The 115,030-nt window shown below is 44.9% G+C and overlaps 1 pseudogene across 1 annotated transcript; it reads left to right on the top strand.

The window, feature by feature from the left end:
• The first annotated feature begins 33,898 nt into the window (after nucleotides 1-33,898).
• LOC143764911 (uncharacterized) lies at nucleotides 33,899-100,267 on the top strand (annotated as a pseudogene). The gene is made up of 6 exons (XR_013213296.1): nucleotides 33,899-34,067; nucleotides 34,184-34,363; nucleotides 39,233-39,341; nucleotides 76,913-77,010; nucleotides 77,219-77,327; nucleotides 99,207-100,267. The product of XR_013213296.1 is annotated as an uncharacterized LOC143764911 (transcript).
• Nucleotides 100,268-115,030: the final 14,763 nt, after the last annotated feature.

Raw genomic sequence — 115,030 nt, 5'->3', positions numbered from 1 at the left:
TGTTTTTATCGAAAAAAACCAGAAAACACACTGAAAAGCCACCCACCACCATCAAGGTGATAAAGGGATCCAAACCCTAACTCTACCCCTAACCTCACCCCTAACCGTTTAATGAACATTTTCTGACAGTCATAGTGCCACGTATTTTAGTGCCACGTATTTTAGTGCCACGTATTTCAGTGCCACGTATTTCAGTGCCACGTATTTCAGTGCCACGTATTTCAGTGCCACGTATTTCAGTGCCACGTATTTCAGTGCCACGTATTTCAGTGCCACGTATTTCAGTGCCACGTATTTCAGTGCCACGTATTTCACGGTTAGGGTTAGGGTTAGGGTTTGGATTACATTTACGGTTTGGATTAGGGTTGGGATTAGAATTATGGGTGTGTCAGGGCTAGGGGTGTGGTTAGGGTTACCGTTGGGATTAGGGTTAGGGGTGTGTTTGGGTTAGGGTTTCAGGTAGAATTGGGGAGTTTCCACTGTCCAGGCACATCAGGGGCTCTCCAAGCGCGACATGGCGTCCAATCTCAATTCCAGCCAATTCTGCGTTGAAAAAGTAAAACAGTGCTCCTTCCCTACCGAGCTCTCCCGTGCGCCCAAAAAGGGGTTTACCCCAACATATGTGTTATCAGCGTACTCGGGACAAATTGAACAACAACTTCTCGGGTCCAAGTTCTCTTGTTATCCTTAGGAAAATAAAAATTTGGGGGGCTAAAAATCATTTTTGTGGGAAAAAAAAGATGTTTTATTTTCACGGCTCTGCGTTATATAAACTGTAGTGAAACACTTGGGGGTTCAAAGTTCTCACAACACATCTAGATAAGTTCCTTGGGAGGTCTAGTTTCCAATATGGGGTCACTTGTGGGGGGTTTGTACTGTTTGGTACATCAGGGGCTCTGCAAATGCAACGTGACGCCTGCAGACCAATCCATTTAAGGCTGCATTCCAAATGGCGCTCCTTCCCTTCCGAGCTCTGTCATGCACCCAAACAGTGGTTCCCCCCCACATATGGGGTATCAGCGTACTCAGGACAAATTGGACAACAACTTTTGGGGTCTAATTTATCCTGTTACCCTTGTGAAAATACAAAACTGGGGGCTAAAAAATCATTTTTGTGAAAAAAAAAAAAAAGGAATTTTTATTTTCACGGCTTTGCGCTATAAACTTTAGTGAAACACTTGGGGGTTCAAAGTTCTCAAAACACATCTAGATAAGTTCCTTGGGAGGTCTAGTTTCCAATATGGGGTCACTTGTGGGGGGTTTGTACTGTTTGGGTACATCAGGGGCTCTGCAAATGCAACGTGACGGCTGCTGACCAATCCATTTAAGTCTGCATTCCAAATGGCGCTCCTTCCCTTCCGAGCTCTGTCATGCGCCCAAACAGTGGTTCCCCCCCACATATGGGGTATCAGCGTACTCAGGACAAATTGGAAAACAAATTTTGGGGTCCAATTTATTCTGTTACCCTTGTAAAAATACAAAGCTGGGGGCTAAAAAATCATTTTTGAGAAAAAAAAAAAAATTATTTTCACGGCTCTGCATTATAAACTTCTGTGAAGCACTTGGTGGGTCAAAGTGTTCAGCACACATCTAGATAAGTTCCTTAGGGGGTCTAGTTTCCAAAATGGTGTCACTTGTAGGGAGTTTCAATGTTTAGGCACATCAGGGGCTCTCCAAACGCAACATGGCGTCCCATCTCAATTCCAGTCAATTTTGCATTGAAAAGTCAAATGGCGCTCCTTCCCTTCCAAGCTCTGCCATGCACCCAAACAATGGTTTACACCCACATATGGGGTATCATCGTACTCAGGACAAATTGCACAACATTTTTTGGGGTCCAATTTCTTCTCTTACCCTTGGGAAAATAAAAAATTGGGGGCAAAAAGATAATTTTTGTGAAAAAATATGATTTTTTATTTTTACGGCTCTGCATTATAAACTTCTGTGAAGCACTTGGTGGGTCAAAGTGCTCACCACACATCAAGATAAGTTCTTTAGGGGGTCTACTTTCCAAAATGGTGTTGCTTGTAGGGGGTTTCAGTGTTTAGGCACATCAGGGGCTCTCCAAACACAACATGGCGTCCCATCTCAATTCCAGTCAATTTTGCATTGAAAAGTCAAATGGCGCTCCTTTCCTTCCGAGCTCTGCCATACGCCCAAACAGTGGTTTACCCCCACATATGGGGTATCAGCGTACTCAGGACAAATTGTACAACAACTTTGGGGGTCCATTTTCTCCTGTTACCCTTGGTAAAATAAAACAAATTGGAGCTGAAATAAATTTTGTGTGAAAAAAAGTTAAATGTTTCATTTTTATTTAAACATTCCAAAAATTCCTGTGAAACACCTGAAGGGTTAATAAACTTCTTGAATGTGGTTTTGAGCACCTTGAGGGGTGCAGTTTTTAGAATGGTGTCACACTTGGGTATTTTCTATCATATAGACCCCTCAAAATGACTTCAAATGAGATGTGGTCCCTAAAAAAAACTGGTGTTGTAAAAATGAGAAATTGCTGGTCAACTTTTAACCCTTATAACTCCGTCACAAAAAAAAATTTTGGTTCCAAAATTGTACTGATGTAAAGTAGACATGTGGGAAATGTTACTTATTAAGTATTTTGCGTGACATATGTCTGTGATTTAAGGGCATAAAAATTCAAAGTTGGAAAATTGCAAAATTTTCAAAATTTTCGCCAAATTTCCATTTTTTTCACAAATAAACGCAAGTTATATCGAATAAATTTTACCACTAACATGAAGTACAATATGTCACGAGAAAACAATGTCAGAATCGCCAAGATCCGTCAAAGCGTTCCAGAGTTATAGCCTCATAAAGGGACAGTGGTCAGAATTGTAAAAATTGGCCCGGTCATTAACGTGCAAACCACCCTCGGGGCTTAAGGGGTTAACTACCTCATGAATATTAACAAAATGTAAAACTTATTTTTATTTTTTTTTTATCGCAAGAAACCCTGTGTCTTGCCAATCTTCCAACTCAAATATGATCTGTGAATAAGCTTAAAGGGAACCTGTCAGCAGGATTGTGCTGAGTAACCTATACACACTGTCAGGTCGGCACTGTTATACTGATTACAACGATACCTGGTGATAGAATCCATCTTGTGGTTGTTGTTTATTCTTTATTTTAAGTTTTGAATTATTGATTTGCTCGTGCTCCGGGGCAGCCAGTGGGGGGGTGGGGGGGTCTTCATGTGGTGCTCTGTTAAGGTATTCATAATGAAGACTACTGACAGGTTACTGATCCCTCACTGACCTGCCCCCTAGTGTACATAATGAATATCATATGTACATATTTGGTAAAAAAACAGCCATGGCACATGTACTGTATATAATTAATGTTTCAGGTTATCCTGATCATCCAAAAACAAAAAAAATCCATATAAAAATGGCACGCACCGTACCTGAAAGTATTGGCTATCAGTGATCATCTATTTTGGCGGTCGCTGATAGCTGCTACTGAGCATGCGGTTCCATCTTGCTAGAGAAAAAAAATACCGCCTCCAATGATATGCTCGTTCCCTGGGATGGGCTGTGGGGGGTATGCATGTGGTGATCTGATTGTGTTCATCAGTATGGCTTCTGACTAGCTGCTACTGCGCAGGTGTGGCTAGCGCCATTTTGAGACTTTTTTTAAAATTTATGTTTATCATCAAAAAAATAATTTAAATACACATTATAAATGTGATAATGCTCCAGTGCCTGCCTGCAGAAGGTGATTTTTTTTTTTTTTTTTAAGGATATATAATATTCATTATGTAAACTAGGGGGCAGATCAGTGAGGGATCAGTGACCTGTCGGAAGCCATACTGATGAATATCAGTGAATATAACGCATGATGACCCCCCCCCCCCTTCCCTTCCCCTTCACTGGCCTCCCCGGAGCACGAGCATATCATAAACTGAAAAAGATTACACAACCACCACATGACAGATTTAATCAACCAAATAATCCTTTAATCAGTATAACGGCGCCAACTTGACAGTGTTTGTAGGTTACTGTGCACAATGCTGCTGCCAGGTTCCCTTTAACGCCAAAACCATGGGTGTGTACAGAGACTATGGTCTGGTAACTGCCAGATATATCCTACAATATAATGGAGTGATAACCCCCTGAAAACAGACAACCCAAAAACCTCAGCCATTGGGAAGATAAAAATATCAATTTTATTCCATTACCAAAAAGATATGTATATGACAATGGACAAACAATATATACAGTTATAAAATTAGTAAGTCCGTGGTGAGGACAAGAGAAAAGACATCACCAAGGACAAAGACGTACATATACCTATTGACTAAGGGTAGCTGAAAATATATCAATATAAATGGTCATTATAAAAATGTAAAATAAATCAAATCCCCAAAACAGTAATGGGTAGTAATGTAGTATGACCACAAGATGCCACTAAAGTAGACCAGAGTTCACATAATACTCCGATCACCAATTTGAATCTATAAACAGTTTGTGTGCTAACCATTATAATGGAAAATGACCACATAAAGTATTGCAGTACATGGCTTACCCATATAGTCCTGGTGCACGACAGTAGCCCTGTTGTGCGTTTTGCGTGGGCTTCCTCGGGGAAGCTGTGTGGGCCTGTCTGCAGCGTAAGACCTTTTATACACCTCCTAACAGGACTTCTAGCCATGGTAAATTTGCAAGTCTGTAGCCACGTTGCATCACTTCCAGCAATTCCGATGCCAGCGTATGGATGCCTTAACCCCTTCATGACCCAGCCTATTTTGGCCTTAATGACCTTGCCGTTTTTTGCAATTCTGACCAGTGTCCCTTTATGAGGTAATAACTCGGGAACGCTTCAACGGATCCAAGCGATTCTGAGATTGTTTTTTCGTGACATATTGGGCTTCATGTTAGTGGTAAATTTAGGTCGATAATTTCTGGGTTTATTTGTGAAAAAAAGGAAATTTGGCAAAAATTTTGAAAATTTCACAATTTTCACATTTTGAATTTTTATTCTGTTAAACCAGAGAGTTATGTGACACAAAATAGTTAATAAATAACATTTCCCACATGTCTACTTTACATCAGCACAATTTTGGAAACAATTTTTTTTTTTTTTGCTAGGAAGTTATAGGGGTTAAAATTTGACCAGTGATTTCTCATTTTTACAACAAAATTTACAAAACCATTTTTTTTAGGGACCACCTCACATTTGAAGTCAGTTTCAGGGTTCTATATGGCTGAAAATACCCAAAAGTGACACCATTCTAAAAACTGCACCCCTCAAGGTGCTCAAAACCACATTCAAGAAGTTTATTAACCCTTCAGGTGTTTCACAGCAGCAGAAGCAACATGGAAGTAAAAAATGAACATTTAACTTTTTAGTCACAAAAATGACCTAAAATTTGTTGGGCAATTTCTCCTGAGTACGCCAATACCTCATATGTGGGGGTAAACCACTGTTTGGGTGCACGGCAAGGCTCGGAAGGGGAGGCGTGCCATTTTACTTTTTGAATGGAAAATTAGCTCCAATCGTTAGCGGACACCATGTCGCGTTTGGAGAGCCCCTGTGTGCCTAAACATTGGAGCTCCTGCACAAGTGACCCCATTTTGGAAACTAGACCTCCCAAGGAACTAATCTAGATGTGTGGTGAGCACTTTGAACCCCCAAGTGCTTCACAGAAGTTTATAACGCAGAGCCGTGAAAATAATAAGTGTTTCCTTTCCTCAAAAATATTTTTTTAGCCCAGAATTTTTTATTTTTGCAAGGGTAACAGGAGAAATTTGACCCCAAAAGTTGTTGTCCAGTTTCTCCTGAGTACGCTGATACCCCATATGTGGGGGTAAACCACTGTTTGGGCACACGTCAGGGCTCGGAAGGGAAGTAGTGACATTTGAAATGCAGACTTTGATGGAATGGTCTGCGGGCGTCACATTGCATTTGCAGAGCCCCTGATGTGCCTAAACAGTAGAAACACCCCACAAGTGACCCCATTTTGGAAACTAGACCCCCCAAGGAACTTATCTAGATGTGTGATGAGCACGTTCAACCCCCAAGTGCTGCACAGAAGTTTACAACGCAGAGCCGTGAAAATAAAAAATCATTTTTCTTTCCTCAAAAAAGATGTTTTAGCAAGCAATTTTTTATTTTCACAAGGGTAACAGGAGAAATTGGGCCCCAATAGTTGTTGCCCAGTTTGTTGTGAGTGTGCTGGTACCCCATATGTGGAGGTAAACCACTGTTTGGGCGCACGTCAGGGCTCGGAAGGGAAGTAGTGACATTTGAAATGCAGACTTTGATGGAATGGTCTGCGGGCATCACGTTGCATTTGCAGAGCCCCTGATGTGCCTAAACAGTAGAAACACCCCACAAGTGACCCCATTTTGGAAACTAGACCCCCGAAGGAACTTATCTAGATGTGTGGTGAGCACGTTCAACCCCCAAGTGCTTCACAGAAGTTTATAACGCAGAGCCGTGAAAATAAAAAATAATTGTTCTTTCTTCAAAAATTATGTTTTAGCAAGTAATTTTTTATTTTTGCAAGGGTAACAGGAGAAATTGGACCCCAACAGTTGTTGCCCAGTTTGTCCTGAGTATGCTGGTACCCCAAATGTGGGGGTAAACCACTGTTTGGGCGCACGTCGGGGCTTGGAAGGGAGGGAGCACCATTTGACTTTTTGAATGCAAGATTGGCTGGAATCAATGGTGGCGCCATGTTGCGTTTGGAGACCCCTGATGTGCCTAAACAGTGGAAACCCCTCAATTCTAACTTCAACACTAACCCCAACACACCCCTAATCCTAATCCCAACTGTAGCCATAACCCTAATCACAACCCTAACCCCAACACACCCGTAACCCTAATTCCAACCCTAACCCTAATCCCAACCCTAACCCTAATCCCAACCCTAACCACAACTGTAACCCCAACACACCCCTATCTGTAACCCTAACCACAAGCCTAATCTTAACCCTATTTCCAACCCTAGCCCTAATTGCAACCCTAACTCTAAGGCTATGTGCCCACGTTGCAGATTCGTGTGAGATTTTTCCGCACGATTTTTGAAAAATCTGCAGGTAAAAGGCACTGCGTTTTACCTGCGGATTTACAGCGGATTTCCAGTGTGTTTTTGTGCGGATTTCACCTGCGGATTCCTATTGAGGAACAGGTGTAAAACGCTTTGGAATCCGCACAAAGAATTGACATGCTGCGGAAAATACAACGCAGCGTTTCTGCACGGAATTTTCCGCACCATGGGCACAGCGGATTTGGTTTTCCATAGGTGTACATGGTACTGTAAACCTGATGGAAAACTGCTACGAATTCGCAGCGGCCAATCCGCTGCGGATCCGCGGCCAATCCGCTGCGGATCCGCAGCCAAATCCGCACTGTGCACATGCCATAACCCTAACCCTACCCCTAGTTCTAACCCTAGTTCTAACCCTAACCCTAGTGGAAAAAGAAAAAAAATATTTTCTTTATTTTATTATTGTCCCTACCTATGGGGGTGATAAAGGGGAGGTTTATTTATTTTTTTTATTTTGATCGCTGTGATAGAACCTACCACAGCGATCAAAATGTACTTGTAACGAATCTGCCGGCCGGCAGATTCAGCGAGCGCACTGAGCATGCGCCCGCCATTTTGGAAGATGGCGCCCATGGAGAAGACGGACCGACACCGGGAGCCTCGGTAAGTATAAGGGGGGGGGGAGATCGGGGCACGGGGGGGGGGCGTCGGAGCACGGGGGGGTGGCATAGGAGCAGGGGGGGAGGACGGGGGAACGGAGCACAGGACGGAGGGGACTACGGCACAAATCGGTGGCTTGGGGGGGCGATCGGTGGGGTGGGGGGGGCCTCACATCAGTGTTTCCAGCCATGGCCGATGATATTGCAGCATCGGCCATGGCTGGATTGTAATATTTCACCAGTTTTTTAGGTGAAATATTACAAATCGCTCTGATTGGCTGTTTCACTTTCAACAGCCAATCAGAGCGATCGTAGCCACGGGGGGGTGAAGCCACCCCCCCCTGGGCTGAAGTACCACTCCCCCTGTCCCTGCAGATCGGGTGAAATTGGAGTTAACCCTTTCACCCGATCTGCAGGGACGCGATCATTCCATGACGCCACATAGGCGTCATGGGTCGGATTGGCACGGGTTTTCATGACGCCTACGTGGCGTCATGGGTCGGGAAGGGGTTAAGAGACGCGGGCCGATCAGATCTCCGACGTGCTCGTAACAGAGGTGGACATATTTTAACAGGAGTTAAGTGTGGTCAACATTGGTAAGTAGAAGTGTAAAGCAAAAACAAGAAAAGAAAAGGAAATGTGGGAAAGTGAACAATGTAAATGGTCTGTGCACAAATAAGTTGTGTATATAAAAAGAAAATGGACGCTATGTCAGTACAATTGGTGACAATAAGGAATGAAGGGTAAAACAGAATAATACAAACACAAAAAAACTATTGAATAATAAGAAAAAGAATAAGCAAAATATGTAAAAATATAAATGTGTAATCTACTGTATATGCAAAATTCTACCAAATAATTGGTCAGTCTTCAAAACGGAAACAAACGAGTAAAATATTACCTTACTGTTCTCTATTAATCGCTAGGAGAGGTAAAAACTTAAAGAATATCCTAGTTAGAAGCCACTATGTAACGAATGCCCTGAATCGATTTAATGCTGGTAGATAGAGGTCGATCTGCTATCGTTGTGGTTCATGTGTGGCATATAACACTGTACATGCAACTACATTCACGTCAGCAAATGGTAAGAGGGATTGTCGCAGTACCAGTTATGTGGTATGTTGTGCCATATGTACCCGCAAATTGATTTATGTGGGACTTGTCACATGAATTCTGGGTCCGTGCCAGGGACCATGTTAAGGATATCAGGGTGGCATGGGACATTGAAGACATTACAACCCTTAAAACCATCCCTCGACATTTCAAACTGTGCCACAATTTGCGACACCTTGATGACCTACAAATACGAGATTTTGATAAGGGTACACTGTGGCATCAGGGGAGGAAGACTATAAATGCGTTTTTGCACAGCTTTAGTATCTCTGGATTGTCTGTCTGGGTGCAATGGCTCCCTCTGGCTTAAATGAGAAGCTTGCGTTTTTAATTATTTTTTTTTTGTTCTTTCTCATTTTAATTGTCGTTTTATCAGATTTTCCTTAATGTAATAATGATTCGCTGATGATCCACGACTGAGACATTACCTCTTCCTTCCCATTTAGCTGTTGGATGCCTGACCATATTTCCATGTAGTGGGCACGTCTTCAATTTAGCCTGTGGATTACAAAGCACTTGGTTACGAAGTGTAATTCTAGCGTGATTGTAACCTATTTTTAATGTTCCTTTTGCTGTATCCATGTTCATAGAACCTTTTCCTGAACCTGCCCCTCTAAGATCTCATTTGTTGAAAATGTTTCATATACCGACATCCCACGCACCGTAACCGACAACCCTTCCTCTCCCCTTTGTGTACAAAGGTGCGTACGTTGCGCCCATTGCAGTGCCGTGATTCTGAAGAATAAAAATCTATCGGAGGAAAAAAAATTAGTTAAAGGGAACCTGTCACCACGTTTTTGGAAGATGGGATAAAAATAGCGTTAAATACGGGCAGAGGTGGGCGTTACATTAGCGTGTGTGTTATGCGTTTATTACCCACCTAAGTTGCCGAAATAACTTTGCAAAGTCTCCGTTTTCGCCTGTCAATCAGGCTGGTCAGGTCACATGGGCGTGGTGTCTTCACCCAGATTTGGCGTAGTTTTCCGTTGGTGGCGTAGTGGTGTGCGCATGCCCAAAGTCCGGAATCCTCTTCCAGGGGATTTAAAATAGCGCGGTGTTCGTTATTGCATTGGTGATCGGTGGGCGCGGCCATCTTCCTTTGGCCGCGCGTGCGCAGAAGCGGCGCTCTGCTGGCCGCGGCTTCAGGAAAATGGCCGCGGGATGCCGCGCGTGCGCAGATGGATATCGCGGCGGCCATTTTCCTGAAGCCGCGGCCAGCAGAGCGCCGCTTCTGCGCACGCGCGGCCAAAGGAAGATGGCCGCGCCCACCGATCACCAATGCAATAACGAACACCGCGCTATTTTAAATCCCCTGGAAGAGGATTCCGGACTTTGGGCATGCGCACACCACTACGCCACCAACGGAAAACTACGCCAAATCTGGGGGAAGACAACGCCCATGCGACCTGACCAGCCTGATTGACAGGCGAAAACGGAGACTTTGCAAAGTTATTTCGGCAACTTAGGTGGGTAATAAACGCATAACACACACACTAATGTAACGCCCACCTCTGCCCCTATTTAACGCTATTTTTATCCCATCTTCCAAAAACGTGGTGACAGGTTCCCTTTAAGATAAACTGTAAAAGTTGCAAAATCAAAAATACCCATTGAACCGTCTAAATTACTCATGCTATAAAGAACTCGACAGCTTCTACTCCGTCGCTGTGTTTAATGCTGGTATAAAAAGACTGTCTGCAGTAGCCAACAGCATAATCTGATCCAAGCACAGACCATCAATTCTCCTTAGCATGCCTGTAGTGTCCCTGACATACAGTAGGAGGGCAAAATTTCAAGCGAGGGTTTCAAATAGTGTTTGATAAATTTGCCAATGGGATCCCAAAGTCCTCCCATGCCAGAGACAGTCAGACGTCCTGGTGGTTCCAAATAGTTGTTGTAGACCTTTGGCAGTAAATAGAAAGTAGGGTTCATCAGACTTTTGATGCATAAACCTTCAAAGACATTTTTTTTCTGTGATAATGCCCTGAGAAAATGCCCATTCAAGGATTTCAAAGAGTTTGCTAGAGAAGACAGTAAGCGGGTTGTGTGGGAGAGAGAGGGGTATGCCTAACGATCTCTAATCTGTATGAACTCCTCTTTTTCGTAGTTCACAACTGGCCAGGTCACCATATTCTATGTTCATGAGATCTTTGAGGGTCAGGCTCGGGACCTCAGGAATTGGTTCCATGAACGTGGATACAGCAATAGGAACATTTAAAAAAAGGTTACAATTGTGCTACAATTATACCTCGCAACTACTTTGTAATCCATAGGCTAAATTGACAATTTCCACTTTTAATAACCAGTGGTCTTCTATATGCCAAATTCTACAAAAGCATTAGTCAATTCTTAGCTTAACCCCTTTCTGACCTCGGACGGGATAGTACATCCGAGGTCAGAAGCCCCACTTTGATGCGGGCTCCGGCGGTGAGCCCGCATCAAAGCCGGGACATGTCAGCTGTTTTGAACAGCTGACATGTGCCCGTAATAGGCACGGGCAGAATCGCGATCTGCCCACGCCTATTAACTAGTTAAGTGCCGCTGTCAAACGCAGACAGCGGCATTTAACTACCGCTTCCGGCCAGGCGGCCGGAAATGATCGCATCACCGACCCCCGTCACACGATTGGAAGTCGGCGATGCTTCAGAATAGTAACCATAGAGGTCCTTGAGACCTCTATGGTTACTGATCCCCGGCAGCTGTGAGCACCACCCTGTGGTCGGCGCTCACAGCACACCTGCAATTCTGCTACATAGCAGCGAACATCAGATCGCTGCTAGCAGAGGCGATCGTGTTGTGCCAGCTTCTAGCCTCCTATGGAAGCTATAGAAGCCTGGCAAAAGTTAAAAAAAAAAAAAAAAAAAGTGAAAAGAAAAAAATAATAAATAATAAAAAAAAATAATATATATAAAAGTTTAAAACACCCCCCTTTCGCCCCAATCAAAATAAATTAATGAAAAAAAATCAAATTTACACATATTTGGTATCGCCGTGTTCAGAATCGCCCGATCTATCAATAAAAAAAAGCATTAACCTGATCGCTAAACGGCGTAGCGAGAAAAAAATTCGAAACGCCAGAATTACGGTTTTTTTTTGGTCGCCGCAACATTGCATTAAAATGCAATAACGGGCGATCAAAAGAACATATCTTCACCGAAATGGTATCATTAACAACGCCAGCTCAGAACGCAAAAAATAAGCCCTCAACCGTCCCCAGATCATGAAAAATGGAGACACTACGAGTATCGGAAAATGGCGCAATTTTTTTTTTTTTTTTTAGCAAAGTTTGGAATTTTTTTTCACCACCTAGATAAAAAATAACTTAGTCATGTTAGGTGTCTATGAACTCGTAGTGACCTGGAGAATCATAATGGCAGGTCAGTTTTAGCATTTAGTGAACCTAGCAAAAAGGCCAAACAAAAAACAAGTGTGGGACTGCACTTTTTTTGAAATTTCATCGCACTTGGAATTTTTTTCCCGTTTTCTAGTACACGACATGGTAAAACCAATGATGTCGTTCAAAAGTACAACTCGTCCCGCAAAAAATAAGCCCTCACATGGCCAAATTGATGGAAAAATTAAAAAGTTATGGCTCTGGGAAGGAGGGGAGAGAAAAACGAACACGGAAAAACGGAAAATCCCAAGGTCATGAAGGGGATAAAGGGAATCTGTCACCTCGTTTTTCGTATATTAACTGCGGCCACCGCCATCAGGGGGCTTATCTACAGCATTCTGATCGCTAAACGGCGTAGCGAGAAAAAAATTCGAAACGCCAGAATTACGTTTTTTTGGTCGCCGCGACATTGCATTAAAATGCAATAATGGGCGATCAAAAGAACTTATCTGCACTGAAATGGTATCATTAAAAACGCCAGCTCGGAATGCAAAAAATAAGCCCTCAACCGACCCCAGATCATGAAAAATGGAGACACTACGAGTATCTGAAAATGGCGCAAATTTTTTTTTTTTTTTTTTTTTTTTTTAAAGCAAAGTTTGGAATTTTTTTTCACCACTTAGATAAAAAATAACCTAGTCATGTTAGATGTCTATGTACACCATCCTGTGGCGTTTTACCCACTATAGACCTTTTTCTTGCTCACAGACAACCAACATTTGTACCAAATTTAATAAAAGCTCTGTACCTTTTAGGAAATTTTCAGCATTTTACCCCATCAGGCTTTTGGTTCTTAACTGGCATATAAAGTACTAGTCTTGATATTTTTTTCTCTGGTACCTTTTTAACCCCTTCACCCCCAAGGGTGGTTTGCACGTTAATGACCGGGCCAATTTTTACAATTCTGACCACTGTCCCTTTATGAGGTTATAACTCTGGAACGCTTCAACGGATCTTGGCGATTCTGACATTGTTTTCTCGTGACATATTGTACTTCATGATAGTGGTAAAATTTCTTCGATATAACTTGCGTTTATTTGTGAAAAAAACGAATATTTGGCGAAAATTTTGAAAATTTCTTAATTTTCCAACTTTGAATTTTTATGCCCTTAAATCACAGACATATGTCACGCAAAATACTTAATAAGTAACATTTCCCACATGTCTACTTTACATCAGCACAATTTTGGAACCAAAATTTTTTTTTGTGACGGAGTTATAAGGGTTAAAAGTTGACCAGCAATTTTTCATTTTTACAACACCATTTTTTTTTTAGGGACCACATCTCATTTGAAGTCATTTTGAGGGGTCTATATGATAGAAAATACCCAAGTGTGACACCATTCTAAAAACTGCACCCCTCAAGGTACTCAAAACCACTGTCAAGAAGTTTATTAACCCTTCAGGTGTTTCACAGGAATTTTTGGAATGTTTAAATAAAAATAAACATTTAACTTTTTTTCACACACAATTTATTTCAGCTCCAATTTGTTTTATTTTACCAAGGGTAACAGGAGAAAATAGACCCCAAAATTTGTTGTACAATTTGTCCTGAGTACGCTGATGCCCCATATGTGGGGGTAAACCACTGTTTGGGCGCATGGCAGAGCTCGGAAGGAAAGGAGCGCCATTTGACTTTTCAATGCAAAATTGACTGGAATTGAGATGGGACGCCATGTTGCATTTGGAGAGCCCCTGATGTGCCTAAACATTGAAACCCCCCACAAGTGACACCATTTTGGAAAGTAGACCCCCTAAGGATCTTATCTAGATGTGTGGTGAGCACTTTGACCCAACAAGTGCTTCACAGAAGTTTATAATGCAGAGCCGTAAAAATAAAAAATCATATTTTTTCACAAAAACGATCTTTTCGCCCCCAATTTTTTATTTTCCCAAGGGTAAGAGAAGAAATTGGACCGCAAAAATTGTTGTGCAATTTGTCCTGAGTACGCTGATACCCCATATGTGGGTGTAAACCATTGTTTGGGCGCAGGGCAGAGCTCGGAAGGGAAGGAGCGCCATTTGACTTTTCAATGCAAAATTGACTGGAATTAAGATGGGATGCCATGTTGCGTTTGGAGAGCCCCTGATGTGCCTAAACATTAAAAACCCCCACAAGTGACACCATTTTGGAAAGTAGACCCCCCTAAGGAACTTATCTAGATGTGTTTTGATAGCTTTGAACCCCCAAGTGTTTCACTACAGTTTATAACGCAGAGCCGTGAAAATAAAAATTCTTTTTTTTTTCACAAAAATGATTTTTAGCCCCCGGTTTTGTATTTTCACAAGGGTATCAGGATAAATTGGACCCCAAACGTTGTTGTCCAATTTGTCCTGAGTACGCTGATACCCCATATGTGGGGGGGAACCACTGTTTGGGTGCATGACAGAGCTCGGAAGGGAAGGAGCGCCATTTGGAATGCAGACTTAAATGGATTGGTCTGCAGGCGTCGCGTTGCATTGGCAGAGCCCCTGATGTACCCAAACAGTACAAACCCCCCACAAGTGACTCCATATCGGAAACTAGACCCCCCAAGGAACTTATCTAGATGTGTTGTGAGAACTTTGAACCCCCAAGTGTTTCACTACAGTTTACAACGCAGAGCCGTGAAAATAAAAAATCTTTTTTTTCCCACAAAACTTATTTTTTGGCCCCCAGTTTTGTATTTTCCCAAGGGTAGCAGGATAAATTGGACCCCAAAAGATGATGTCCAATTTGTCCTGAGTACGCTGATACCCCATATGTTGGGGTAAACCCCTGTTTGGGCACACGGGAGAGCTCTGAAGGGAAGGAGCACTGTTTTCCTTTTTCAACGCAGAATTGGCTGGAATTCAGATCGGATGCCATGTCCCGTTTGGAGAGCCCCTGATGTGCCTAAACAGTGGAAACCCCCCAATTATAACTGAAACCCTAATCCAAACACACCCCTTACCCTAATCCCAACAGTAACCCTAACCACTCCTCTAACCCAGACACACCCAACCCTATTCCCAACCGTAAATGTAATCCAAACCCTAACCCTATCTTTAGCCCCAACCAGGGCCGGACTGGCCATAGGGCACTTCTGGCAAATGCCAGAAGGGCCGGTGCCAGTGGTGGGCCGCTCAATCCGCCGCCCCCGCCGTCGCATTCAACTATACCGGCGTATAGACGCCGGTACAGTTGAATGCAATGATGGAGGAGAGAGCGTCTACAGACGCTCCTCTCCCATCATTCCCCGCTCTGCCTCTGACACTGCGGGTGCGCGATGATGTCATATCATCGCGCACCTGCTGTGTCCCGGGCAGACTGCAGCTGCTGAGACAGGAGCAGGAACCAGGAAGCAACGCTGGGCACGAGGAGAGGTGAGGAGAGTTTTTTTTTTTTTCTGGACTGTGGGGCCATTCTCGGAGGAGGGGAGGGGAGGAAGAGAAGAGATGTGGGCTATATATAGTTCTCTGTGGGCTGTGCTCTGTGCTGTATACTACTGTGGGCTGTATATAGTTCTCTGTGGGCTGTGCTCTGTGCTGTATACTACTGTGGGCTGTATATAGTTCTCTGTGGGCTGTGCTCTGTGCTGTATACTGCTGTGGGCTGTATATAGTTCTCTGTGGGCTGTGCTCTGTGCTGTATACTGCTGTGGGCTGTATATAGTTCTCTGTGGGCTGTGCTCTGTGCTGTATACTGCTGTGGGCTGTATATAGTTCTCTGTGGGCTGTGCTCTGTGCTGTATACTGCTGTGGGCTGTATATAGTTCTCTGTGGGCTGTGCTCTGTGCTGTATACTACTGTGGGCTGTATATAGTTCTCTGTGGGCTGTGCTCTGTGCTGTATACTACTGTGGGCTGTATATAGTTCTCTGTGGGCTGTGCTCTGTGCTGTATACTGCTGTGTGCTGTATACTGCTGTGGGCTGTATATAGTTCTCTGTGGGCTGTGCTCTGTGCTGTATACTACTGTGTGCTCTGTGCTATATATAGTTCTCTGTGGGCTGTGCTCTGTGCTGTATACTGCTGTGGGCTGTATATAGTTCTCTGTGGGCTGTGCTCTGTGCTGTATACTGCTGTGGGCTGTATATAGTTCTCTGTGGGCTGTGCTCTGTGCTGTATACTGCTGTGGGCTGTATATAGTTCTCTGTGGGCTGTGCTCTGTGCTGTATACTACTGTGGGCTGTATATAGTTCTCTGTGGGCTGTGCTCTGTGCTGTATACTGCTGTGGGCTGTATATAGCTCTCTGTGGGCTGTGCTCTGTGCTGTATACTACTGTGTGCTCTGCTATATATAGTTCTCTGTGGGCTGTGCTCTGTGCTGTATACTGCTGTGGGCTGTATATAGTTCTCTGTGGGCTGTGCTCTGTGCTGTATACTGCTGTGGGCTGTATATAGTTCTCTGTGGGCTGTGCTCTGTGCTGTATACTGCTGTGGGCTGTATATAGCTCTCTGTGGGCTGTGCTCTGTGCTGTATACCACTGTGGGCTGTATATAGTTCTCTGTGGGCTGTGCTCTGTGCTGTATACTACTGTGGGCTGTATATAGTTCTCTGTGGGCTGTGCTCTGTGCTGTATACTGCTGTGGGCTGTATATAGTTCTCTGTGGGCTGTGCTCTGTGCTGTATACTGCTGTGGGCTGTATATAGTTCTCTGTGGGCTGTGCTCTGTGCTGTATACTACTGTGGGCTGTATATAGTTCTCTGTGGGCTGTGCTCTGTGCTGTATACTGCTGTGGGCTGTATATAGCTCTCTGTGGGCTGTGCTCTGTGCTGTATACTACTGTGTGCTCTGTGCTATATATAGTTCTCTGTGGGCTGTGCTCTGTGCTGTATACTACTGTGGGCTGTATATAGTTCTCTGTGGGCTGTGCTCTATGCTGTATACTACTGTGTGCTGTATATAGTTCTCTGTGGGCTGTGCTGTATATAGTACTCTGTGGGCTGTGCTGTATATAGTACTCTGTGGGCTGTGCTGTATATAGTACTCTGGGCTGTGCTGTATATAGTACTCTGTGGGCTGTGCTGTGTATAGTACTCTGTGGGCTGTGCTGTATATAGTACTCTGTGGGCTGTGCTGTATATAGTACTCTCTGGGCTGTGCTGTATACAGTATAGTACTCTCTGGGCTGTGCTGTATATAGTACTCTCTGGGCTGTGCTGTATATAGTACTCTCTGGGCTGTGCTTTATATAGTACTCTGGGCTGTGCTTTATATAGTTCTCTGTGGGCTGTGCTGTATATAGTTCTCTGTGGGCTGTGCTGTATATAGTACTCTCTGGGCTGTGCTGTATATAGTACTCTCTGGGCTGTGCTTTATATAGTACTCTGGGCTGTGCTGTATATAGTACTCTGGGCTGTGCTTTATATAGCTCTCTGTGGGCTGTGCTGTATATAGTTCTCTGTGGGCTGTGCTGTATATAGTTCTCTGTGGGCTGTGCTGTATATAGTTCTCTGTGGGCTGTGCTGTATATATTACTTTGTGGGCTGTGCTGTATATATTACTTTGTGGGCTGTGCTGTATATATTACTCTGTGGGCTGTGCTGTATACTACTGTGTGGACTGTGCTGTATACTTCTACGTGGGCTGTGCTGTATACTACTGCGTGGTCTGTGCTGTATACTACTGTGTGGTCTGTGCTGAATACTGCTGTGTGGGCTGTGTTATCTACTACGCGAGCTGTGCTATAGTATGCAGGCTGTGCTGTATACTATGCGGTTTGTGCTATATAATATGCGGGCTTTGCTATATACTATGGGGAGTATATTATATTCTATGGGGGAGGCCATGTTATGTATTATGTGGCTGTGTTATATACTATTGTGGGGGTATATTATATTCTATGGGGGAGGCTGCGTTATATACTATGGGGGGCTGCATTATATTCTATGGGGGGCTACATTATATATTATGGGGAGGTGGGCTGTATTATATTCTATGGGGGTTACATACTCTGGGGTGGCTGCATTATACTCTGTGGGGTGGCTGCATTATACTCTGGGGTGGCTGCATTATACTCTGGGGTGGCTGCATTATACTATATGTGGGCTGCATTATACTGTATCGAGGACTATGGGGAATACGTTATACTATATGAAGAACTATGGGGTGCATTATACTATGGGAAGTGAATTGTACTACATGGATGACTGTGGCGGTGCATTATACTATATGGAGCACTATGAGGATTGTATTATGCTATATGGAGGACTATGAGGATTGTATTATGCTATATGGAGGACTATGAGGAGTGTATTATACTATGTGGAGGACTGAGCAGTGTATTTTAATATATGGAGGACTATAGGGAGTGTATTATACTATATGGAGGACTATGGAGCACATTATAATATATGGAGGACTATGGGGTGTATTTTACTAAACAAGTAAAATGCTGCATATTCGGATTGTTTTTGCTGGAACAAAAAGCCTTGTTGTCAGCAGCACATTGCCAGTGTAAACTGTAGATGTGCTGCTGAAAACATGATACTGTATGGTGATCTATTAGTGATCGTTCTGTCTCATCATTATTCCTCAGCTGGTGGAAAGAGGCCGGGAAACAAGCGTTGAACAACTTCAGTATTGTCGATCAAACTCGTTTAGCGGCCTGAACTCAGCGCACGTAAATACAACAGAAAGGCTTCTGTGTGATGTGCAATATGTTAGCATTTGGGGACCCATTTTAAACTTTGCCTAGGGCCCCACTTTGCCTAAAACCGGCCCTGCCTACAAGTGTACAAAGATATTATACAGTCACCATGTGACAAGTGGGCCTGTGTAACTTCAAATGCCAGGGCTGAATTTTAGTCCCAGTCCGGCCCTGGCCCCAACCCTAACTGTAGCCCTAACCCTAACCCTAGCCCTAACCCTAGCCCCAACCCTAGCCCTAACCCTAGCCCTAACCCTAGCCCTAACCCTAGCCCTAACCCTAGCCCTAACCCTAGCCCTAACCCTAGCCCTATCACTAACCCTAACCCTAGCCCTAACCCTAGCCCCAACCCTAGCCCCAACCCTAGCCCCAACCCTAGCCCCAACCCTAGCCCCAACCCTAGCCCCAACCCTAGCCCCAACCCTAGCCCCAACCCTAGCCCCAACCCTAATGGGAAAATGGAAATAAATACATTTTTTAATTTTTTTATTTTTCCCTAACTAAGGGAGTGATGAAGGGGGGTTTGATTTACTTTTATAGCGGGTTATGTAGCGGATTTTTATGATTGGCAGCTGTCACACACTGAAAGACGCTTTTCATTGCAAAAAATATTTTTTGCGTTACCACATTTTGAGAGCTGTAATTTTTCCATATTTGAGTCCACAGAGTCATGTGAGATCTTGTTTTTTGCGGGACGAGTTGACGTTTTTATTGGTAACATTTTCGGACACGTGACATTTTTTGATCGCTTTTTATTCCGATTTTTGTGAGGCAGAGTGATCAAAAACCAGCTATTCATGAATTTCTTTTGGGGGAGGCGTTTATACCGTTCCGCGTTTGGTAAAATTGATAAAGCAGTTTTATTCGTCGGGTCAGTACGATTACAGCGATATCTCATTTATATAATTTTTTTTATGTTTTGGCGCTTTTATACGATAAAAACTATTTTATAGAAAAAATAATTATTTTGGTATCGCTTTATTCTCAGGACTATAACTTTTTTATTTTTTTGCTGATGATGCTGTATGGCGGCTCGTTTTTTGCGGGACAAGATGACGTTTTCAGCGGTACCATGGTTATTTATATCAGTCTTTTTGATCGCGTGTTATTCCACTTTTTGTTTGGCGGTATGATAATAAAGCGTTGGTTTTTTTTTTTTCTTTCTTACGGTGTTTACTGAAGGGGTTAACTAGTGGGGCAGTTTTATAGGTTGGGTCGTTACGGACGCGGCGATACTAAATATGTGTACTTGTTTTTTTTATTTTATTTAGCTAAAGAAATGTATTTATGGGAATAATATATATATTTTTTTTTATTTAGGATATTTTTTTTATTTATTTTTTTACACACATGTGGGGAATTTTTTTTTTACTTTTTTACTTTGTCCCGGGGGGGACATCACAGATCATTGATCTGGCAGTGTGCACAGCACTCTGCCAGATCTGCGATCTGCTGTGCAGGGCTGCAGGCTTACCAAGTGTCTACTCTGAACAGGCACTCGGTAAGCCACCTCCCTCCCTGCAGGACCCGGATGCCGCGGCCATCTTGGATCCGGGACCTGCGGCGAGGAGGGAGGTAGGAGACCCTCGGAGCAAACGCGATCACATCGCGTTGCTCCGGGGGTCTCAGGGAAGCCCGCAGGGAGCCCCCTCCCTGCGCGATGCTTCCCTATACCGCCGGTACACCGCGATCATGTTTGATCGCGGTGTGCCGGGGGCGGTCCGTGACCGCTCCTGGCACATAGTGCCGGATGTCAGCTGCGATATGCAGCTGACACCCGGCCGCGATCGGCCGCGCTCCCCCCGTGAGCGCGGCCGATCGCGTATGACGTACTATCCCGTCGGTGGTCATACGGGCCCACCCCACCTCGACGGGATAGTACGTCAAATGTCAGAAAGGGGTTAAAATCTTTTTCTTCTTTTTTTTTTTTTTTTTTTGTGTGTGAAATCCTGTCAATAACTATAGATTTTTGTGTAGTGAAACTAGATAGCAGAATTTAAATATATTTTGACTACATAATGAGTGCCTATAGAATCAGTCAATTATTGTCTATAGTAGTAAGATACCCATAGACGCTTCCCCTATTTGATAATACCGCCGTATTGTCTTGGTACCACTCTAGCAGCCAATGAATGTAGTTATAGTGCACTCACTAAAACGAATTCTGGCCTGATTCACACTATTTGTAACTCCAAATCAGGAGAAGGACATTGGTAACATTTTTTTTTCTTTATTGCTTCAGACTCTGATCCGATTGCTAATTTTGCTGTATAAATACTTGAGACCGTATTTTGGATTTGACCTTCCATTTTTAAAGGGGTTGTCCAACCCCAAAATCCAATATTTTTTTTTAAGCTAATCTCTGCTGTATTGGAATATACAATGACCCTCTACATTTTATTTTTCTGGTTTCTGCCAGGGGTCAGCGTGTGCTCTGGTCCGCTAGTTGAAACCACATGGACCAGGAATAATCCCACCGAACACCTGCTCTCCTTTTAATGTGGGCACAACGCTACTCGGACAACACAGGGTGAGGGTAAAACAGTGTGGCGATACTTTATTGAACCACAAAACATACAGAACACATAGAACAATCCCAGCAGAATACCCAAGATGATGCACATTAAAGTCTCACTCTTCCGCTGACTTGCCAGGATAAGACCAGCTGTGACTTCAGATCTTCCAGGGCCAACTACGCCACCTGTGGCACGCACAGAGAGAAGGTGGTAGTGATGGTCCATTGAGGTATAAAGCCAGTTGACCAGAGAGTCACAACCTGGCTTCTCCGAACATCTCGATGGAGCCAGGCGACCGGTAAGTTCCATTACTGGCCCCCCACAAATGTATCCATAGGGCTTAGGCAATCAATCAGTCGGTCCAAATCCTGACTACCCCAAACGTATCCATGGATTTGCAATGGTCAATGGAGCAGATCTGTATTCTTCCAGCCAGGTCCGAGGTCCCCTAACCTGGCATCCTGTAAAATGTCAAATCTGTCCCTTGAGATTGAGCCATGATGTCTTGGCTGCTGTCCTTTGGGGGAGGGAGTCTTTGGATGTCTTGGCTGAATAACTGTCTCATGTTACAGAGGAATATAACCTATATATAGTTAATTCTTCCTCTTTATCTGTAAATACTGGATGAAGGACAGTTGTGATAAGACCAACTCACAGTGTTTGATTATGTAATCTATTTGCATAGTTTTTCCTCTGTTTTGCAAGTCTACAAACTAGCCGGACTGGACAATGTGTAATAAGCATATTGGCAAACCTCACTAGTCATCAAGGATAACCGCACAATACAATATGTTAGATCAAATGTTAACTTACAAGTTGATATTACAGGCTTACATGAACAAAAGTCTGTTTTCTTGACCAGCCAGAAAGAAACACACATTCAAAAGTCATCATATAGATAAGTCTATTTCTCCTGGCTTGCTCAAAATAGATGTCTGGTTAATTAAGATACAATGCTGTGTCCTCACACATGCTAGCTCCCTGTTCTTTATTATCTAAGCTCAGAGTGGGCACTGCATGGCCTCAGTATCCAGCCCTGCTCTCTGCACACTCATTGGCTGGCAGCAATCCGCCCCTGCACTGATCTCAGTATTGGAAATAACAGATTAGTGTCCTGTGTCGGTGGAAATCACTGCGCTCCACATCACATCCACAGTGGTGATAGAGCTTCACATGTCTCCACATCACATCTACAGTGGTGATAGAGCTTCACATGTCTCCACATCACATCTACAGTGGTGATAGAGCTTCACATGTCTCCACATCACATCCATAGTGGTGATAGAGCTTCACATGTATCCACATCACATCCACAGTGATGATAGAGCTTCACGTGTCTCCACATTACATCCACAGTGGTGACAGAGCTTCACGTGTCCCCACATCACATCCACAGTGGCGATAGAGCTTCACATGTCCCACACCACATCCACAGTGGTGATAGAGCTTCACATGTCTCCACATTGCATCCACAGTGGTGACAGAGTGTCCCATGTCCCCACATCACATCCGCAGTGGTGACAGAGCTTCACATGTTCCCACATTACACCCACAGTGGTGAGAAAGCTTCACGTCTCCACACATCATATCCACAGTGGTGATAGAGCTTCACATGTCTCACTGGGAGACTTTTTCTCACTGTGTGAGCGGTGATCTCACTAAGGTCATGGCAGTTCATTGGCCCAGCTTGGAACGCAGCCTTAGTGACCAGCGGTAACCTCGCCATCACCGCTTGTCACTGAGGCTGTACTTGCAGCAGCTCATTCCTCAGTGGTTCTCTGCCTGGATGGTCGCATCTTGGCACCGTCCAGGATGAAAACTGTGGATCCTAAGACAGATTATGGCGTGAGACAGAACGACAGAAAAGTGAGGGATATGGTTGTTTTTTATTTTTGTTTTATTAAAGGAGACAAGAGCTTCAGTGGAATAGTTGTCAGGTGAGTATAACTGGGTGTGTTATTTTTAAATAAAAAAAAAATGGCTGTGTCTTTATTTACCATGTAACTATAGGATTAGTAATGAATAGGTGTCTTATAGACGCCTCTCCATTACTAATCCGTGTGCTTGATGTCACCTGACAATACAAATATGATATCAACCCTACAAATATTACCCCACTTGCCACCACTACAGGGCAAGTGGGAAGAGCCGGGCAAAGTGCCAGAATTGGTGCCTCTAATAGATGTTCCTTTATTGTTTGACTGCTGGCTACTATTTTTAGGATGGGGAATTAATATCCATGGCCCTTTACCAACCTGAAGAGACCAGCCCCCAGCTGTCTGCTTTAACAGGGCTGGTTGTCAAAAATGGGGGGGCCCCACACCGTATTTAAATTATTTAAATTAAAAAACAGCGTGGAGAACCCTCTATTCTTGATAACCAGGCTTGCTAACGCTGACATCTGAAGGTTGCAGCCCCCAGCTGCGAGTTTTCCTTGGCTGATTACCAAAAATATAGGGGAACCGACGCCGTTAAATTATTTAGAGCACAGGCCGATGAATACTCCCATCAGCTGCCGCATTCTCTTGCTGTTATTAGTGGCAGCAGGCGTAGGCTGATGGTAGCAATAGTCCCATCAGCCGACACCAGTGATCGGAGGTAAACTTTATACCTCCGATCACAGTTGAGCGCTCTCGCTGTTATTTGACAGCGTGGAAACCGCGGCTGTCTGACTGGAGGTGATGATTTTATCGCCGATCAGAAGCCGTGTTTTCCATGCTGTCATGTATAGAGGGCCGAACCCGAACAGTTAGGCTATGTGCACACGTTCAGGAATTTTTGCGTTTTTTTTCACTATAAAACCGTGAAAAAAAACGCTTACATTAAGCATCCTATTATTAGAATGCATTCTGCATTTTTTTTGTGCACGTTGTGTTTTTTTCCGCTGCGGAATCGCATTCCGGAAAAAAATGCAGCATGTTCATCCTTTGTGCGGAATCGTGGCGATTCCACATGCATAGCAATGCATTGATCCGCTTACTGTTTTCGCATGGGGCTATGCCCACCATGCGGGAAGCGGATCATGTGCGGTTGGTACCCAGGGTGGAGGAGAGGACACTCTCCTCCAGGCCCTGGGAACCATATAATTGTTAAAAAAAAAAAAAAAAAAAAAAAAGAATTAAAATAAAAAATTGTGATATTCTCACCTTCCGGCGATGCTTCCGTTCCCAGGGATGCTTTGCGGTAATGACGTGATGACGTTTGGTCTCGCGAGACAGCTACGTCATCTGGGGTCATTGCCGCTAGGCATTATTGGTAACGGGAGCATCGCGAGGAGCGGGGACGCCGGAAGGTGAGAATAACCTTTTTTTATTATTATTTTTAACATTCTATCTTTTTACTATTGATGGCAGCATCAATAGTAAAAAGTTGGTCACACTTGTCAAACACTATGTTTGACAAGTGTGACCAACCTGTCAATCAGTTTTCCAAGTGATGCTACAGATCGCTTGGAAAACGCTAGCATTCTGGCAGCTACTGTCATTACGCTTGCAAAACGCTAGTGTTTAGCGGGAAAACGCATGCCAATTCCCAGGCGCGGGCTGGGCCGGGTGGCAAAGGGGCGTGTGCCCCCCGGGCCGGTCACTTAGCAGCGATTCGGGCTGCTGGTGGCCGGCGCTGTTCTCTATGTCCGGCCAGCTGCATCATCACACTCCCAGTGGAGCTGACACGCCCCCTCCTGCTCCCTGTGTGCGGCCTCCTGAAGAGGGAACATGGCTGCATTTACCTGCAGGAGAGGATCTGGTGGATGACTCAGACTGACATCAGGGGGAGCTTCAGCTCTGTGTGCGGTGAGGAGATGGACGCTGCTGCTCACCTCCCGATAAGTCCAGGGCCGGTCCCTCTATAGTATTAGCGGGCGCTCTGCTGATGCTCACAGATTTATTGCAGGAGTCTGAACTTTCAGGGTCACCCTGTCAGTGCCAGGTCATCGGCTCCAGGAAAGTTCAGTCTCCTGCAATAAATCTCCCTATACTGATAGTGAGCAGAGACTGTCTGCAGAATCCAGCACTGGAGTGATCACGCCTGAACCTGGTGACTGGACATCACATGCTATATACATGGCCCTGTATATATACAGTGCATGTATGTCCAGGGCCAGGTGCAGGATTGATCCATCCAGTGTATATAATGTTGTGTATCTGTGCCCATAGTATACAACTATCAAGGGCCTGGGGCCTGGAGCACTCTGAGCTACAAAATGGGTCGCCCGCCCCTCAAATCCTCTGCACAGGCCTTTGTGCGCACTCTCTCGGTGCCCACGCTGACCAAGGCCATGGCAGCCCTCATTCGTGCTTGCGTATGTAGCTGCGGCCTTTGTCAGTGAGGGAAAACAGGAAAGCGCACGCACCTGGACCTGTGCAGAAGATTGAAAAGGCCGCCACTGCATGCACAGACGCCCGAGCCTCACTGTGTCTGACCCTGGCCAGAACCAGTGTAAGAGAACAGCGCTCTCCTCACCAATCCCCGGCCGGCATCTGATCCATTATATAGGTGATACTGCAGCTGATGTGTATATACGTTATATAAGTGATACTGCTGTATATATATACTGGAACTATACACTGCAATCATAGTATCACCTATATATTGTATATGCAGCATTTGCAGTTTGACCTGTCTAATGTATATTGACTGTTGTATATACAGTATAAGTGATACTGCCATTATATACCGCAGTAGCAGTATCACCTATATAATGTATGTACAGCAGTCTATATACATTACATAGGTGAAACTGCGACTACGGTATGTACGTTATATAGGTTATACCACTGTAATATACTGCGACCGCTGTGTATAGCCCATATAGGCCAGCCGCAGTGTGTGTGTATGCATATATACACACAGACACACACACTCTCTGTAGCTGCCCTATATGGGCTATACACAGCGGACGCAGTATATTACAGTGGTATAACCTATATAATGTACATACCATAGTCGCAGTTTCACCTATGTAATGTGTGTGTGAGTGTATGAGTGTGTGTCTATGTATGTGTGTGTGTATATTATACCCATACATACACAGACACACACCACTCTGATTAATCGTGAAAAAAGTGCGGACTCTTTATTGGCCCATATGGCAATGTTTCGGATCAATAACAGAGCATTTCTCTGATATGGAACTGAAATGTTGCCACATGGGCCAATAAAGCGTACACTGCTTTAAGGGATTGTCTCCCACTAGGACAACCTCTTCTTAAACTAAAGCCTATACTCACCTCCTTTGCCAGCGCCGTTCCCACAGTGGCTGTGATGTGTTGTGACACGTGATGCCCGGCGCCAATCAGCGCTGGTGTCACTGTCTCTGCCTTCAGACAAACTGAACATGAAGAGGAAGTCCTGGATGAGCTGCTTGATCCTGGACGCTGGCACGGGAGGCAAGTGTAGGCTTTATAATTTTATCAGGGCCAAACATTTAGGGGTTGTCCTAGTAGCGGACAACCCCTTAAAGATTTGGTGCTGCTCAGTTATGATATATATATATTGCCTGCGTGGTGTAAATCTGTAAATCTAAGTATCTGTATATATACACTGTATATATACACTCCTGTCCTGTGTATATATACACTGCACAGTACCACTCCTCCTGTCCTGTGTATATATACACTGCACAGTACCACTCCTCCTGTCCTGTGTATATATACACTGCACAGTACCACTCCTCCTGTCCTGTGTATATATACACTGCACAGTACCACTCCTCCTGTCCTGTGTATGTGTGTGTGTGTGTGTGTATATATATATATATATATATATATATATATATATATATATATATATATATATATATATATATATATAGAAATAAATCCAAAAAAGATAACCTAATGTCTTTAAGTAAAAATGCTTTATTAAAGTGCAATATATATATATATATATATATATATATATATATATATATATATATATATATATATATATATATATATATATATATATATATATATATATAATTAGTCTGTGGCCCGATTCTAATGCATCGGGTATTCTAGAATAGAATATGCATATCCCCGTAGTATATGGACAATGATGATTCCAGAATTAGCGGCAGACTGTGTCCGTCGCTGATTGGTCGAGGCAACCTTTATAACATCATCGTCGCCATGGCAACCATTATGACATCATCGTCGATACTGTGCCCGTCGCTGATTGGTGGAGGCCTCGACCAATCAGAGACACGGGATTTCCATTATGACATCATCGTCGCCATGCTGTACCCGTCGCTGATTGGTCGAGGCCTGGCGGCCTCGACCAATCAGACGCGGGATTTCCAGGACAGACAGACAGAAAGACAGACAGACGGAAAAACCCTTAGACAATTACCGTATATACTCGAGTATAAGCCGACCCGAGTATAAGCCGACCCCCCTAATTTTGCCACGAAAAACTGGGAAAACTTATTGACTCGAGTATAAGCCTAGGGTGGAAAATGCAGCAGGTACCGGTGAATTTCAAAATTAGAAATAGATACTCCATACCATTCATTATGGCCCCATAGATGCTCCACATAAAGCTGTGCCATATATAATGCTCTGCACCATTGCCCCATAGCTGTGCCATATAGTACTCTGCACCGTTGCCCCATAGCTCTGCCATATAGTGCTCTGCACCATTGCCCCATAGATGCTCCACATAAATCTGTGCTGCTGCTGCTGCTGCAATAAAAAAAACCAAACACATACTCACCTGTCTTGCTTGCAGCTCCTCGGCGCCATCTTCCTGGCGTCTCTCCGCACTGACTGATCAGGCAGAGGGCGGCGCGCACACTATATGCGTCATCGCGCCCTCTGACCTGCACAGTCAGTGCAGAGAGATGCCGGAAAGATGGCGCGACGCCCGGCGTGTGGAACGCGGATAGGTGAATATGTAATACTTACCTGCTTCCGGCGTCCCGCTCCTTCCCCCTGCCTGTCTTCGGTGCCGCAGCCTCTTCCTCTATCAGCGGTCACCGGCACCGCTTCATTAGAGAAATGAATAGGCGGCTCCACCCGTATGGGAGGTGGAGCAGCCTATTCATTTCTCTAATGAGCGGTCCCACGTGACCGCTCAGGGGAAGAGGCTGCGGCACCCGGAGACCATGGGACGGGCAGGGAGAGCGCCAGGAGCCCCGGAAGCAGGTAAGTATATGACAGTGCTCACCCGCCGACCCCACCACCGATCATGACTCGAGTATAAGCCGAGAGGGCACTTTCAGCCCAAAAATTTGGGCTGAAAATCTCGGCTTATACTCGAGTGTATATACGGTGTGTGTATGTATATATATATATATATATATATATATATCACAGTACCACTTCTCCTGTCCTGTATATATACACTGCAAAGTACCACTGCTCCTGTCCTGTATATATACACTGTACAGTACCACTCCTCCTGTCCTGTAAATATACACTGTACAGTACCACTTCTCCTGTCCTGTATATATACACTGTACAGTACCACTCCTCCTGTCCTGTATATATACACTGTACAGTACCACTCCTCCTGTCCTGTGTATATACTGTACAGTACCACTCCTCCTGTCCTGTATATATACACTGTACAGTACCACTCCTCCTGTCCTGTATATATACACTGTACAGTACCACTCCTCCTGTCCTGTATATATACACTGTACAGTACCACTCCTCCTGTCCTGTAAATATACACTGTACAGTACCACTTCTCCTGTCCTGTATATATACACTGTACAGTACCACTGCTCCTGTCCTGTGTATATACTGTACAGTACCACTGCTCCTGTCCTGTATATATACACTGTACAGTACCACTTCTCCTGTCCTGTATATATACACTGTACAGTACCACTCCTCCTGTCCTGTATATATACACTGTACAGTACCACTTCTCCTGTCCTGTGTATATACACTGTACAGTACCACTGCTCCTGTCCTGTATATATACACTGTACAGTACCACTCCTCCTGTCCTGTGTATATACTGTACAGTACCACTGCTCCTGTCCTGTATATATACACTGTACAGTACCACTTCTCCTGTCCTGTATATATACACTGTACAGTACCACTCCTCCTGTCCTGTGTATATACACTGTACAGTACCACTGCTCCTGTCCTGTATATATACACTGTACAGTACCACTTCTCCTGTCCTGTGTATATACACTGTACAGTACCACTCCTCCTGTCCTGTATATATACACTGCACAGTACCACTCCTCCTGTCCTGTATATATACACTGTACAGTACCACTTCTCCTGTCCTGTGTATATACACTGCACAGTACCACTCCTGCTTTCCTGTATATATACACTGCACAGTACCACTGCTCCTGTCCTGTATATATACACTGCACAGTACCACTGCTCCTGTCCTGTATATATACACTGCACAGTACCACTGCTCCTGTCCTGTATATATACACTGCACAGTACCACTCCTCCTGTCCTGTATATATACACTGTACAGTACCACTTCTCCTGTCCTGTGTATATACACTGCACAGTACCACTGCTCCTGTCCTGTATATATACACTGCACAGTACCACTGCTCCTGTCCTGTATATATACACTGCACAGTACCACTGCTCCTGTCCTGTATATATACACTGCACAGTACCACTGCTCCTGTCCTGTATATATACACTGTACAGTACCACTTCTCCTGTCCTGTATATATACACTGTACAGTACCACTCCTCCTGTCCTGTATATATACACTGTACAGTACCACTTCTCCTGTCCTGTGTATATACACTGTACAGTACCACTGCTCCTGTCCTGTTCTTGGAGAGGCGACATTGGTCTTTGGGAGGGTTAATATTGGTTTATATTGGAAAACCCATTTAAATGGATTATGCCAAGTAATCCCCATTCCCGAGAGCTTTGTAGTCGCTGGAGTCTGACCGCTGGGACCCCCATGATCTCGAGAACAGGCGCTCTATAGAGGTGGTCGATCATGCGCACTGCTGCGGCATTTACACGTGGCTCTTCAACTAACGCCTTTAAGAGGACTGTTGAAGGGCACAACACAATAAAGCAAAATCCACTGATCGGGTGTGGGGGGAGTTTTATAGTTTGTGGGGTTTGTGTTTCAGGGCTGCTTTTTAGTCCCAGTCCGGCCCTGGACAGCTCTGCAGGGAGGCTGCCATACTTTGTACTGGTTTTACTCCCTGCATATTGTGGGGCAGCTGAAGGGTTCAGGTAGCAGTATCATCACCCTGTGTTGTTCTGTAGCCCACATCCCCACACTGACTATATACAGTGGGCAACTAAGGTGTAGACAGCAGTTCCTTATGAATAGTAGGGTCAGTGGGTAAATGTGTCTACCTGTTTTACAATGTTATGGCCCAAATGTGAGCTGAGGTAAAACATTGCCAGAAGCTAAGAGGGATCAAGCTTTCTTCTCTCTAACCTCTGACATGTCCATACACGGGCACTACACATCCATGTGTGTGGCAGTAGTTCTTTTAATAGGCTTATCACACCTGTCTGCCATACTTCCTTGAGGCGGGACGGGAATCCTAGTTGACGTGTTCTAGTATTGAACTCCCATTTGCCAGCTCTGGAAATGCACAATTTATGGTTGGAGAATTGGCAATATTACTTGTCAGGATGTGACTTTCCCCACCAGGGTTTAGAGGGGCACACTTCCATTTATAAGGGGTCATCCCTGTTAGGCTGGGTTTACAGGAGCGTATTACCATAGACACATGAGGGTGTGAGTTCGGATTGGGATACCCTCCACAAGGCTGGAGGTTGTGGTCTGCATATAGACCGTGTACTTCACTCTTGTGAATCCAGCCTACAACTAATTCCATAATGGTGCAGGTATTACTAACGCAGATGTCGTTTGCGTGTGTCACCATTTCTAATTCACCTATATATTTTGGCATGGGGGGGACCCCATTTGAAGTTTGCATCGGGGCCCATAACTTTGTAGTTATGCCACTGCTCTGTAGTAAAGGTACCTTCACATTAAGCAACGCTGCAGCGATAGCGACAACGATGCCGATCGCTGCAGCGTCGCTGTTTGGTCGCTGGAGAGCTGTCACACAGACTGCTCTCCAGCGACCAACGATGCCGAGGTCCCCGGGTAACCAGGGTAAACATCGGGTTGCTAAGCGCAGGGCTGCGCTTAGTAACTTGATGTTTACCCTGGTTACCAGTGTAAAATGTAAAAAAAACAAACAGTACATACTCACCTTCGCGTCCCCCGGCGTCTGCTTCCCTGCACTGTGTGAGTGCCGGCCCTAACAGCAGAGCTGTGACGTCACCGCTGTGCTGTACTTTCACTTTACGGCCGGCGCTCACTCAGTCAGTGGCAGTGCAGGAAGCGGACGCCGGGGGACGCGAAGGTGAGTATGTAGTGTTTGGTTTTTTTACATTTTACACTGGTAACCAGGGTAAACATCAGGTTACTAAGTGCGGCCCTGCGCTTAGCAACCCGATGTTTACCCTGGTTACCAGTGTAAAACATCGCTGGCATCGTTGCTTTTGGTGTCAAACCCGACGATACACGCCGGTCTGACGACCAAATAAAGTTCTGAACTTTCAGCAACGACCAGCGATATCACAGCAGGATCCTGATCGCTGCTGCCTGTCAAACTCAACGATATCGCTAGCCAGGACGCTGCAACATCACGGATCGCTATCGTTATCGTTTAGTGTGAAGGTACCTTAAGCTCGGTTCTGCACCCATATCTCTGTAGGAAGCTCGGTTCTGCTCCAATATCTCCAGAGTAAACTCTGTTCTGTTCCCGTATCTACATACCAGCCTGTTTTTAAAGCCTGTTATCTCTACTTCTTCAATGCAATGGCCAGATGTAAGCAGGGAAAAGGAGGGACACCGCGACTCGAGGGCCACTACCTTGTGATTGCCCCCCAGGCTGAAAAGTGCCAGCCAGCCCCTGCCAATTCCGCATGTGATATACCCGCCGCAGGAGTTGCAGAATTGCGGCAGAACTTTCCACGGCAATCCCGGATGTGTGCACTTAGCCTAACAGACTTCATGGTGAAGTCCGTGCCTGAACAGCAGGTGTTCGGTAGTCGGCACCGGCCATGAATCTGATCCGGTTGTGAGTGAATGCTGCTGTTCATGTTTGGTATAAATGGCTTTTTGCTGTCCTCTCCAGACTGAGGGAGAATACATACATGCTGAAATGAGTTCATGTAATGTAAAATGACTAGAGGCAGTTTCCTTCCATGTTCCTCTTCACTGTTGTCTCCTCCAATAAATGGTAAGACTACAACAATATGGCTACTGCGGTGTGTGTCCGACTGCACCACAGTGACGGCTGCCGGGCTGGGAGACTGAACCTAGGCTACAACACCCAGTCGGCGGCCACACTGTGCAGACTGCGGGACAGGACCGGGCATCAGAGGTGGGAAAAGCCAATTACACGCGGAGCAACAGTCACGTGGTGCTACAGGGGCGGAAGTTGCCGGCAGCATTCTGATGACAAACAATAACATCCGGGTTAAGTGGATGGAGGGCTACAGCGGGGATAGCGGGGGCCAGTCAGCAGAGGCAGCACTTATACTGGGCGCGTCCGGTGTGTTCTCCTGTCAGCGGATACATGGTAATGATTATTATAGACGGCGGCTTATGTGGTGTGTACAGGGCGAGCTGCATTGTTATGGGTCAGTGACAGCGTGACGTGGGGCTGCCATTCTGTTATGTTGGCGCGGTTACACGGGCACCTAGGGCTTTCCCTGTGTTATGGGGACCCCTGAGCTAGCATTCTGTCATGGGGACGCTTGTGGAAGGCAGACAGTTACTGGGAGCTTTGAGACGGCCATGTTACGGGGACACCTGGCTCTGGTGCGCTTACATGGACCGAACGCTGGCAGATCTGGGCGCAGTCAGGTGGCCGTATACATCAGGCCGCAATGCACGGACCGGCTGTGGCTCTCCGGGCCTGAGCGCGGCACCTGCATAGAGATACATGACGCCAGTCCATGCACTACGGTCTGCCATATACTGCCCTCTGACTGCGCCCTAACAGGGACATCTGGGCTGGGAGACTGTTAGTGTCCGTGTGCCGGCTGCATGTAACCCTGATGGCACACGGACAGCACGCACACCACTGCCAGACAGCGTGGTGATTCCCATGAATGTTATTGCACACACTGATGGATTATCATCTGTCGTGTTTTCATGGATCCTTTACAATTATAAAAAAAAATAGGAAACTATTTGTCCTTTATGTAAAAAGTGTGCGCCATATGGATGGACAAATCCAGACACACTGATGGCATACGGGTCACAATCTGGGTGAAAAATCGCCTTTTCTCTGAGTGCGATGTAAAACAGATGATGCATACTCTTATGTGAACCCGGCCTTACCAGAACCCCATGGATGGGCGGAATGGTGCCGGCCTTGGGTCTGACACTAACTGTCCTGGGTACACTGGTCGGTCACTGTTATGGAGGAGCTCCATTCCGAGCCTGATCAGTGGCTCATTGTTATTACACAGTACTTAGATTAGAACAGAAATTACATTGCATAAATCAATTTGTGGCCTCCCCACTATCATAAAGGCAATTGACTAATATCTTATGTGTATGGCCAGGTTGACAGATCTGTGCATCTGCCGAATTCAGGAGTCTCTGACCGAGTAATGGACCTATTTATTTCTTGTAGTAAGGGATCCTCCCAGTTGAAGTGTCCTCACAAGACGGATCAGCATTTTCCCCACTGACCCACCAAGGATGGGCATGAACAGAAAAGAAATGGCTGAGAGGATATTAGACCTCACCCTGGAAATTATCTGCCTGCTGACTGGAGAGGTGAGGGGTTTTGGAATTTAATTGTCAGATGGCATCACACTTTCATAGGGATATGGCAAGGAAGGTCTGGGAAATGAGATGTATGTAGTAAACTCAAAGTCTCTCGCCTCACACAGGATTACACCGCAGTGAAGAAGTCATTTGGTGAATGTTTCCATCCACGTATGTCTGGAGGATGGAGCAGGACCCAAAGCCCCATCATGGAGCCACCACTTCACTCACTGATCAATGTTAAGGACAATGAGCAGAAGATCCTGGACCTCACCAACAAGATCATTGAGCTCTTGACTGGAGAGGTGAGCGCTGCTGGGAATACTGGGACCTTATACAGTAACAAAGTATATATCAATAGGGTAGCGGCGCTCGTGAGATGGATAAGGATGGCCGCGGGTACTGCTCCTTACCACACCAAGGAGAAAAAAGGGGGGGGGGACTAGAAAAAAATGATATTATTTTTAAAAACAAATGTTTCCAAAGATATATCTGTACCTGCGCTAACCTTGTAGTACACTAGTCAATAATCCCAATAGAATTTACCTTTATGATGTGCAGTTTGTTTAGAAAATATTTTGCTTGTGAATGTAAATAACAGGTCGTGAATTGATCATGAAGAGGGACTAGGAAGGGAAACAATAAAAATTAATTAAAATAAAGTCACAAATAATTGATTATTGGTGTATCGCTTAATAGCTATAGAAATTAGAGTGGTACCAAAATTAATATCAGTGTTATGGAGGACTTTTACTGATCCATGATACTGGATCGCTCCTGTGAAGGTTAAAAAGCTGACACCCTGTAAGTGCGTTGCTTATAATGAAAAGGGTGCGTGCTTCCCTACTTGCAAAACTAAGCTGCAGAATTCAGTACCTGTGTTGCAGGCGCTGGTCAGAAAGAAGGAGAAACAATCTCCATTAATCCTTAACGGTAGAATAAAAAACAGTTCTACTTAGCTGGATCGATGCTTTTCTTTCTGTTTATCAGGCGGCTTCTGCAGGCGCCGTCCCGGCCGGTGACGAGCGCTTGCGCGGCCTGGATTCTGTGAATATCGTGTGTTGCTTCGCAGGACCTGCAGTTACGTTCGGGTCACGTGGTCACTGATCACGTGGTGCCCTTGATGATAGTACGGAGCGCTGTGGGAGCCAAAAAACCAACGCGTTTCGGAAATGCTGCGGTTTCCTTCCTCAGGGTAGGCTCCCCCTGCGCTTTCTGGCTTTTTATATATGCTCAGCGCTCTTCTCCTCTATAGGTTCAATTGAATGCAAATAATTCAATTGAATGCAAATAATTCTACCTCATTATTTAGACCCCTTGGTTTTAAGGTGTCCAGTTCAAAGACCTGTTATTTACATTCACAAGCAAAATATCTTATACAGTAACAGTTATACAGTGTATGGAGAGACAGCTAATGTAGTATTTAGTAATGCACTTGGCAAAAAGGGGTACGAGGAGATGTAACCTGTATGTGCGCTGAGGAGAAGAATTGCAACAGTCTTATCACAGCTAAAGGCAAGCTTTAAAAAAATATATATAAATAATGCGCGCCCTCCTCATCCTTTTTTAAGTTATACCTTTATAATAATAATAATAATAATTTTATTTATATAGCGCCAACATATTCCGCAGCGATTTACAACTTATAGAGGGGACTTGTACAGACAATAGACATTACAGCATAACAGAAATCACAGTTCAAAACAGATACCAGGAGGAATGAGGGCCCTGCTCGCAAGCTTACAAACTATGAGGAAAAGGGGAGACACGAGAGGTGGATGGTAACAATTGCTTTAGTTATTTGGACCAGCCATAGTGTAAGGCTCGGGTGTTCATGTAAAGCTGCATGAACCAGTTAACTGCATAAGTATGTAGCAGCACAGACACAGAGGCTATTGACTGCATAAAGTGTATGAGAACATGATGCGAGGAACCTGATTGTTTTTTTAAATTTATTTATTTTTTTATTAGGCCACACAGGGATAGTTAGGTTAATGCGTTGAGGCGGTAGGCCAGTCTGAACAAATGCGTTTTTAGGGCATTCTTAAAACTGTGGGGATTGGGGATTAACCTAGGTAGTGCATTCCAAAGAATCGGCGCAGCACGTGTAAAGTCTTGGAGACGGGAATGGGAGGTTCTGATTATTGAGGATGCTAACCTGAGGTCATTAGCGGAGGGCACGGGTAGGGTGGTAGACTGAGACCAGAGAGGAGATGTAGGGTGGTGCTGAGCCATGGAGTGCTTTGTGGATGAGGGTAGTAGTTTTGTACTGGATTCTGGAGTGGATGGGTAGCCAGTGTAATGACTGGCACAAGGTAGAGGCATCGGTGTAACGGTTGGTGAGGAATATGATCCTGGCAGCAGCATTCAGGACAGATTGGAGCGGGGAGAGTTTGGTAAGAGGGAGGCCGATTAGTAGAGAGTTACAATAGTCCAGACGAGAATGAATAAGTGAGACAGTAAGAGTTTTTGCAGAGTCGAAAGTAAGAAAAGGGCGAATTCTAGAAATATTTTTGAGATGCAGATAAGAAGAGCGAGCCAGTGATCGGATGTGGGGGGTGAATGAAAGCTCGGAATCAAGGATGACCCCAAGGCAGCGGGCATGTTGCTTTGGAGTAATGGTGGAACCGCACACGGAGATGGCAATGTCAGGCAAAGGTAGGTTAGTAGAGGGAGAGAACACGAGGAGTTCAGTTTTTGACAGGTTCAGTTTCAGGTAGAGGGAGGACATGATGTTAGAGACAGCGGTAAGACAATCACTGGTGTTTTCTAAAAAGGTCGGAGTGAAAGCAGGAGAAGAGGTGTATAATTGGGTGTCGTCAGCATAGAGATGGTACTGGAAACCAAATCTACTGATTGTTTGTCCAATAGGGGCAGTATACAAAGAGAAGAGGAGGGGGCCTAGGACTGATCCTTGAGGAACCCCAACAGTAAGGGGAAGGGGAGAGGAGGAGGAACCAGCAAAACATACAGTGAAGGATCGGTCAGAGAGATAGGAGGAGAACCAAGAGAGAACGGTGTCCTTGAGGCCGATGGAGCGGAGCATAGTGAGGAGGAGCTGATGATCCACAGTGTCGAATGCTGCGGAGAGATCCAAGAGAATTAGCATGGAGTAGTGACCATTAGATTTAGCTGTTAGTAGGTCATTAGAGACTTTAGTGAGGGCAGTTTCAGTAGAGTGTAAAGAGCGGAAGCCAGATTGAAGAGGGTCGAGAAGAGAGTTATCTGAGAGATAGCGGGTACCTTTATGATAATACATATGTATTATATATAATATAATATATATGTATTATCTGTAATTTGTACATTTTGAGATTTACATTGGTGGCCATTGGAATCTGCATATTCTTACTTGCTGCAAGCTGCTGTCTACATTTTAGCAGGACAGTGGAGTCGGTAAGCCAAACCTCCGACTCCTCAATTTCCATGACTCCGACTCCACCAAAATGGGCTCCCACTCCACGACTCCACAGCCTTGCATTTTAGAGCCATCTCCCCTTTCTCTTGAGGGGTTGGTACTTTGATTCTTTGAGCTGAGATACTTTTATGAAAGATAGAACTATACTAATAGCCACTTATTTATTTTACTCACTTTATGTAGTGCTGGCATATTCCACAGCACTTTGTGGACATCGTTATCACTGTCCCCATTGGGACTCACAATTTACATCCCCTATCAGGATTTCCTTGTATTGCACAGGTGATAATTTAATCACCTGCACAGAATGATTCCAGCACCTTGTGGAATGCTAAGGAAATCCTGAAAACATGACCTGTTGGCGGCCCTCGAGGAATGTAGTTTGACACCTCTGCTATAGAGCTAACCACTGAGCCACCATGCTGCCCTACTTGAGCACACGGTGTCAGGGTGTACAGACGTCTATATTGAATGGTGTAACACTATTGCTAGATTTTGAAGGTTCATGGGGATTTAAACGCATTGAGTTGCTCTTCCTTTCTTCTGAGTATGCACTTTACATGTGGCCAGCTATGGTAGACCAGGGAATAGGTGAGCAAGTGTTCTTTGTCTGCCAATCTTTGGTACAGAGTTGGGTATAGGTTTTCCATGTGACCACCTGAGTTGGATACATTCATAAAGAGAGGAGCCCTGTTGCAATCTTGTTTGTGTTCAGCTTATCACTTTCCTCATTGTCATGCAAAGCTTCTGAAGACCTCAAACTTATTTCTTCACTTTCTTTGTCTTGATGGTTACAGATTTCAAATCTCTTTTATGACTTTTAGGGTATGTGCACACGTCCGGATTTCTTGCAGAAATTTCCTGAAGAAAACCGGAAATTTTCTGCAAGAAATCCGCATTTTTTTTTGCGTTTTTTTTAGCATTCTGCAAGCGTAATTAGCTTGCAGAATGCTAAAGTTTTCCAAGTGATCTATAGCATTGCTTGGAAAACTGACTGACAGGTTGGTCACACTTGTCAAACATGGTGTTTGACAAGTGTGACCAACTTTTTACTATAGATGCTGCAAAAGCAGCATCTATAGTAAAAGATAGAATGTTTAAAAATAATTAAAAAAATAAAAAAAATGCTTATACTCACCCGCAGACAGCTGATCTCCTCACCGGCGTCCGTTCCGTATAGATGGTGTGTGCGCGCAGGACCTTCCATGACGTCGCGGTCACGTGAGCGGTCACATGACCGGTCTCGACCAATCACAAGACGGCGACGTCATCGGCAGGTCCTTCACCGCACACCAGCTACAGGAACCGAAGCGACAGCGTGCAGTGGAGAGGCGGGAAGACATCGAAGGTGAGTATAGGACTATTTTTTATTTTAATTCTTTTTTTTTTGACCAATTATATGGTGCCCAGTCCGTGGAGGAGAGTCTCCTCTCCTCCACCCTGGGTACCAACCGCACATAATCTGCTTACTTCCCGCATGGTGTGCACAGCCCCGTGCGGGATGTAAGCAGATCAATGGACTCTTAGGTGTGCGGAATCCCCTGCAATTCCGCATTTTAATGAACATGTTGCTTTTTTTTCCGGAAAAAAAGGCTACATTTGCACAAAAAATGCGGAATACACTGAAAATAATGGGAGGCATATGTAAGCGTTTTTATAGCGAAAAAACGCAAAAAAACCGCGAAAAATACTGAACGTGTGCACATGGCCTTAGTACGTCTGTGTTCTGAATTGTACATCATTTGTCCATAAATAGGATGAAGATCTGATTGACATTAAAATTGAGGCTATATCGGAAGAAGAGACTTATCTGGGATGTGATCGGTCGTATATAGAGAAGGAAATTCCTATAGATATAAGCCCAGGTAATTACTACTAGGTACTGAAGTCACATTTTCCATGTCTGTATCTTCGGTCCAAGTGCTGTCCCATAAGAAAAAAAATTCCACAACACTCTGAACAATCCACTGCAGATGAGCGATTTTTTTTTTTTTTTTTTCTATTTTATTTTTTTCATTTATTTATCTTTTAAACTGACAAAATGTGCATGTGAAATAAAATAGCAGTATGTACTTGTTTCTTCTGTGGGCAGGATTAAACTCTGATTCCTTAAAACGATGTATCTATCTCCAAGATTCTATCCCAATATGTAGTAGGTGTAGTAATAATATTAGCAAATGCCTCCAATTAGAAATATAGTTTTTCTGATTCGCTATGTTGCTTTCCTGATGTGCAGGCATTGCAGGACCTTAGGTATCCACTAGCAGGTAGATGTCACTTTCAGTGGTCGTAACCATGGATACCTAAAGTCCTGCAGTGACATAGCGAATCAGGAAAGCTATACTACATTTCTAATTGGAGGTATTTGCTAGTATTATTTATTATTATTATTATTATTATTATTATTATTATTATTATTATTATTATTACACCTACTACATATTGGGATAGGATCTTGGAGATGGGAATACCCCATTGTGTTGCATCTTTTTATCGACACATTGCTATTCTTTGACAATGGAAATTGTATTTATGTATTTAGCCTTGTCATTTTTTTAATAGCTGCTGCTGAAGTAAAACGGATTGCACATGGATGACAGATGTGAAAATAATTGGTTGAGTTTTCTGGGTTTTTACTCAGATGATTTTTTTCCAAATGCTCTTGGCCTACTTGTGTCTTTGGCTAGGTTCACATTGCGCTAGGGGAGTCCGTCTAACGGACACATTTTTAAGTAGTGAAAACGCAATGTAACGGACATTGTAACGCACCTATAGACTTGAATTGTCTGACGCATCGTGACGCATGCCTAAATTGGCATGCGTTTGCCACATTCCGTTTTTTTATGACGGACCTTCGAACGCGGCTTGCAGCGTTTTCGGGTCCGGTCAAGCTAACGCAAGAGTAACGGAAGCGTCAATTCTGCCATTGAAGTCTATTGCAAACGCAGCCAGACGCAAATCATGCAAAATTTCCAAATAAACCATACTTTGAATTGCTTTAATGAGGGTGGTCCATGTGGTCATGTGACAGGAAATATGAGTTCCAAATGCTTTCAAAATGGAGAATGTGTATGCATCCACACCCGACGCTGACAAAAGGAGAAAAAAAAACTTTATTCAGTGCCTGAAGGCAGACAAACGGATGCTTCACGAACGGACATCAGAATGACATATAACGCAGTCACGTTCGTTAACGCAAGCGTTAACGTGAAGCCAAATTTTCAACAAATTTGGCTCATTTCTGTACATGCGTTTAACGGATCCGTTAAACGGTATGTACTTAACGCAATGTGAACCTAGCCTTATTTTGCTGTCTGCAAATTCTGATGAGAGGATGTTATTTGACCCAAAAGTGGTCTTTGAAAGTCGCTGAAAAAATATAGGATATTTAAATGGAACGTGTCATATAAAAAACAAAACAAATACGCCTTTAACCTACAGATATGGGGTTAATCTGCAGGTTAATAGTGTTCTAAAACTTCCCGGCAGCCGCACTGAAAGCCTGGCTACTGGGAGGAAATGGACTTTTTTACCCTTCGCCACGACAGCACCCCACATGAGAGAGAGGGATCCGCCCATAGGAACAGGAAACCTACAGAATAAAAGGAGGCGGTCCCCTCTCCTCCTCAGTTTAGGTTTCCTGTTTCTATGGGAACCCGAAGTACCTGCAGTTCAAGAGGATTCCTGGGCCATGCACCCGCCTGCGTCGGTCTCTGTGGGAACGGCAGGGGCTGCGGTACCAGAGGCAGCGGCGGGGGAGCCACTGTTTGCAGCCTCCCCCCTCGTCTGATCATCGCCATGGTCCGGGTTCGGTGCCGCTGGTCCGCCCGGCTCCATGAGGACGCGCGCGCTCAGCGGCCGGCTTCTTATCCAGCAGCCGCCGCATGGTAAGGAGGAGCGGCGCGTCCAACCCGGAAGTCGCTGGAGCACTTCCGGGTTGGGTCCGGGGAGGCAGGAGATTCGGCGCCAGATTTAAAAGTGCAGCACTAGCGTCGGCCGGTGTGTGTAAGTATGGCTTCACCGGCCGATGTAGCGCACTTGTCTGCAGCAGAGCAGTCTCCCAGTAAGGAGACAAGCGCTAGGAGCAGCACCAAAAGTGGAGATCGATCCCAGGAAAAGCGATCTGCCACCAAACAGAAAGGTCTTTCAGCTAAGAATCCGCCTCCAGAACCGGTACCTGTCAGCTTCACTGGGTGAGTTTTAAAAGAGTCTCTTCCCATATGCTGATATATGTTCCTCCTATATCCCCTTCCTCTAGACTAAGAAAAGGACACATAAAACCAAACACAGAGAATGTGCCTTATGTTTGCAACCCCTCCCGGACTCATATACTAAGAGATTGTGTGCAGACTGCATCAAATTGACCTTACGACAAGAAAACGTAATGACTCCATCTGACGTTGGAGCCATAATTCGCGAAGAGATGCAGGGTCTGGCGCATACAAGTAGCACCAGTACCCGTCAGCCTAGCAGGTCCCGATCTCCAGTAAGCTCGGAGTCAGAGGTAGTACAAAAATCCTCTGATGAAGAGGAGTCCCAGCCAAGTTCATCGGAATATGAATGAGGGCTTTGTCTACCAAATAGTAGTGTAGACAGTTTAATTAAAGCCGTCAGGAGCACGATGGGGTGCCCAGATGAGAAGGGAAAGAAGTCAGCGCAGGACATCATGTTTGCGGGGTTAGGACAAAGAAAACGAAGGTCCTTCCCCGCCATACCCACAATTAAGGAGCTGGTTAAAAAAGAGTGGGAGAAACAACATACAAGAGGATTCTTACCATCCTCTGCTAAAAGACACTACCCCTTCAGTGATGAAGAACTTAATTCCTGGCAAAAGATACCAAAAGTTGATGCTGCAGTGGCTTCAACTTCTAAACAGTCGGTCTTGCCTGTGGAGGACTCAGGGACTCTAACTGATCCGTTAGACCGAAAAGCAGAAGCCTTACTTAGGCTATGTTCACATTCGTGGCGGGCGCCGCATGCGTCATGCGCCCCTATATTTAACATGGGGGCGCATGGACATGCGTCGAACTTGCGTTTTGCGTCGCTGCGGCGCCCACGTCCGGGCGCAGAGGACGCAGCAAGTTGCATTTTTGCTGCGTCCAAAATCAATTAAAAAAAGGACGCATGCGGCGCAAAACGCAGCGTTGTGCATGCGTTTTGCTGCGGTTTTGTTTGCGTTGTGCGCTGCGGCGCACAACGCAAATGTGAACGTAGCCTTAAGAGGTCATGGGAGGCTAATACGGGGGCATTCAGACCAGCCATCTCTAGCACCTGTACTGCAAGGTCACTGCTAGTATGGACAGAGCAGCTGGAGGAACAAATTAGAAGTGGAGCTTCGAGAAATACAATTCTGTCAAAAATCCCTCTAATGAAAGATGCAGTAACATTTCTAGCCGATGCGTCGGTGGATTCGCTACGCCTAACAGCCAGGTCAGCCGGCCTAGTAAACACAGCCCGGCGAGCACTCTGGTTGAAAAATTGGAAAGGGGACGCACAGGCCAAAGCAAAACTTTGTGCGATCCCCTGCCAGGGTGAGTTCCTATTTGGGAAAACTCTGGACGAGCTCTTAAATAAGGCAGGAGAGCGGAAGAAGGGCTTCCCTAACCAGTACCTTCCCTCTTACAGGAGAGCTTTCAGGAGACGCCCCTTCACCTGGAACAAACCTACTGAACAAAGGGAGCGCTGGGAGACAAAGGATCCAAAACAGAGGTGCTCTGTTTTCCAGGTCCTATAACCAAAAACGTAATAAGTACCGTTAATTATGAAGTGGGCGGTAGATTGAAATATTTATTTTCTAAATGGAAGTTGATAACATCTAGTCTTTGGATTCTGGACATTATTGGAAACTGATTAAAATTAGAATTTGATAGGATCCCTTGGGATTCTTTTATTGTAACATCTCCGAGAGGTCAACAACAACAAGAAGCTCTGGAATCAGAGATCCTGTCGCTTCTATCTAAAAAAGTATTGATAGAGGTTCCCCGAGATCAAGAAGGGAGGGGGTTCTATTCCCCTCTATTCTTGATCAATAAACCAGATGGTTCATTCAGAACCATCATAAACCTCAAAAAACTAAATTCCTTTTTACGTAACCACACTTTCAAAATGGAATCCATTAGTTCTACCATCAAGCTTTTGTTCCCTAGGTGTGTCATGGCCGGGATAGACCTAAAAGATGCTTACTATCACCTTCCTATACATGCCGAACACCAGCAGTATCTAAGAGTAGCGGTCATCCTTGGAGGGACAGGTTCGTCACTTCCAATATGTAGCAATGCCATTTGGGCTTTCTATGGCCCCCCCGCATTTTTACAAAAGTGATGTTAGAGGTAATGGCTCATCTACGCCAACGGGACACTTTAATAATACCCTACCTGGATGACTTTTTAGTGATGGGGAATTCTGTGGCTCAATGTAAATTGCGGTTATCTAACACAATCTCATCCCTGCAGGAGTTGGGTTGGATTATCAACTTCGAAAAGTCCAGACTGAATCCAGACACTACTCAAATGTTTCTAGGGATCCAGCTAGACTCCGTAAGTCAAAAAAGCTTCCTCCCGCATTCAAAGAAAATGACTATACAGTCAAAGGTGTCAGAAGCAATAAAAAACCCCTACATGACACTCAGAAAGGCTATGTCCTTACTAGGATCATTGTCCTCATGTATCCCGGCTGTACCATGGGCAGGGTGGATTGATTTAAATCACGCCGATTTAAATCACGATTTAAATCAAAAGATTTTTATTCAGTCGCCATGACAGCACAACGAGAGAGGGGATCCGCCCTTCAGGGACAGGAAACCTCAGGCATAAAAAGGGCGGCACCTCACTCCCCCGCCAGTTGGTTTCCTGTCCCTGACGGGGAACCTCTTCAGGCAGACCCTATGAAGAGGGTTGAAGATTTAAAGAAGAGATCCCACGTCTGACAGACCGATGCAGGTAGCGGGGGTCCCCTACCTCGGTCTGATCAGGTTGTGGAAGCACCACACGGCAGGGGCACTGTCTGTGTCGGTGACAGCAGAGAGAAGCGGCCTCTGAGGGTAGCCGACTTCTATTGTGGGCCGCATGTACCTGGTGAGTATTGGGGCTGCTGTCCTGGGGTCGTGCCTGCCGGTGCCTCAGGGGATCTGTGCGCTATTCCACGGGCGCGCTGTCTACTCCGGGCGGCACTGGCGTCTCCTCGCGCGTGTCGGCCGGCGTTGCTGCAGTCGCAGCCGGAAGTGACGTTTCCGGATGTTGCGACGGGCGGCACGGCTTGATGACGCGACGGGGCAGGCGCAGTAGTGCCGTCCCCGAGTAATGGCGGCGCCCTGTCGTCCGGATGGCGCCGGATCTCAGGGGCGTTGCGGGGGGGCCCTGGGGAGCGTGCCCTATTTGCACTAAGTGCAATTCGCACCACCTGGATTCCCTGCTGTCCCCCATCAGGGGGTGGTACCGTGGGGGTTTATTAAGGAGCTCGTGTGAGCTGCAAGCTGCTCCTGATTCTTCATTTCTGCAATGGATTCGTCGGACGGAGCATCGCGGCAGCAGCAGCAGCAGGAGCAGCAGCAGCAGCAGCAGCAGCAGCAGCAGCAGCATGAATTGAAAGAGCCTCAGGTCAGCTCCCAGCAGCGGTCTAGTGGCAGTAGTCGCGCTGGTGGAGCTAGATCGGCTCAGAGATCATCAAAGTCCTCAGGCCGTAAGAAACCTCCGGCTGATAAGGACCCCCCAATTACGGTACCATTCGCTACAGGGACGGGTAAGTGAGCTACGTGAAAGTATGCCTTCTGATTGCTGTCCCTCCTTGTATTCCCTCTCTCCTTATTAGGGGAGAAAATGTACCTCCAAATCCAAGCATAGGGAGTGCGCCATATGTACGGAGCCACTTCCAGAGGGACATAAAAAGAAGCTGTGCAAATCCTGCATACAGCATCTATTGGAGGAGGAGGCCCCTGACCTAACGTCTACTCTTAGGGACCTGGTTAGACAGGAGGTCAGAGATTCCATGAATTCCAGCTCTCAAAAAAAGGTCACCAAAAGAAGGAAAGAAATTTCATCCCCAGTGTCAGATGTGGATTCTGAGTCAGGCGGTGTGAGCTCGGATTCACTTCCGTCTTCATCATCCTCTGAAGGAATAGAGTCCAGCCGAGCCTGTCTGTCGCTAGATAGGGTTAATCATCTAGTGAAAGCTGTTAACAACACCATGGGGATTGAGGAAACTCAGTCTGAAAGTTCTATTCAGGACATCATGTTTAAAGGCATAGACCGTAAATCCAAAAGGTTTTTTCCGGTAGTAGAAAAAATCAAGTCACTGATTACGAAGGAGTGGAAAAAGCCCGAAAGGAAGGGGTCACTACCACCAGCTTTCAAAAGAAGGTATCCTTTTGAGGAAGAGGCTTCGTCTTCTTGGGACAAGGTCCCAAAATTAGATGCTGCGGTGGCCAAGGCGTGCAAAAAATCGTCTCTCCCATTTGAGGATTTAGGCAACTTGAAAGACCCGCTTGATAGGAAAGCTGATGTGTTCCTTAAAGGAGCTTGGGAGACATCTGCGGGATCTCTGAGACCAGCAATTGCGGCCACCTGCACGGCCCGGTCGTTGATGGTGTGGCTAGGCCACCTGGAAGACCAACTTAAAGATAAAACTCCTAGAAGTGAGATCCTGTCATCTATGTCCATAATTCAGGATGCGGCAGCCTTCCTTTCCGATGCATCAGCGGATTCCGTCAGGCTGGCCGCAAGATCCTCAGCCTTATCCAATGCAGCCCGCAGAGCACTCTGGATAAAATGTTGGCCAGGAGATTTGCAGGCCAGGTCAAAATTATGCGGCATCCCCTGTGAGGGGGTTCATTTGTTTGGTCCAGTGCTAGATGAGCTGCTTGAGAAGGCTGGTGACAGTAAAAAACGATTCCCTTTTTTGGGAAGACCCTTTTACAGGAAGGATTACACCAGAGGATGGTCTTATCGCCGAAGATCCGAGAGAGAGCCGAATAGAGATTCGACCAGATATTACAACAGCAGACGAAGAGGTAGAGGTTATATGTTTAACTCCTCTCGAGACTCCAAAAAACCTCAATGACTGGCGGACCAGGTGGGTGGTAGGCTTCTAGCCTTCTATCCAGCCTGGTTGAAGATCACCAATAGTCCATGGATCCTCAGTATCATCAAAGAGGGCTTAGAGTTGCAGTTCCATCAGATGCCTCAGGACAAATTCAAATTAACTCCTATCCGTTCTTCTTCCGCAGAACAATTGGCTTTGGAGTCAGAAGTCCATGATCTCCAAAAAAAGGGGGTTCTGATTAAGGTACCCACAGAGGAACGAGGTAAGGGGTTTTACTCCCCTTTATTCCTGATTAAAAAGCCAGATGGGTCGTATCGCACCATCATCAACCTTAAAGGCCTGAATGAATTCTTGCTGATCCCATCCTTTAAAATGGAATCTGTGAAAACAGCAATAAAGCTACTTTTTCACAATTGCTTTATGGTCGTCTTAGATCTGAAAGACGCCTATTACCATGTCCCAATACATGTAAATCATCAGCGCTTTCTCAGGGTGGCGGTTTCTCTTGCCGGCACGGTACAGCACTTTCAGTATCGAGCACTCCCTTTTGGTGTTGCAGTTGCACCCCGGGTTTTCACTAAGATCATGGTAGAGGTTATGGCACACCTTCACGAACAAAACATACTAATAATTCCATACTTAGATGACTTGTTAATTGTGGGACGTTCAGAGTCACACTGTAAAGACCAGTTGGGAAAAGTGATAACAGCATTACATAGCTTAGGATGGGTTATTAATCTCAAAAAATCGCGTCTTCAGCCCGTAACATCACAGGAGTTTTTGGGTCTTATTGTGGACTCGGTTCAGCAGGAATGTCGCCTGCCGGACTCGAAAGTCCACAGTATTCACCGTCTGGTCACCAGAGCAATTAATAATCCTGTAATCTCTTTAAGGGGGGCGATGTCACTTTTGGGTTCTCTTACTTCGTGTTTTCCGGCAGTACTCTGGGCACAATTTCACACTAGGACTCTGCAGTGGGATGTGCTACATAATTTTCGTCGGCTGGGCGCTAGCCTAGATAACAAATTTTCTCTATCGGTCGAGGCCACTGATTCACTAGTTTGGTGGACACACATTCCAAATCTTCGTCGAGGAGTACCCTGGTCAAATCGGGTCACGCGAGTAGTGACAACTGATGCTAGCCCCACGGGTTGGGGGGCTCACTGGGAAGATAATTGCGTGCAGGGATTGTGGTCCCAACCTGAGCGAGCGTCATCCTCCAATCTAAAAGAATTGTTGGCGGTAGAACGTGCCTTAAACGAGTTTCTTATACCTCTACAGGGTAGACATGTCAGACTACTCTCTGACAACCAAGTGACCGTTGCCTATATTAACCACCAGGGAGGTACGCGGTCTAGATCATTAATGGATGTTGCAAATCGTATTTTTCAGATGGCCGAGAATCACCTGCTCTCCCTTACAGCGCTCCACATAAAGGGAAAACTAAATACCAGGGCCGATTATTTAAGCCGCAACGAGCTCAAACAAGGGGACTGGTCTCTGAAACCGGCTGTCTTCAATCAGATCGTACAGTTATGGGGATGTCCGGAAATAGATCTCTTTGCCAATCGTGGAAACAGAAAACTACATCACTTCTGTTCCCTAAGTCCAGGGGACAACCCATACGCAGTCGATGCTCTCTCAATCTCCTGGAACTTCAGGCTCGCCTATGCTTTTCCCCCTCTAAATCTGATTCCTTTAGTTCTGAGGAAAATTCGGGAAGACAGGGCCCGAGTGATTCTGATAGCCCCGTTCTGGCCCAGAAGATCGTGGTTCCCATGGCTGAGAAACATGTCCATTTCCCAGCCATGGATCCTACCAGAGATACCAGACCTCCTCTCCCAGGGTCCAGTCCTACACCCACGAGTAACCAACTTACACCTAACAGCGTGGAATTTGAGAGGTCACTTCTGAAGGGGAAGGGATTCTCTAAAAATCTTATCAATACACTGCTAAAAAGTAGGAAAGCCTCCACGACTAACATCTATGTCAGGGTCTGGAGAAGATTCCTTTCAAGTTCGGGGGCACAAATTGATCAAAAACCTAATATTACGCAAATTTTAGAATTTTTACAAAGGGGCCTAGAGATGGGTTTAGCCACCAGTACCCTCAGAGTTCAGGTTTCAGCCCTGGGGGCGCTATATAATACTGACTTAGCCAATAATCACTGGATATCTAGATTCTTCAAAGCTGTTACCAGATCCAGGCCAGTTATTAAACAAAGAATAGTCCCATGGGACCTAAATCTCGTGCTCTCAGCTCTAACACAAGCCCCGTTCGAACCTATTGATACTGTTCCAATCAAAATCCTGTCGGTCAAAACAGCCCTCTTAGTTGCCCTCACGTCTGCGAGAAGGGTTAGTGACCTACAAGCATTGTCGAGACAGCCTCCATATATGCAGTTTAGGGAAGATAGAGTGATTATGAGACCTGACCCCCTTTATCTTCCAAAGGTGGCCTCAAAATTTAATAGATCCCAAGAGGTGGTCCTACCTTCTTTCTGTTCTAATCCCTCTAATGATAAGGAACATCGGTTTCATTGTTTAGACGTACGTAGGTGTCTTCTCAGATACATTTCAGTAACAGACACCTGGAAAAAAGATCACTCCTTATTTGTATCCTACCAGGGAGTTAGGAAAGGGCTTAGAGTATCGAAAAATACACTATCCAGATGGATTAGGGAGGCGATATCTCTTGCTTATACCGCAGGTGGCGTGGAAATTCCGGAAGGTATAAAGGCTCATTCCACTCGAGCGGTAGCCACATCCTGGGCTGAGAGAGCTGACGTGTCGATTGAAGACATTTGTAAGGCGGCCACATGGTCTTCTCCATCCACCTTTCTTAAGCACTATAGATTAGATCTAGGTGACTCCTCCGACCTCACATTCGGGAGAAGGGTGCTGGAGGCAGTAGTCCCTCCCTAGTCACTTTTTAACTTCTCTGAAAGTCTCTCGTTGTGCTGTCATGGCGACTGAATAAATACGTACGCTACTTACCTGGTAGCAGTGTTTTTTCAGGAGCCATGACAGCACCCTTATATTCCCTACCCTTTTCTTTATTGGGATCAACACTTCCTGTAGTAATTCCTAAGTTTACTCACTGGGTGAATTGTACCATATTTAATATTGTTGTGTATTACTAACCTAAAAGGTCCGCTTGTACTCTGTAATCCAACTGGCGGGGGAGTGAGGTGCCGCCCTTTTTATGCCTGAGGTTTCCTGTCCCTGAAGGGCGGATCCCCTCTCTCGTTGTGCTGTCATGGCTCCTGAAAAAACACTGCTACCAGGTAAGTAGCGTACGTATTTTTCTATTTAAATCGGATCGATTTAAATCATGATTTTAATCATGATTTAAATCAAAAGGTTTTTTTTAATATAAATCACGATTAAAATGAGAAGTGAGAGCAGTGCGCATGTGCGCCCATAGTTACACGGACGAAACTAGGGGCAACGATCTAACGCCAGGGTGAGGGGGGGACCCCAAAGTAAGTAAAAATCTTTTTTGTTTTACTATATGGCAATAGGTAGGTGTTTAAAAGCAGCATGTCTTAATTGTATAAACTATCAATAGCCTCCACATTTTGTTCATACTGCCCCTTTAATTCCACACTTCTAGCTTGGTTTCACTTTTGGTTTAGTTTCTTTTTCCATTCAGTTGACATGCCCAAACTTGTTGGATAGTCAGCATCCTACAGAAACCTCTGGAAGAGCATGGCATTGTGAATGTTACACATATACAGCCTTTATTCTACTGAGCTAAACAACTCAGCTTTATCTCATGATGGAAGAACCTTTGGATGGTAAAATATTTTCCTCAAAAAGCAGTTTATTGAAAAAAATCAGATTTAAATCAAAAAAATCCGATTTAAATCAAAAAAATCCGATTTAAATCAAAAAAATCCGATTTTTTTTGATTTTTTTAAAAAAACATTGATTTTTATCCACCCTGACCATGGGCTCAATTCCATACCCGCCAATTACAGTACAAAGTACTGTCAGCCCAGGGACGGAAAGGACACCTAGAGAGTAAACTAACTCTCTCTAGAGATGTCATAGAATCTCTATCCTGGTGGCTAGATATGGGACACCTTTCAGAGGGTGTACCGTGGATAGTAGATCCATCCAAAATAATTACTACTGACGCCAGCCCTACGGGATGGGGTGCACATATGGAGGATGACATAGTCCAGGATACCTGGAAACAGTCAGAATCATCATGTTCGTCAAATTGGAAAGAATTAACAGCAGTAGGGAAAGCCTTAAATTATTTTCTTCCACAGATTCAAGGAGCAGATGTAAGAGTTTTCTCAGACAACTCCACCACAGTGGCCTATGTAAACCATCAGGGCGGTACACGGTCAGGAAGTCTGATGACCATCGCAGGGGAGATCTTCCAGTTCGCAGAGACTCATCTTGCGTCCCTATCAGCCCTACACATCAGAGGAATAGAGAATACCAAAGCGGACTACCTCAGTCGAAACAGGCTGCGCCAGGGAGAATGGTCCTTAAACAGAACCGTGTTCAGACTAATAACAAGAGCATGGGGAGTGCCTCAGATAGATCTATTTGCCACAAGAGGCAACAGACAGGTAGAAAGATTCGCTTCCCTGAACTCCATGGATCATCCAGACATGCTGGACTCCCTATATCATCCTTGGAACTTCAAACTGGCTTACGCCTTTCCTCCAATGTCTCTAATTCCGCTAGTGATCAGGAAGATCAGGAGGGAACGTGCAAGGGTGATCCTCATTGCACCCTTCTGGCCAAAGAGGCCGTGGTTCTCCTGCCTCCAAAGCATGTGTCTATGCGATCCATGGATTCTTCCATTGACAGGGAACTACTGTTCCAGGGGCCGTTTTTCCACCCGCAAGTGAAAGGGCTTCACTTGACGGCGTGGAACTTGAGCGACAGTTACTAAGCTCAAGGGGTTTTTCAGAACAACTAGTAAAAACCCTGCTACTAAGTAGAAAAAGATCTACCACCCTGATATATAGCAGGGTATGGAAAAAATTCTTAGACTTTCATACAATACCGTTCACTAAACAGGTTCCGATAACACCTATTCTAGAGTTCCTACAAAAAGGTAGAGAATTAGGATTATCAGTGAACACCTTAAGAGTCCAGATATCAGCGTTAGGAGCCCTATATGGATATAATATAGCCGCTGATAGATGGGTCTCCAGATTTATTAAGTCTTGTGAACGAAGTAACCCGGTACATATTCCCCGTCTACCTCCGTGGGATTTAAATCTAGTGCTAGAAGCCTTAACCAGCTCCCCATTTGAGCCTCTAGATTCTATACCTTTAAATGTCCTCACATATAAAGTAGCCCTCTTGGTAGCCCTGACCTCAGCCAGACGTGTTTTCGACATCCAGGCCCTATCAGTAGACCCACCATTCTTACTGATATTCCATGATCGAATAGTCCTAAAACCAGACCCCTCATACCTCCCTAAGGTAGCATCCACCTACCACAGGTCACAGGAAATATTTCTTCCTTCCTTTTTTGATTCTCCTGTAACCCCTGAACAACATAAGTTCCACACCTTAGATGTCAGAAGAGCCATCCTGACTTATATAGAAAGGTGTCAAACATGGAGGGAGAGTAGGGCTCTGTTTATCTCCTTTCAGGGCCACAAGAAAGGACATGGGGTCACGAGAGCTACCATATCTCGATGGATCAGAGATGCTATCTGCTTGGCCTATACATCGAAAGGCGAGATTCCTCCAGTGGGTATTAAAGCGCACTCAACACGAGCCATGGCTTCCTCCTGGGCGGAACAAGCGGATGTCCCGATCCATTTAATATGTAAGGCCGCAACTTGGTCTACACCTTCTACCTTTTACAACCATTATAGACTTGATCTATCTTCATCTTCTGATTTGACCTTTGGTAGAGCTGTTCTTAGTACAGTAATCCCACCCGAATAATGACTCTCTGAAAGTCTCTCATGTGGGGTGCTGTCGTGGCGAAGGGTAAAAAGCCGGATTACTCACCGGTAATGCTCTTTTAATGAGTCCACGACAGCACCCATTTACAACCCTCCCTGATTATGCACAGCTTTTTCTTTAATTCACAAATAATGGTTGTATAGAGTTTTTAAGATATTTTGCTGAATAAGAATTAATACTAAAGCTTTTGCGGTTCCCTTTTTATACTCTGTAAACTGAGGAGGAGAGGGGACCGCCTCCTTTTATTCTGTAGGTTTCCTGTTCCTATGGGCGGATCCCTCTCTCTCATGTGGGGTGCTGTCGTGGACTCATTAAAAGAGCATTACCGGTGAGTAATCCGGCTTATTCCTCCCTGCAGCCTCCGTCTTTCAGTCATAGTGGCGTGGCTTCAGTCATTGCTCACGACACAGTGTCGTCTTTAACCACGCCCCGTCACTGACTGACAGCAGGCTCAGCAGTGTGACCGCCCGGTTTATAAGGCCGGTGTCACACTCAGCGTAAGACAATACGGTCCGTTTTTTACGGCCGTAATACGGAGAAATGTTCCCAAAATAGTGGTCCGTATGTCATCCGTAGGCAGGGTGTGTCAGCGTATTTTGCGCATGGCATCCTCCGTATGTAATCCGTATGGCATCCGTACTGCGATATTTTCTCGCAGGCTTGCAAAACCGACATCTAATGGATTTATGTGCTCAAATGTCCGTTGAAACATATATACAGTGTGTGTGTGTATATGTATATATATATATATATATATATATATATATATATATATATATATATATATATATATATATATATATATATATATTGAGACACATATATATACAGTGCCTACAAGTAGTATTCAACCCCCTACAGATTTAGCAGGTTTACACATTTGGAATTAACTTGGCATTGTGACATTTGGACTGTAGATCAGCCTGGAAGTGTGAAATGCACTGCAGCAAAAAAGAATGTTATTTCTTTGTTTGTTTTTTTTTAAATTGGGAAAAGTTTTTTCAGAGGGTCATTTATTATTCAACCCCTCAACCCACCAGAATTCTGTTTGGTTCCCCTAAAGTATTAAGAAGTAGTTCAGGCACAAAGAACAATGAGCTTCACATGTTTGGATTAATTATCTTTTTTTCCAGCCTTTTCTGACTATTTAAGACCCTCCCCAAACTTGTGAACAGCACTCATACATGGTCAACATGGGGAAGACAAAGGAGCATTCCAAGGCCATCAGAGACAAGATCGTGGAGGGTCACAAGGCTGGCAAGGGGTACAAAACCCTTTCCAAGGAGTTGGGCCTACCTGTCTCCACTGTTGGGAGCATCATCCGGAAGTGGAAGGCTTATGGAACTACTGTTAGCCTTCCACGGCCTGGACAGCCTTTGAAAGTTTCCTCCCGTGCCGAGGCCAGGCTTGTCCGAAGAGTCAATGCTAACCCAAGGACAACAAGGAAGGAGCTCCGGGAAGATCTCATGGCAGTGGTGACATTGGTTTCAGTCAATACCATAAGTAACGCACTCCACTGCAATGGTCTCCGTTCCAGACGAGCCCGTAAGGTACCTTTTACTTTCAAAGCGTCATGTTAAGGCTCGTCTATAGTTTGCTCATGATCACTTGGAGGACTCTGAGACTGACTGGTTCAAGGTTCTCTGGTCTGATGAGACCAAGATCGAGATCTTTGGTGCCAACCACACACGTGATGTTGGGAGACTGGATGGCACTGCATACGACCCCAAGAATACCATCCCTACAGTCAAGCATGGTGGTGGCAGCATCATGCTGTGGGGCTGTTTCTCAGCCAAGGGGCCTGGCCATCTGGTCCGCATCCATGGGAAGATGGATAGCACGGCCTACCTGGAGATTTTGGCCAAGAACCTCCGCTCCTCCATCAAGGATCTTAACACTAGAAGTCCCAGAAATTTCAAGCTCCATTGGTTCCAAAGGTAGAAATGTTAAATGACCCCTCTCTGGGACTTCTAGTGTTAAGATGGGTCGTCATTTCATCTTCCAACAAGACAACGACCCAAAGCACACAGCCAAGAAAACCAAGGCCTGGTTCAAGAGGCAAAAAATCAAGGTGTTGCAGTGGCCTAGTCAGTCTCCTGACCTTAACCCAATTGAAAACTTGTGGAAGGAGCTCAAGATTAAAGTTCACATGAGACACCCAAAGAACCTAGATAACTTGGAGAAGATCTGCATGGAGGAGTGGGCCAAGATAACTCCAGAGACCTGTGCCGGCCTGATCAGGTCTTATAAAAGACGATTATTAGCTGTAATTGCAAACAAAGGTTATTCCACAAAATATTAAACCTAGGGGTTGAATAATAATTGACCCACACTTTTATGTTTAAAATTTATAAAAATTTAACTGAGCAACAAAACTTTTTGGTTTGTAAGATTTATGCATCTGTTAATAAATCCTGCTCTTGTTTGAAGTTTGAAGGCTCTAACTTATTTGCATCTTATTAAACCTGCTAAATCTGCAGGGGGTTGAATACTACTTGTAGGCACTGTATATTCTGTATTTATATTTAATTCAGCGCGATATATGTGAAAAGCCGGTAATTCAATTGCCGGCTTCTCATTTCTCCTTCCCAAACCCGACAGGATATGAGACATGGTTTACATACAGTAAAACCATCTCATATCCCCCTTTTTTTGCATATTCCACACTACTAATGTTAGTAGTGTGTATGTGCAAAATTTGGTTGCTGTAGCTGCTAAAATAAAGGGTTAAATGGCGGAAAAAATTGGCGTGGGCTCCCGCGCTATTTTCTCTGCCAGAATGGTAAAGCCAGTGACTGAGGGCAGATATTAATAGCCTGGAGAGGGTCCATGGTTATTGGCCCCCCCTGGCTACAAACACCTGCCCCCAGCCACCCCAGAAAAGGCACATCTGGAAGATGCGCCTATTCTGGCACTTGGCCACTCTCTTCCCACTCCCGTGTAGCGGTGGGATATGGGGTAATGAAGGGTTAATGCCACCTTGCTATTGTAAGGTGACATTAAGCCAGGTTAATAATGGAGAGGCGTCAATTATGACACCTATCCATTATTAATCCAATTGTCTGAAAGGGTTAAAAAGCACACACACATTATTAAAAATTATTTTAATGAAATAAACACACAGGTTGTTTTAGTATTTTATTTCTCTCTCAATCCACCTGAAGACCCTCGCTTGGCAAAATAATAAACCCACAATATACATACCATCCGAGGATCTGTCAGGTCCCACGATGTAAATCCTTCTGAAGGGGTTAAATCAATTTACAGGCAGGAGCTGCGCTAAAGCACTCGCTCGTGCCTGTAATCCCCGGGTGCTGAAAGGAAAGCTGGGTGATCTGTACTTACATTGAGTTGCGGTGAGGCGCCCTTTTTTTTTTTTTAATCTCACCATATATTAGCTGTGATGCCCTGCTGTACTGTTTGTATAGTCTTTTGTTTTGTCATCTGCCCAGGAGCTGTGGTATGTGTCCGACCATGAAGTAAAATATATTTGGAGTGCACACACAAAGGTATTTTTAGGTGCTAGTGAAAAGGGAGCGCAATACCACGTATAACCAAGGAACAGTTCGCTGCACACTCAATGATGTCATGCACAAACTGTGAATTTATTCTTCAAAAGGTACAGGCAGTTTATCCACTGGGAAAGGTAGTTTATTGCGACAGTTTTATATAATTGTGAACCTAGGGAGGCTTGAGTATGAGCAGACTCGCCAGTCATGTTTAACCCCTTTCTGATGTCGGACGGGATATTACGTCCGACGTCAGAAGCCCCACTTTGAGGTGGGCTCCGGTGGTGAGCCCACCTCAAAGCTGCGGCACGTCAGCTGTTTTTAACAGCTGACATGTGCCTGCAATAGGCGTGGGTGGAATTGCGATCCACCCGTGCCTATTAACTAGGTAAATACTGCTGTCAAACTCTGACAGCGGCATTTAACAAGCGCATCCGGCCGGAAATGCGTGCATCGGTGACCCCCGTCACGTAATCGGGGGTCATTGGTGCGTCGGCATGACAGCCAGAGGTCTCCTGAAGACTTGTATGGTTGTTGATGCCGAATTGCTGTGAACACCACCCTGTGGTCGGCGCTCAGAACAATGCTGTAATTCTACTACATAGAGGCGATCTAACCATCGCCTCTATTTAGTAGAGCCGATCAGGCTATGGCAGCTTCTAGTCTCCTATGGAAACTATTAAAGCATGGCGTAAGTAAAAAAAAAAAAAAAAAAAAAAGTTATAAAAGTTCAAATCACCCCCTTTTGCCTCATTCAAAATAAAACAATAATAAATAAAAAAATCAAACCTACACATATTTGGTATCACCGCATTCAGAATCACCTGATCTATCAATAAAAAAAAGGATTAACCTGATCGCTAAACGGCGTAGCGAGGAAAAAAATTAAAAACTCCCAGAATTATGTTTTTTTGGTCGCCGAGACATTGCATTAAAATGCAAAGCGGACGATCAAAAGAACGTGTCTGCTCCAAAATGGTATCATTAAAAACGTCAGCTCGGCACACAAAAAAATAAACCCTCACCTAACCACAGATCACCAAGAATGGAGACGCTATGGGTATCGGAAAATTGCATTTTTTTTTTGTTTGTTTTTTTAAGCAAAGTTTGAAATTTTTTTCACCACTTGGATAAAAGAGAACCTAAACAACACACCTATGTTTATATCCCAAATATGAGCCATGAATTCAACATGAACACCTATAGAAAAAGGCTACACGCAAAAATATCCATGATAAAACCATTATTTTATTATGACAAAGGAGTAAAAACAACACCAAGAAATTGGTAGTAAAACAACAATAAGAGTAAACGGGTGAGGACCAAATGAACAGGAGAGAAAAAGTGGATGCACCTGGAAACAACAAAATAATATCCTAACCGTAAGACATAGAATGAACCATATTAGAAAGTGATTATCAGTTAATCAATCGCAAGCGTATACAAGAATGGCAAGTGCTTTTATGATGCAGACAAGCTAATTCAGTACAGCAGGACACGCCGATCAAATAAGCCTGTGTAAGCAAAACCAGTTTAAACCTACAGATACTTATAAAGGCCGAAAGGGGTCTAGCAGAATCGCTGAGGTGACTGAAAAAAGTGCATGCGAGAGATAACCAATTGTAAGTAATTTTAAGCAGTCATTACCAGTTCAAGTGAAGGGGATCCAGGCGTCCACCACACCCGACTCGCGTTTCGCAATGAAATGCTTCGTCCAGGGGTCTTACTGTTAGGATATTATTTTGTTGTTTCCAGGTGCATCCACTTTTTCTCTCCTGTTCATTTGGTCCTCACCTGTCTACTTTTATTGTTGTTTTACTAAAAGAGAACCTAGACATGTTTGGTGTCTATGAACTCATAATGACCTGGAGAATCATAAGCAGGTTAGTTCTGGCATTTAGTGAACCTAGCAAAAAAGCCAAACAAAAAACAAGTGTGGGATTGCAGTTTTTTTTTTTTTCAATGTCACCATACTTGAATTTTTTTTTCCCGTTTTCTAGTTCACGACATGGTAAAACCAATGATGTCGTTCAAAAGTACAACTCGTTCCGCAAAAAATAAGCCCTCACATTTTTACAAAATGTCGGCTGAGCACCCCTCAGCAGTGCCGGACATCGGAACACCCCCTCATCCCAGCATGCGGCAATAATATCGGTAAGGTATATCCGCATTATAAGACGTACCCCCCCACATCAAAGGTTGGGACGAGCCCACATCAAAGGTTGGGACACTACCTTTGATGTACAGTGAAGGAAATAAGTATTTGATCCCTTGCTGATTTTGTAAGTTTGCCCACTGACAAAGATATTAACAGTCTATAATTTTAAGGGTAGGTTAATTTTAACATTGAGAGATAGAATATCAAAAATAATATCCAGAAAATCACATTGAATAAATTATAAAAATTTGCATTTTGTAGTGAGAAATAAGTATTTGATCCCCTACCAATCATTAGGTATTCTGGCTCCTACAGACCAGTTAGACACTCCTAATCAACTCGTTAACTTCATTAAAGACAGCTAGCTTTCTTACATAGTCACCTTTATAAAAGACTCCATCCACAGACTCAATTATTCGGTCAGACTGCAACCTCTACAACATGGACAAGACCAAAGCGCTTTCTAAGCATGTCAGGGACATCACATTGTATAAATTATATAAATATATTTGCATTTTACAGTGAGTAAATAAGTATTTGATCCCTCTGGCAAACAATACTTAATACTTGGTGGCAAAACCCTTGTTGGCAAGCACAGCAGTCAGATGTTTTTTGTAGTTGATGATGAGGTTTGCACACGTGTCAGGAGGAATTTTGATCCACTCCTCTTTGCAGACCATCTCTAAATCATTAAGATTTTGAGGCTGTCGCTTGGCAACTCGTAGCTTCCACTCCCTCCATAATTTTTTTTTATGGGATTAAGGTCTGGAGACTGGCTAGGCCACTCCATGACCTTAATGTGCTTCTTTTTAGCCGCCACTCCTTTGTTGCCTTGGCTGTATGTTTTGGGTCATAGTCTTCCTGGAAGACCCAGCCACGTCACATTTTTTTTATGTCCTGGCGGAGGAAAGGAGGTTTTCGCTCAGGACTTTATGTACATGACTCCATCCATTCTCCCATTGATGTGGTGAAGTAGTCCTGTGCCCTCAGCAGAGAAACACCCCCAAAGCATAATGTTTCCACCTCCATGTTTGACAGTGGGGATGGTGTTCTTTGGGTCATAGGCAGCATTTCTCTTCCTCCTAATACGGCGAGTTGAGTTAAAGGGAACCTGTCACCCCCCCGGGCTTTTTTAAGGTAGTAGGGAGCACAAAGAGAAAAGAAGCCACCTTCACAGAATGTAGCCTTAGTGCTGCAGAAGGTGGCTCTTTTACTTTAAAAATGCCTGGGGTGTGTGTGTGTGTGTTGGGGGGGGTGACAGGTTCTCTTTAAAGCCAAAGATTCAATTTTTGTGTCATCTGACCACAGCACCTTCTCCCAATCACTCACAGAATCATCCAGGTGTTCAATGACACTTCATACGGGCCTCATATGTGCCTTCTTGAGCAGGGGGACCTTGTGGGCACTACAGGATTTTAAACCTTTGCGGTTTAATGTGTTACCAATGCTTATCTTGGTGACTCTGGTCCCAGCTGCCTTGAGATCGTTAACAAATTCCCTTCCGTGTAGTTTTAGGCTGATCTCTCATCTTCCTCATGATCAAGGTTCCACTACGAGGTGAGATTTTGCATGGTGCCCCATACAATTGACAGTTATTTTGTATTTCTTCCATTTTCTTACTATTGCACCAACAGTTTCTCCTAACCCGGCATCTTACTTATGGTTTTGTAGCCCATTCCAGCTTTGTGCAGGTCTACGATCTTGTCCCTGACATCCTTAGAAAGCTCTTTGGTCTTGCCCATGTTGTAGAGGTTGCAGTCTGACTGAATAATTGAGTCTGTGGATGGAGTCTTTTATAAAGGTGACTATGTAAGACAGCTGGGCCAATCACCACAAAAGGGCGGCCTTTAATACATATCTCAAATAACGCATAGTATATACATATATTAAAAATCAATATCATAGCATCGATGCAGACATATCAGAAATGTAATTAATATATAAAAACTACATAGGGTCCATGTGCAATAAGGTAGCCATTTTTTTGGATAAGATTCTTCGTTGTTTTGCTACTTCTGCTCGTTCCTATATTAGGGATACGAGCGATTTCTTGGAAAAAATTAACAATGTCCGTGTTGGCACTTCTACTATCCTAGTGTCTTTTGATGTAGTGTCTCTGTACACATCTATTGAGCACGAGAGAGGTTTGGATGCTGTTGGTGTGGCGCTATCTGGCTCGGACGTGGCTCCGGATTGTGCACGGTTGGTCCTCACGCTGCTGGAGTTCATCCTCACGAGAAATTTCTTTCTTTTTGGGGATGAATACTACCAGCAGCTACGGGGTACCGCCATGGGGTCCAATGTGGCCCCCACTTATGCTAACATCTACATGGCGGTACTTGAGGACCAATTCGTGTACAGTTCCAGCTTCTGGGGCTGTGTCCGGGCTTGGTGGCGCTACATCGACGACATCTTTTGTGTGTGGGAGGGGTCTCAGGATGAGCTCTCCAGTTTCCTGGTTGAACTCAATAATGTACATCCGGAACTTAAATTCACCATGACAGCTTCGGTGGATCATTTACAGTTCTTGGATACGATGGTGTACAAACAAGGTGATATGTTATGTACTGATTTGTTTACCAAAATTACTGACAGAAATAGTCTTTTGTATTATGACAGCTACCACCCTAGGAAGATGATGGACTCGCTCCCGTGGAGTCAGTTGGTCCGTGTACGTAGGATAGTTTCCGATACTGACACACGTGATGTAAGGTTGGATGAGATGTGTGAAAAATTTATACACAGGGGCTATCCTAGAGAGAAAGTGATTCACCAGAAGGAGAAAGTAACGGGTTTACGTGATGGTGATTTAACTGTACACAGATCTCAATCAAAACAGAAACGCATACCATTTGTTTCAACATATTGCCCAGCCAGTAATGGGATTGCCAATATCCTTAACAAACATTGGCTACTACTGAATAGGGGTTTGCCCCTTATACAGGACTTCAGCTCGCGCCCCATTCTATCATATAGACGGGGGCGCAATCTGAAGGACCGTTTAGTTAAATCAGACGTAGGGACAGGTAAGGTTGCCCTCCAAAGGACTTTATGTCCACCACGGATGGGCAATTTTCCCTGTTTGAGTTGTTCATGTTGTAGCAATATGCTGAAAGGGGATAGCTTTTGTCATCCCCAGACTGGAAAGAGATTCTCCATTAAGGAACGGTATACGTGCTCCTCTAAATTTGTGGTTTATTTATTGATATGCCCATGTGGTCTCATGTATGTTGGTGAGACCACGATGGAGATAAGAGCACGTGTGAATAAACACAAAAGTACCATCAGGACAAAAATGCTTGATTTGCCAGTTCCTAAACACTTTCATGAGTACAGGCACTCTATCAATCAATTAAGGTTTAGGGTTATCGATGGGGTCCCTGTATTAAGGAGGGGGGGAGACAGAATACAAAAATTGAAGCAAAAAGAACTAAGATGGATTTCCACTTTAGAGACTTTGCAACCAAAGGGGTTGAACATTGAATACAACCTCCAAATATGTTTATCTTGAAGCCCCCTTCTATTACAGGGTTTGGGTTCCCTTCTCCTGTATTTTTGTATATGTATTTTTGTATATATATTTTTTATTTCTTTGTTTGATATTGTACATTATTTTTTTTCCTTTCTTGTTTTTAGCTAATCATGGATTTGGCATCCAGGGACATCAGGAGGATACAAGGGATATTTTTGTATTAATTAGATCTGAACACAATGTGCATTATGTTGTATCTCCTCCCTTCCCCCCCCCCCCCCCCCCCTTTTTCTCCCTCCTTTTTCCTTGTCTGCCAGATCACTGTGTGGCTATATTCTTTAGTTTTGCTCCTGTTTTTACATTACTACCCATGTTTGGTCTGGTAGCCATGGATATGGCTGGTCCCCGTTCTCTCCCCGAGATCACGGACCCAGCGCGGCCGGTGAGTGATAGGGGGTGTGGCTGAATGCATCCTGCTTCACCGCCTCCCTTCCTCATGTGCGCCTGCGCTGGTGATCTGGTGACTTGGATGGGAATGTTCGGCCTCTTGCCGCTGTGCGCGTGCGCGGAGGTTTTCACCTACGTTGCGGTCATGTGACCGGTGACGTGGGTGTCCCTGTGCGCTTGCGCCGGCGTCCTGTGGCCGTTGGACTCCAGAAATGGATTATGTGAGTGTAATGTGGCGCGCTTGTTACTGGCAGTGCCGATTGGTTAGCATTTTACATAGGATATGTTGGTCGCTATGACAACAATATAAACCAAGGAGGTGATTGGTGGATGTCATGTTGTGTGATGTCTTTTCTAGCTTTTATTCTCATGTTTTCTATGTAGTTTTTATATATTAATTACATTTCTGATATGTCTGTATCGATGCTATGATATTGATTTTTAATATATGTATATACTATGCGTTATTTGAGATATGTATTAAAGGCCGCCCTTTTGTGGTGATTGGCCCAGATTTGGGCACTACACTATTTAAGATGGCCACTGATGCTTTATTGTATGCTTGACAAAGGCTGGTTGCCGGCCGAAACGTTGCATCCTGTAAATGGCAGAATAAAGACTTTATTTTTTCACCTGGATACGGATGCTGCTCCTTTCTTTATTATTACTGTGAGTATTGGTCCAGTTTGGATTCATGGACTGTGGAGCGTGCACCGTGAACACCTGAGTGCTGTTGGTTAATTATTTCTTGTATGTAAGACAGCTGTCTTTAATGCAGGTAACCAGTTGTTTAGGAGCGTCTAACTGGTCTGTAGGAGCCAGAATGCCTAATGGTTGGTAGGGGATCAAATACTTATTTCTCACTACAAAATGCTAATTTTTATAATTTATTCAATGTGATTTTCTGGATTTTATTTTTGATTTTCTATCTCTCAATGTTAAAATTACCCTACCCTTAAAATTATAGACTGTTAATATCTTTGTCAGTGGGCAAACTTACAAAATCAGCAAGGGATTAAATACTTATTTCCTTCACTGCATTTACGACAAAGATAGTGAAGGGGTTAAAGGATATGTGTACAACGTTTTCAGGACCCCTTCACTTAGGCCTCTTTCACACTTCAGTTGTTTGGCGTCAGTCTAAATCCGCCATTTTCCTCAAAAAACGGATCCGTTTTTTTTTCGACGGATCCGTTTTTTTCCCCCATAGACTTGCATTAGCGATGGATTGTGACGAATGGTCGTCCGTTCCATCCGTCATGCGACGGATCCGTCAAAATTTGGCGGACGTCATCTAGACATTGACGGTCATTGCAACGTTTTTTGTCTGCGTTGAAATGGCGGATCGCGACGGATCCGTCGCGTCCGTCATCTCATAGAATGGCCACCTATGGGCGACGGAACCGTCGCGACCGTCATTTCGGCGGATCCGTCGCCCAATTTTTTTCAATTGCGCATGCTCCAAAAAGTATATACAACCCCCGAGTAACGGATCCGTCAAAAAAACGGATCCGTTACATCCGTTTTTTCAACTATTGTGACGGATCCGTCGATCCGTCATTATGTCGGAAGTGACTGACGCCAAAAAACTGAAGTGTGAAAGAAGCCTTACAGATATGATGAAATAGATCTGTGCAGGGCTCTAGTGATCAGTTGTTTAATTTCTTACTGACATGTGATCCACATACAGTATACACCACCTGTCGGGGTGGGTGCATGGAGTGGTCTCTGTAGGTGAGACTGCGTTACACAGTGCAGGTACTGGCTTTTGTTCTACAGCACTTGCATCAAACTGCTGCAGTCACACCTGTTAACCACTTAAATGCAACCATCCAGCTCTAAAAGCGACATTTAAAAGAAACCTGTCACTCGATTCGTGCTGGTCAAACCACTATAGGCGAGACCGGTCAGTCACTAGGAATGGCACCAGACTAGTCTCATCTCTAACTATAGTCCCTGGATCTTCTGTTTTCTCTGAATCGCCAGAAAGCTTCAGAGTAAGATATACCTGGCTGCAATCATTTAGCCAGGATGTGATCCATGCTGTCTATAGATTGGTCTGCATGATAGTTTCCCTTTAAATGGGCATCCGCTCACTTGCGATACTATCGTCATTTTGGACTTAAAAATTACATGATGATAAAAGGTGGATATTTTATATGAAAGTGAAAGTTCACTAATGGTTTCTGGCCATTATGTGACACTCATCCAGCATTTTAGCAGTTTTCCCATCTACAGGGTCTAGTTAGTAGAAGCTGCAGCATTTTCACTTTGCTGCTTTCTGCTTGTCTCCTCCTCCCCTCTCCATAGTCCTTTTATAGGCAAGAGGTATGGAATGTTCCCTAACTGAAGACAGATTTGTGCACAGATTTAAGCAATTTTTTGAGAGTGAATGATCAGAGCATGAGATAATTGATGATGAGTGGGTACAGAAGCATTTTACGATAAACTTGGTAATATTTCTCTTTAATTTTAACTTGTAATATTGATTCATGGGGGGGAAAAAATGCGTGGTCACTATTTAAGATAGTGACAAAGAGATATATATATATCTCTATATATATATATAGCAACGTGATTACTCACTAATCCCGCCCCCTGCACAGTAGCTCCGCCCCCACTACATCACCACACATAATCCCGCCCCCCCACCTCATTACCACACACAATCCGCACCACATCACCACACACAATCCCGCCCACCACATTACCACACATAATCCCGCCCGCCCACCACATTACCAAACACAATCCCGCCCCCCACCACATTACCACACACAATCCCACCCCCCACCACATTACCACACACAATCCCGCCCACCACATTACCACATAATACCACCCCCACCACATTACCACACATAATCCTGCCCCCACCACATTACCACAGGTAATCCCGCCCCCACCACATTACCACAGATAATCCCGCCCCTCACCACATTACCACACACAATCCCGCCCCCCACATTACCACACGAGGCTCCGTCCCCCCACATTACCACATGAGGCTCCGTCCCCACACATTACCACACGAGGCTCCGTCCCCACACATTACCACACGAGGCTCTGTCCCCACACACTACCACACGAGGCTCTGTTACCACACGAGGCTCCGTCCCCACACATTACCACACGAGGCTCCGTCCCCACACATTACCACACGAGGCTCCGTCCCCACACATTACCACACGAGGCTCCGTTACCACACGAGGCTCCGTCCTCACACATTACCACACGAGGCTCCGTCCCCACACATTACCACACGTTAATTTACCACCTGCGTAAGCGCTATTGAATGTTGTCATTATTTACTTTAGTTTAACCCCTTAACGACCGCCGATACGCCTTTTAACGGCGGCAGTTAAGGGTACTTAAACCACAGCGCCGTTAATTAACGGCGCTGTGGAAAAAGTGAATAGGGCCCCCCAGAGTCGGATTTTCTCTGGGGTCTCGGTTACCGGGGGTAGCCGAGACCCCAGAGAACATGATTGGGGGGGTTTTTTACCGACCCCCGAGTTGCAATCGCCGGTAATTAACCGTTTACCGGCGGTCGCAAAAAACCCCCAAAAAACGCGATTTGCCATTTAATTTCTCCGTCCTCTGATGTGATCGCACATCAGAGGACAGAGAAATGGGGTCCCCGATCGCCCCAGATAGCCCCCCGATACTCACCTGTCTCCCCCGGTGCTCCTCGTGGCTCCCGATGGGCGCCGCCATCTTCTTCCAGCCAAAAAATGGCGGGCGCATGCGCAGTGCGCCCGCCGGCCGGCACCCAGGAGATCTTTGGGGTCTCGGCTGCCGGGGGTGGCCGAGACCCCAAAGAACATGATCGGGGTCGGTTTTTACCGACCCCTGTTTTGCTATCGCCGGTAATTAACTGTTTACCGGCGACCGCAAAAAAAAAAAAAAAAAAAGGCGATGTGTAATTCTCTGTCCTCTGATGTGATCGCACACTCAGAAGACAGAGAAATAGGGGGATTTGGGGACCCTATCATACTTACCGGTGTCCCTGGGTCCTCCTGTGTCCTCTCCTGGCCGCCGGCTTCTTCCTTCGGTAAGAAAATGGCGGGCGCATGCGCAGTTCGCCCGCCATGATCTGCCGGCCGGCAGCTAGAGGAGTTGGGGCTAAATTTAGGGTTGGGGCTAGGGTTAGGGCTAGGGTTAGAGTTGGGGCTAAATTTAGGGTTAGGGTTGGGGCTAAAGTTAGGGTTAGAGTTGGGATTAGGGTTTGGATTAGGGTTGGCATTAGGGTTACGTTTGGGATTAGGGTTAGGTTTGGGATTATGGTTAAGGTTAGGGTTGGGAGTAGGGGTGTATTGGGATTAGGGTTAGGTTTGAGGTTAGGGTTGAGATTAGTATTAGGGGTGTGTTGGATTTAGGGTTCTGATTAGGGTTAGGGGTGTGTTGGGGTTAGGGTTGGAGTTAGATTTGGGGGGTTTCCACTGTTTAGGTACATCAGGGGGTCTCTAAACGCCACAGCCAATTTTGCGCTCAAAAAGTCAAATGGTGCTCCCTCCCTTCCGAGCTCTGCCGTGCGCCCAAACAGTGGTTTACCCCCACATATGGGGCATCAGCGTACTCGGGTTAAATTGGACAACAACTTTTAGGGTCCAATTTCTCCTGTTACCCTTGTGAAAATAAAAACGTGGGGGCTAAAAAATCTTTTGTGGAAAAAAAAAATATTTTTTATTTTCACAACTCTGCATTATAAACTTCTGTGAAGCCCTTGGGCATTCAAAGTTCACACCACACATCTAGAAAAGTTCCTTGGGGGGTCTAGTTTCGAAAATGGGGTCACTTGTGGGGGGTTTCTACTGTTTAGTTACATCAGGGTCTCTGCAAACGCAACATCATGCCCCCGCAGACCATTCTATCAAAGTCTGCATTCCAAAATGGCGCTCCTTCCCTTCCGAGCTCTGCCGTGCACCCAAACAGTGGTTCCCCCCCCCCACACATGGGGTATCAGCCTACTCAGCATAAATTGCACAATAAATTTTGGGGTCCAATTTCTCCTGTTACCCTTGTGAAAGTAAAAATTTGGGGTGAAAAATCATTTTTGTGGAAAAAATATGATTTTTTTATTTTCATGGCTCTACACTATAAACTTCTGTGAAGCAGTTGGGGTTTCATAGTGCTCACCACACATCTAGATAAGCTCTTTGGGGGCCTAGCTTCCAAAATGGGGTCACTTGTGGGGGGTTCTACTGTTTAGGTACATCAGGAGCTCTGCAAATGCAACATGACGCCCGCAGACCATCCCATCAAAGTCTGCATTCCAAGCGGTGCTCCTTCCCTTCTGAGCCCCGATGGGTGCCCAAACAGTCCCCCCCCCACATATGGGGGTATCAGCGTACTCAGGACAAACTGGTCAACAGATTTTGGGGTCCAATGTCTCCTGTTACCCTTGAGAAAATAAAAAATTGCAGGCTAAAAAATCATTTTTGAGGGAAAAAAAAGGATTTTTTATTTTCACGGCTCTACTTTATAAATTTCTGTGAAGCACTTGGGGGTTTAAAGTGCTCACCACACATCTAGATAAGTTCCTGAAGGGGTCTAGTTTCCAAAATGGTGTCACTTGTGGAGCGTTTCCACTGTTTAGGCACATCAGGGGCTCTCTAAACGTGACATGGCATCCGATCTCAATTCCAGCCAATTCTGCATTGAAAAAGTCAAACGGCGCTCCTTCTCTTCCAAGCTCTGCGGTGCGCCCAAACAGTGGTTTACCCCCACATATGGGGTATCGGCGTATTCAGGAGAAATTGCACAACAACATTTATGGATAAATTTCTGTTTTTACACTTGTGAAAATAAAAAAAAAATGGTTCTGAAGTAAAATGTTTGCAAAAAAAGTTAAATGTTCATTTTTGCCTTCCACATTGTTTCAGTTCCTGTGAAGCACGTAAAGGGTTAATAAACTTTTTGAATGTGGTTTTGAGCACCTTGAGGGGTGCAGTTTTTAGAATGGTGTCACACTTGGTTATTTTCTATCATATAGACCCCTCAAAATGACTTAAAATGTGATGTGGTCCCTAAAAAAAAAAAATGGTGTTGTAAAAATGAGAAATTGCTGGTCAACTTTTAACCCTTGTAACTCCCTAACAAAAAAAAATTTGTTTCCAAAATTGTGCTGATGTAAAGTAGACATGTGGGAAATTTTATTTATTAACTATTTTTTGTGACATATCTCTCTGATTTAAGGGCATAAAAATACAAAGTTTGAAAATTGCCAAATTTTAAAATTTTTCACCATATTTCCGTTTTTTTCATAATCGCCAGTAATATCGAAGAAATGTTACCACTAACATGTAGTACAGTATGTCACGAAAAAATAGTCTCAGAATCAGCAGGATCCGTTGAAGCGTTCCAGAGTTATAACCTCATAAAGTGACAGTGGTCAGAATTGTAAAAATTGTCTCGGTCATTAAGTACCTAATTGGCTGTCACTAAGGGGTTAATCACCAGCAGCGTTAATTAGATAGCAATGAGCATGCCGAGCGTTAGCTGGCTGGAAACGCCTAGTTGCTGAATAAACATCAACATCTGTGCCCAAAGCATTGGTAAAATTCTGCTCCCAGCCAAAATATTATGTATTGCATGGCATGTGCTGAGGCAGTTTCGCATCAGAGTGCCCAGTTAGGTTTGTAGTGGAAGGGGCTAAAACCTGTTGCTATTTGCAAAACATCTGTCACTTGTGGGATTTATTTTCCAGTACAACAATGATAATGTTGGTGCATTTGTAATCATCTGAGTATCACCTTTAACCCCTTTCTGCTATCGGACATACTATCCCGTCCATGTGACCTGGGACTTAATTCCCATGGATGGGATAGTACGTCATACGCGATCTCTCGGGGGGAGCGCGGCCGGGTGTCAGCTGATTATCACAGCTGACCCCTGGGACTGAGTGCCGGGAGCGGTCACGGACCGCTCCCGGCACATTAACCCCTGGAACACTGCGGTTAAAACAAGATCGCAGCGTTCAGGTGGCATATGGGAGCCTTGCGCAGGGAGAGGGCTCCCTGCTTGCTACCCTGAGACCCTCAGAACAACGCGATGTGATCGTGTTGTTCCGAGGGTCTCCTCCTGTCAACTCCCTGCAGGCCCCCGGATCCAAGATGGCCGCGGGAACCTTCCGGGTCCTGCAGGGAGGTGGCTTGTCAGTGCCTGCTGAGAGAGGCGCTGAGATGCCTCCTACACTGCCTGTCAGATCGCTGATCTGACACAGTGCTGTGCAAAGTGATATATATATATATATATATATATATATATATATATATATATATATATATATATATATATATATATATATATATATATATATATATATAGTTTATATAGTGATGTCCAACCCTGAGAAAAAGTAAAAAAAAAAAAATATACTGTGTAAAAATATTTTTTTTAAATTCCTAAATAAAGAAAAAAAATATTATTCCAATAAATACATTTCTTTATGTAAATGAAAAAAACAAAAGTACACATACTTAGTATTGCCATGTCCATAACGACCTGACCTATAAAACTTCCCACTAGTTAACCCCCTTCAGTGAACACCGTAAAAAAAGGCAAAAAACAATGCTTTATCATACCGCCGAACAAAAAGTGGAATAACACGTGATCAAAAAGACAGATATAAACAAACATGGTACCACTGAAAACGTCATCTTGTCCCGCAAAAAACAAGCTGCCATACAGCGTCATCAGCGAAAAATAGTTATATTTCTCAGAATAAACCAATGCAAAAATAATTATTTTTTTATATTAAATAGTTTTTATTGTAGATAAGTGCCAAAACATAAAAAAATATAAATGACAAAAAACAAGACCTCACATGACTCTGTGGGCCAAAATATGGAAAAATTATAGCTCTCAAAATGTGGTGATGCAAAAACAATTTTTTTGCAATAAAAAGCGTCTTTTAGTGTGTGATAGCTGCTAAACATAAAAACCCGCTATAAAAACCCGCTATAAACAGTAAATCAAACCTCCCTTTATCACCCCCTTAGTTAGGGAAAAATAATAAAATAAAAAAGTGTGTTTTTCCATTTTCCCATTAGGGTTATGGCTAAAGTTAGGGTTGGGGCTACAGCTAGGGTTAGGGTTGGGGCTAAAGTTGGGGTTAGGATTTGGATTACATTTACGTTGGGAATAGAGTTAGGATTAAGGTTGGGATTAGGGTTAGGGGTGTGTCAGAGTTAGGGGTGTGGTTAGGGTTCTGGTTAGGGTTTGGATTAGGGTTAGGGGTGTGTTGAGGCCGGGGGCGTGTTGGGATCGGGGGTGTGGTTAGGGTTTCAGTTAGAATTGGGGGGTTTCCACTGTTTAGGCACATCAAGGGCTCTCTAAACGCGACATCGCTTCCGATCTCAATTCCAGCCAATTCTGCGTTTAAAAAGTAAAATGTTGCTCCTTCCCTTCCGGTCTCTGCCGTGCGCCAAACAGTGGTTTACCCCCACATGTGGGGTATCTGCATACTCAGGACAAATTGGACAACAACTTTTGTAGTCCAATTTCTCCTGTTACCCTTGGGAAAATAAAAATTTGGGGGCTAAAAAATCATTTTTGTGGGAATTTTTTTTTTTTATTTTTTTTTTATTTTCATGGCTCTGCGTTATAAACTTTAGTGAAACACTTAGGGTATGTGTCCACATTCAGGTATGCATCAGGATTTGGTCAGGATTTTTCATCAGTATTTGTAAGCCAAAACCAGGAGTGGAACAATTAGAGGAAAAGTATAATAGAAACATATGCTCCACTTTTGCATTTATCACCCACTCCTGGTTTTGGCTTACAAATACTGATGAAAAATCCTGACCAAATCCTGATGCAATCCTGAACGTGGACACATACCCTTAGGGGTTCAAAGTTCTCACAACAAATCTAGATAAGTTCCTTGGCATGTCTAGTTTCCAAAATGGGGTCACTTGTGGAGGGTTTCTACTGTTTAGGCACATCAGTGGCTCTGTAAACGCAACATGACGCCCGCAGACCATTCCAGCAAAGTCTGCATTCCAAAACGGCGCTCCTTCCCTTCCGAGCTCTGCCATGCACCCAAACGGTGGTCCCCCCACATATGGGATATTAGCATACTCAGGACAAATTGCACAACAACTTTTGAGGTCCAATTTCTCCTGTTACCTTTGGTAAAATAAAAAAAATGGAGAAAAGATCATTTTTGTGAAGAAAAAAAAATCTGATTTTTATTTTTACGGCTCTACATTATAAGCTTCTGTGAAGCACTTGGGGGTTCAAAGTGCTGACCACACATCTAGATGAGTTCTTTAAGGGGTGGTCTTTCAAAAATGGTGTAACTTTTGAGGAGTTTCCACTGTTTAGGCACATCAGGGGCTCTCCAAACGCGACATGGTGTCCGATCTCAATTCCAGCCAATTTTTCATTGAATAGTCAAATGGCGCTCCTTCCCTTCCGAGCTCTGCCATGCGCCCAAACAGTGGTTTTCCCCCCACATATGGGGTTTCGGCGTACTCAGGACAAATTGCACAACAACTTTTGGGGTCCAATTTCTCCTGTTACCTTTGGTAAAATAAAGCAAATTGGAGCTGAAGTAAACTTTTTGTGAAAAAAAGATAAATGTTCATTTTTTTTTTAAACATTCCAAAAATTCCTGTGAAGCACCTGAAGGGTTAATAAACTTCTTGAATGTGGTTTTGAGCACCTTGAGGGGTGCAGTTTTTAGAATGGTGTCACTTTTGGGAATTTTCTATCATATAGACCCCTCAAAGTGACTTCAAATGTGATGTGTTGTAAAAATGAGAAATCACTGGTCAATCAATTTTAACCCTTAATTCCCTAACAAAAAAAAAAATTTGATTCGAAAATTGTGCTGATGTAAAGTAGACATGGGAAATGTTACTTATTAAGTAGTTTGTGTGACATATCTCTGTGATTTAAGGGCATGAAAATTAAAAGTTGGAAAGCTGTGAAATTTTCAAAATTTTCACCACATTTCCGTTTTTTCACAAATAAACACAAGTCATATCAAAGAAATGTTACCATTATCATGAAGTAAAATATGTCACGAGAAAACAATGTCAGAATCACCAGGATCTATGGAAGCATTCCAGAGTTATTACCTCCATAAAGGGACTGTTGTCAGAATTGTAAAAATTGGCCCCGTCATTAACCCCTTTCTGACCTCGGACAGGATAGTACGTCCGAGGTCAGATACCCTGCTTTGATGCAGGGCTCCGGCGGTCAGCCCGCATAAAAGCCGGGACCACAATGTGCCCACAATAGCGGCGGGTGAAATCGCGATTCACCCGCCGCTATTAACTAGTTAAATGCCGCTGTCAAACGCTGACAGCGGCATTTAACCGGCCATCCGGCCGGAAATGAGCGCATCGCTGACCCATGTCACATAATCGGGGGTCAGCGATGCATCAGATCCTTGAGACCTCTATTGTTACTGATCCCGGCCTGCTGTGAGCGCCACCCTGTGGTCGGCACTCATAGCACACCTGCAATTCAGCTACATAGCAGCGATCTGATGATCGCTGCTATGTAGCAGAGGCGATCGAGTTGTGCCAGCTTCTAGCCCCCCATGGAGGCTATTGAAGCATGGCAAAAGTTAAAAAAAAAAAAAAAAGTATAAAAGTTTATATCACCCCCCTTTCGCCCCATCCAAAATAAATCAATAAAAAAAAAAATCAAACCTACACATATTTGGTATCGCCGCTTTCAGAATCGCCCGATCTAGCAAGAAAAAAGGAATAACCTGATCGCTAAACGGCGTAGCGAAAAAAAAATTCTAAATGCCAATTCAACGTTTTTTTGGTCTCTGCGACATTGCATTAAAATGCAATAACGGGCGATCAAAATCAAAAGAACGTATCTGCACCAAAATGGTATAATTAACAATGCCAGCTCGGCACGCTAAAAATAAGCCCTCAACCGACCCGAGATCACGAAAAATGGAGACGCTACGGGTATCGGAAAATGGCGCAATTTTTTTTTTTATTAGCAAAGTTTGGAATTTTTTTTCACCACTTAGATAAGAGAACCTAGACATATTTGGTGTCTATGAACTCGTAATGACCTGGAGAATCATAATTGCAGGTCAGTTTTAGCATTTAGTGAAGCTAGCAAAAAAGCCAATCAAAAAACAAGTGTGGGATTGCACTTTTTTTGCAATTTCACCGCACTTGGAATTTGATGTTGTTCAAAAGTAGAATTTTTTTTTGCAAAAAATAAGCCCTCACATGGCCATTTTGACAGAAAAATAAAAAAGTTATGGCTCTGGGAAGGAGGGGAGCGAAAAACGAACACTGAAAAACAGAAAATCCCAAGGTCATGAAGGGGTTATCATGCAAACCACACTTGGTGGTTAAGGGGTTAATAATGTAGTAGCCAGCAAATAAAGTAGCACTCTGTAGCTCTATAGCATGCAAACATTAAGGCTGCCGTCACACTAGCAGTATTTGGTCAGTATTTTACATCAGTATTTGTAAGCCAAAACCAGGAGTGGGTGATAAACAGGGGCGTAACTACCGCGGTCGCAGCGGTCGCCATTGCGACCGGGCCCGCTAGGTCAGGGGCCCAGGGCCGGCAGGTCAGACGCCCCTGGTCACTATGTCCGCCTCCTGCTCCCGCACACTTCCGTCACTTACTTCTATCTATAGATAAGCAGCAGTGCGCAGGCTCAGTGACGCTGCAGAGCGGCTCCTTCCATCCATAGCAGGGGGTGGCTCTCTGTATCCGCCGTCACGCCCCTGACGCGCCCACTACACAGACTGGTGAGGCGTCCCGGCACTTCCAGCTCTCGCGTGCGGATGCTTTCTTCAGTTGCCATGTTTCCGGCGGTGCCCGGAAGTGGCAGCACCTGTTTCCATAGTGACCCGCGGCCGTCCTAGCCATGTCCTGTCACGCACTGCGGCTCCGACTCTGCCGCCTGTCCCCGGCCCTCAGGAGCCTTCATTATGTCCAGGGCCAGAATCCCGACCCCCAAACCAAGGAGTACTTCTACTACATCGACCACCAGGGACAGGTACGGGGGCACAGTGCGGCAGGAGCTCGGGCCCCTGGGGCCCATAGCTGTGATCGGCTGCAGCGTGATTTCTCCTCTTTATTTTACAGCCCGCACAGTGGTATGTATATACCGCACAGTGGTGCTGGATAGACCACTGTGCAGGCTGTGCTGTATATACCACTGTGCGGGCTGTGCTGTATATACCACTGTGTGGGCTGTGCTGGATATACCACTGTGCGGGCTGTGCTATATATACCACTGTGCGGGCTGTGCTGTATATAGCACGGTGTGGGCTGTGCTGTATATACCACTGTGTGGGCTGTGCTCTATATACCACTGTGCGGGCTGTGCTCTATATACCACTGTGCGGGCTGTGCTCTATATACCACTGTGCGGGCTGTGCTGGATATACCACTGTGCGGGCTGTGCTGGATATACCACTGTGCGGGCTGTGCTGGATATACCACTGTGCGGGCTGTGCTGGATATACCACTGTGCGGGCTGTGCTCTATATACCACTGTGCGGGCTGTGCTCTATATACCACTGTGCGGGCTGTGCTCTATATACCACTGTGCGGGCTGTGCTCTATATACCACTGTGCGGGCTGTGCTGGATAGACCACTGTGCGGGCTGTGCTGGATAGACCACTGTGCGGGCTGTGCTGGATAGACCACTGTGCGGGCTGTGCTGGATAGACCACTGTGCGGGCTGTGCTGGATAGACCACTGTGCGGGCTGTGCTGGATAGACCACTGTGCGGGCTGTGCTGGATAGACCACTGTGCGGGCTGTGCTGGATAGACCACTGTGCGGGCTGTGCTGGATAGACCACTGTGCGGGCTGTGCTGGATAGACCACTGTGCTGGATAGACCACTGTGCGGGCTGTGCTGGATAGACCACTGTGCGGGCTGTGCTGGATAGACCACTGTGCGGGCTGTGCTGGATAGACCACTGTGCGGGCTGTGCTGGATAGACCACTGTGCGGGCTGTGCTGGATAGACCACTGTGCGGGCTGTGCTCTATAGACCACTGTGCGGGCTGTGCTGGATAGACCACTGTGCGGGCTGTGCTGGATAGACCACTGTGCGGGCTGTGCTGGATAGACCACTGTGCGGGCTGTGCTGGATAGACCACTGTGCGGGCTGTGCTGGATAGACCACTGTGTGGGCTGTGCTGGCACCCAACACCATGTTGCAGTGCAGGAGATTCCTCCTGCACGGCAACAGTCCGAGGCGTATCTAGGGGAAGGGGGCAGCCGGGGCACGTGAGAGACAGGAAGCAGCTCCAGTCATCACGATGAGACAGCTTCTCAGTCTGTATTTTCCCCCCCTCATACATCTCATGTACGTCTGAATGAGATCGTATTTAAGAGAAAGCCAAAATAACCCCGGGACAGAAGGCGAGAGCAGGGGGGAGGTGCGGGACAGAGCCGCTTTAGTCAGGAGAAGCTGAGGAGCCGCAGCCGGTTTACATCAGCCACCCCTGTACCAGAGAGGAGATTGTGAGTTGTGTATATGAGCTGGTATCTGGTGTGTGTGTGTGTGTGATATCTGTAGTATGTGTGTGTGTGTGTGTTATCTGTAGTGTGTGTGTGATAACTGTAGTATGTGTGTGTGTAATATCTGTAGTATGATGTGTGTGTGTGATATCTGTAGTGTGTGTGTGATATCTGTAGTGTGTGTGAGGCAGGGGCGTAACTACCACGGTCGCAGCTGCAAGCGGCTCTGGCAGGTCAGGGGGCCATGTGTCCCCTTGAGCCTGTCTCCGTTATGCTTGTGTCCCTTGTCCCCATGTGCCAGTCTCCCTTGCTCACTAGTCCCTGTGTCCCCTTGTGCCAGTCCCCCTTGTCCACTGGTCCCCGTGTGCCCCTTGTGTCAGTCTCCCTTGCTCACTTGTCCCCGTGTGCCCCTTGTCAGGCTCCCTTGCCCACTAGTCCCCTTGTGTCAGTCTCCCTTGCCCACTAGTCCCCTTGTAACCTTCTCCCCTGCCTCCTAGCCCCCATGTGTCCCCTTGTGCCTGTCTTCCTTGCCCTCTCCCCTGCCCCCTCGTCACCATTTGCTTGTGTCTTTCTCACTGCCCCTGTATGGAGGGGCTGCATTATACTATGAGGGGGGCTGCATTGTATTCTATGGGGGTTACATTGAATTGTATGGCGGGGGGGCCCCATTTGGAAGTTCGCACCGGGGCCCATAACTTTGTAGTTACGCCACTGGTGATAAATACAGAAGTGGTGCATATGTTTCTATTATACTTTTCCTCTAATTGTTCCACTCCTGGTTTTGGCTTACAAATACTGATGTAAAATACTGACCGAATACTGCTAGTGTGACGGCAGCCTAAGTATATGAAATTTGAATTGCATTAGTGCTCTGTAATATTCTAAAAATTGAGAATACTTAGTGCAGAAATTGGCCAATTCATGTGTACCCATTAGTCATGATAAGGCGATTCTCAATGCTTGTAACCTGCCTAATCTGAATCCTCTCTTGGGCTAAAGTCTACATTTATATGGGAAGGTAGGATCCTGCTGTAATTAAAAACGACTGAGGTTGAGGGGTGGAGTGCTCAGTCAGAGAGCTTTAGCCCAAACGAGTATTCACACAGGCCGGTTCCCACCAATGAGAATCGCCTTATCATGGTGGCTGAGTTCACGTGAATTGGCCAATTTTTGTGCTCTGTGCCATGTATTCTCAGTAATGCAATTCAAATTTCATATTTGATGTTTGCATGCTATAGCGCTACAAAATGCAACTTTATTTGTAGGTTGTATTTGGAGATGGCTACTCTTAGTAAGCACCTGTTCCCACCTGTTTTCTGTTTGGATGTGCAGGTCAGTCTTTTGATATTAAGAATGTAATAGATCACAGTATTTGTCTCCTACAGAGGCATCAAGTAACCAAGATGAAACAGAGGGCTTTTCCAGTCGTCTGCAGTCCCATGAGTGTCTAGAGGAAAATGGCCAAGTCCCACAGAACCATCAGGTAAATAGATGGATGGGCTCAGAAGCAGTGTGGGCCTCCTATTTGGTAACTACATTTCAATTCTCCTCATTCTCTGGCCTACAAAATGTAAAAAAAAAAAAAAAAAATGTCTGTAATTTTTGCTGCCATATAACTGGTTAATAAGTAGATATATATATATATATTTATTTTGTCTTTTGTACATTGTTTGCCCTTGTAATTGAATCAGGAGGAAGATCTGACAAATATTAAAGTTGAAGACATATCTGTAGAAGCCATATGTATGAATGGATATCGGCAGTGTAAAAAAGAGGACATTCCTGTAGAGATTAGCTCAGGTACGTGAAGGCACAAGTATGACAATGCAGAGAGAAAAATGCATCAGCCCAGTGCTAGGGTCCAAATCATTGAGCCTTTATTGATCTAAGGATCAGCCCTCTGATGTATTGTAGAATGTCACCCTGTATATCTTGAAGAGACGATGCCGAGTCACGTCATTCTTATTATTTCTCAGCTGTAGCTTTCTTTATCTAAATTGGAGCATATGCTTTTAAATTTATTTTATTTTTTTTTAGAGACTATTGTTTGGTAAAAAAGGAAACAAATTACCTTTTTTCAACAATGTTAACCCATTAATGATCACCTATACGCATTTTAATGGTGGCTGTTAAGGGGGGCCTTAGTCCTCAGGGTCGCATTTTTCACAGCATTGAGGATAAACTGTATATCACCCCTCCAGTGAACGAAATTACAGCTGTATATGACAGCTGACAAACTGGCTTTGTCAGTGGCATCTAAGTGATTAAAAGGGGGTTAATTCCCCCATCTGGTCTCAGGCATAGGTGTCCATGGTACTCTGTGGCCATCAGAGGACCTCGGAGTATGGTGGCTGCTTAGTTCCTGCCGTATGCTGGATCGACCCGATATATAAAACTGTCCCATTGTTCAGTACAGCGAACACCAAAAAAAAAGAATAAACACTCCAAAGATGTCGCTTTTGTCATCATAATTTCTAATATCGCTGATATGAAAAATAAAGTAAGTTATAGCTCTCAGAAAATGACAATACAAAAACAAATTCGTTTTTATAAAATATTGTTTTTAGTCTGTAAAAGTAGCAAATCATGAAAAAAACAATATAAATCTTATATTGCTATAATAGTGCAAAAAATATAAAAATAACTTGAGTTCTGTTTTTTAATTCAATGTCTGAAAAATCTGAATAAAAAGCGAGCACAAAAAAAGATATGTGCACCAAAAAAATCTTCAACTTGTCAAGCAAAATATAAGCCCTCATGCTGCTTTGTTGGCCAAAAAATCAAAACTTTAAACATCGCAGCCATCCACAGAATCCTCTGGCTTAAGGCTTGGAATGTGGACGCGGCTTCTAAGAAGTCTCTCACTAGCCTTACATTCCTGGGGTCTTCTCTTCGCCACTGGCGGTAAGAGCACCTCTTTCCCAGCCAAGGCCCAAGCCTCCTCCCCCCATTAGGAGACATATTCTCCAGTTCCGCTGCTCTTGGAAATTTTCAAAATCCAGAGCGAACAGGTTTTCACCTTCATAATGTGTTTCCAGCACCTGGGGATCCTGTGGGGGGCTTCTTCTTTTCCGGGACGCGTCTCTCTCCATAGTCTGACGCCTGGGTCAGAAGACCATATCCACAAGTTATAAAATAGAATTTTCTTCTCTCCCTGGTATATAGCTGGTATATAATGGACACATTTGGGTGCTGCTCACATGTCAGATCACTTGGCGTGTTGCAGAGCAGCAGCGCAGCTTTCCCACTATCTGTACATATATTGAAAGCGAATCATAGGTAGATTAATTAACTAGCAGCATGTCTGCCACTTTAGTAGTGGCGGAGTCTTACTGCCATAGATCTATCATTTACATTGTATACCAGCTATAAGCAGATCAGATTTGATTTGTGACCAAATTGTTGTATTTTACCCAATTTCTCCATGTGTGAATTAAAATTCTGAGGCTACAGTAAAATTTTAGCAAAAGCCCTTTTCATGGCTATGATGTACTTTTAATAAAATGCTCACTACATGCCTAGATCAATTACGTTTGGGGTTTAGTTTGCCAAATGGGGTCAGTAGTGGGAGTTTCCTTTTTTTGGCACTTTAAAGGTTTTGCAAATGCAATGTGTCCAAATATGTGTTTCAAAAATTAAATAGCGCTTTTTGCATTCCAAGTTTTGCCATGTGGCCAAACATTATTTTTTGACTAAATATGGGGAATCAAGGCGTTAGGGAGAAATTATGGGATGCGTTTTCTCCGATTAGGCATTGTGAAAATGTAAGGGCTAAAATTACATTTTAGTGGAAAAACGTAATTTTCAAGTTCACAGCCACATTTTAATAAGGTCTCTGACGCACCTATGAGTTCAGAATGCTCAACACACCTCTAGATGAAATCCTTGATCAGTCTAGTTTCCAAAATGGGGTAATTTATGGGGTTGATATCTGCAATCTATTCCAGTGAAATTTACAATCCAAATACCAAATGTCGCTCTTTCCCTTCTGAGCCCTGGTCGTTTGTCCAAACCAAACTTTGACTATATGTTGAGTATCGCTTCACTCTGAAGACAGTGGATAACAAACTGTGGGGTACACTTTTTCATATTTCCTCTTGAGAAAGTTAAAAATTTGGGGCTAAAGTAACATTTTTGTGAAAAAAAAAAAAAATATATATATATATATATTTTTTTCAATATGATAACCTAATGTTATCAAATTCTGTGTAATACCTGTGGGTTTTAAATGCTCACTATACCTCTGGATACAATCCTCGAGGGGTGTAGTTTCCAAAATGGGGTCAGTTGTGGGGGGTTTCTGCTGTTTACGCACCTTTTTAGGGGCCCTGAAATTGCGCCATGGCATCTGCAGTCTATTTCAGCCAAATTTGTGTTCCAAAATTCAAATAGTGCTCCATCCCTCCCGAGCCCTGGCTTTTGTCCAAACAGAGATTTTTGACCATTTGTAGGATATCGTCATTCTCAGAAGAAACTGGGCAACAAATTTTGAGGTCAATTGTGTCGTGCTATCAATTGTCAAAGTGAGAAAAATGTTGCTAAAGTTAAATTTTAGTGGAAAAAGTACAGGTCTCGTTTTGTTTTTTTTTCATTCCACTTTGCATTAATTTGTGTGTAGCACCTGAAGTGTTAAAAAAAAAAAAAAAAATCCTAACCGCAGTTTTTAAGCATTTAAGGGGTTCGATTTTGAAAATTCTATCACTTTTGTGGTTGTTTCCAATATATAAGCCCCTCAAACTCCATTTAAATCTGAATAGGTCCCTAAAGAAACAGGTTTTGTAAATTTCTTTAAAAAAAATTAGAAATTGCTGCTAAACTTTTAACTCTTCTAATTTCCTAGCAAAAGAAAATTGATTAAAAAATGATGCAGATTTGAAGTAAACATATATAAAAATTGGAAGTTTGAAAACTGCGAATTTCTTGCCAAAATTCTGATACTTTCACAAACGCAAAACATATCAAGATAAATTTATCACTAACAAATGACAATGTGTCACAAAAAAATGTTTTCAGAATCACTGATACACTGAAGTATTCAAGTTATTAACACATAAAGTGACACTAGTCAGATTTCAGAAGTTTGATTTGGTCATTAACCCCTTTCCCACCTTAGGCGTATAGTTATGTCTAAGATGGGCTCCCCCTGTATGCTGCGGGCTCTGGTGGTGAGCCTATAACTTTTCCGGCACATGTCAGTTGATTTGAACAGCTGACATGTGCCTCTTACAGACGCGGGTGGAATCATGATCCACCCGTGGCTGTTAAGATGTTAAATGCTGCTGTCAATCTCTAACAGCGGCATTTAACATGCTTGCGCCGGAAGCGCGTCACTAATCCCACCCATTGGTGCCTGTGTCACATGACCGCAGGTTGCCAATGGGTTGGCATGACCACCTGGGGTCTGCAGTAGACCCCTGTGGTTTTCATTGCCCAGCGATCGGGCTCATAGCAAATTAGCATTTTAGCTACATAGAGCAGGGCTGAAGCCCTGCTCTGAGTAGCACAAGCGATCGGAAGATCGTAGCTTCTAGTCTCCCATGGAGACTATTGAAGCAAGTAAAAAAAAAAAATTAAACACCATTTGCCCCACTCAAAAGAATAAAGAAAATAAAAAATACACAAATTTCGTATTGCTGCATTCAGAATCGCATTCAGAATCGCCCAATCTATCAAGACTGCAGAGACCCGTGTGTCGCAACCAGTGCCTTCCCCCGTCCCACCACTACGTAATAAAAGATACCGACAAACCTGGATGGGTTGAACAGGTTGGTCACAGTTTATTATTTGCTGAGTAGAGAAGGGCAATTACATTTCGCGACGCACTCATTGCTGAAGGCCCCGCCGACGACCGCTGGGCCAGCAAGCCGATGAGAGGTTACGAACCTTTGCCCCCCTCTACCTACCGCTGTGACGTATATAAAAAGAACGTCAATTTTTTTTTTTTTTTAAATAATTTAAAACATTTTAACAATAATAGCACAGTACATTCACCAGTTTATAAGGGAGGGAGGGTGGGACAACAGCTTCCGAGGGTCAGCCGGGGAGAGAGAGGGAGAACCTGGTCCCGTCACTAGAATTTAACCCCTGAGGGTGTGGCCAGACTCCCCTCCTCTCCCCGGTTGGTCCGCTGGGCGTCCCAATCATGACATCACCTGGGGAAGTAGTGGGAGGGGGGAATTGAGCACTGCAGTTTTCCCAACTAGCTATCCCTTAAAGGGGCTCTGCAGTCAGAGGCACGTTCCTTATACAGTACCGTACCTACCATACATTAACCCCTTCATGACCGTGGGATTTTTCGTTTTTCCATTTTCGTTTTTCGCTCCCCTCCTTCCCAGAGCCATAACTTTTTTATTTTTCCATCAATTTGGCCATGTGAGGGCTTATTTTTTGCGGGACGAGTTGTACTTTTGAATGACTTCATTGGTTTTACCATGGCGTGTACTAGAAAATGGGAAAAAAATTCCAAGTGCGGTGAAATTGCAAAAAAAGTGCAATCCCACACTTGTTTTTTGTTTGTTTTTTTTGCTAGGTTCACTAAATGATAAAACTGACCTGCCATTATGATTCTCCAGGTCAGTACGAGTTCATAGACACCTCACATGTCTAGGTTATGTTTTACCTAAGTGGTGAAAAAAAATTCCAAACTTTGCAAAAAAAAAAAAAAATAAAATTGCGCCATATTCCGATACCCGTAGCGTCTCCATTTTTCGTGATCTGGGGTCGGGTGAGGGCTTATTTTTTTGCGTGCCGAGCTGTCGTTTTTAATAGCATTTCGGTGCAGATACGTTCTTTTGATCGCCCGTTATTGCATTTTAATGCAATGTCGCGGTGACCAAAAAAAGTAATTCTGACGTTTCGATTTTTTTTCTCGTTACGCCGTTTTGCGATCAGGTTAATGCTTTTTTTTTATTGATAGATCGGGCGATTTTGAACGCGGTGATACCAAATATGTGTAGATTTGATATTTTTTTTTATTGATTTATTTTGATTGGGGCGAAAGGGGGGTGATTCAAACTTTTATATTTTTTTTATTTTTTTCACATTTTTTTTAACTTTTTTTTTTTACTTTTGCCATGCTTCTATAGCCTCCATGGGAGGCTAGAAGCAGGCACAGCCCGATCGGCTCTGCTACATAACAGCGATCATCAGATCGCTGCTATATAGCAGAATTGCAGGTGTGCTGTGAGCGCCGACCACAGGGGGGCGCTCACAGCCACCGGCGATCAGTAACCATAGAGGTCTCAAGGACCTCTATGGTTACCTTCCTGACTCATCGCCGACCAGGGTGGATTGATTTAAATCACGCCGATTTAAATCATGATTTAAATCACGATTTAAATCAAAAGATTTTTTTCTATTTAAATCGGATCGATTTAAATCATGATTTTAATCATGATTTAAATCACTGATTTAAATCAAAAGGTTTTTTTTAATATAAATCACGATTAAAATGAGAAGTGAGAGCAGTGCGCATGTGCGCCCATAGTTACACGGACGAAACTAGGGGCAACGATCTAACGCCAGGGTGAGGGGGGGACCCCAAAGTAAGTAAAAATCTTTTTTGTTTTACTATATGGCAATAGGTAGGTGTTTAAAAGCAGCATGTCTTAATTGTATAAACTATTAATAGCCTCCACATTTTGTTCATACTGCCCCTTTAATTCCACACTTCTAGCTTGGTTTCACTTTTGGTTTAGTTTCTTTTTCCATTCAGTTGACATGCCCAAACTTGTTGGATAGTCAGCATCCTACAGAAACCTCTGGAAGAGCATGGCATTGTGAATGTTACACATATACAGCCTTTATTCTACTGAGTTAAACAACTCAGCTTTATCTCATGATGGAAGAACCTTTGGATGGTAAAATATTTTCCTCAAAAAGCAGTTTATTGAAAAAAATCCGATTTAAATCAAAAAAATCCGATTTAAATAAAAAAAATCCGATTTTTTTGATTTTTTTAAAAAAACATTGATTTTTATCCACCCTGTCGCCGACCCCCGATCATGTGACGGGGGTCGGCGATGCGCTCATATCCGGCCGCCCGGCCGGATGCGGTAGTTAAATGCCGCTGTCTGCGTTTGACAGCGGCATTTAACTAGTTAATAGCGGCGGGTGATCGCGATTTCACCCGCCGCTATTGCGCGCACATGTCAGCTGTAAAAAACAGCTGACATGTCGCGACTTTGATGTGCGCTCACCGCCGGAGTGCACATCAAAGCAGGGGACCCGACATCGGACGGTATAGTACGTCCGATGTCGGGAAGGGGTTAAAAAATTAATCCGATCGGTAAACGGCATAACGAGAAAAAAAATCAAAACTCCAGAATTACGTCTTTTTTTTTTGGTCGCGTCAATATTGCATTCAAATGCAGTAACGGGCGTTCAAAAGATCATATCTACACCAAAATGGTATCAATAAAAATGTCATCCCAGCGCGCCAAAAAAAAAAAAACTCGCCCAGCCTCAAAGACCCAAAAATGGAGACACTACGGGTCTAGGAAAATTTGGCCTTTTTTTCTTTTTTTTTTTTTTTTAAAGAAACTTTTTTTTTCACAACTTATATAATAAGTTATATAATATATAGTTCCCAGTGTTCTTGCCTCACCTTGCAAATGAGATAATCGTCACCCCTTAACGCTCCATGATGGATATATGTGTCATGGATTGAGGCGCTGAGACCGCTCAGCACAGGACATTTGTGGCTGTTTCATAACCGGAATTAAAGGGACTCTGTCAGCACCAAATGACTGTTCAAACTAAGTACCGCTGATCAGTGCTTTGTGGTTGGGCCAGTTATTTAAATACACCTTCCCACCTGCATGTTTTCCCCCTCAATCACCAGCCCCGTCTTTGACAGCTCTGACTTCATAGGATCAGAGAATGGTGGAAATAGATGGAAACCAGGCAGGTAGGAAGGTGTATATAAATGACTGGCCCCGCCATGAAGTACGGAGCGCCTGTACTTGGTTTGATCAGTCATTCTGTGCTGACAGTCTCTTTAATGCTTTGAGTGTTGTGATCTGGCTCTGGCATTCAGGCATCCATTTCCCTTTTGAGATTGCGGTGTGTGATTGGGTTGCTGTGGCAGCCGGGAGCCTGCTGAAGGCCCTGATTCTGCCATCTATGTTCGTTCTACTACCATAAGCTGAGTTTTTTAGAAGATTGTGATTTTTACTATAGACAGTAATACTGATGTATTTCTGTGTATACTATAAGTGATCAAAGGTTCACAGTCCAATCTATCAAAAGCTAACATTATTTAATTCCATACTGTTTGTATCAAAGTAAAAAAAATTCAATTTTTGTGCTGGCACATCTTCAACATAAAAATAAAATAACACACAGTTAAAACGTAAAATGGAATCAATAAAAATGACAACTCGGCACACAAAAAAAAAAAAAAAAGCCCTTACTCAGCTGCATTATCCTGCCCCTACAGACTGACTGTTTTCCCTGTATCCGGTTGTATTCAGAGAAGGCTGTCGGTCTATATGGGCGGGATAAGCAGAACTCACTCCTATCTGTATTTACTGCACTTTTTGTTCGGGAATTCCTGCTCCAAATAATCTAAACCAGAAGTGGGCAATGAATTTTCCCAAGGGGCCACATGAGAGACTGTGACTATTGTGGAGGGCCAAACCAATAGGCCGAAATTAATTCTGCTCAATATTAACCCCTTAGCGACCTTTGACGCATACGCTGCGTCATGAAAGTCGGTGCCAAAACGACCTATGACGCAGCGTATGCGTCATGGAGGGATCGCGCTCCTGCAGATCGGGTGAAAGGGTTAACTCCAATTTCACCCGATCTGCAGAGACAGGGGGAGTGGTGCTTCAGCCCAGGGGGGGTGGCTTCACCCCCTCGTGGCTACGATCGCTCTGATTGGCTGTTGAAAGTGAAACTGCCAATCAGAGCGATTTGTAATATTTCACCCAAAAAAACGGTGAAATATTACAATCCAGCCATGGCCGATGCTGCAATATCATCGGCCATGGCTGGAAAACCTAACCTGCCCCCACCCCACCCCACCGATCGCCCCCCCGGTGCTCCGTTACGGGGTCCGGTCCCCTCCGTCCGCCTGCCGGCTCCTCCGTCCTCCTGCCCGCTCCCCCCGTGCTCCGGTGCCCCCTCCCTGTGCTCCGGTCCCCCCCCCCGTGATCCGATCACCCCCCCCTACATACTTACCTGGCCTCCCGGTGTCCGTCCGGCTTCTCCATGGGCGCCGCCATTGTCCAAGATGGCGGGCGCACGCGCACTGCGCCCGCAGAGTCTGCCTGCTGGCAGATTCGTTCCAGATCTATTTTGATCACTGCGATATAGCCTATCGCAGTGATCAAAATAAAAAAAAGTAAATGACCCCCCCCCCCCTTTATCACCCCCATAGGGAGAATAATAAAAATAAATAAAATATTTTTATTTTTTTTTCTGCTAGGGTTAGGGTTAGAACTAGGGTTAGAATTAGGGGTAGGGGTAGGGTTAGGGGTAGGGTTAGGGCATATGCACACAGTGCAGATTTGGCTGCGAATCCGCAGCGGATTGCCGCGGATCCGCAGCGGATCGGCTGCGGATCCGCAGCGGATCGGCCGCGGATCCGCAGCGGATCGGCCGCGGATCCGCAGCGGATCGGCCGCGGATCCGCAGCGGGTTGGCCGCTGCGAATTCGTAGCAGTTTTCCATCAGGTTTACAGTACCATGTACACCTATGGAAAACCAAATCCGCTGTGCCCATGGTGCGGAAAATACCGTGCGGAAACGCTGTGTTGTATTTTCCGCAGCATGTCAATTTTGTGCGGATTCCGCAGCGTTTTACACCTGTTCCTCAATAGGAATCCGCAGGTGAAATCCGCACAAAAAAACACTGGAAGTCCGCTGTAAATCCGTAGGTAAAACGCAGTGCCTTTTACCTGCGGATTTTTCAAAAATGGTGCGGAAAAATCTCACACGAATCCGCAAGGTGGGCACATAGCCTTAGGGTTAGGGTTGGAATTAGAGTTAGGGTACCGTCTCACAGTGGCACTTTTGTCGCTACGACGGTACGATCCGTGACGTTCCAGCGATATCCATATGATATCGCTGTGTCTGACACGCAGCAGCGATCAGGGACCCTGCTGAGAATCGTACGTCGTAGCAGATCGTTTGGAACTTTCTTTCGTCGCTGGATCTCCCGCTGTCATCGCTGGATCGTTGTGTGTGACAGCGATCCAGCGATGTGTTCACTTGTAACCAGGGTAAACATCGGGTTACTAAGCGCAGGGCCGCGCTTAGTAACCCGATGTTTACCGTGGTTACCAGCGTAAAAGTAAAAAAAAAAAAAAAAACGTACATACTCACATTTCGGTGTCCTTCAGGTCCCTTGCCGTCTGCTTCCCGCTCTGACTGTCTGCCGGCCGGAAAGTGAGAGCACAGCACAGCAGTGACGTCACCGCTGCGCTCTGCTCTCACTGTACGGCGGCACTCAGTCAGAGCGGGAAGCAGACGGCAAGGGACCTGAAGGACACCGAAATGTGAGTATGTACTTTTTTTTTTTTTTACTTTTACGCTGGTAACCACAGTAAACATCGGGTTACTAAGCGCGGGCCTGCGCTTAGTAACCCGATGTTTACCCTGGTTACCCGGGACCTTGGCATCGTTGGTCGCTGGAGAGCGGTCTGTGTGACAGCTCCCCAGCGACCACACAATGACTTTCCAACGATCACAGCCAGGTCGTATCGCTGGTCGTGATCGTTGGTAAATCGTTATGTGAGACGGTACCCTTAGGGTTGGAATTAGGGCTAGGGTTGGAAATAGGGTTAAGATTAGGCTTGTGGTTAGGGTTAAGGATAGGGTTAGGGTTGTGTTGGGGTTACAGTTGTGGGTAGGGTTGGAATTAGGGTTATGATTAGGGTTGGATTTAGGGTTACGGGTGTGTTGGGGTTAGGGTTGTGGTTAGGGGTGTGTTGGGGTTAGGGTTGTGATTAGGGTTATGGCTACAGTTGGGATTAGGGTTAGGGGTGTGTTGGGGTTAGTGTTGAAGTTAGAATTGAGGGGTTTCCACTGTTTAGGCACATCAGGGGTCTCCAAACGCAACATGGCGCCACCATTGATTCCAGCCAATCTTGCGTTCAAAAAGTCAAATGGTGTGCCCTCCCTTCCAAGCCCTGACGTGCGCCCAAACAGTGGTTTACCCCCACATATGGGATACCAGCGTACTCAGGACAAACTGGGCAACAACTATTGGGGTCCAATTTCTCCTGTTACCCTTGCAAAAATAAAAAATTACTTGCTAAAACATAATTTTGAGGAAAGAACAATTATTTTTTATTTTCACGGCTCTACGTTATAAACTTATGTGAAACACTTGGGGGTTGAAAGTGCTCACCACACATCTAGATAAGATCCTTTTGGGGTCTAGTTTCCAAAATGGGGTCACTTGTGGGTTTTTGCTACTGTTTAGGCACATCAGGGGCTCTGCAAATGCAACGTGACGCCCGCAGACCATTCCATCAAAGTCTGCATTTCAAATGTCACTACTTCCCTTCCGAGCCCTGACGTGCGCCCAAACAGTGGTTTACCCCCACATATGAGGTATCAGCGTACTCACAACAAACTGGGCAACAAATATTGGGGTCCAATTTCTCCTGTTACCCTTGTGAAAATAAACAATTGCTTGCTAAAACATCTTTTTTGAGGAAAGAAAAATTATTTTTTATTTTCACGGCTCTGCGTTGTAAACTTCTGTGAAGCACTTGGGGGTTGAACGTGCTCACCACACATCTAGATAAGTTCCTTGGGGGGTCTAGTTTCCAAAATGGGGTCACTTGTGGGGGGTTTCTACTGTTTAGGCACATCAGGGGCTCTGCAAACGTAACATGATTCCCGCAGACCATTCCATCAAAGTCTGCATTCCAAATCGTCACTACTTCCCTTCCGAGCCCCGCCATGTGCCCAAACAGTGGTTTACCCCCACATATGGGGTATCAGCGTACTCAGGAGAAACTGGACAACAACTTTAGGGGTCAAATTTTTCCTGTTACCCTTGGGAAAATTAAAAAATTCTGGGCTAAAAAAATATTTTTGAGGAAAGAAAACACATTTTTTATTTTCACGGCTCTGCGTTATAAACTTCTGTGAAGCACTTGGGGGTTCAAAGTGCTCACCACACATCTAGATAAGTTCCCTTGGGGGTCTAGTTTTCAAAGTGGGGTCAATTGTGGGGAGTTCCTACTGTTTAGGCACATCAGGGGCTCTGCAAACACAACGTGACGCCCGCAGAGCATTCCATTAAAGTCTGCATTTCAAAACGTCACTACTTCCCTTCCGCTCCCCGACGTGTGCCAAAACAGTGGTTTACCCCCACATATGGGGTATCAGCGTACTCAGGAGAAACTGCACAACAACTTTTGGGGTCCAATTTCTCCTGTTACCCTTGGGAAAATAAAAAATTGTGGGTTAAAAAATCATTTTTGAGGAAAGAAAAATAATTTTTTATTTTCATGGCTCGGCGTTATAAACTTCTGTGAAGCACTTGGGGGTTCAAAGTGCTCACCACACATCTAGATTAGTTCCTTGGGAGGTCTAGTTTCCAAAATGGGGTCACTTGTGCGGGAGCTCCAATGTTTAGGCACACAGGGGCTCTCCAAACGCGACATGGTGTCCGCTAATGATTGAAGCTAATTTTCCATTCAAAAAGCCAAATGGCGTGCCTTCCCTTCCGAGCCCTGCCGTGCGCCCAAACAGTGGTTTACCCCCACATATGAGGTATCATCGTACTCAGGACAAACTGGAAAACAATATTTGGGGTCCAATTTTTCCTATTATCCTTGGGAAAATAAAAAACTCCGGGCTAAAAATCATTTTTGAGGAAAGAAAAATATTTTTTTATTTTCATGGCTCTGCGTTATAAACTTCTGTGAAGCACCTGGGGGTTATAAGTGCTCACTATGCATCTAGATAAGTTCCTTGGGGGGTCTAGTTTCCAAAATGGGGTCACTTGTAGGGGAGCTCCAATGTTTAGACACACAGGGGCTCTCCGAACGCAACATGGTGTCCACTAACGTTTGGAGCTAATTTTCCATTGAAAAAGTCAAATGGCGCGCCTTCCCTTCCAAGCCTTGCCGTGCACCCAAACAGTGGTTTACCCCCACATATGAGGTATCGGCGTACTCAGGAGAAATTGCCCAACACATTTTAGGATCCATTTTATCCTGTTGCCCATGTGAAAATGAAAAAATTGAGGCAAAAACAAATTTTGTGTGAAAAAAAAGTACTTTTTCATTTTTACGGATCAATTTGTGAAGCACCTGAGGGTTTAAAGTGCTCACTATGCATCTAGATAAGTTCCTTGGGGGGTCTAGTTTCCAAAATGGGGTCACTTGTGGGGGAGCTCCAATGTTTAGGCACACAGGGGCTCTCCAAACCTGACATGGTGTCCGCTAACGATGGAGATAATTTTTCATTCAAAAAGTCAAATGGCGCTCCTTCCCTTCCGAGCCTTACCATGTGCCCAAACAGTAGTTTACCCCCACATATGAGGTATTGTCGTACTCAGGAGAAATTGCCCAACAATTTTTAGGATCCATTTTATTCTGTTGCCCATGTGAAAATGAAAAAATTGAGGCTAAAAGAAAATTTGTGTGAAAAAAAAGTACTTTTTAATTTTTACGGATTAATTTGTGAAGCACCTGAGGGTTTAAAGTGCTCACTATATGCTTCTAGATAAGTTCCTTGGGGGGTCTAGTTTCCAAAATGGGGTCACTTGTGGGGGAGCTCCAATGTTTAGGCACACGGGGGCTCTCCAAACGCGACATGGTGTCCGCTAAAGATTGGAGCCAATTTTTCATTCAAAAAGTCAAATGGCGCTCCTTCCCTTCCGAGCCCTGCCGTGCGCCCAAACAGTGGTTTACCCCCACATATGAGGCATCAGCGTACTCAGGACAAATTGGACAACAACATTCGTGGTCCAGTTTCTCCTTTTACCCTTGGGAAAATAAAAAAATTGTTGCGAAAAGATCATTTTTGTGACTAAAAAGTTAAATGTTAATTTTTCCCCTCCTTGTTGCTTCTGCTGCTGTGAAACACCTGAAGGGTTAATACACTTCTTGAATGTGGTTTTGAGCACCTTGAGGGGTGCAGTTTTTAGAATGGTGTCACTTTTGGGTATTTTCAGCCATATAGAACCCTCAAACTGACTTCAAATGTGAGGTGGTCCCTAAAAAAAATGGTTTTGTAAATTTTGTTGTAAAAATGAGAAATCACTGGTCAAATTTTAACCCTTATAACTTCCTAGCAAAAAAAAAATTTCTTTCCAAAATTGTGCTGATGTAAAGTAGACATGTGGGAAATGTTATTTATTAACTATTTTGTGTCACATAACTCTCTGGTTTAACAGAATAAAAATTCAAAATGTGAAAATTGCAAAATTTTCAAAATTTTCGCCAAATTTCCGTTTTTTTCACAAATAAACTCAGAAATTATCGACCTAAATTTACCACTAACATGAAGCCCAATATGTCACGAAAAAACAATCTCAGAACCGCAAGGATCCATTGAAGCGTTCCTGAGTTATTACCTCATAAAGGGACACTGGTCAGAATTGCAAAAAACGGCAAGGTCATTAAGGCCAAAATAGGCTGGGTCATGAAGGGGTTAATATTGATATATTATAATTATATTCTTGATAATTTTTATTACTATTGTATCACTTGAGCAGAATTAAATATGTGGACATCCCCCTATATATCGTTTGAACCCGAGTACAGCCCCTTTTGTATATCGTATGATATACAAGCTCCACACGCTGATTGGTGGAGGAAGTGGCCAGAGGCCCCTCCTCCATTAAAGGCAGAGGTGTATTTCTGTTTTCTGGCAGCTTGGGCAAGAAGTCAGTTTGGCGCCCACCCATCCCCCCTTTCCCAAGTACATACGCAATTTGCACACTTAGTCATGTACCCAATGTCCCTAATGCTCTCTCTGTTCAGTGAAAAACTGAGAGAAGCAGGAAGAGAAGCTTGTTTTCACAGGACCATAAATATGAAAGTCACATATGAGTGAAGTGTCCATGCGATGACTACCGGAACCTGCAGAGCTGAATCCTGACATCGCAGCTTCTGAATTCTCACAACTAATGCACTGCACACTTTTAGGATTCTCCCTTGTTGGTGGACAGTCATGTCAGCACAAGTATGTGATTTGTATACTTCTGGCCACATTCCGACTAGACGTGCCCGCCCTCACTTAGTTATTATTATTATTATTTATTATTATAGCGCCATTTATTCCATGGTGCTTTACATGTGAGGAGGGGTATACATAATAAAAACAGGTACAATAATCTTGAACAATACAAGTCACAACTGGTACAGGAGGAGACAGGACCCTGCCCGCGAGGGCTCACAATCTACAAGGGATGGGTGAGGATACAGTAGGTGAGGGTAGAGCTGGTCGAGCTTAGTTCATTTTCATTGACTGAGGCCACACATGTCTAGTCGGTATGTGACCGCACGTATGTAAAATCCCCAGCACGAGAGAATCCTGACAGCGTGCAGTGCGCACTGTGAGAATTCAGAAGTCTGCAGTCACAAAGAATGACTGCAGACTCATTACAAACAAAAAGATGAGAATTAGTATCACAAATAACAACATTTACATCGAGGTACCTTTTTATAGATGACGTTATTTCTGGAGTCGTTTACCTTCTTGTTTTTATCTTGTCTAGACCTCATGATGAGTTTTCTCATCCACAGCCATCTTTGCAGACTTCCATCTTCTCAAGTCTTCTGCAGCAAATCTCCAAATGATACCTTTAATGACAGGAGTGTCATTATAATGCTCCTGAATAAAAATATCCGTATGCCATGTGCTGAGCCCCTAGATATATAATTGCCCCTCACTATATTGTCTGCACGCTGTCCCTCTTATGGCCCCCTCTCACACTGTCCTCCCTATAGGGCCCAGTCTCTATACTGTACCCTCCCCCTCCTTGGTATACTGTCCCCTCCTGGCTGTACATGTACACTGTCCCACCATGCTACACCCCCCACGCTACTCAGTTTCTATTCTGTGCCCACCCACTTTTCTCCCCCCATACTGTCTACTTACACTATTACCCTCCCTCCTCATACTGTCTCCTCTCATATCCCCCTGTTCACCATACTGTCTCATAAATTTACCCCCTCTCTCTATACTGTCTACTCGCATATACTCCTGGCTCCTCATACCGTGTCTGCACACATCCTATCACCCTCACTCTCCATACTGTGTCCACATACATTTTCCCATCGCTACTCATACTGTCTGCATACATTCCCCCGTTCGCTCCAAATACTATCTGCACCCATCCCCCCACTCACCATATTGTGTCTGCACCCATCCCCCATACTGTTTTCTCGTCCATGCCCCCATTCCCCATACGGTTTCCTCATACATGCTCTGCATCTCCCCCTTTGCTCCTCATTTTGTGTCCTCACATTCCCCCCCCCCCCCCCCCCCCCCCACACACACACACACACACACTTTTTTTTAACCCCTTCACCCCCAAGGGTGGTTTGCACTTTAATGACCAGGCCAATTTTTACAATTCTGACCACTGTCCCTTTATGAGGTTATAACTCTGGAACCCTTCAACGGATCTTGGCAATTCTGACACTGTTTTTTCATGACATATTGTACTTCATGATAGTGGTAACATTTCTTTGATATTACCTGTATTTATTTGTGAAAAAAATGGAAATTTGGCGAAATTTTTGAAAATTTCGCAATTTTCCAACTTTGAATTTTTATGCAATTAAATCACAGTGATATGTCACACAAAATACTTAATAAGTAACATTTCCCACATGTCTACTTTACATCAGCACAATTTTGGAACCAAATTTTTTTTTTGTTAGGGAGTTATAAGGGTTAAAAGTTGACCAGCAATTTCTCATTTTTACAACACCATTTTTTTTTTTAGGGACCACATCTCATTTGAAGTCATTTTGAGGGGTCTATATGATAGAAAATACCCAAGTGTGACACCATTCTAAAAACTGCACCCCTTAAGGTGCTCAAAACCACATTCAAGAAGTTTATTAACTCTTCAGGTGTTTAACAGGAATTTTTGGAATGTTTAAATACAAATGAACATTTCATTTTTTTTCACATAAAATTTACTTCAGCTGCAATTTGTTTTATTTTACCAAGGGTAACAGGAGAAAATGGACCCCAAAAGATGTTGTACAATTTGTCCTGAGTACGCCGATACCCCATATGTGGGGGTAAACCACTGTTTGGGCGCATAACAGAGCTCGGAAGCGAAGGAGCGCCATTTGACTTTTCAATGCAAAATTGACTGGAATTGAGATGGGACGCCATGTTGCGTTTGGAGAGCCCCTGATGTGCCTAAACATTGAAACCCCCCACAAGTGACACCATTTTGGAAAGTAGACCCCCTAAGGAACTTATCTAGAGGTGTGGTGAGCACTTTGACCCACCAAGTGCTTCACAGAAGTTTATAATTCAGAACCGTAAAAATAAAAAAAAAATTATCTTTTCACCCCCAATTTTGTATTTTCCCAAGGGTAAGAGAAGAAATTGGACCCCAAAAGTTGATGTACAACTTGTCCTGAGTACGCTGATACCCCATATGTGGGGGTAAACCACCGTTTGGGTGCATGGGAGGGCTCGGAAAAGATGGAGCGCCATTTGGAATGCAGACTTAGATGGAATGGTCTGCAGGCGTCACATTGTGTTTGCAGAGCCCCTAATGTACCTAAAAAGTAAAAAAAAAACACAAGTGACACCATTTTGGAAAGTAGACCCCCTAAGGAACTCATCTAGATGTGTTGTGAGAGCTTTGAACCCCCAAGTGTTTTACTACAGTTTATAGCGCAGAGCCGTGCGAATAAAAAATATTTTTTTTTCCACAAAAATTATTTTTTAGCCCCCAGTTTTGTATTTTCCCAAGGGTAACACGAGAAATTGGACCCCAAAAGTTGTTCTCCAATGTGTTCCGAGTACGCTGATACCCCATATGTTGGGGTAAACCCCTGTTTGGGCGCACGGGAGAGCTCAGAAGGGAAGGAGCACTGTTTTTCAACGCAGAATTGGCTGGAATTGAGATCGGACGCCATGTCGCGTTTGGAGAGCCCCTGATGTGCCTAAACAGTGGAAACCCCCCCAATTATAACTGAAACTCTAACCCATACGCACCCCTAACCCTAATCCCAACCCTATTCCCAACCGTAAATGTAATCCTAACCCTATCTTTAGCCCCAACCCTCACCCTAACTTTAGCCCCAACCCTAACTGTAGCCTTAACCCTAACCCTAACCCTAGCCGGAAAATGGAAATAAATACATTTTTAAAATTTTTTAATTTTTCCCTAACTAAGTGGGTGATGAACGGGGGTTTGATTTACTTTTATAGCGGGTTTTTTAGCGGACTTTTATGATTGGCAGCTGTCACACACTGAAAGACGCTTTTTATTGCAAAAAATATTTTTTGCGTTACCACATTTTGAGAGCTATAATTTTTCCATATTTGAGTCCACAGAGTCATTTGAGATCTTGTTTCTTGCGGGACGAGTTGACGTTTTTATTGGTAACATGTTCGGGCACGGGAGATTTTTTGATCGCTTTTTATTCCGATTTTTGTGATGCAGAATGACCAAAAACCAGCTATTCATGAATTTCTTTTGGGGGAGGCGTTTATACCTTTCCGCGTTTGGTAAAATTGATAAAGCAGTTTTATTCTTCGGGTCAGTACGATTACAGCGATATCTCATTTATATCATTTTTTTATGTTTTGGCGCTTTTATACGATAAAAACTATTTTATAGAAAAAATAATTATTTTGGCATCGCTTTATTCTGAGGACTATAACTTTTTTTATTTTTTCTCTGATGATGCTGTATGGCGGCTCGTTTTTTGCGGGACAAGATGACGTTTTCAGCGGTACCATGGTTATTTATATCGGTCTTTTTGATCGCGTGTTATTCCACTTTTTGTTTGGCTGTATGAGAATAAAGCGTTGTTTTTTGCCTTTTTTTTTTTTTTTTTTTTTTTTTACGGTGTTCACTGAAGGGGTTAACTAGTGATATATTTTTATAGGTGGGGTCGTTACGGACGCGGCGATACTAAATATGTGTACTTTTATTGTTTGATTTTTTTTTTTTATTTAGATAAAGAAATGTGTTTATGGGAATAATATATATATTTTTTTTCTTTATTTAGGTTTTTTTTTTTCTTTTTTTTTTTTTTTTACAGATGTGGAATTTTTTTTTTTTTTACTTTGTCCCGGGGGGGACATCACAGATCGGTGATCTAACACTTTGCAGAGCACTCTGTCAGATCACCGATCTGACTTAGAGCACTGCAGGCTTACCAGTGCCTGCTCTCAGCAGGCACTCGGTAAGCCACCTTCCTCCCTGCAGGACCCGGATGCCGCGGCCATCTTGGATCCGGGACCTGCAGCGAGGAAGGAGGTAGGAGACCCTCGGAGCAACGCGATCGCATTGCTGCGGGGGTCTCAGGGAAGCCCGTAGGGAGCCCCCTCCCTGCGCGATGCTTCCCTGTACCACCGGCACACCGCGATCATGTTTGATCGCGGTGTGCCGGGGGTTAATGTGCGGGGGGCGGTCCATGACCGCTTCTGGCACATAGTGCCGGATATCAGCTGCGATAGGCAGCTGACACTCGGCCGCGCTCCCCCCGTGAGCGCGGCCGATCGCGCTGGACGTACTATTCCGTCCTTGGGAATTAGGGCCCACCCCACATGGACGGAATAGTACGTCCAATGGCAGAAAGGGGTTAATCAAATAATTTTTTATTTGAAAAATCCAAATTATAGAACAGTTCAATGTAAGTTCCAGAATTATACAGATTTTCCAGTTCAGTTTTTTTTTTTTTTAAAGTAACAGCCTTAATCACTATCCCTCTATCCCCCGCTTCCCCCCTACCCCAAACCCCAACCAAATATACTTTATTTTCAACAATGTACAGTACAGACCAAAAGTTTGGACACACCTTCTCATTTAAAGATTTTTCTGTATTTTCAGGACTATGAAAATTGTACATTCACACTGAAGGCATCAAAACTATGAATTAACACGTGTAATTATATACTTAACAAAAAGTGTGAAACAACTGAAAATATCTTATATTCTAGGTTCTTCAAAGTCGCCACCTCTTGCTTTGATGACTGCTTTGCACACTCTTGGCATTCTCTTGATGAGCTTCAAGAGGTAGTCTCCGGGAATGGTCTTCCAACAATCTTGAAGGAGTTCTCAGAGACGCTTAGCACTTGTTGGCCCTTTTGCCTTCACTCTGCGGTCCAGCTCACCCCAAACCATCTCGATTGGGTTCAGGTCTGGTGACTGTGGAGGCCAGGTCATCTGGCGTAGCACCCCATCACTCTCCTTCTTGGTCAAATAGCCCTTACACAGCCTGGAAGTGTGTTTGGGGTCATTGTCCTGTTGAAAAATAAATGATGGTCCAACTAAACGCAAACCGGATGGAATAGCATGCCGCTGCAAGATGCTGTGGTAGCCATGCTGGTTCAGTATGCCTTCAGTTTTGAATAAATCCCCAACAGTGTCACCCGCAAAGCACCATCACACCTCCTCCTCCATGCTACACTGCGTCGCACAAAGACACGGTGTTTGGAACCAAAGATCTCAAATTTGGACTCATCAGACCAAAGCACAGATTTCCACTGGTCTAATGTCCAATTCCTTGTGTTCTTTAGCCCAAACAAGTCTCTTCTGCTTGTTGCCTGTCCTTAGCAGTCCTGTTGAAAAATAAATGATGGTCCAACTAAACGCAAACTGGATGGAATAACATGCCGCTGCAAGATAAATCCCCAACAGTGTCACCAGCAAGCACTCCCACACCATCACACCTCCTCCTCCATGCTTCACGGTGGGAACCAGGCATGTAGAGTCCATCCGTTCACGTTTTCTGCGTCGCACAAAGACACGGTGGTTGGAACCAAAGATCTCAAATGGACTCAGACCAAAGCACAGATTTCCACTGGTCTAATGTCCATTCCTTGTGTTCTTTAGCTCAAACAAGTCTCTTCCGCTTGTTGCCTGTCCTTAGCAGTGGTTTCCTAGCAGCTATTTTACCATGAAGGCCTGCTGCACAAAGTTTCCTCTTAACAGTTGTTGTAGAGATGTGTCTGCTGCTAGAACTTTGTGTGGCATTGACCTGGTCTCTAATCTGAGCTGCTATTAACCTGTGATTTCTGAGGCTGGTGACTCAGATAAACTTATCCTCAGAAGCAGAGCTGACTCTTGGTCTTCCTTTCCTGGGGCGGTCCTCATGTGAGCCAGTTTCTTTGTAGCGCTTGATGGTTTTTGCCACTGCACTTGGGGACACTTTCAAAGTTTTCCTAATTTTTCGGACTGACTGACCTTCATTTCATGAAGTAATGATGGCCACTCTTTTTTTTCTTTACTTGGCTGCTTTTTTCTTGCCATAATTCAAATTCTAACAGTCTATTCAGTAGGACTATTAGCTGTGTATCCACCAGACTTCTGCACAACACAACTGATGGTCCCAACACCATTTATAAGGCAAGAAATCCCACTTATTAAACCTGACAGGGCACTCCTGTGAAGTGAAAACCATTTCCGGTGACTAAATACAACAGAGAAAATGCGGCAGCACTCACCAGATGGCGTGGTTCAATCCTTTATTGAAGAAACAAATTCCATCCATGTTTGTATGTTTTGCACAAGGTGTACCTTGCAATACTGGGTTAGTGACGCGTGGTTGCAGTGGGAGGGTCCATCCGTGAGTCACCTACTTCTGCCGGCATCACTTCCCAGTTTGTCAGACCTGTAGAAGCGCTGGTATAGCGCGAAACAGCTGTTGTCCTTCCCTGCTCACTTCCTTCATGTCCGCACTCCCCCGTGCCGTGAACATGCTGTGATGGAATTTGTTTCTTCAATAAAGGATTGAACCACGCCATCTGGTGAGTGCTGCCGCATTTTCTCTGTTGTATTTATACTGGAACACTTTTTTTCATGCGAGCACCTCCAGCTACTGAAGCGATAAACACCCACAATTAACTGTGTTTTATCTGCACCTGGTTCAGAGGCTGTGCAGCGCAACATTTTTTCTTGTTTGCTGATACATTTCCGGTGACTACCTCTTGAAGCTCATCAAGAAAATGCCAAGAGTGTGCAAAGCAGTCATCAAAGCAAAAGGTGGCTACTTTGAAGAACTTAGAATATAAGACCTAATTTCAGTTGTTTCACACTTTTCTGTTAAGTATATAATTCCACATGTGTTTATTCATAGCTTTGATGCCTCCAGTGTGAATGTACAATTTTCATAGTAATGAAAATACAGAAAAATCTTTTAAATGAGAGGTTGTGTCCAAACTTTTGGTTTGGTCTCTACGGTGTATCATTGTGTGTGTATAAATACATATCTCTATCTATCCATACATACATACATACATACATACATACATACATACATACATACATACATACATACATACATACATACATCGACAGTCGGGGGAGCACCGTTATTTTTTTGATTCCCCTATGTGATGTTTTGGTGGTAAGTAATTTTATTTCTATATATGCACATATAAAATGTCTGTATTTTGTAGAAGGCTTTCCTATTGACATATGTTACAATTTCAAATTTTTCAAAAATACCAATAGACATTCTACTATTTGTTTCTTTTTTTTTTTTCCTCCCACAGATATCTGTGCCAGAAGTTTAGAGGAACAGATTATTTTACTTCCAGATTTTGAAGCAGAAGATTTGGATATCACAGATAATACATCTGAAAAACACCATATTACTCCTAATGTATCTGTACTTTTTAATAACCATGATCTTTCATCTGACTCTTGTTATCACAGGGATCCCTTTCCTGACCTATCTCAAATTGTTAATGAAAGTACAGGTCACAGTAGTGGTAAAATATTTCCCTGCTCTGATTGTGGGAAACTTTTTAAGAAGAGCTCAAGTCTTTCTATGCACATGAGAAGTCACAGTGATGAGCGGCCATTTTCATGTTTAGAATGTGGGAAGTGCTTTTCCAAGAACTCAATTCTTGTGGAGCATCAAAGAATTCACATAGGAGAGAAACCATTTTCATGTTCAGATTGTGGAAAATATTTTGCCCAGAAGTCGGCTCTTATTAAGCATGAGAGAAGTCACACAGGGGAGAAGCCATTTGCATGTTTGGATTGTTGGAAATGTTTTACACGTAAAGATCATCTTGAGAGGCATCAAAGAATTCACCGGGATGAGAGGCCGTTTTCATGTTCCGAGTGCGGGAAAAGTTTTACCCGCATATCCGTTCTTGTTGCACATCAGAGAATTCACACAGGGGAGAAGCCATATTCATGTTTAAAATGTGGGAAATGTTTTACTTATAAATCAGTTCTTATTGAACATGAGAAAATCCATACAGGTGAGAAACCATTTTCGTGTTCAGACTGTGGAAAAAGTTTTGCTCAAAAGTCAACTCTTGTTGCACATCAAAGAACTCACACAGGGGAGAAGCCATTCCCATGTTCAGAATGTGGGAAATGTTTTAGCATAAAATCAGGTCTTGTTAGACATCAGAGAACTCACACTGAGGAAAAAACATTGTCATGTTCAGAATGTGGGAAATGTTTTAGCCTAAAACCAGAAGACCTCATAAATCATAGAAGCTACACAGGGGAAAACTGTGTTAAAGATCAACTGGTAAAATGCTATCTTTGTATGTTCTTGCCTAATGCAGTATAATAAATCACATTTGGCACTGTTTGAGAGTCATTCATTTTAACACACATTTTGGTCTTTCACTACCACATATATGAGAACTGGGTTTGCAACACATTTCCCTGCTTTCTGCAATTCGTAGATCAGAATAACTACGGTACCTTTTTTATTCTTTCCCTACTCGAGTGTGTCCTATCGTGGCTACCTCGCCTGGTGGGATGCCTGGGACTTTTGTTTTTGTCAGAGGTCACACCAGTCTCTATCTGACTTTTCAGGTATGTATAATGGATATGCCATAAATGTTTGTGATTTGAAATTAATTTTTAACCCTTTTAAGAACCACAGAATTTTTCATTCTTGCACTTTCGTTTTTTCCCCTCCACTTGTTCCAAGAGCCATAACTTTTTTTTTTTTTTCTTTACATGGCCATATAATGGCTGTTTTGTGGGACGAGTTGTACTTTGGGCCATTCATTTTACCAAATAATGTACTGAAAAATGGGGAAAAAAAATCTAAGTGGGTTGAAATAGTGAAAGCAAGGAAATGAAATTCTGCCATTATTTGGGTTTGAAGACGCAGCTGTGTATAACCCCACTCAACTCTGGCAGCTTTCTGTGTACAGTGTTCATTGACACACAAAGCTGCTAATTAGTAGTGGGGACAGGGTTACATTAAGCAGGAGGTCTAGGAACCATGAGGCAGCTAAATACTGTCAGATTCCCTTTAACCCCTTAGTGACGGAGCCAATTTGGTACTTATGACCAAGCCAATTTTTACAATTCTGACCACTGTCACTTTATGAAGTTATAGCTCTGGAACGCTTCAACATATCGCACTGATGAGATTTTTTTTTTTTTTCGGGACATATTGTACTTCATGCTAGTGGCAACATTTCTTCGATATACCTTGCATTTATAAAAAAATGGAAATTTGGCTAAAATTTTGCAATTTTCAAACTTTAAATTTTTTTTATCCTTAACCCCTTTACCCCCAAGGGTGGTTTGTGCCTTAATGACGAGGTAAATTTTTACAATTCTGACCACTGTCCCTTTATGAGGTAATAACTCTGGAACACTTCAATGGATTCTGGTGATTCTGACATTGTTTTCTCGTGACATATTGTACTTCATGATGGTGGTAAAATTTCTTTAATATGACATGCTATTTGTGGAAAAAAAAAAAAATCTGGCGAAAATTTAGCAATTTTCCAACTTTGAATTTACATGCCCTTAAATTACAGAGATACAGTACAGACCAAAAGTTTGGACACACCTTCTCATTTAAAGATTTTTCTGAATTTTCATGACTATGAAAATTGTACATTCACACTGAACGCATCAAAGCTATGGAATTAACACTTAACAAAAAAGTGTGAAACTGAAATTGTCTTATATTCTAGGTTTTTCAAGATAGCCACCTTTTGTTTTGATGACTACTTTGCACACTCTTGGCATTCTCTTGATTAGCTTCAAGAGGTAGTCACCGGGAATGGTTTTCATTTCTCAGGTGTGCCCTGTCAGGTTTAATAAGTGGGATTTCTTGCCATATAAATGGGGTTGGGACCATCAGTTGTGTTGTGCAGAAGTCTGGTGGATACACAGCTGATAGTCCTACTGAATAGACTGTTAGCTGTTTTTTCCTTGCCATAATACAAATTCTAAGTAAAGAAAAATGAGTGGCCATCTTTACTATAAGAAATGAAGGTCAGTCAGTCCGAAAAATTGGGAAAACTTTGAAAGTGTCCCCAAGTGCAGTGGCAAAAACCATAAAGGTTTTACAAAGAAACTGCTTCACATGAGGACCACACCAGGAAAGGAAGACCAAGAGTCAGCTCTGCTTCTGAGGATAAGTTTATCTGAGTCACCAGCCTCAGATATCGCAGGTTAACAGCAGCTCAGATTAGAGACCAGGTCAATGCCACACAGAGTTCTAGCAGCAGACACATCTCTACAACTGTTAAGAGGAGACTGTGCAGCAGGCCTTCATGGTAAAATAGCTGCTAGGAAACCACTGCTAAGGACAGGCAACAAGCGGAAGAGACTTGTTTGAGCTAAAGAACACAAGGAATGGACATTAGACCAGTGGAAATCTGTGCTTTGGTCTGAGTCCATTTGAGATCTTTGGTTCCAACCACCGTGTCTTTGTGCGACGCAGAAAACGTGAACGGATGGACTCTACATGCCTGGTTCCCACCGTGAAGCATGGAGGAGGAGGTGTGATGGTGTGGGAGTGCTTGCTGGTGACACTGTTGGGGATTTATTCAAAATTGAAGGCATACTGAACCAGCATGGCTCCCACAGCATCTTGCAGCGGCATGTTATTCCATCCAGTTTGCGTTTAGTTGGACCATCATTTATTTTTCAACAGGACAATGACCCCAAACACACATCCAGGCTGTGTAAGGGCTATTTGACCACGAAGGAGAGTGATGGGGTGCTACGCCAGATGACCTGGCCTCCAAAGTCACCAGACCTGAATCCAATCGAAATGGTTTGGGGTGAACTGGACCGCAGAGTGAAGGCAAAAGGGCCAACAAGTGCTAAGCATCTCTGGGAACTCCTTCAAGATTGTTGGAAAACCATTCCCAGTGACTACCTCTTAAAGCTAATGAAGAGAATGCCAAGAGTGTGCAAAGCAGTCATCAAAGCAAAAGGTGACCACTTTGAAGAACCTAGAATATAAGACATAATTTCAGTTTCACACTTTTTTGTGAATGTACCATTTTCATAGTCATGAAAATACAGAAAAATCTTCATATGGGAAGGTGTATCCAAACTTTTGGTCTGTACTGTATGTCACACAAAATACTTAATGAGTAAGATTTTCCACATGTCTATTTTACGTCAGCCCAGTTTTGGAACCAAAGTTTTTTTTTTTTTCTGTTAGTAAGTTATAAGGGTTAAAATTTAAACAGCGATTTCTCATTTTTACAACACCATTTTTTTTAGGGACCATCTCACATTTGAAGTCACTTTGAGGCATCTAAATGATAGAAAATACCCAAAAGTGACACCATTCTAAAAACCTCACCCCTCAAGGTGCTCAAAACCACATTCAAGTTGTTTAACCTTTCATGTGCTTCACAGGGATTTTTGGAATGTATATAAAAAAAAAATAATAATAATAATTTCACAAACATTTTTTTTTTTTTTTACTTCAGGCCAATTTTTTTTTTTCCCCAAGGGTAACAGGAGGAATTGGACCCAAAAGTTGTGCAATTTATTCTGAGTATGCTGATACTCCATATGTGGTGGTAAACCACTGTTTGGGCCCATGGCAGAGCTCGGAAGATAATGAGTTCCTTTCTACTTTTTCAACGCAAAATTGGCTGTAATTAAGATCGGACGCCATGTCGCGTTTGGAGAGCTCCTGATGTGCCTAAACAGCGGAAGCCCCACACAAGTGACACTATTTTGGAAACTAGACCCCCTAAGGAACATATAGTTGTATGTTTGGTGAGTACTTTCAACCCCCAAGTGCTTCACAGAAGTTTAGAACAGAGCCGTAAAAATATAAAATCATATATTTTTTCACAAAAAATCTCCCCCCCCCGCTCCCAATTTTTTATGAAGAAAATAACAGAAGAAATTAGACCCCAAAAGTTATTGTGCAATTTGTCCTGAGTACGCTGATACCCCATATGTGGGGATAAACCACTGTTTGGGCGCATGGCAGAGTTCAGAAGGGAAGGGTCACCAGATTTTACTGTTATGGTTTGCAGGTGCCTTGAGGCACCTTTGCCTTTGAGAGCCCATGAGATGCCAAAACTGAAGAGCCCCCCACAAGTGACCCCATTTTATGATCTACACCTCTCAATGAATTCGTCTAGGGGTGCAGTGATCATATTGACACCATGGGTGTGTCACAAAATTTTACACCATTGGGCAGTGAGGATAAAATAACTACATTTTTAGCACCAAAATTTGGTTTTAGCCAAAGATTTTACATTTTCACACAAGAAGTGGGTAAAAATGGCAACAAAATGTGTCCCACAATTTCTACTGAACGTGGCAATACCCTATATGTGGCTGTACAGTGCTACTTAGCCAAGCGGAGAGACTTGAGAAGAACGTAGAGCTATTTGCCTATTCAAGTGAATGGGTCTGTGCACATGTCAGTGTGCTTCCACGGACCGCTGGGAATGCGGCGTCAGTGACTGGGGGTGATGTCAGAGAGGTAACCTCCGATCACTGAGCTCCGTTCCCAGCTGGGCGGGTACTGATGCGGCTGTCAACCCCTGCTCCGGCTTCCGGAATGCTGCTATCATGTTCTATCACAGTATTTCAGGGGTTAAAGTGCCGGGAGCCATCTGTCAGAATCAGCTGACACCCAACGGCAATTGACAGCAACAGAATATAACTCCCAAGTAAATCAAACTTCTGTGAAATCAAAGTGTCCACTTAGGAAGCAACGCTGTTTAACAATCAATTTCACATGCTGTTGTGCAAATGGAGTAGACAACAGATGGAAATTATTCAAACCTACAAGAGAAAAAAGTAAGCAAAAACCCTGATGTAATTAAGTAAAAAAAGTGAAAGTGCATTTAAATAAGAGTTTTTAGTAATACTGTTTTTTTTATCAAAAAATAGCACAAAAGCCATCTCACCTCGTCAAGGTAACTCTGATAGGGACAGTCCTATACTGTCTAATATTATAACCTTACCATGTGTCAATGTTGGCCTCAGTGTGAATAAGGGCAGACAAAAGGACGGCCCAACCAGTCAAACACCAGACTGTGGAAGCCTTATATATAATCTCTAGCTCAGAAACAAGGAGGCCACACCCTGGCTTGCACAGAATGCAACAATACAGAGAAAAAAACACAAAAATTGAGCTTAACTTGAGTTGGTACACATGCAAAGGTTAAACGCATGTTCACATTGACCACAAAACATTAAAACCTACAAGAGAAAAAAGATGGAAATTATTGGCAACTATCAAGACACACTCAATAAAGGAGTGGTTCTGCAGGTGGGGACCACAGACCACATCTCAGTACCAAGGCTTTCTGACTGACGTTTTGGTCACTTTTGAATGAATGTAGCATGAGACGGAATCTACAACCCACACAAGTGGCTCAGGTAGTGCAGCTCATCCAGGATGGCACATCATTGCGAGCTGTGGCAAGAAGGTTTGCTGTGTCTGTCAGTGTAGTTTCCAGAGGCTGGAGGTGCTACCAGGAGACGTGGAGGGGGCAACAACCCTGCAGCAAGACCGCTACTTCAGTCTTTGTGCAAGGAGGAACACGAGCACTGCCAGAGACCTGCAAAATGACTTCCAGCAGGCCACAAATATGCATGTGTCTGCACAAATGGTTAGAAACTGACTCCTTGAGGATGGTCTGAGTGCCCGACGTCCATAGATGGGGGTTGTGCTCACAGCCCAACACCATGCAGGATGATTGGCATTTGCCACAGAACTCCAGGATTGGCAAATTTGTCACTGGCGCCCTGTGGTCTTCACAGATGAAAGTAGGTTCACACTGAGCACATGTGACAGACGCGTCTGGAGACGCCATAGAGAGCGATCTGCCTGCAACATCCTTCAGCATGACCGGTTTGGCAGTGGGTCAGTAATGGTATGGGGTGGCATTTCTTTGGAGGGCTGCACATCTCTCCATGTGCTCGCCAGAGGTAGCCTGACTGCCATTAGGTACCGAGATGAGATCCTCAGACCCCTTGTGAGACCATATGTTGGTGCGGTTGGCCCTGGGTTCCTTCTAATGCAGGACAATGCCAGACCTCATGTGGCTGGAGTGTGTCAGCTAGTGTTGAGCGATACCTTCCGATATCAGAAAGTATCGGTATCGGAAAGTATCGGCCGATACCGTCAAAGTATCGGATCTCGCCGATTCCGATACCCGATCCCAATGCAAGTCAATGGGACGAAACTATCGGAATTAAAATAAACCCTTTCTTTCCTTGTAGGTTCATTCTACATGAAGGAAAACAACTAAGAATAATGTAGGATGTATTGGGGGAGGAGGCGGAGACATTAAAGGCATAGAGGTTTAGCCCAATCAAATAGAATAGCAGGAATTTTAATTTTTTTTAAAGACGTTCGGAGTTACAAAGATATTGACTATGTTAAGATTTTTTTTATTTTGTCAGATATTGATGTTTCACTACTTCCACGCCCTTCACCCTCTTTTTTACTTCTCCCACACTTTCTTCTTCATCATCATCAGCATCTTTGACATCAACTTCTTCTTCACCTTATTCATCTTCTTCATCTTCTACCTATAATTTTTTTTTTTACATTGTTCATATTCTTTTTATTTAACTATTATTCTTCATATTCAACTTCTTCATCATATTCTTATTTGTGACAGGCATTCCCGTAGTTATCTATAAAAGATTGAAGATTACACCTTCCGTTCTGCCTGTCACAAAAGTGTTACATTTGTCCACGTTCAGTTTGGCCTGCAGCATCAGGCTTTATCCAGGGGCACCACGAGGAGGAACGGACTCACCCCCATACACTGCTTAGTCTTCTTCTGCTTATAATTTAATATCTTTGCTCTGATATTTAGTGTTATGCTTAATGTTCTTCTGCTCTTTGTTCTGCAGCCTCTTGTTCTTCTGCTTCTCGGTCTCCCATGTCGTCGTCGTCTCCAGGGTCGACGTCTCCAGGGTCGTCGTCTGCGGGGTCGTCGTCATCGGGGTGGTCTTCAGGGTCATCGTCTCCAGGGTCGTCGTCATCTCAGTGGTTGTAGTCTCTGGTGTCGTCGTCATCTTAGGGGTGGTCTTCCGGGTCGTCATCTTTAGGGTCTTGAACTTGGAAATGTAGCAGAAGGTACAAGAAGGCTGAGAAAATGCCGAGAAACAGCTGATGGAACTGGAACTCGGATGGCTACCCGAAGGTCCAAGAGCCAATGGAACTACCGAGGACCAGCTGAAGTTACTGGAACCCGGTTACTAAGCAGGAGGTACCCGTGCCTGAAAGCACTACCAAGGACCACCTGACGTTGGTGGAACTCTGATACCCAGAGGGAGGCACCTAAGCCAAAGGCTCTGCCCAGAACCAGCTGATGGTACTGGAACCAGGATGGGGAGCAGAAGGTACAAGAGCAAAAGACACTGCCGAGAACCAGCTGACGGTACTGGAACCCGGATGGGTAGCCGAAGGTCCAAGAGCCAATGGAACTACCGAGGACCAGCTGACGTTACTGGAACCCAGTTACTAAGCAGGAGGTACCCGTGCCTGAAAGCACTACCAAGGACCACCTGACGTTGGTGGAACTCGGATACCCAGAGGGAGGCACCTAAGCCAAAGGCTCTGCCCGGAACCAGCTGACGGTGCTGGAACCAGGATGGGGACCTATTCAAGCTTGTCTTCCTAGAGCCCCAACTAGCGGTGTTGGAGAAAAGGGTCAGCAGGGGGAGCAGAGTGTAGGCCGAAGCCTGCACTGGAGGCATTTGTAGGTCTGTTGTGTCTGCGTGTCGTTTGCAGGACAGCTGGCGGTGCTGAACCCCACTGACTCATTGGCGGATGTTTTTCTCTGTGCAGCCAGCACTTCGGGGCACCAACTGGCGGTGTTAGAGCCCCGGCTCTGCAGGGGGAGCAGAGTGTAGGGCGAAGCCTAATTGAACCAATTTTAAAGGTAACCTTTCACCCCCCCTCAGGGGTTACAAACTAGAAGAGCCACACCTTGGGCAGTAGTAATGCTGCACAAGTCGAAGGTTGCTCTTTTAAATTCTGTTCCTTGCACACGCTGAATGAATCACATATGACATTTAGCCCCTTAAACAGTCAAAACTGTCTTGGAGGCGGGAGTTTCCTTCTTAATGAGACGCAGCACAGATGTCAAGAATCCCACCTTGGAGCTGGGCGCGGCCTCCTGAGCGTCGTTATTTGCTGTACAGGAGTCTGCGCTGTCGTGTTATCCCTTGGCCTTGCGCTGCCCATCTTCTGACATCATTTCATGTTGACTGGTGCGGTTCGCGATGCCCATGAATCCCAGCCCAGCAATGCCTTTACAGTGTTTCACACTGCGGGGCTGGGATTCATGGCCTGGCGCAGTACATATGTTCGCCTCTCGCTCGTGTCCTTACACCTGCTACAGACTGTGCGGCGTCAACAGATCCCTTATCGCATGCCACGGCCATGAAGCCGCACAGTCTGAAGAAGGCGGAAGGAGCTGAGTGACAGCCTGGCGAAGATATGCACTGCTCATGCCCGTCAATCACACCCTCGCAGTCAAAATAAATAAGACACCGAGGGGCGTTGTGTCGGGCAGGGCGGCCGCAGGGGCGCAGCCAGCCAAACAATGATGTCAGAAGAAGGGCTGTGCTACCAAGGGGGTCGTTGCATGTCATTACAAAGGAAAGTCACACCTCAGGGACGTTTTAATGGTCTCAGGGGACACATTGTAGACGTGTTCTGTTCCACGTGTGCAAGGAGAATAAGTTTATGAGCCACCTTGCACACATGCAGCATTACTGCTGTACAAGGTGGCTGTAAAACACACAAACACCTGGGGGAGGGGGGACAGGTTCCCTTCAATTTCAGTTCTTGTGTCTGCGTGGCTTTTGCAGGACACGATGCCGGCTACACAGCAGGGGAACAGCTGGCGGTGCTGAACCCCACTGACACATTGGCTGGTGTTTTTCTCTGTGCAGCTAGCAGTACCGGGCGCCAACTGGCGGTGTTAGAGCCCAGGGTCAGCAGGAGGAGAGGGAGCAGAGTGTAGGCCGAAGCCTGCACTGGTGGCAGCTTTGTGTCTGCGTGGCTGTTGCAGGACACGTTGCCGGCTACACAGCAGGGGAACAGCTGGCGGTGCTGAACCCCACTGACACATTGGCTGGTGTTTTTCTCTGTGCAGCTAGCAGTACCGGGCGCCAACTGGCGGTGTTAGAGCCCAGGGTCAGCAGGAGGAGAGGGAGCAGAGTATAGGCCGAAGCCTAATTGAACCAATTTTAAAGGTAACCTTTAACCCCCCCTCAGGTGTTACAAACTAGAAGAGCCACGCCTTATGCAGCAGTAGTGCTGCACAAGTCAAAGGTCGCTCTTTTAATTTTGTTCCTTGCACAAGCTGAATGAGACACGTACAACATTTTGGCCCTTGTACAGTCAATCTGTCTTGGAGGCGGGAGTTCCCTTCGTAATGAGACGCAGCACAGCTGGCAAAAATACCACCTTGGTGCTTGGCGTGGCCTCCTGAGCATCGCATTTTGCTGTACAGGAGTCTGCGTTGTTGCGTTATCCCTTGGCCATGCGCTGCCCGTCTTCTGACATCATTTCATGTCGGCCGGTGCGGTTCGCGATGCCCATGAATCCCAGCCCCGCAGTGCCTTTACAGTGTTTCACACTGCGGGGCTGGGATTCATGGCCTGGCGCAGTACATATGTTCGCCTCTCGCTCGGGTCCTTACACCTGCTACAGACTGTGCGGCGTCAACAGATCTCTTATCGCATGCCACGGCCATGAAGCCGCACAGTCTGAAGAAGGCGGAAGGAGCTGAGTGACAGCCTGGCGAAGATATGCACTGCTCATGCCCGTCAATCACACCCTCGCAGTCAAAATAAATAAGACACCGAGGGGCGTTGTGTCGGGCAGGGCGGCCGCAGAGGCGCAGCCAGCCAAACAATGATGTCAGAAGAAGGGCTGTGCTACCAAGGGGGTCGTTGCGTGTCATTACAAAGGAAAGTCACACCTCAGGGACGTTTTAGTGGTCTCAGGGGACACATTGTAGACGTGTTCTGTTCCACGTGTGCAAGGAGAATAAGTTTATGAGCCACCTTGCACACATGCAGCATTACTGCTGTACAAGGTGGCTGTAGAACACACAATCACCTGGGGGAGGGGGGACAGGTTCCCTTCAATTTCAGTTCTTGTGTCTGCGTGGCTTTTGCAGGACACGATGCCGGCTACACAGCAGGGGAACAGCTGGCGGTGCTGAACCCCACTGACACATTGGCTGGTGTTTTTCTCTGTGCAGCTAGCAGTACCGGGCGCCAACTGGCGGTGTTAGAGCCCAGGGTCAGCAGGAGGAGAGGGAACAGAGTGTAGGCCGAAGCCTGCCCTGGCGGCAGCTTTGTGTCTGCGTGGCTGTTGCAGGACACGTTGCCGGCTACACAGCAGGGGAACAGCTGGCGGTGCTGAACCCCACTGACACATTGGCGAGGTGTTTGGCTCTGTGCAGCCAGCAGTACCGGGCACCAACTGGCGGTGTTAGAGCCCAGGGTCAGCAGGAGGAGAGGGAGCAGAGTGTAGGCCGAAGCCTGCACTGGCGGCAGCTTTGTGTCTGCGTGGCTGTTGCAGGACACGTTGCCGGCTACACAGCAGGGGAACAGCTGGCGGTGCTGAACCCCACTGACACATTGGCGGGTGTTTTTCTCTGTGCAGCCAGCACTTCGGGGCACCAACTGGCGGTGTTAGAGCCCAGGCTCTGCAGGGGGAGCAGAGTGTAGGCCGAAGCCTAATTGAACCAATTTTAAAGGTAACCTTTAACCCCCCCTCGGGGGTTACAAACTAGAAGAGCTACACCTTATGCAGCAGTAGTGCTGCACAAGTCAAAGGTTGCTCTTTTAATTTTGTTCCTTGCACAAGCTGAATGAAACACGTACAACATTTTGGCCCTTATACAGTCAATCTGTCTTGGAGGCGGGAGTTCCCTTCGTAATGAGACGCAGCACAGCTGGGAAAAATACCACCTTGGTGCTTGGCGCGGCCTCCTGAGCATCGCATTTTGCTGTACAGGAGTCTGCGTTGTTGCGTTATCCCTTGGCCATGCGCTGCCTGTCTTCTGACATCATTTCATGTCGGCCGGTGCGGTTCGCGATGCCCATGAATCCCAGCCCCGCAGTGTCTTTACAGTGTTTCACACTGCGGGGCTGGGATTCATGGCCTGGCGCAGTACATATGTTCGCCTCTCGCTCGGGTCCTTACACCTGCTACAGACTGTGCGGCGTCAGCTGATCCCTTATCGCATGCCACGGCCATGAAGCCGCACAGTCTGAAGAAGGCGGAAGGAGCTGAGTGACCGCCTGGCGAAGATATGCACTGCTCATGCCCATCAATCACACCCTCGCAGTCAAAATAAATAAGACACCGAGGGGCGTTGTGTCGGGCAGGGCGGCCGCAGAGGCGCAGCCAGCCAAACAATTATGTCAGAAGAAGGGCTGTGCGACCAAGGGGGTTGTTGCGTGTCATTACAAAGGAAAGTCACACCTCAGGGACGGTTTAATGGTCTCAGAGGACACATTTTAGATGTGTTTTGTTCGCCGTGTGCAAGGAGAGTAACTTAATGAGCCACCTTGTACAAATGCAGCATTACTGCTGTACAAGGTGGCTGTTATACATACAAACGCCTGTGGGGGGGGACAGGTTCCCTTCAATTTCAGTTCTTGTGTCTGCGTGGCTTTTGCAGGACACGATGCCGGCTACACAGCAGGGGAACAGCTGGCGGTGCTGAACCCCACTGACACATTGGCGAGGTGTTTGGCTCTGTGCAGCCAGCACTTCCGGGCCCCAACTGGCGGTGTTAGAGCCCAGGGTCAGCAGGAGGAGCAGAGTGTAGGCCGAAGCCTGCAGTGGAGCAAGTTGAAAGGGAACCTTTAACCCCCCCCAAGGCGTTTGTAGCTGAAAGAGCCATCTTGTACAGCACTAATGCTGGAAAAGGTAAACTTAGCTCTTTTAATTATGGTCCTTGCAAATGCTGTATTTGACACTTATGAAATGTGTCCCCTCCCACCGTTAAACCGTCCGGTAGGTGAAACTTTCCTTCGTAATGTGACGCAGCACAGCTGTCATTCTTACCCCCTTGGCGCCGTGCGCCGCCTCCTCAGCGTTGTTTGAATCTGTCCTGGAGCCTGCGCTGGTATGTTAGCCCTTGGCCATGCACACATTTTGCGCTGCCCGTCTTCTGACATCATTTGGTGTCAGGCTGGCTGCGCCTGTGCGGCAGCGCTGGCCAAGATCCCGCCTCGCTGTGTCATCTAATGTAATCACTCTGCGGACCTGTGATCCATGGGCATGAGCAGTGAATATCCTCGCCTCTCACTCCCCTCCCTATGGCTTCTTCAGACTGTGCGGCGTCACGGCCGTGGCATGCTATTAGGGATCAGCTGACGTTGCACAGTCTGAAGAAGGCGTAGGGAGATGAGTGAGAGCGGAGGTTAAGATATGCACTGCGCATGTCCATGGATCACAGGCCCACAGTGGGATTAAATCAGAAGACACTATGAGGCGGGATCTCGTCCAGCGCGGCCGCACAGGCGCAGCCAGCCTGACATCAAATAATGTCGGAAGACGGGCAGCGCTAAGTGTGCATGTCCAAGGGCTAACATAACAGCGCAGGCTCCGGGACAGATTCAAACAACGCTGAGAAGGCGGCGCATGGCGCCAAGGGGGTAAGAATGACGGCTGTGCAGCGTCGTCACATTACGAAGGAAAGTTCCACCTACCGGACGGTTTAACGGTGGGAGGGGACACATTTCATAAGTGTTAGGTTCAGCATGTGCAAGGAGCACCACGAAAAGAGGCACTTTTTCCTTTTGCATCATTACTGCTGCACAAGGTGGCTCTTTCAGTAAGAAACGCCGGGGGGGGGGACAGGTTCCTGAACCCCAATAACGTTACTGAACCCCAATAACAGAGTAGCGACTGTTGACTGTGCGGACAGCACTTCCAGACAACAACTAGTGGTGTTGGAGCCCAGGGACAGCAGGAGGAGGAGGTGGAGGAGAGAGGAGGGATTGCCACACACACAGCTGGGGAACAGCGCTGACATTACTGAACCCCAATAACAGAGGAGCGACTGTTGACTGTGCGGACAGCACTACCAGGCAACAACTAGCGGTGTTGGAGCCCAGGGACAGCAGGAGGAGGAGGTGGAGGAGAGAGGAGGGATTGCCACACACACAGCTGGGGAACAGCTGACGTTACTGAACCCCAATAACAGAGGAGCGACTGTTGACTGTGCGGACAGCACTACCAGGCAACAACTAACGGTGTTGGAGCCCAGGGACAGCAGGAGGAGGAGGTGGAGGAGAGAGGAGGGATTGGCACACACACAGCTGGGGAACAGCTGACGTTACTGAACCCCAATAACACGGCAGCAAGTGTTGACTGTGCGGACAGCACTTCCAGGCACCAACTAGCGGTGTTGGAGCCCAGGGACAGCAGGAGGAGCAGAGGAACACAGTGTAGGCCGAAGCCTGATTGGAGAAAGTCGAAAGGGAACCTTTAACCCCCCCACAAGGCGTTTGTAGCTGAAAGAGCCAGCTTGTGCAGCACAAAGGATGCAAAAGGAAAAGGTGGCTCTTTTCATTATGCTCCTTGCAAACACAGAACTAAACACTTATAAAATGTGTCCCCTGATACCGTGAGACCGTCCCGGAGGTGGGACTTTCCTTCGTAATATGACGGAGCACAGCCGATATTCCTACCCCCTTGGCGCCATGCCCCGGCTCCTCAGCGTTGTTTAATTCCGTCCCGGAGCCTGCGCTATGTTATCCCTTGGCCAGGCACACTTAGCGCTGACCATCTTCTGACATCATTTGGTGTCAGTCTGGCTGCGCCTGTGCGTCCGCGCTGGCCGAGATCCCGCCTCGCAGTGTCGTCTAATGTAATCCCACTGCGGGCCTGGGATCCGTGGCCATGCGCAGTGCATATCCTCGCCTCTCACTCCCCTCCCTCCGGCTTCTTCAGACTGTGCGGTGTCACGGCCGTGGCATGCTATTAGGGATCAGCTGACGGCGCACAGTCTGAAGAAGGCGAAGGGAGATGAGTGAGAGGCGGAGGTGAAGATATGCACTGCGCATGCCCATGGATCCCAGGCCCGTAGTGTGATTAAATCAGAAGACACTGCGAGGCGGGATCTCGGCCAGCGCGGCCGCACAGGCGCAGTCAGCATGACACCAAATGATGTCAGAAGAGGGGCAGCGCTAAGTGTGCCTGGCCAATGGATAACATAACAGTGCAGGCTTCGAGACAGAATCAAACAACGCTGAGGAGCCGGCGCACGGCGCCAGGGGGGTAAGAATGACGGCTGTGCTGCGTCACATTACGAAGGAAAGTCCCACCTCCGGGACGGTTTTACGGTATCGGTGAACATATTTTATAAGTGTTAAGTTCTGCGTGTGCAGGGAGCTAAACAAAAATAGCTACCTTTTTCTTGTGCAGCATTACTGCTGCACAAGGTGGCTCTTTCAGTAACAAACGCCTTGGCGAGGGGACAGGTTCCCTTACATTTCAGTTGTGTCAGGGTGGCGGTCGCAGGACACATTGCCGGCTACACAGCTGGGGATCAGCTGACATTACTGACACCCAATAACACTGGGTCGTATGTTTTGACTGTGCAGACGGCACTTCTGAGCCTCAACTGGCGGTGTTGGAGCCCAGGATTTAAAGTTCAGGTGGTAGAAAGATGAACATAACTGGAGACCTGGATACTGTAGACAGTCACCTAATTATTTAATCAGGAAGAGGAGTGGCAAATTCCTGCGAGATCCAGGCCTGGTTCATTTTCAGGAAAGTAAGCCGGTCAACGTTATCTGAGGATAGTCGCATGCGACGGTCAGTTAGTACACCACCTGCAGCACTAAAGACGCGTTCCGATAGTACACTAGCCGCAGGGCAAGCCAGCACCTCCAATGCATACTGGCTTAGCTCTGGCCATGCATCCAGCTTTGAGACCCAAAACTTGAAAGGGAAAGAGCCGTCTGGGAGTACAGCAAGAGGGCAAGACATGTAGTCTGTCACCATGTGACGGAACCGTTGCCTCCTGCTGACTGGAGACGTCTGTGATGGTGTAGACTTTTGTGGCAGGCACACGAAACTGTGCCACAGTTGGGCCATACTGGT

The sequence above is a fragment of the Ranitomeya variabilis genome, chromosome 4, assembly GCF_051348905.1.
Source record: "Ranitomeya variabilis isolate aRanVar5 chromosome 4, aRanVar5.hap1, whole genome shotgun sequence".
Classification (NCBI taxonomy): Eukaryota; Metazoa; Chordata; class Amphibia; order Anura; family Dendrobatidae; genus Ranitomeya; species Ranitomeya variabilis.
Note: the sequence above shows the minus strand (reverse complement) of the source record. Positions and strands in the feature narration are given on the sequence as shown.